The 144179-nt window shown below is 38.9% G+C and overlaps 1 protein-coding gene across 2 annotated transcripts; it reads right to left on the minus strand.

Annotated features, from left to right (window-relative positions):
• Positions 1-15603: 15603 nt before the first annotated feature.
• On the minus strand, positions 15604-99280 carry ITGAV (integrin subunit alpha V; the record flags this gene model as incomplete). 2 transcript variants are annotated; one of them, XM_080689614.1, is made up of 30 exons in its annotated part: positions 15604-15699; positions 15970-16092; positions 16684-16791; positions 16891-17004; positions 19011-19109; positions 19930-20088; positions 20691-20796; positions 21239-21319; positions 21693-21772; positions 23477-23569; positions 24083-24230; positions 25550-25617; positions 31738-31875; positions 36318-36472; positions 38787-38845; positions 41025-41132; positions 43697-43742; positions 45445-45636; positions 50710-50912; positions 51549-51601; positions 54097-54153; positions 54239-54282; positions 55587-55631; positions 56475-56600; positions 59502-59547; positions 61376-61437; positions 65651-65765; positions 69540-69631; positions 85279-85409; positions 99096-99280. In XM_080689614.1, the coding sequence occupies 30 exons, from the start codon at positions 99278-99280 to the stop codon at positions 15604-15606; spliced, it is 3132 nt and encodes a 1043-aa protein (XP_080545740.1). The 2 variants fall into 2 exon arrangements, with proteins under 2 accessions (XP_080545740.1, XP_080545739.1); XM_080689613.1 differs by having other exon boundaries at positions 19011-19124.
• Positions 99281-144179: the final 44899 nt, after the last annotated feature.

The following is a 144179-nucleotide window of genomic DNA, read 5'->3' on the forward strand; positions in this document are numbered from 1 at the left end:
CACTTGTTTTTTAGTATGAAAGCTAAAACAAGAAGAAATAGTAGCACCTTATCTGATTACAGCTAGGAATGCACATGCTGACTGACTGGAATTTTTCATGAGCGCATTTTCATAAACAACAATAAAAGTGTCACTAAAGTATTGATTTGTTCGTTATAAATACATCTTGGCAAATAAAGAAATTTGGAAATCAGAATTATGAATAATGATGATAGGTTGTATTTGTGTATGTGTAGATTTGTGAATAGTGCACATAACATATTTCCTTTAGTGTAAGAAAGATTAAGCTGGGCGTGGTAGTGCATACCTATAATGCCAGCACTTGGGAGGAAGAGACAGGAAGATTGCAGGTTCTAGGACAGCCTCAGCAAGTAGCAAGATTATCAGCAACCTAGATAAACCTCATTTCAAAACAAAAAATGAAGAGGGTATAGTTCAGAGGTAGAACACTCCTTGGTTCAATCCTTGGTACTGAAAATAAATTAATAAATGAAATTAAGTCAGGCATGGTGGTGCATTCCTATAATACTTGAGAGTCTAAGACAGGAGGATCACAGGTTCAAAGAAAGCCTCGGCAATGTAGTGAGGCCCTCATCAAATTAGTAACATCTTGTTTCAAAATAAAAAATAAAATAAGGCTGGGCATATAGCTCAGAGGTAGAATGAATGCCCCTGAATTCAATCCCCAATACTTGAAAAAAATGTAGGGATAAAAATAGGAATGGTACCAAGAATTAAGACATAATCCTCAATGAAAAAAAAAAAACTTCATAATGCTGAATTAGGAAAAATCCCCAACATCACCTGATTTTCTAAGGGAAGAAATATTTGGATGAGCCTGTTTATATCTGTGGACGGAAAGATCTTCTGGAACTAATCTCCACAACCTGGAAATGCATTATTCCTTACCCACATGAGTTAATCCGCTGTTTCATCTTTGTGAGCAAATACCTGACAAGAAGGAAAATTTTACTTTGACTTAGGGTTTCACGGGTTCCATCCACAGTAGGCTGGCTCCAAGGCAGAAATACTACGGCAGCAGAGCAAAGTAGGGAAAGCTACTCAGCTCACGGCCATGGGGGCAAGGAGAGAGAGAGATGGAAGCCTGACCCACCTCCACTAGCCCCATTCCACCTCTGAACCTTGCTGTATTTGTAATCTTCCTTTAAAAATAACCGTCTTTACTAGCAGACAGGTCAGTTACAAGCTGTGAGCAGATCACTTTAAACTTGCAGAAGCTTGGCTTTACACTTTGTCAAATTGAACCCATTTTGACTTTACCTTTTGTTCCAGGGTGAGTTAACTAATCTTGCGTTGTGGAATTCACTCAAAAGACTTGGATCCTTTGCAGCTTCAATGGCAAGGCCAGGCTCCTCAAAATGATGAAGACTTGTACTCTAATCTCACCTCTTCTGCAGCTCACAGTGGCAGGAGCAACAGGTCTGCCCTTTCAGCTCCCCTCTGCTGCTTTTTTTGAGGGCTCCTCAGAGCCTTCTCCTTGAGCAACAGCGTTCGGGAGCCAGCCAATGATCTGGGAGGAAGTGTTTTTCCCCTGCTGCCTGTGACTGCTTCCTTTCCAGGATTCTCTCCTCACCTGCTGGCCATCATGGCAGTCCCATCATTTCAGGGAGTGAGAAGAGCTTCCTACCAATTCTGTCCACATCACAGGGAGCCACTGCAAGGGAAATATGTATCTTCTTTTCTTTGTTTCTTATATTTTTATTGGTACAATGTAGTTATATTTTATGTAATTATATTTTATGATGAGATGCAAAGTGATGCAAATATACCTCCAATTTTTTTCTCTAAGAGTTAAAGTCCCTCTAGTTTCTGCTTGCGGTCACCTCACTATCTCCAAATGTTTGTAAGGTTTTTCCATACACACACCCCTTTTGTTTACTGCCACCTGATACAAGCTATTGTGTTATTGTTGGAATTTGAAGCCCTTTCTAGGTTTGAAATATTTATGATTTTACCCTTTGGTACTAATATTATAATTTTTCCATTCAAGTCAACCAAATATGTTGAAGTATTAGAATATTTGTGATCAAGATGACTGTTTCTGGATCCAGCTTATTTATAATAGAATTGATATAGAAGAAATAAATAAGTAGAAAGGAAACAGATAGAAAAGAGAAGTAAAATATAACTTTAATAATAAGAAACTGGTGCTAAAGTTCCTCATAACTTTATTTTCCAAACCAGTTCTTTTTCCCAGGCCTGCCTCTCCCAAGTTCCTGGGAAGTCTATAAGTTTTAAAATTAATAAAAAATAAAAACCATAATTGCTTTTTGCACTATAAACAAGACAGATACAGTATCTTGAGAAATCTATAATTTAGAGGACCTTTTAGCTTATCTATTGATGAGATAATGAAGTCCACAGTCAGCCTGAGGATCCTGAGGATGACCAGAACACCCTAAGTCATCTTGTGACTATCAGACTGAGATGATCCTCAAATGCTTCCTCCCGCCCACTCCTCACGAAAGCCCCCTATGAAAGAAGAGCCTTGCGCTCCCAAGCCACCTCTCTTACTTTTGAGGTGACCCCCATTCTCCATTGAATGCATATTTCTTTTTCCCCCTAAATAAACCTCTGTCAAGGTCTCTGACTGGCTTGTGCTGAAATTCTTCCATCACAGGGTAAGAGAAGGACCCTGCCCATCCTGAGTTGAGGAATCAACCCTTCTCCCATGACAGACTGAACAAATACAGGGTTTATTTCATATAAAACCTGGAAAAAGAGCCTCTAATATGACAAACTCATTAGGTAGTGATAACCCTGCTGTGACTTGGATGATGAGTCCCCCTCTGAGTCCCATGGGTTAGAGAATTGGTCCCCAGGATGGTGCTATTAGAGGTGGAGGAGCCTTTAAGAGGTGGGGCCTGTGGAGAGCTCCTTAGGTCATTTGGAGTTGTGTCCTTGAGGGGGACAGTGGAATCCCAGCATCCTCCTTGCTCTTTTGCTTCCTGACCATGAAGTGAGAGGTTTTGCTCTACCAAGTCATCATGGTCATGAGTGAGAGTGTTCAGGAGAAAAGTATAAAGAGATAATAATAATAATAACAATAATGATGATGATGGTGATGATGTGGGGTACTGTATTTTAACATAACTGGAGGGCACACTGGCAAGAAGCTCTTCATGGCATCGTACCCCACCACAGGCCCAGAGCAGGGTTAACTGATCATGGACAGAGCCCTTTAAAACCAAGAGCCAAAATAAATCTTTTTTCCTTCTAAGTTAATTGTTGTGGGTATCTTTTATAGTGATAGCAATCAGAATAACACAGATTTGGTCATGATTATAGTAGGATCTTCATCAGGATTTACAACCTCAAATTCCTAGAGTCAAGCAAATTAGGGAGGTAACAAGGGACTCGCTTAGTATAAGGAATAGAAGTCTTTCTGGGGTTTGTGGCACCCCAGTCATTGCTTGGCTGTCTTAGTCATGTATTACTCAGCTCCAAGCACACCATACATACCCAGGTAAGCATGCAGCTCTAATGCTACAGAATGTTGCAGTTTTTAGAAGTTGGAATATCACACTTTTTTTTTTGGTGGTGGTATTGGGGTTCCTGGAAACCCTTCTACCTCCGGGCTACACTCCCAGGCACCTATTTTTTATATTTTTATTTGGAAACAGGGTCTCTTAAGCCAGTGAGGCTGGCTTCGAACTAGCGCGATCCTCCTGTCTCTGCCTCCCAAGCATGGGGATTACAAGTGTGCGCCACCATGCCCGGCTAATATCACACTTTTAAGAAAATTTGTCTAATACGTTAATGTTGCCGAAGAGTTTACTTATCTTTAAAGCACTTTTCAGGTGAAACAAATGCATAAGGCTGGCCGCCTTCTGCCTCTGTGATGCTTCCTGGGGTTATTCTGATCTCTTGGTGCTGGTCCTTCTACTTCTTCCTCTCCCATGTGTCCCAGATCTTCCCCAGTTGTTCCTTTATTACTTATCTACAGTGTAATCTTTTTTTTTTTTTTTTTGCTGGACCACAGGCGCCTTGTATTCTGTCCTCCGTGTGTGTGGGGGGAGGGGGGGGTACTGGGGATGAAACCCAGGGGCCTTCTACCTCCGAGCTAGACTGCTAGATCTATTTTATATTTTATTTGGAAACAGGGTCTCACTAAGTTTCTGAGAGCCTCACTAAGCTGTTGAGGTTGACTTCGAACCTGCACGATCCTCCTGTCTTGGCCTCCCAAGTACTGGGATTACAAGTGAGCACCACCGTGCCCGGCTCCTGTCCTCCTTTTAAATGTTAAAATTCAGCACTTCACTTTATTTTTCTCTCCTTCCTTTATACATTTCAGCAGAACAATCTTACATATGACTATCTTTATTACAATTCTAAACTTTGTTTTGCTAGCTTTGATCTTTCTCCTGAAAGTAAGACTTATGCTTATGACAACCTGTAGGAAATTTCCGTTTGGATGTGCTGTAGGTAACAAACTTCACATACCTTTCCCCCTCCTAACTGTAAGATTAAATGAAAATGCGGGTGTGTGCCCCATTAGCATAGAGACACGCCGAGATCCATAATAAGTTACGAGAGGCTTTATTCGTGGGGGGTCAACCCCCAGCCCCCGCGTGGCCGTGGGGGCCGGTGGCCGGCGGGAGAGTGGCTCCCTCCCTCTCCCGGTCCTCTCTGAACTCTGCTCTTCCGGGACGGGAGGCCTGGTCCCGGAATCGCAGGCTCCACCTCCTAGCTCTCGGCCCTGCCCCCACTTTACATTCCGACCTCTTTGACTCAGGGGTGCAGAAGGGCTTTGACTAAGGGGGTGCAGAAGGGCGTGGTTTTTGCTCATCTAGCGGCTTCATGCTGATACTGGGCGACGTCAATCAAGGGCCCCAGTCAAAGGCCCCAGGTCGGGAGAAGTCGGAATTTGAGCCGCCGGAAGGGAGCAGGTGGCTGTGGTTGGAGAGTTGGAGGTTACCCTGGAGAGCTCGGTGACTGGTTTGCTTTGAGGAGACTAACAGGCAAGGTGCTATTAAAGAAAAAGAAAATTGTGAGAACGGAACCCAGGCTGGGCAGAAGCCCTTTTAGACACAAGGCAGTCACTAGATCTACTAACTTAAATAGCAACATTTTCCTGAGGAGAGCGTCTATCGCCCCTTTAGCAGTTTTTCATTAGACCAGAGTTATAAATAGCAGCAACTCCCGAAGCAGACCCACACCACTCTTTTTAGCATTGAGTGAGTATGGATATGTCTGGTTAAACACCTGTCACTGCCTTGGGAGCATCAGTTACCCATTTTAGAAGTTTAATACTTAGGCAATTTGGCATCCGAGGAGGGAGAGCACCATAGTACGTAAACAAGTGGACCTGCTAAAATATAAACATCAAAGAGAGTTATGTTGAAAGAAACAAAGTTTAGTGGATCCCAACACCGTGTAAGAGAATTTGTCCCTGGAGCTGTTGTAACAGAGCCCTTTTAGATATGGCCTAAGCTGTGGGCAGAGGCTGGAGGGCTTGCCTCATCATCCTGAACCGAGACTTGAGAAGGAAACTAAGGCCTGAAAGATCGAGCAGGCCACCAAAGAGGAAACTGGCGTGCAAAATTCACTGAGAGCCATCAGCGTCCTAGGATTTAGCATGCCCATGGCAGGCCATCGAATGTCATTGGCTAAATTATATGTCGGCCAGATCTTAGTACAAAGAGAAATAAGTCTCTCTGGGGACAGTTCCCCTGAGAATCCCAGAGCCTGCAGATTATATAACACACGGCCCAGCGGGGATTGAGAATCGATCTCAATCTTAGATGGCTGACTTCCCCCCATGAGTTGTAAGTGGGCGAGCGAGAACAAAGGCAGGAAACTCCAGCATCCCAGGGCCCTGCCTAGTTCGGTACAGAGTAGGTGTGACCGAGAAAAGACGTCTCTTTGTCTCTTTTACACACCTCGCAATCGTCCTGGACGATTGGAGAACTGGAGGACACCGGTATACCGGATATTACAGCAGTCAGTCAGTCAGAACCCTCCGAGTTAGGCGGAACCCACTTAGTTTCTCAAGAGGAAGCTTACCGCTGAGAGATGGTGCTGTGGAGATCTGGGCTGAAAATGGCTGCGAAAAGATTTTTTAAAAATGGCCGCCGACTCCTAGGATTGGTTAGGAATGGAAAGTGGGCGGGAATAAAGATGGCGGGGCCTCCAGCGAGGCCATGAGGGGGGAGGGGTTAAAGAAACATGGCGGCTCCTCAGTGATTACACGTGGGCCAAAGATGGCGGGCCTCCCCCCCACAGTGATGCCCTGTGGGTGCTTACCGAAATGGCCGGGCCTGGGCAGAGGGGTGGGCGGGCAGAGGGTGAAGGGCGCAATCAGCAGAGAGCCGGCGCAGGGGCCTGCAGGGGCGGGCAGGTCTAAGCATGCCAGGCGCAGAGAAGGCATGTACGGCACAGGCTGGACTTGGCGGGCCGGTGGGAGAGAGGTCCGCGGGGCCGCGGGCCTGCCCCGGTGATGGGAGCGCGCGCGCCGGCAGTGCGAATGAAAATGCGGGTGTGTGCCTCATTAGCATAGAGACACGCCGAGATCCATAATAAGTTACGAGAGGCTTTATTCGTGGGGGGTCAACCCCCAGCCCCCGCGTGGCCGCGGGGGCCAGTGGCCGGCGGGAGAATGGCTCCCTCCCTCTCCCGGTCCTCTCTGAACTCTGCTCTTCCGGGGCGGGAGGCCTGGTCCCGGAATCGCAGGCTCCACCTCCTAGCTCTCGGCCCTGCCCCCACTTTACACTAACCTCACTGCTCTTCCCCAAATCTGCTCCTTTGCCCCTATGTACCTCAATTCACAATCCAGCCAATCACTCAAATCAGAAACCTATAAATTTTATGCAATTACACAAATCTTAAATATGTCTCCTCCTTTCTAGTTCATTTTACTGTACTATTTTAAGCCCTTATTATCTCTCTTTTTGGAAGGAATATGAAAATACCACCAGCCACTGTTCTAAGTCTTATACATATGTCCATACATTAATATATGTAAGCAGTTTGCATAGATCTAACATTCCCAAAGATAACACTACATAATGCAGTTGCTATTATGATGTCCATCATGTAGAGTCTATAAAAAAGAGGTATAGAGTGGTTAGGTGGCTTGCACGAGGACAAATACGGTGTAGAACACATTATGAAAGCACAGCCTGCCTACATACCCAAGCTCTGCCGCTTGCTTGCTGTGAGATCTTAATTGCCCTGAACTGACTTTCAAGCCAGTAAAATGAGGTTCAAAATATTATATATATATATATAATATTAGCTGTAGCACTAGTTTACTTGTAATAAGAGAGTAAATAGAAATGTGACCAAAGTAGCTGGGCGTGGTGGCACATGCTTGTAATCCCTGCACTTGGGAGGCAGAGACAGGAGGATCGCACAAGTTCGAAGCCAGCTGCGCGCGCTGGCTTAGGAGACCCTGTTTCCAAATAAAAATGTAAAAATAGGTCCGGGAGTGTAGCCCGGAGGTAGAAGGGCTTCCAGGAACCCCAGTACCACCAAAAAAGAAAAAGAAAAGAAAGAAATGTGACCAAAGTAAAGCAAACCAAACCAGGCACTTCTACCACACTATAAGCTATTTCTAAGACATAAGTAATCCTTCCTAAAACACATGCAGTTCTGTTACTTCCTACCAACATAGCTACAGGTGATTGAATTTTGTGGTATTCCAGACCTGCTTGTAAATGCCTCTATAGTTAATGACTTGCCTAATTAATGATTTCTTACCATTATAAGGTTTGGATTTTTTTTGTACTCAGGGGAATTCTACCTCTGGGCTATATTCTCAGCCCCCCCCTTTAAATATATTTTTACTGGTGCATTGTAATCACACAGCATAATGAAGTTCATAGTGGCACACAGAACTTGGTGAGCTTGCAACTGGATCTCACTCCACGCCCTCTCCTTCCCCATACATGATATTGAGATTGGCATTGATAATTCTGTATATGTACATGTTAGTCGAAGTGTTTCCCTTGTCAAGTCTCCCTCCCCCTACCCATGTCCCTTCCTCTAGTCCCCCTCCATCTCTCCACTAGGGATTCTTCTCCTTTATCTGGAGTCCCTCTGTATCCCAGCATCTTTCTACTATCCATATATTACAGAAAACATGAGCCTTCATTAGCCTCTTTTGTTAAATTTTAAAACATGGTCTCACAAAGTTGCAGAAGCTGGCCTTGAAATTGAGAAATGTTTTAAAATTAACCTGGGAAAAGAGAAGACCACTACTCAAAGTTCTCAGACTAATAAAGTACAGGATGATGAGACTGTTACCTGATAAACACTTGTGTCTTTGATGACCCTTTCTTCGTTAGATTTTCCCATAAATTCCTAACAACTTTAAACAACACTAATAGTACTTGGGTGTAGAAAGGTTAAGCTTGTGAGAAGGCAGCACTCTCAATCTAAACAGTTTCCACATAAATTATCTCATTCGATCCTAAAAAGCAACTAGTAAGTCAGGACAGAAAAGATTTTGCCTTTTTTTATTTTAATTCTCACATTCAGAATGAACACTTACGCTCTCACCAAGTGTAGATGTTATAAATGTATATCTTACCTAGAAGCAAAGTACCAAGTACAGTTGTCAGTATGGGGGTAGTTGTTAGGATTTGCTGGTCCAAGGAAAATATCGTGTCTAATTTAATACAGTGTTAGAAATGGGAACAGTGGCTACTTCTGTAGACTATAAGTATGATTGAAAAGGGACAGAAGGTAGCTTCTAGACACCAGCAATGCTCTATTTTCTGAGCTCTTCTTATAACAGTAGAAATTTATGGCAGCTTATGATACTTCAGTGTAATTTCCCAAGAATCTTAACACTTCTTAATTTTCTCCTCTTGCATGTCATTTATAAAAATAGACATTTTCTTGCAGGAAAAACAATTCATTTAGCTCTTTTATCTAACCAGCTTTTCCTATGGCTTCTTTAGATTTCATATGCTGCTTCTAATTACCCTAATTGTTTCCTCAACTCAAATCTGTACATCTAATTATAAATTTATAATACAACTTGTTAATTTATTTTTAAAAACATACATTTTTCTCATTCCTAATTTATACTGATCTGGACATCTTTCCAAAAGAACTGAAGTCAGAATGTTAGAATGATAAATGCATATCTGTGTTAATAGCATCACAATCCACAATATCCAAACTATAGAACCAGCCTAGGTGTCATCAACAGATGGATGAATCACAAAACCATGGCATATATACACAATGGAATTTTACAAAGATATAAAGAAGAACAAATGGTGTCATTTGAAGCCCAATGTGTAGAACTTGAAAATATTATGCTAAGAAATATTAGCCAGTCTCAAAAAGCAAATAGTGGTGTTTTCTCTCATATGTGAATGCTAGATAGAAATTGGGGGAAAAAGATATCAATAAAAGAACAGACTTCAATGGAGTCATGGAGGGTTAGAGTTGGACAAGGGAGAAAGGGGGATAGAGATGTACAGAAGATAACAGTTTAAATAATACTATGCCATATACAGAATTGCCAGTACCAGTCTCAATGACATGTACGGAGAAGGGGAAATGGTAGAATCTGGAGAGAAATGCACCAAGTGTAGCATGCATGTATATTCCTACTACTCTAGGCCTCGTTGTGATGTATAATTACACCAATAAAAGCATATAAAAAGTTATTTATTAGATACTTCTGAATTTGTGAGCACTCAAGTATCCAGAAAGGATTTACCAGAACATCCTTCCCACCATATCCTTCACACATGTACACACACACGCACACGTTTGCACAGCCATTTTTCTTCCTTGCACAGGCCATGGTGTTCTGAGTGGCTCATTCTTCAGCTAGTCAGATGTTCTCTTCTTATTCAAATATGATAGTCTCCATGCCTACACCTGTTGCTTTGGCATGGTATCTTCTCTGATCAGCTGTACAACAGCAGCCATGACCATAATTTTCTTTACCTTGACAATGAACATCTTCACATCAATCACAAAGCACACACCACCACTTCTTTTTAGTTTCTGGAAGAGTGCCCATGACTATGTGCTAGTGGCCATCTGAAGACTGTCAGCAGCATTTATTAAGGAAGGCACTGAAAACTCATTTGAGTAGTTATCTAATTCAAGGAGTATGGTCCATCTATTTCCTAATTGGCAAAGATTTGCCTTATGATCCTTTTCAGGTGATTCTGGAAAATCTGAAGAAATCTTTCCACTGTGACTGGCAGGCAACAGTGAACACTATTAGTGACCAGTGTTGACAACTGGATGCAGCCAGAGCTCAAACAATACCTTCTCTTTAATCAAGGGAAATCTCTTGCCATAGAAAAGCATGTGGTTAAAGACAGTTTTCTCCATTTGTCCTTTTTGATCCTAAAAACCTATGAATGCTCAACTTCCGAACATTTCAGTTTCTGTAGATTTCCCTTTACTATCAAACTAAAAATGATATCGTTTATTATCCCATGCCTTTTAGAAAAGTTTTAAAGATTGGATCGCCAGAATTTTTTTTTCTGCTAGTTCTCTTATTTTGTTCTTCACCCAAGCAATGAATATAGCCCATCAATTAGATCCAGTATGATCAATTAGATCCAGTATGATCAATTAGATCCAATATGATCAATATTGGATCTAATTAATATCAATTAGATCCAATATGATCAAGCCAAAACTTTGTCACTTTTTCTTACTTAATGGTTCTAATTTTTGTATCATCATACTCTCTTTTCCATTTTCTCTTCATTTTTTAAAATGATAAAAAAGGCAATTAAAAATTTAATGACACAACTACTGCCACACAAAGATGCCACTGCTACTGAAACTAAGGTACCTGCTTTGTCCCTGACAGGGCGTTCTGTGATGCAACACATGTCTAGTTATCAAATGCAGCCTAAAACTCATAACTTTCACCTAAGTGTAGATTATGCTGGCATGTAACTTTTTTTAATCAACAGCAATAATTAGTATGCCTTTATAATTGGGGGGGGTAGAAAAGCAGGGTACAACTTCAAAATTCTCAAAAGACCGATTAACCAGGATAACTGCATTTTAGAGAAAACAAATATTAACAAAATGTCATGTTTATGTTAGTCCATGACCTCCCAGGGTAACTTTTATTGGAGACTGCTGCTGGTGAGCTGCCTCTTTTAACAATACAAGGCCAATCACTCTCGATTCACTCAGCAGAAAGCAACCCATTACTGTATGAAAAGCTATTTTATTTCAAAATTGAATAAAAGTAGGTTTCTGTAATATTTGTCCCTTTAACATATCATCAGTTTTAAATCACATTTGAAACTAAAATAAGAGCTTTTTTAAAACAAATTATCTTAGTTTTAAGAATGACAGCTCTCCGAATAACACACAAGAGAAAGACAATTTAATATTATATTCAAGGTGATACTATAATTCACCATTCCATTGATAGCAAGGTATAAAATGCTTCCTTCAAAGTAATATTTTATCTATAAATTTATTTTAATGAGCTATAAAGTATGTGTAATTATTTTCTTGCTACCTTATATTATTAGTAAAGTTATATGACTATTCAAACATAAGCCTCCCAAGTACTGGGGTTAGAGTTATACACTTCCACACCCAACTGTATTTCCTCTTTTTTATTTTTTTTTTTTTTTGCAGTATTGGGAATTGAAGCCAGGGGAATTCTAACTCTAAGCTACACCCCCAGCCCTATTTTTTATTATTTACTTTGAAACAGGGTCTCACTAAGTTGCGGAGGGCATCACAAGTTGCTGAGGCTGGCCACGAACCTGCGATCCTTCTGTTTCTGTATTTCCTTTCTTCGTATAACTAGCACTCAATATTTTTAACTTTTAGGTGTGTCACAGCTTTCAGGTCATCCTTTTGGTACATTATTACTAGGCCATGTGATTAAAAATCAAAACACCAAGTGAATAAAAGGACAGAATCCACACACAAAGGTGGCACCATATGCTCACTTTTATTGTACAGTCACAAGTTACATGTTGGAAACTAAGCAGAACACTGTTTCAGCTTTCACTAACTCAAACCAAGTTAGCAAATGACAGATTCGAAAACAGACTCATTTTCTCTCACCCAATGTGGGTGATCACAAGAAAAGCTAAACAAAGATAATTACTTTCTATATTACTTAGGAAGCAAATTATTTTGACATACACAGCTTCCAAATTACCTTAAGATATTTCAAAGTTTTTCAAAACTGGTAAGGCATAGTTCATATCCAGCCCCAAATAAAACACAGAATGGACGGTTTACGGTAAATAACTTCATTTGTACATCCATAGCAAAAGCACTCCTTCCTACTAACAAAAACACAAATAAATCTCTGTTTCAATTATGCCTACTAAATTAATGATCACTTTGAAATTGTCTAGGTTTGGTTACATTGTTATATTGCACTTGAGAAAAATGACAACACAAAAGTCAAAGATTCAGTACCTCTCCCAAGAAGTTCACTATGTGTCAGAAATTTTAATGAAATACAAATATATGTCACATGCTGCACATCGAAAGGTTATTTCTCAAACTGGACAACCAACAGGGATGCTTTCTAAAGCACTGAGTATTAAGTAATTATATTTGCCTTGTGGATTCCATAATCAATTTTTCAAATTTTATGTTTTTTCATATCAAATAGACAAGCTATCAAAGTAAAAACATGCTGACACTGAACATGCCTGGTCACACACAGGTGTTCCATGAACAACTTATTCTTCTCCATCTTGGCTCATCACTGCATTCTTTGACATAGGAATGAGCATCACCTTCAACATTATGTTTGCCTTAAAAAAAACCCAGCTCATCTATTAAACACTATATGTTTGCCACATAAACCACTCCAACAGGATCATAATTCAATACCCCAAATCGGGGCTCTCTTAATAAAGCCAGGAAAGTTTACTTTATTAACACAGGATTTTTCATTATATAAATATAAATACTGTGTTCATGAAAATTAACTATGACTAAGTAATTTTATAACACGGGTAGAAATGTGGCAATATTATTTTGACTAAAAGTTTTACCTTTCACAATCATTAAGAATTTAATCAGAATTATAATTAATCATCAGAGAAAGGTAAAGAAGATCATCAGAGAAAAGGAATATGACCCTCATACAAATGTTTCTCAAAATATCAATTCTGAAATAAATACCTATATAAGAAATCAGTATCAATATTCTTCACCTGTCAAATGGATTTAATATCCTCTAGCTCAGTTGTTTACTTAAAAATTCTCAGATTATGAGAATTTCATACTTTGAAACAAATTTTATTTTTCAATAAATCACAAATACAATAGTATTTAAAATGGGCTAGAGATTTTTAAAGATTCATAGAACTATTCTTGATGTTTAGTCAAATATCCTCACATGCTACTTTAGGGTAAAAGATTAAAACATTTCCCTCATAGAATAAACTTTCAAATTATAATCCATGTCTTTGTAGAGATATAAACCTTCATTTTTTAAAAAACAAAATTCATACTTAAAACTACAATTGATAAAGGCAATATAAAACATCATGTTAATTTCCAATTATAGCATCTTTCAATCTCCAATAGAAGATTATTTCTTGCAAAAGAAGACCATAAAATGAAAACTGTTCAAAAGCAAATACTAACACTTTTATCAAAGAGTGCATTTCTGTCCAGTGTGTGTTTACAGGAATGACAGCTCTCAGGTAGGAAAATAGATGAGGGGAAAATTGTAATAAACTAACTTAGTGACTGTTTTGTGGTAGGCAACACTTGGCCTTAGGATAAAAATAGTTTTTATCTTTAAAGAATTTAAATGTATTGATAATATAATAGTTATTACATATCATTAGGATCTTTCTAGCTACTAAAAAATTCTACTCCAAAACCCACTAATTTTAAAGTTCACTAAAGCTAAATATTGGGTCTTATCTTGTTCTAACATGTATAACTCACCTAAATATGCTTCTATTCTATGAATATATTTTCTAGATTAGGTCAGCCACTTGCACATAGAATTGTAACACAAGATATGGCAAGGTATATTTCCATTACTTTTAAAACTATAAAAATAGCCAATTATTTAACAGAGATATTTATCTTTGCCTAATGACGACAATGGATAAAAAGCTATTAAACTCCCAATGTCTAACGTGCAATATGATGTAATTGCACAAAAATAGGTATAATTGATACTCATTCCTAGGTCTTAAGAAAGTGTGACTAAGTCACACATTCAACCTGAAATTCACCACCCTACGGACATATTAAACTACAATTTGCCACCTACCTATACTGCTTTATTATTTAAACCCTAGAAAAGTAATTTATGTTAACAAATCTAAGAAAACTTTAAAAGGTTTTAGTAACATGAACTGCTTATAAAAATATCTTTTAGCAATTATCCTGATACCTAAAACTGGATTTACAAATTACCTGGCATAAAAAGAGACACTATTCATGAGAACAGCATCATGCTATTGCTAGAAGGAAACTGGCAAGAGACTTTAAGAGTCCAGATGCCAAGAACTTTTTATAGGGTAGGAAAGAGGGATCCATGAATGTCTTAAAGATGATCTTACCTCACTCGTCATAACAAGTATGGGAATATAAGAAAAAACATGTATGTAGGAGGAAAATAAATAACAATTAAAGACTTTGCTCTAATCTAAGAACTATTAAAAGTAAGTCTTTCAATTACAATGTTTTTTAAAATGTGTTCTAAATAGCCAAAAGAAAACAATGGACTAGATGCACTCTGAAAATGATTCCCAATTCCACATGGATTTATCCATCAAGAGATTTAGCTAAAATTCAAATATTATACAAAAAAATGCATTCGTGAATATAGAATTAATTTTTAGTGTAGACTGGCTTAAAGATTTGACACAGAACTTAAAACCACACAAGTTAAAATTAATAAAATAGATTATGGATTAAATATAAATAAAATTTAATCACATGTACCCAATTTTCATATGAAAACATTGTACCATTGCTTTATGGGAAAGAAATATTTCTTCCCAGTGCTGGGAATTGAACTCAAGGCCTCACATGTGTTAAGAATGCATTCTACCACTGAGCTAAAACCTCGGCCCCCAGGACAGAATTCTGATGGTATCATGCCTTTTTAAAAAGTTCAGTCAGGTAACTAATATTAAAATTCAAATTCATGCCAATTACAAAGCTTTTAGTGGCTTGAAAAGCCTACTGTAGTGTAATATAATTGTTAAGTACCTGTACAAAAAAAAAAAAATAGATACGAAAGACCAAACTGAGATTTTTTTCAAAACTAAAACAAACAGCAAAACCCAACGTAACTAAATCAGACAGTTACTGCTATAAGTACTATTTTATATAAAGTAATAACTCAGGTGCTACCTGCCTTATGTACATTTAATAAAAACTATCACTTGAGATTTTATTATTATTTAAATACCTAAAAAACACAAGTCAGTGTATGTCTATGAAATGATGTCTGAACCTATTTATAAAGAGAAGGTTGATAAATATTGCTCTCAAGTTTGTGGTTAAACTGAGGGTATCATCAGCAGTTAGAGTCTTGGAATTTCACTCCTCATGAAGGAAACTCAATTCTGTAATCAAGTTTGTAATTCTAGTGGGTCAAGATGTAGCATAACTTTAAAACCACAGTTAAGTTTCTGAATTTCCTTCACCATTTTCATGAGGCTGAAGCTGTTCTCTTTCTTGCTCTTCTTGAGGTGGCCGGACACGTTTAAAAAAGCCCACCTGTCAGTTGAAGAAAAAAGACATCATTTTCATATTAGTATGGAATACTGAAAATATTTTTGGAGTGACTATATTAAAACCAAAAACATTTAAATGGCCTGTTTTGCAATTTGTCTTTTTCTTCAAATAGTAAATAATGCCCATGATATAACATCATGACAGTCCCTTTCTACCTTCATTTATTTCTTAACTCTTCTTTTCCTCCCTCCCTTCTCCTTTCTTTCTGTTTCCCTCTCTCCCTTCCTCCCTCTTTCTAAGTCCATTACTCACCCTGTACATTACAAATACCAAAACAGCCAGTAATAACAGTCCTGCCAGAACTGCTAAGATGATCACCCACACGGGCACAGGCATGGGCACGGGCTGAATGCCCCAGGTGACGTTAGTGGTAACCTGTAGGGGACAAAAGACTCTCAGCCTTAAAATAATTCACTGACTTAATAAGTATTTGAGTGCCTATTACATTTTACTTTACTGGTATTCACACTGTATTCTGTTTTGCAAAGTACAGTTTAGTGGTTGCATGTTCGGTCAGTAGCATAAACATATATACATAAAACCCCCAACAACAGATTAGCTTCTGAATGTATCTGAAATGATTTCTAAATAATCTAATCCAGTGTATGATGGCTGATTCCATTTTTATTCCTTAAAAACATTCTAAATGCCTTCACTTGTTGCAGTTAATTTCCAACTTTACAATTTTGTGGGCAGAAAACATCCTCAATTATTCCCAACATAATTTAATACACACTCAAAATTCTCTTACATAGGACAAGAGGCTAAAGTAAAAGCCCTAGCTTTGATAAAGCTGGGATGGAAGAATAAGTGATAGTATTAAGTAAGGTTATAATCTTAGCTAAATAACTTTTTGTTGCCTTAAATCATCAAGACAGTTAAATTGCCTTTAAATAAAAAAAAAAAAATCATCTGAGCCATTTGAACCGAGCACATTTATCTCATGTCCCTAGATCAATGACTTACCAATGTGGAGTTGAAGATATCCTCAATTGGAAGGTTCTTATAAGGAAACTCAATGACATTAAAGGAAGCAGATGACTTCAGAGAATAAGAATGATTCTGGTTTTCCTTCTGCATAGAAATAATGAGATAATTGCCCAGATGTCATCCCTTTCTTATTTCTTTGAAAAAACTGAATAAATGTGTAGAGTGTTATATCTATCTGCTTACATTCATAAACGTCTCAGTCCACAGTAGAGATTTCACGTACAGGATTGCACTCTTTCCTCTGTCTAGCCGCCCAACCTGGCAGACGATCCTCAAGCACTGAGCAATTCCACAACCCTGCCAGGACAAAGCATTTGCTTACAAAAAACATCATTCTATAATCTTCTTGACACTTTTTTCATATTCTGGATTGAACCAAGGGGTGTTCTACTTCTGAGCTAATCCCCAGCCCTATTTTATTTTATATCTTATATTTTATTTTAGTGAGGATAAGACCCTTGCTAGGTTGCTGAGGCTGGCCTCGAACCTGTGATCCTCTTATCTTAGTCTCCCAAGTACTGGGATAACAGGTGTGTGCTACCATGCCTGGCTAAAAAAATAAAAAATAAAAATGGATGCCAAATAATTTTATAGGATAGAAATTATAAGAGGTAGGAGTAAAAGGGAGTTTTTATTTCACTTGGTTGGTATCCTCTGCCATAATTTGAAATTTAAGGACACCAGAAGAAGACAGGTAAATAAATCTTACAGATATCTAATAAAAAACAATTCCAAGTAATGGAAGAGCAATGTTCAAAGCCTGGAGGTAGAAACATGTTTGTGGCTGTTTGTTCAAGGAAAAGTAAGCTGGAAAATGGGAGAAGCACAGGAAGAAGTATAGGCAGAGAGGTAGGAAAAGCCCAGACTATGTTGGGCTTAAAAGCTGTATTGTAGGCTCTGGCTTTTTTTTTTTTTTTTTTTTAATGGAAAGCACTAGAGTGCTGTGATCTGACCTTCTGTGTGGCAAATAAGCTGTAGTGAGAAGGGCAGAAATTCAGAAATTAAGTTGGAGTTCGGCAAAAGTCCAAGTTAGAAAAGAAGTGGAATTTGAGAGAAATAAAGATGAAAGTTTTGAATAGAGAACAGAATTCATATTCACTAATGTGGATCCCTGTGGAAAGAGGAGAGTTTGGAAAATGCAAGGATATGTTTTTAGAATTAAGTTTGTAATTTCTTGTTTGATATTTGAGAGAAGTTCTAGTAGGCAGTTCTACACTTCAACGCAGAGGCTCAAGTATATGAATCACAGTCATGTGCAATAATTGTTGGTATGAGGATCAGCAAGACCACCCAGTGCAGTGTTATAGAGAACTTTCCATGATGATAGAAGTCATCCATATAAAGATATCTGCAGGACCCAATACGGCAGCCACCAGCCTCATGTGGCTGTTGAACACTTGAAATGAGGCTGGCATTAATAATGCTGAACGGTACAGATTTAGTGAATGACTGTAAGTGAAGAGAAGAAACTGGAGATCTGCACCCTGACATACTCCAGAGGTTTGAAAATGGAGATTAAGAAGAAGGTAGTGATGGTAAATGGAAAGCCAGGAGAGAACGATGTCTCAGAATTAAGTGATGCAAAAATCACTGAGTGGATGTATTGGATGAGGCCCGAGAAAGATCACATGATGTGGTGACATACAAGTAACCAAGATTGCTCCTGAACATAATAAATCACATCAGGTTCTTTACAAATGGATGCAGATCTGGTAATTTTTGAAAAGTTAAATGGCAAGCTCAAGAAAACGGTTCAAATAATGCTATGTACATACACAAAATTATCAATACCAACTCAAGCACATGCATGAGAAGGGGTCGTGTGTATAGAGGGACCACACCAAGTGCTGTGTGCGTTTATGTTTCTATCACTCTGAACCTCATTATGATGTATTACAATGTGCCAGTGAAGTATATTAAAACATAGTTATAGCATGGTATGACTCAACAAAAGTTAATCATACTAATTATTATTTTAATATATTTTGTTGGGTATTTCTGGGTTTTTCCTTTGCTATTACACTAAAGCCTCAAAAGTCAGGGTAGACAAAGAAAGATGTCAGTTAAAGAACCACAGTCTTAAATTGAAACATAGAATATTTTTATTAGCAACTCATAAAGAGGGATCACTTGAAAATCTGGCATTAACGAGGAAAAAAGAAAGTAAGAGGACTGAATAGGACAAAAATATATGTAGTTCTTTCCAGCTCAGCTGTTGTTATTTTTGAAATGTTCTTTGGCATCAGGCCTATAGTCACATATTTCCAAATGTTTCTAGCTCGTGTACTTGAAACGGCACTTACTAAAGTGTGAATATCTCCTTCGCCGAGGGCGAGATCCCGCTTAGTGATGAGATGGTTCCGGTCACCTTGCAGTGCGACTGTGTCATTCTTCTCAGCTGTTTGCAAAGATGAGATCTGGATTGCATTGTGAGACAGTGGTCAGTAACAACGGAAAACACTGTATACTGACATTCTGATACAGACTCATACTTGATTAACAAATAGAGCATGAAAATTTGATATGACAGAGAATTCTTCCACTTAATAGGCCATGAATAGTGAGGACAGAAAATAGAGATTAAAGTCCCTAATATTATTTGTCAAAAAAGTTAGCTCTCCCTAGACATTACTTCTTTCACTGCAAAGCTAGAGGGGAAACTGATGAAAATAGAGAAACAGCCTAAAATTCTCCAATACCTCTATGATGAGCATCAATTTTGAGTTTATTTTATTTTGTTTTCTTAATTTTCTTTAGACCATATTGTGCAATAGTTTCTTATACAAATATTTGTGTGAGGATGAAGATGACTATATCCTAGACTATAGATAATTCTATACAATGACATTCTTCTAAGTCATGTCAATCAAGAGTCAGAAATAAAATGGCTTATCATATTCCAAAGATAGAAATTCCAACAACAAAACAGCCATAAAGCATAATTTCCATTGGATAAACACAGATACAATGGATCCACGGTCAAATTGAATCACTTCAGAGTATCTCCTGAGACTTATTAAAGACTCCATAAATATATGGTTCACCAAATTAATTCTTATCCATTATAAAAATAACTTAATTCTAGTGTACTGGCTATGAACTAATATTTTTGCAGAGCCTGTACATTACAATTGCTGCCCTATTTCACTCATTTCATTTACAGGTTTAGAAAAAAAGCGATAAAATGTCATCACAATGGAGAGCTGCTGTTAAGCACATTACCTTAATTCTCAGAGGGTTGATTTCCATATCTGAAGTACAGTTCATTGGCCCATCAATGTCATAATGAAGGATGTACAACAAAGTATTATTGTTGTATTTGTAAGGCCACTGAAGATTTAGCATTGCCTTGCTAAATGAACTTGGACCATTGTTTCTCAGCTAATGAGGATAAAAAACATAAGTAGCATGGTCAAAAATCTACTCTATAATCCTTTCCCTATGTCAACCTTAGAAATCATATCAACAAGAGAATTTGAGTAACAGCAGAGTTTCCACAGTTTAAATTATAATATGACCATTATGCAAAAAGATCAAACTCAATGTTTATTTCTAAAGTAGAGTAATATGTAATAGGATGAAAATACAAATAAAAGTTAAATATTCAGAGTTATTAAATGAACAATGACAAGAAAAATTTTCTACCTACTGAAATAAAATTATCTACTACAGGCATTTTCAATTTTTAGCCAGAACTGCATGTTCATGGGAAAATAACCAATGACCTATTTCTTTTATTCAAGTAGAACTAATTGTCTTTTAATGACAAATTATATCAATTGCTTTATTTAATACTTAGAGCTATGTGTCTAATAAAAATAAGCTTATAATAGGAGGAAAAGTCAAAGAAATACCTAGTACACACTGAAGCTAGCTACAGCTTACATAAAAAATTACATAGAATTGTTTTGAAAAAGTAGCTTAGTTGTTCTCTCTTTGTTGGCTTTCTTACTAGGTTTCCACTAAATCCAATAGCTGCAAACCTCGTAGATGTGCTGAACAACTGGCCCAACGTCTTCTTCAGTTTCAGGGTTCTCCTTGTGCTCCCAATTTGGAATGGGAAGAAATATATGATCAGGACTTGAGACTCTAAACAGAGACCAAAGAAAACCTACCATGAATATCAAAATGATTTAGTCAGTTTATTTTCAAAAGTGTCACCCTGTATTCAAATGAATACAATCAAATCTCATAAAAAAGTATATCAAAAGGAAAAACTAGTGAATGCAGAGAAACAAAAACTACGATTATTAAATGTACAAGTAATGGGTCAGTTGGTAAGTCAAACTGTGCAAAAGTTCAAGAAGCTTATTTTAAGATTGCTATTATCCATGTCTTCTTCCTGTTCATATGATCATCAAGTAAATATTTAAGACTTTGGAACATGCCTAGTAGATTTTTATGAAATTTACTGCTCCAGTAAGCCAGCACTAAACATGAAGTGTCTACTGTTCAAAAAAGCCAGAGATTAGCAGTTACTTCTCAAAGGCAATTGTGACAATGAGACATTCAGCTTAGTAATCATACTGACCCTCTTATCTCAACAGCAGCTAAAACAGCAAGGTCAACTTTGTAAGACACAACTGGGCTTACTTTGTCAAAAAGATTAGAGCTGAAAAAGAAAAAGAACACATTTAGGACTGAATTCAGCATAATCATCCTCAAAATCATACAAAGGCAAACTTAGTGAAACTAAAAATGAACAAATTGGAAGCAACAAAGAAATGAAAACCTTATAAATCAAAACTATTATTTATTTAGCACTTAATTCCAATAAGATGATCAGGTTTTATTTCTTAGTTCTCAATTCTGTTTTACAAACTCAAAATTGACAAAATTATTCTTACAATGTAAATAACAATTTAAAAATTCTATAAAGTACTGAAATTTCAATTTATATTTTATAATTTTAAGGTGTATTTTATAACACATTTCCTCAATAATCATAATCTTTGGGTAATAGGTAATACAAGATGTTCTCATACCTTTGGATTTGTAAATCAAATTTCACAGAAGTATCCATCTCTGATTGCTGATGCACACTGAAACGCAGGCCAGCCACGAGCTGAAGGGGACAGCAAGAGATTGTCATGTTACTCAATGTCTAATTCAAAATTAGAAATTTCAAATTCAGTGTCTGAATAAAAAAGAAGATACTAAACAAAGGTTTCTAAATTTATATTAAAACTGAATAAGGATAATTAAATCTGGTTTTTCTATTAGGTTTCTTACTTAAGATAATTTGAGCCAATCCACAATGGAGCCTATTGAATAACAACTGTAAATCATAATTGTACCTCCTTATGACAATAACTTTCTAAATAATGCAAAAGCAAATGTTTGTTGATCCAATTAAAGTAGAGGAATTAGGCACAATGATTTCATCATAGGTAACTAACAACTGAATTATGTTAATGGGTCAGGAAGGAAGAAATGGATGGCTTACAAGAGAAGAGAATCTAGAAAAGAAAGCCTGATTAGGGCTATTCCTCTCACACCTCCGAAACCCCCAGAACCAAACATCTTAATTCCTGCAGGTAGGAAACTGAGAGATTATAAAGAAAACAACTAGCCAAAGGTACAAGAAAGCAGGCTTCTCAGAGACCCTATAAATGACACCTACTTAGAATAACTAGGAACAATCTACACTGAATGAGTCATGAGCAGGAAAGCTGGAGAAGATGAAAATATAAGAAAATAAAAATAAGCTCTGTTGATAATGACATATTGAGCAAATATGAAAAAATAAAACTTGGGGTCCTTTCTTCAAGTCCTCATCCCTAAGATTTAATTCATCTATAAATGACTTGCAAGCCTGGTATGGTGGTGCACACTTGTAATCCCAGCATTTGGGAGGCTGAGACGGGAGGATCGCAGTCCGCGGACAGCCTTATCTAATACTTAGTGAGGCCCTCTGCAACTCAGTGAGACCCTGTTTCAAAATAAAGAATAAAAAATAAGGCTGAGTGTATAGCTTGGAGGTAGAATGCCCCTGGGTTCTATTCCCAGTACAACAACAACAACAACAACAACAACAACAAGACTTGTAGTGAAATATATACTTAAATAAGGAATGGAATGTTTAGCTGCAATAATAAATAGTACAGATCCCAGATTACCAATACCAATATTCCATTATATCAACTAATTCTATTGTAAAAACAACACACCCTGAAATGCCATGTTTTCCTTTATACTCAGAATACATGGGGTATGTTTTGTTTGGTTTTTTTTTTTTTTTTTTTTAGAGGACTTGGGAAGAAAACAACTGGTACTTCTTTTCTAGCTCCTATGCTCCCTGCTTCACCATCTGAAGGAGTCTGATCCAGCTAGGTTTCCCTTTGATCCTCTGTATAGGATGAGTAGTTCAGGATTTCAAGCCAATGAGGTGACTCTCTCTCACCTAAGAATGACAGTACTGGTACTTGCCAGACTAGTTTCTGAGAAGCCATAGCAGCATTCATTAAAAAAAAAAATACTAAAATTATAACTTCAGTTCATAAACCATGTTCTCATCCACTTACCAAACTGGAGGCAGTGTAAAAAGCAGCTTACTGAATATAGTACGATAGCACATCTCATTCCTTTATTTAGTATCTTAGTTAAAACTGAATTGAACTCTGTTATTCATTATACTCTAAATCAAACTCAATTTAAAGACACTTTTTTGAAATGTGTGTGAGTTGTTTTCATATACTATGATCAAACCCAGAGACAAATATGGTCATCTATCTGTGGGAGGAAAATTCATTAAAGTAAAATGGCTTACTTGAGTTCCAGCCTTCATAGGGTTTCCCAGGTCACACACCACCTGACGAGTTTGGTTTTCTGTCTTAAATGCACAGGAAAGTCTTGCTAAGGCCTTTGAAAGACAAAAAAAGATGTAAAAGAAAAAATAAGTGGCCAAAGAAGCAGAAATCACAATATTATAAAGCTTGTATAACATCAAGCAACTAGATATTTATATTTTTTTCTATGAAGTAAATAAATCAGTTTGAGCAAACAGAGTAAGAGAAAAGCCAGAATGGTGTACAACTGTCACATGTGAATGTAAAAACGCTTCTAAAAGATCCCTGGAGGGCTTAGATACATAACCATAGTGCTTTTAACAAATAATTTGATGGACAGGCTTACACACTTTGTCTATCTGACCTCGGTTTCCAGGCACTTAGCTGGCAATTTTTTAAATGTAATATCAATGCATTATGCAAACTATCAGGCTTGAAAGGAATTATGTAAGATGGGCACTCTACTTTCTAGCAATTTGGCCTGAGGTAGAAGGCTAAGCTATTGCTTCACTAAATAGAGGAGTAGCTCATTAATGTCAATAAGACCTGTGAGTGCACTTCAGTTTCTAAAGAGGTAGCCTGCTTACTTCACTGTTTCGGACAACCCCGATGAAATCAGCCTGCGGGGGCATGGAGACGATGAGCTCAGCTTCATAGGCACCTTCTCCCTGATTCTGAGCTTTAACGATCAGTGTCAGAGGGTTGTCATCCCCAACGTAGATCTTCTTTTGATCACTGCAAGTTAATACAAATCTGAATTGTGGGGAAAAAATAACTCTACACGGGGAGGGTATAACTGTTCAAAAAAACAAGAGTTAAATACATAGATAGCATTGACTGATATGTTCAACAGTGTCAAGACGTACTGAAATTTCTTCACGGTTCAACAGAAAACAGAAAATAGCACACTGGGCAAAAGTCCAGTGTTTTTTTCATCAAAGAAAACATTGATGCCATGATGTAACTACTAAGTCACAATGTTAATTTTTATTACTGAAGTAATTTGATATCTCTGCATGTATTTTCCTCCTCCTCCTCCTCCTCCTCCTCCTCCTCCTCCTCCTCCTCTTCCTCCTTCTCCTTCTCCTTCTCCTTCTTCAGTGCTGGGGACTGAACCTAAGGCCTTACATAACTAAGCATGCCCTGAGCTAAACTTACAGCCCCTTTTCAATTTTATTTTGAGACAATGTCTCACTAAATTTCCCACACCTCAAAATTACAATCCTCCAACCCGAGCCTCCCAAGTAGCTGGGATTACAGGTGTGGACCCCATGACCAGATCTACATATTCTTTAATTCCATGATTTTTTCCTAAAAGCTGAATAAATCTTTTGATATGATTTGCACAACAATCTTCTTACTTCTGTGTCATTATAAAATGATAAGGATATCCCTTAAGGGTATGTCCATAGTTGGGCATGGTGGCACATACCTGTCATCCAGTACTTGGGAGGCTGTAACAGGAGAACCATAGGTTCAAAGCCAGCCTCGGCCATTTAGCAAAACCCTCAGCAACTTAACAGTAACCTGTTTAAAACAAAAATGGCTGGGGGTACAACTCAAATGCATAATGCCCCTGGGTTCAATCTCCAGTACCTCTCTAAAAAGGAGAATATTTACAACTCTACCTCCAGAGTATACCCTAACCCTACTTTATTTTTTTGTTTTAAACCAGAGTCTCACTAGGTTGCTGAAAGAAAGTCTTGCTAAATGGCTGAGGCTGGTCCTGAACCTGAGATTCTCCTGCCTCAGCCTATAATCACTGGGATTACAGGCAGGTGCCACCATGCCTGGCTACAGTGAAGTGTATCTTTAAGATGGTTTGCTATGACTTTGTGACTAACTGGTCCTAATCTGTAAAGCTGGGAACTAGTGAAAACATAGTATATATTTTCCTAATTTCAAGGTTAATAATTTTATTATTATAGAAAATTGAGAACTATCTTCTAGTATAACTAATTCTCACCAATCTATTAGTACCTTGAATAGAAAAATGTGCTCTGTCATTTCAATTTCTTACAGTAACAAAAATTATTGTTTGGAGTAAAACTCACCTATCTACAGAAACTTCCAGTTTAGGTTTACAGATATTGTCTTCACCACAATCAAGTAGAATATGAACCTAGGAAAAAAAATTTACTTTCTACATGAAAGAGAATCAATACGGGTTGTACATGCAGTGTTTATCAATACATATGTGGATATACATGTGTGAACACACCTGTATATATTCATATACACTCATCAATTTGTTTGTATATGTGAATACAAAAGAGATCATGGTCATTCGTCTAAGGTCAGTGTAGCTAGTCAGAAATGAGTAAGAATAAAATTAAAAAGGATATCATATAATATTAATACATTACATTAATGTACAACAATCATTTTTTGTTTGTTTGTTTTTGCAGTACTGGGAATGGAACCAAGGGGCAATCTACCTCTAAGCTACACTTCCTCCCAGCCCTATTTTTTATTCTTTATTTTGAAACAGGGTCTCACTAAGTTGCAGAGGGCCTGACTAAGTAACTAAGGCTTGCTGCGAACCTGTAATCCTCCTGTCTCAGCCTCCCAACTACTGGGATTACAAGCATGCGCCACCACGCCCAGCTATAATAATCACTTTTTAAATTTATTGTTAATATTATAGTAATATAGATAAATATTATATACTGTGACATATTATTTATATTGTGGCATTTTATATTAAACAAATGATTATAATATATCATATATTATCAATTTATATTAATATAACATTATATATTGATAATATCTATTCTATTCATAATATAAATAATATTCATAGGACATAATATAATATTTGGACCTTTTAGTTTTATTTCATATTAGCTGCTATCTTGAAATACAGACTGGTACAGAAGTACTGGTCAAGAAATAAGTGTTTTTTTTTGTTTTGTTTTGTTTTTTGGCAATCCTGGGAATTAAAACCAGAGCTTTACATGTGCTAGGCAAATGCTCTACCAGAGCTACAACCTCAGCTCTTTTAAATTTTGAGACAAAGTCCTTTAAATTGCCCAGGCTAGCCTTGAATTTGGGATCCTCCTGCCTCAGTCTCCTGAGGAACTAGGACTTAATGATATGAACTACCTCATCTTGATTATTTTTCTATTTTGACTGTATAAATAAATTTGGGCAACATAAACTCTCTTCTAAAGTTTCTCATTAAGGGCTCTGCCCTCTGCTATGTCACAGGAATATGGCTGTGGAGGATAAAAAATAAGGTGTTGTAAATATAAAAATATATATATATATATGAAAACAATATAGATAAGAAATCCACAGGAGAAAAAAAACTGGTCATAATGAGTCTAGCCTGTGCATGACCATTTGGAAAGAGATGATTAAAAAGAAACTAAAAGTATTAAAATGATCAGAATAGGTATAACAAAGCATAAACTTAAAATTTTCCCCCTCTGTAATTAGCCAGGAAACTGCCTGCTGCAGCAATATGGGATCCCCCCCCCCAAAAAAAAAACACAAAAAACAAGAGAAAGCAGAATAGTTTGGGTAGGATGGGAAAATAGGAATATAAAAACTGAAGGAAAATAAAGACAAAATAATTCTTGGTTTGTTTGTTGTTATCACCAAAAGGCTTCAGTCCCAGAGGCAGATAAAAATAAGAAAGAAAATGATTTTAAAAGAAAGAATAAGCCGGGCGTGGTGGCGCACGCTTGTAATCCCCGCGCTTGGGAGGCAGAGACAGGAGGATCGTGCAGGTTCGAAGCCAGCTGCGCGCACTGGCTTAAGAGACCCTGTTTCCAAATAAAAATGTAAAAATAGGTCTGGGAGTGTAGCCCAGAGGTAGCAGGGCTTCCAGGAACCCCAGTACCACCAAAAAAAAAAAGAAAGAAAGAATAATGCAAGAAATCCCTTAAAAATAGACAATGATTTATACTTTTAATTCACAAGGGATGTGCAGCTACCCAGAATATGATAGGTTGTTACTTGCTAATTTATGCAGAATGAAACACAATAGAACATGCCTGGATATAAACAGTTGCTATAAGCATCAAGGAAACAGAAAAAGTCACAAGTAATAGAAAAACTGATGGTGATTTTTTTTAAAGTCATACCAAGTAAAAATCACTGCTCAATTAGTTTAGGAATAAAGTGTGGATTTGCTGATAATAAATAAACAATATAGTGTGTGTGTGAAATATGGAGTGTGTGTGTGTGTGTGTGTGTGTGTGTGTATAATTAGTAAAACTGTTGTAAAGATATATGTCTGCCTACCACTTTGCTGAGAAGAAAAAGGATGTAGATGGTATAAGAGTAGTTATGGCATTAAAACATTCTATCAAGAAAAGGAGTTTCAAGTCAGTATGATGTCGCATGCTTGTAATCCCAGCATTTAAGAGGCTGAGACAGGAGGATCTGGGTTCACAGACAACCTCAGCTACTTAGTGAAGTCCTCTGCAACTCAGGAATACTGGGTTTCAAAATAAAAAATAGAGCTGGGGGTATAGCTTGGAGGTAAAATGCCCCTGACTTGTATCCACAGTACTGTAAAAGAAAAAAGTGTGCACTTTTTAAAAAACAAATGGTATTGTCAAATTAGCCCTACAAAATGGCTTTTGTGAAAAAGCCATTTAGTGAGCATTCACTAGCAGTAAATAAGTGCTCATTTTCCCACATTGTGCCCTCTTTAAAAATAGTTTTGACTATATAATAGGTAGTCTTTGTATGTTCACTAGGCACTTATAGAATAATATATAAACTTTTAAAACCAGCTGAATCTACTTTTTAAATAATAATTTATAATAATTCTAAACACAAAATATGTTATCAGTGAAAATTTAGATGTGTTATAAGTATATAATATATTCTGGATTTTGAAGATGGTAAAAAGAATAGAATGTAAAATACTTCACTAATAATTTCTAAATTGATTACATGTTGAAATGTTAATATTGTAGGTATTTATGTTGGATGTGTTGACACACCCTTGTAATCTCAGTATTTGGGAAGCTAAGACAGGAAGATCGTAGTTCTCAGTGAGGCCTTCTTAGTGAGGCCTTCTGCAACTCAGTGAGACCTTGTTTCAAAATAAAGAATAAAAAATAGGGCCGCAGGCATATCTAGGAGGTAGAATGACCCTGGGTTCCATCCCCAGTACTGCAATATATATAATATTTATATTTATATTGTGGGTATTGTTATGGGATTAATTATTTGTACCCCAAATTCTTATGTTGAAGTTCTATACCCCAGTATTTCAGAATGTGACTGTATTTGAAGATACAGTCCTCAGAGACATAGTTAAAATAAGGTCATTAGGGTAGGCCTTAATCCAGTAATGACTGACCTGTTCTTTTTAAGGTGGAGAATCTAGGACAAAGACATACATACAGGGAAGACCAGGTGAAAACACAAGAAAAATTGAGCACCTACAGCCAAGAAGGCAGGCTTGAAAGATACCATTCCTATTGACACCTTAATCTTAGGCTTTTAGCCTCCAGAATTTTAAGAAAAGAAAAAAAATATATATTATTATATTTTTTTTTTTTGGTGGGTTTGGGGATGGAACCCAGGGGTATTTGGCCTCTGAGCTACACTCCCTGCCCTCTTTTGTATTTTTATTTATTGAAACAGGATCTCACTAAGTTGCAGAGGACCTTACTAAATAGCTGAAGCTGTCCACAAACTTCGATTCTCTGGTATCAGCCTCCAGAATGCTGGAATTACAAGCATGTGTCACCATGCCCAGCAATGATTTTTTTTTAAGCCGGGTGTGGTGGCGCACGCTTGTAATCCCCGTGCTTGGGAGGCGAAGACAGAAGGATCACGCAGGTTCGAAGCCAGCCGCGCTAGCTTAAGAGACCCAGTTTCCAAATAAAAATGTAAAAATAGGTCTGGGAGTGTAGCCCGGAGGTAGAAGGGCTTCCAGGAACCCCAGTACCACACACACACAAAAAAAATTAATTTAAGCTATCTAGTTTATGGTACTTTGTTATGGCAGCCCTAATAAACTACTACATTTGGGGGGGGGGCAAGTAATGAGGATTGAACCCAGGGGCATTCTACCTCTGAGCTACACCTCCAGCCCTATTTTATTTTTTATAAAACAGGGTCTCACTAAGTTGTGGAGGGCCTCACTAAGTTGCTAAAGATGGCCATGAACTTAGAATCATCCTTTCTCAGACTCCCAAGTACTAGGATTACAGGTGTGCACCACCATGCCTGGCTACAGATGCATTATTAAAATTAATTTCATCTGTTTTCTTTTTATCCTTTAAAAACGCTTCTAATCAGCAAATTTAAAATTATGAATGTTGACCATATTATACTGCATTTCTATTTGGCAGTAGAACTCTATTGGCATTTCTATTTGGCAGTAGAAAAAATGCAGCAGCCAGGCGTGGTGGCACACACTTGTAATCCCAGCATTTGGGAAGGTGAGACAGAAGGATCGCAATTTGCAGACAGCCTCAGGTACTTAGGCCCTTTGCAACTCAATGAGACCCTGTTTCAAAATAAAGAATAAAAAATTGGTCTGGGAGTGTAGCTTGGAGGTAGAATGAACCTGGGTTCAATCCTCAGCATCACAAAGAAAAGGAATGCAGTAGACACATTCATAATATGGGACAGAGAAAATGTAGGGGGAAAAAATGGGCAAGTGTAATAAATTGACACTTCATGAAAGAAGAAATTCAAATGGCCAATAAATGTATGAAAGAGTGCTAAACATCATTAGCATTCAGAAATGCAAATCAAAACTACCCTGAGCCGGGCGTGGTGGTGCATGCTTGTAATCCCCACACTTGGGAGGCTGAGATAGGAGGATCACACAGGTTCGAAGCCAGCCTCAGCTACTTAGTGAGGCTCTCAGCAACTTAGTGAGACCCTGTTTCCAAATACAATATAAAATAGGTCTGGGAGTATAGCCCGGAGGTAGAAAGCCTATGGGTTCCACCCCCAGTGCCACCAAAAAAAAAAAAAAAAAAAAAAAAACTACCCTGAGATTTCACCTATCTCCAACTAGAATGGCAATCATTTAAAAAACAAACAACAAATGCTGGCAAGGATGTGTGGAGAAGTGGGAACTTTAACACATTGGTGGTTGGATTGCAAATTAGTGCAACCACTTTGGAAAACAGTATGGAGGATCTTAAGAAGAATGGAACAAACTTACCATATGATCCAGCAATACCACTTTTGGGTATCTACCCAAAATAATGGAAACCAAACTAACAAACTAATGCATGCATACCTATATTCATAGTTACACAATTCACAATTGCCAAACTATGGAACCAGCCATCAACAGATGAATGGATTAAAAACGATGGGATGTGTATACAATGGGATATTATGCAGCCATAAAGAAGAACAAAATTATGTCATTTGCAGGGAAATGGATGGAATTGAAGAATATTATGCTAATTGAGATTAGTCAATCACAAAAAAATAAGAAATCGGATGTTCTCCTTAATATATGGAAGCTAGGGAGAAAATGGATCATAGGATAAACTCATAGGATAAACTCTAGAAAAAGAAGAAACTATAGATGAGCAAATAAGGTGACCTAATTGAAGGGGATTCAAGGGGGGGAGGGAAATTCTTTGATGTACATGATGTACATTCACAAACATATCAAAGTCAATCACTAAGCCAAATATGAGATGATGTGAGGAAGAAGGAATGGGGTGGGAATTGGGTAAGAGCTAATTGGGTGATGTGTGCATGTATGCCTCTACCATCTTGTACTTTATGAAGATGTACAACCTTGATACATGAATAAAAAATGAAATATAAACATACAAAAGGAAAAAATAGAAAACAAGAACAATATTTAAATACAGATGTTTTACACCATTTTCTTATGAAGTTACAATATAGTCAATGACATTTTATGTTGCCTTACTTAAGTTTATGAAAAGAATTGTGTATATATTATATTTGCAGATGAGTATATGTATACTTTTAAAAACAATTAAGAAGTACATCAAAGATAACATAGGTATCAAAGATATTTTTCAAAATATCAAACACTATATAAATTAACTGCATTTTGTGGTTTTCTTTTATTTATTTTATATTTTATTTATATGAAACATGATTCTGCCTTCTCTGCACACAACTAAGTTTTGAGTGTATTTAAGTGCCGCTGACAAACATCTATTAATATTATATAAATCAACCCTTATGATATTTAAAAACATGAATGATAAGGCCTAAGATCAAGATACAAAATGAGGCATGAAGTGGGCAAGCACAGTACCTGTCGGCTAATGTTGGCAGGCGTGAACTGGTTCAGAATGGGTTGCAAGCCTGTTGCATCTGCTGCCGTTCTATAATCCAAGCGATACTCCATGAAAACGGTAATTGGAGTGAGTTTGTCTCTAAATTCAGATTCATCCTGGAAACAGAAAAACTCAAATTAAAGATGGCATCAACCCATACTATCCAGAGGAATCCATAACAGCATACCACAAAGCCAGCTGTACTCACCCCTGGAATCTTTGATTCTACAAATTTCTAAAAAATTATATTGTGTTAAGTATAATAAGAATAGAGCATCTAAATAGCCTAATTGTTATCCAGTGAAAATTTTTTATGAATTTTTGTTTTATAATAAAATCTTTGATTCACACAGAAATATACAAAGCATGTTGGTAAAATGAGCACTAAAACACATGTTCAACATAATAACTAGAATAGTATCGATATGGCTTAAGCTACCTGCCTGCTTCTTTTCTTCATCCCTCTGCCTTCTTTCTCGGAGTAATGCCAGTTGAATTCTAAGTTTGCCATTCCCTTGGTTGCTTCTCTACAATATCACCTTTTCAAAATGTTTACATTTCTTTGATGGCCTATGCATGATCAATTCTTATATTCTCAAATTTTTGAAAACCTAAGCTGTGTTGTAGATTTGTTAAATCTAGCTTTTACTAAATGTATGTGTCACAAAATAACATGCTGTTAAGTTTTTCTTTATCCCATATTTTTGTTTATTTAAAAATGGGACTATATATAATCCTCTGAGATTTGTCTTCTGTTCAACATTCTTGTTCAGAATCATCCATGCAGTTGTACGTGGCCAAGATTAACTTTTGTTGTTGCATAGTATATCATCATATAAATATACAATTTATCCATCCTCCTGTCAAAGGTTATTTGGGTAGTTTGGGGTGGTGGTGCACGTTTGTAATCCCAGTACTTGGGAGGCTAAGACTGGAGAATCACGCAGGTTAAAAGCCAGCCTCAGCAGCTTAGTGAGACCATCAGTAACTTAATGAGACACTGTTTCCAAATAAAATATAAAATAGGTCTGGGAGTATAGCCTGGTGGTAGAAAGCCACCCCCCCCCCAGGTTCCATCCCCAATACCACACAAAAAATAATTGCTACAAAGAATATTTTTATACTTGGTGATAAGATCTGTCAGATCTATATTACATTATTCTTCAAAGCCTTTCTAACAACTTACGCTAACCATCAGCAATGCCCAACATTTTCACATGTTGATCAATTAGCAGATATTGGCAGACTTCATTTAAATTTAAAATTGTATTCAATTTTTTTTTTTTTTTGCATTACCGGGGATGGAGTCCAGGGGCATTCAACCTCTGAGCTACATCCCCAGCCCTATTTTTTATTATTTATTTTGAAATAGGGTCTCGCTGAGTTGCAAAGGGCCTCACTATGGAGCTGAGGCTGTCCACGAACCTGGATCTTCTTGTCTCAGTCTCCCAAATGCTGGGATTAAAAGTGTGTGCCACCACGCCTGGCTCAAATAGTATTTCTTCATAGTCATGTCTTGAAGCATTTGTCGTTCTTTTCTTAAACCACTAATATTTACTTAACTTATATATTTTTCTGTACCTAAGTAAGACAGACATGATTTTTTCTTCTTTATTCTATTCATGTAAGAAGTTCTACTTCTATATTTTTGTTAATGCACTAAACTATATCCAGATTGTTTTATTTATCTTCTCATTTGAACTAAGATTTAATTTACTTACAGTGGTTTAGTAATTTATATACATATCTTTGTAAAGTGGTATGAAATTCGCTTTTCTATTACTATCTTTGACCAATTATATACATATCTCTGTAAAGTGGTATGAAATTCGCTTTTCTTTTACTACCTTTGACCAATTGAGGTCTTAATTGTATTTGTTTATAGAATACTTTGGAAAATTCTTCAGTTTTCCTATTCTTTCTAAGAATTTAATACCAGAAATTACTCATTCTTGAATGGTAGATATTGTCTAAAAAACCATCTGGGACTTGCATTTCCTTTGGATATTTTTAACTATAATTCAATTTTTTAAATGGTTATGGTATTATTAAAGTTTTCCATTTCTTCTTAGAGAAGTTATGTTTGTCTAAGAATTTCTGTGTTTTTTGTCTTAGTTTTTTATTTACTGGCACAAGGTTCTTCATTATAATCTATTATTTTAATTCCTGTTATGTATTTTTTCAGTTCCAAATTTTATGGGGTTTTTTTTTTGTTTTCTCTTCCATTCGTTTTTATCAATCATGCATTTAAGGGTTCATACTCTAAATATTCAGCTTCTGTGACATTCATTCATTATGATGTGTAGTACTTCCATGATGATTCCGTTTTTAGTAAATGTCCAGTATGATCTCTTTTTGGACCAAAAGTTATTTAATATCACATTTCCTGTGATTTCCTACCAAATCAATATCCCAGGTTATCTTTTTGTTACTAATTTCTAAGAAAACTTTTACTACAGTTTGGATCCTAAGTGTCCCTCAAAGGTCTATGTAATAAGGTTCTTGGTCCACAGGGTGGCACTCTTGGAAGGTGGTAAAACTCTGAGGCAGTATATCCTAGGAGGTCTGTGGGACTCCAGACCCTTTCTCTTTGCTTCCTGGCTGTGAGGTAAGTGGTTTTTCCCTGCCACATACATCTGGGCCAAGATGTACTACAATCCTAAAAGCAGAGGGTAAACAAGTCATTGGCTAAAACTATGAGGCAAAATAGCCCCCTCCCCTTTTTTTAACACTAGGGATTGAACCCAAAGACATTTTATCTCCAAGTGAAACTCCCAGCACTTTAATTTTTTTTTTTTTTTGAAATGGTATCCTGCTAAGTTGATAAAAGTCTTGCTAAGATGCTAGGGCTGGCCTCAAAACTGCAATCTGCTTATCTCAGCCTCCTAGTACTGGGATTATAGGCATGTGCCACCACATCTGGCTAATCTTTTTTCTTAGTAAATTGATTATTATAGGAGACAGGCTGTCTGGTGACAATGCAGTTTTGTTAGTTGGCTTTCTTCCACTTAAGAAATACCTGAGCTTGGCATGATGGCGCATGCTTGTAATCCCTGCGCTTGGGAGGCTGCTAGCCTCTCCTCACAGCTCCTGGCTTTCTTCACTACCAAAGATTTATTTTATTTATTTTTTTTTTTTTGGTGGTACTGGGGGTGGAACCCAGAGGCTTTCTACCTCCCGGCTATCCTCCCAGACCTATTTTATATTTTACTTGGAAACAGGGTCTCACTAAGTTGCTGAGAGCCTCACTAAGTAGCTGAGGCTGGCTTCGAACCTGTGTGATCCTCCTGTCTCAGCCTCCCAAGCGCAGGAATTACAAGTGTGCGCCATCATGCCAAGCTCAGGTATTTCTTAAGTGGAAGAAAGCCAACTAACAAAACTAAAAAGCCAACTAAAAAAATAGGCTGTCACCAGACAGCCTATCTCCTATAATATAACTTTTTTGAAATACACTTAGACCTCCTTTGTGGCTTTTACATGGCCAATTTTTATAGTGTAATTGTCAAGTTTACATATTGAGTTCTATATAGGTCTGCTAAGTCAAGCTTGTTAATTATGCTGCATCTTCTGAATCTTTCTTGATATTTAAAAAAAATTATCCTTGCCAGCATCGTTACACACTTGTAATCCCAGTACTTGGGAGTTTGAAACAGGAGGATTGCAGGTTAGTGGCCAGCCTTAGCTACTTAGTGAGGCTTCTGCAACTTAGTGACCCCCTGTTTCAAAATATAGAATAAAAAATAGGACTGGAGTTGTAGCACGGAGGTAGAACGCCTCTGGGTTCAATCCCAGTACCACAAAACAAAACAAAACAAAATTTTATCCTTTATTAACAAGGTTATATTCAGCATCTGATAATTCTAACACCTCAATCATTTGCAGGTCTAAAATCTAGTTTCTTAGAGTAGTTCTGACCTTGTGTGTTTAGTGTACTTACTTATTTATGAATTCCTATAAGATTGACCTTAACCTGTGGAAATCGCGGGGTCCACACTGGACTGATCTCCTCCAGGGCGGCTTTGCATTCGCTCTTGCTGGAGTCAAGGTGCACCTCTATCCTAAAATCACTCCAGATTCATGCAAGGGCCTGAGCATAATGCAGGCAGGCATCCAGGTTGCAGAAGACTCCAGGTGAGTTTACGTCCTTCCCTGTGCTGGTATCTACATCTGCTGCTCACCCTGCCTACGCCATTTCCCTTGTCAGAAACACATTTGTTTACTACACGCAATCAGATATATCCACTGCTGTTTTTTGGTTGATTGCTTACTTTTTGGGCCTTGGAGATTTCTTTTACTGTCTTGAGAGTAAAGTGATATATTTAAGAACCACGTTCATCATAATTCACTCAGTAACAACGCTGTGGAAAGGTCATTTGGAATATCCAGTCTGCCAGAAGGCAAGCCCATCACTTCTACTGTCAAGGTTGACACGTTAAAAAGCCAGGTTCCTCAAAGTGCTTTTCACTTTGATGGAGTGCTACTTTACCGAGAGCAAAAACCATTTAGGTGAAAATGAAAAAGTATTAACCAAAAGAAATTGCAGAACGATACTGCTTACCCGCAGGTATGCTGTCAGCGACTCACACTGCATTGGTCCCCCCCGTGAAACAGTCATGTTCTTGGAGTAGCCCGATGACCTGTTATGGATAAACAGGGCTCGTCGAGTTGCTCCCTTCTGCTTGAGTTTATCCAAAAGAAGCTCAACCTGGAAGTCTAAACAAATCAAAGAATGTATAGCCAATATATTCTTTATGGACATGTCTCTGTCCTAAATAATCTAGAGTTTGTGATTAAACAGAGTTATTTATTTCTGAAAAGTAATTTCCTTCTAATTTATTGAAAAAAATATTCATCGTTGTTAGGGAAATTACAACACATGAATTCTGAATATTTAATAATAAACAACCCAACTATCCCTGAAGCAATCTCATACATAATTCCAAACAGTCAAGGTAGTAAAGTGTCAGAGAAAAACTTCTGTCTTAATTTTAGTCATGTAAAAGAAGTCCAGAGAATGAAAAATATGTGAATTAAGAGTTTCGCCACTGGGTTGGTAATACTCAGCTCAGTAGTAGGTTGCCTAAACTTAGCGTGCGTGAGGCCCTGGGTTCAACTTTCAACAATCACAAAGAGAAAAAAAAGAACTTTTTGCCATCAATCCAAGTAGCAAGACTTGCCAATTTTGATCAAGAAGTATTCATTGATATGTAGCCATATAATTATATTAAACACAATGATGAAAGAACAGTTACTATCACTTGTAACTCCTGCTTCCAGTGAAGCTACCATATTAAATTATCATATTCAGAGGCGGGCATGGTGGCGCACACTTATAATCCCAGTACTTGGGAGGCTGAGACAGGAGGATCGCGCAGGTTCGAAGCCAGCCTCAGCTACTCAGTGAGGCTCTCAGCAACTTAGCGGGACCCTGATTCCAAATAAAATACAAAATAGGTCCGGGAATGTAGCCCAAAGGTAGAAAGCCTCGGGGTCATCCCAGCACCACACACACACACAAAATTATCATATTAAAATGCCTCATGAAGGAAGTGATAGGACAGGACTGAATGAGCCAAGAATCATCTAAAAATGAACGAGCAGACAATTATTTAAAGTGTGACTGTCAGGAGTACTGCCTTCTAAAATATAGTTCTCTAAGTTTTTTCTTCAAAGGAGGTAAGAGTGAAAATATCTAAAACTACAAATCTCTTTTTTAAATGTTCACCTTCGTTTTTAATTTTAAATTTTAAATTTAGGTAAAATCCTAGGATTATGCTGTGGCATGTTTAGTTATACTAAGGCACGCTGCTCTCCCTGCAGATCCTCAAACACACTAAGCACACTCCTTCTTCTGGCTTCTGGAAATTTCTGCTGTGTGAAACAGCCCTTCAGATGTCTAGGAGAATTCTCACTTCCTTCAGGTCTCTGCAGAAAACTTTCCTCCCACTGAGCCTCTGCTTGCTATCCTAAAGCTCACAGTCACCCACCCAAAAGTTTCAGTCCTCTTCTCTGATTTATTGTAGCACATTACTATGTGCCCCTGTGTAACATACTGACCAATCTTTGCAATATTTATTTAACACTCCTACTTTGCTCCCAGGACCACATCAATCTTTTTAAAAAAGTAAGAGCAGAATTTGCTCTGTAGATTAACTTTAGTGGCCAAACCCTTTTCTTTATCTTTTCACTATTTCTAAACAACCTCTCTTCCTAAGATTTCTGGGGGCTTCCCTAGAACATAAAAACAATCATTTCAGTAGATTAATCTACTTATAACAGTGATACTCACTTCCCCAGAGATCATTTCATCTCATATCATTAACTGTTTAACCTTCTAACAGCTATATTTATATATGGTATGTTACAATTATCACTTTGTGAACTAGTTTGATCAAAAGGTCCATTAATAAATTTTAATAAATTAATAAATTATAATAAATTATTATAAACTGCCTTGAGTTACCAAACACAGGCATGGTAGTGCACACCTGTAATCCTAGTACTTGGGAGGCAGATACAGGAGAATCAAAAGTTCACAGCCAGCCTCAACAACTTAGTGAGATTCTCACCAACCCAGCAAGATCCTATTCCAAAATGAAAATTAAAAAGGGGAGCTGGATGTGGTGGCGCACGCTTGTAATTCCAGAATTTGAGAGGCTGAGACTGGAGAATTGTGGTTCGCGGACAGCCTCAGTTACTTAGTGAGGCCCTCTGCAACTTAGTGAGAACCTGTTTCAAAATAAAGAATAAAAAAAATAGGGCAGGGGGTGTAGACCGGTGGTCGAATGCCCCTGGGTTCCATCCTGAGACCCGCACACACACAAAAAAAAGGGCCGGATGTGTAGCTTGAAGGTAAAATACCCCTGGGTTCAATTTCGTATAGTGTGTGTAGTGCATGCACACACACACACACAAACACACACACACACACACACACACACACACACACACACGTTGCCAAAGAAAGTAATTAAGTGCAGTATATGCAATAGCATAAAAATACTATGATTTTTTATCAGACACTTACTAAGTTTCTTCGGAAAGGCTCCTTTGCCATCTGCCTTTAAACAGTACCTGATATCAAAACTGCAGGAAAGTAAAAGATATATATATATATGTAAATCCTACAATCCAGTTTGGGTATATTTTTAGTATCATCTAAATTTCACATTTCTAATACAGTTATTCGTTGACATCTAGAGGGGACTGGCTCTAGGAACCACCCCTCAACCACCACAGGTACCAAGATCAGTGGATACTCGGGTCCCTTACAAAAATGGTTGTAGTACTTACATACAACCTGCACATATCCTCAAACACTGGTATACTGATATACTGAAAACCACCTCTAGATTACTTGTAACATAATACAACATAAATACTATGTAAATGCCCCTGACATTTACAAACACCGTTTTGTTGAGGCAATAAGGAGGAAAAAAAACATATGTACATGTCTCTTGACTGGAACCAACTTTTTATTTTTAATACTTTGATTCTCCATTGGTTGAATCAAAGAATGAGAACCTACAGTAGATTCAGAAAGCTGAGGATTCATAGTTTATGTGCTACAACCTGACATCTTTCTTCATGTCTTAATATTATTCAAAAGACATGAAACTATACAAACTAAACTGACTTCATCCTTTAGTAATTTAAGTATGTTTTCTTTCCTGGTACCTTGATGAGAAAAATAAAAATAAAATCTAACCTCCTCTCAAGTTTATAAAACCTGTTGATACATCTAAATAAAAAAATACAAGTTCTGGTTTTAAATAATGTCTCATTAAATAAAAATACCCACTAAAGCATCCTTTAATTAGCAAGCCCTCTGGAGCAGTGTTTTTCAAGATTGCTTAACAGATTATGAAATCAGATTAACAGTCTGTATCCAACATCTTAAAAAACAAATAAAATTGACTTAAGTATTATGTTACTGGATTATGGTGCAAAATTTATTTCTACCTGTGCACCATTGTTAAAATTACTTGAAAGCTCCTACTCCAGCTAGTACATTTGAAGCCTTCTTATTATTATCATAATTATAGGCATATTTTTGGCAACTCCACAGGAACATGAAAGGTGAGTACAGGAAAAAAGTAAAACTGAAAGCCAAAACCTGAAAATGACTTGACAACCAATCAATCGAATGAAAACATTACTGAATGCTTAATGTAACCTACTAAAAAGCAAAAACAACTTAAATTTTAAAATTTTAATAATCATATTAGTAACCCAAGAACAAAATCAGAAAAAAATATCTCTCATTAGCTCCTTTAAAATAAAATTTTCCTCACTACCAATCATTCTGTTCATCTAAGTTCTCTGTGATTCTTCTATAAAAGAAAGGAACATAAACTGTGGTCTCCAGGACAGGCTATTCTAAATAATGTTAACAGAACATGAGTCAAGAACTTTCATCAATTTATTTTGACATATGTAAAAAACACTGGTTTAAGTATTTTTAAAATATAAGATAATTTAAAGAAAATTATACTAATACAGAGTGAAAATACAGCAAAAATTATGCAAGTATCATATACATGACAGGCTTGAAAAACAATGGTATAGAGAAGAATTCAGACACTGGACTCATAAAAAATATTTTATTTTCTTTGGAACTAATAAAGGAACAAGTAAAAGATAAAAATACTACAGCAAGCCAGGCTTGGTGGCGCACACTTGTAATCCCAGCATTTGGGAGGCTGAGACAGGAGAATTGTGCAGGTTCGAAGCCAGCATCAGCTACTTAGTGAGGCCCTTTGCAACTTAGTGAGACCCTGTTTCAAAAAAAAAAAAAAATAGGGCTGGAAGTGTCACTCAGAGGTAGAATACTCCTGGGTTCCATTCCTAGTACCGAAAAAAAAAAAAAAAAAAAAACTACAGCAAAATCATTTTTTCATGTAAGTATTTATAGAAATAAAATCTGGAAAGAAATATTTAAAAAATTAAATTTTCAAGGGCTTGTTTAGAATTAACTATAAAACATGTTTTGTGAACTTGTTAGCTTTACCTTCTTTTTTAATTTATTCACTGATCATATGTAATTCTTTAAAAACTATTTTTTATACTAATCTAGAAAATATTTCTGGAGCTTTCTTCGTATCGTCCTTGTAATACTATTTCTATAATCTAATATACGACATGAAAATAGTTTGTTCACAGAAACTGCTTTAGCAATATTTCCACCCCATTATCTTAATTTGTAATTGTTTTACAATGATTGAACCATTTATCATAATTATTATTAAACAAACACCCTTACCAGGAAAATGTGAGAACTGTGCCAGGCAACAGGCAGGGTTTAATGTCTTGATTTAAAATGCTAGGGGTCACTTCAAGGACAGCATTAACAGTGATAACTGGTCTGGCCCTGGTTTAAATAAAAGGAAGAAAATAAGAGTTACTAAAAAAGATACACAAAGCTAAGCATTTTAGGTTCACGTACATCGCAGATAGAGTGCAATGTCCACTAAAGCACTGTTTGTGTGAGCAGACAATAAGAACAACCTAAATATAATGCATCTCAGTTTGGCAAACTTTCAATTTTTCCAAAACTGTCCTAATTTCAACACTAAAAGCCCTGTGTTCCGGGAAATCACTCAGTCTCAGGCAAAGTGGGACAACGGGGCCAACCTTTCTGAATTCAGTCCATTAAAGCAGAATAGCTAAATAAAGTTTGGAGTAGCCACCTACAGCAATGCCATATAGTGGAAACATGAGTGTTGTAAATCCATCCATACTGAAATGGGATACTTGCTAAGGTATAGTCAAGATATAATTTTAGTAGGAGAAAAAACAAAGTCTACAATGTAGAAAGAATGCCTACAGGTACACATACATATGTTCATATGATTTCTTAATGAATAGTACATTTCTGATGCAGGTATACTAATAAATTAGTAACTGGTATGATGAAAAATATTTTTTATTTTATGATTTTTCTATATTGTTTGAATATTTATCACATGCATGCATTACTTTATTAACATCTATTTTAAAACTAAATAAATCAAAAGAAAGGTTGAGCAGCCCTAATCTAAAAATTCCAAAAATCTGAAATGCTCTCAAACCCAAAATCTAAAAACTTTTTGAACACTAACATAATGCTAAAAAAAAAAAAAAAAGTTCTGGAATTTGGACCATTTCAGATTCTGGACTTGGGGAAGGCTTAACTGGTAAAGTGTATATGCAATAGTTCCAAAATATGAGAACTCTGAAATATTTATGGTCCAAAGTATTTAAGTTAAAAAATTTTCAGACTATAAATATAGTTTTCCAAAGATCAAACTCACAAGTTTAAATCCTACACAAAAATACAGTAGACTTGGGTCAATAGCCCTTCTCAAAAATGAAGTGTATTCCTTGGTGCTCATTCACTGCTAATTGGCTTTGGCAAAGCAACCATCAGGCATCTGAACTCAGCTTAACGTTACTTAGACAATTTCCTGGTAGTTCCTGCATACTATAACCTTTGAGTGTTAATAAACCCTGGGCATTATGAAAAGACCCTCTCCCAAAAAAATGACAAATCCTTGAAATCTGTAAGTACACATGTTTCCCATGGCTATAATTAAGTTGATCTAATACAAACTCAGCACCAATATTAGTTTTCCTGTCATGTATAAACTCAGTCCATAAAGTATAATCATTAAATCTATCTGAGATGCCACTTGATATTTTAAGGCATGAGGGACTGATGAAATACAGAGAACTACTGAGAACAAATACGAAGTTGGGAAATAGAGATATCTGAATTTATATATATTCCTCTGATTAAAAAAATGCTATGTTGAGAGTCAATACATATTTCTCCTCCCTTGTGATCACAGAACACTGAAAAAAAAGTACCAAGTTAATTTTCAGACTCTTACAGGAAGATGTAAACCCATACAGTGTGTGTGTGTGTGGGGGGGGGTGTGCGTGCATGTATGAGAGCTAGAAATTAAACCCAGGCCCTTGTGCCTGCTAAGTGAGCACTCCACCACTGAGTTACACCTCTATCCCTTACCCACAGTTTTTGTGTGTGTGTGTGTGTGTGTGTGTTTTTTAAGTACTGAGGATGGAATCCAGGAGCATTCTACCTCCAAGCTACACCCCCAGCCCTGTTGTTTATTTTTTTATTTTGAAACAGGGTCTCACTGAGTTGCAGAGGGCCTCACTAGGTAGCTGAGGCTGTCCTCGAACTGTGATCCTCCTGTCTCAGCCTCCCAAATGCTGGGATTACAAATGTGCCCCACCACGGCCGGCACCCATACAGTTTTTAAGGAGAGATTAAAAACACAGGAGAGCCAGGACTAGCTACCATTACTTGAAGAGCTGAGATATGAGTCACAGGTTCAAGACCAGACTCAGCAGCATAGAGAGACCCTGTTTCAAAATAAAAAGGATGAGGTATAGCTTAGAAGTAGAATGCCTCTGGGTTCAATTTCTAGTACAAAAAAAAGAAAAGTTAAAAAGTTAAGAGAATATCTTTGAACAAAAAAAAATTTTTTTTTTGTATTGGGTGTGGAACCCAGGGGCATTCCACCTCCGAGCTACACCCCCAGCCCTATTTTTTTTTTTTTTTCAGTCTTTTCATTTTTGGAACAGGGTCTCACTGAGTTGCGAAGGGCCTCGCAAAGTACCTGAGGCTGTCCGCGAACTGTGATCCTCTGGTCTCTACCTCCCAAATGCTGGGATTACAAGCATGCGCTACCACGCCTGGCTTCTTTGAACAAATTCTTAAGAATAATGAAGAACCATTCTGAATGCTTTTCTAAATGAAAAAATGAACAACTTTTTTTTTTGAGACTTCCTTTGTATAAATACAATTTCCCTATAGCAAATCTTGACTAGAAAGAACAAATTTTATCATTCCTTCAAGAAGATTGAACTGAACTCAAATACTGCCACTTACTTAATTCAGATTATTCCTTTACTATAGAATATGCATACCTGTATAAGACAGCCCGATCTACTCCAAAAGCTCCTACAATTAAGTCTTTAAAAAAATGAAAAAACATGTGAGTACTAAAGGTTTTTAAATTTTATATATCATTCTATAAGTGCTTAATAAACATACAAAAACCACATATTATATACTTAAACACACACACACACTTCATAAAAGCCATTTTGTAGGGGTAATGTGACAATACCACCCATTTTTAAGTGCACTATTTATTTACTTATTTATTTAAAGTATTGATTAATTGGTTGATTGATTGCAGTACTGGGAATGGAATCTGGGGCATTCTATCTCTGAGCTACACCCCCAGCTCTATTTTTTTATTCTTTATTTTGAAACAGGGTCTCACTGAGTTGCAAAAAGCCCTACTAAGTAGCTGAGGCTGGCCACAAATCACAGTCCTCCTGTCTCAGCTTCCAAAATGCTGGGATTACAAGTGTGCAACATCATGCCTGGCTAAAAGAGCACACTTTTGACATGGCAATTCTAAAAGTTTGTCTTAAGGAAATATTCAGATGTATGAAACAGAATTACACAAAAAGATATAAATGCTCCAAAACAAGTCAAAGTAAGATATGATACAGCTATATATTAGATTGGGAAAAATAAGATTTGTGTTTTAGAAATAAAATGGGGCAATGTTTCCGATCTTTTAAGTGAATATGTAATAAACTACAAAAAGTAGAATTGTTTTGCTAAAAATGTATTAATACATAAGAAAAAATTTTAAAAAGGTGATTTGTTGTATTTTCTAAAATTCTTATGATAAACACTACATTTATAACAAACCATCTGAGAAATAATGCCAATATGTAGATAAGAATAAAATTCTCATCTAATTTCTAGGAATACTTCAACAACCTTGTCTATTGGCTCATGCTATTATCTAACATATTTCATGTAAAGAAAATATCCATTTTATTCCCAGAGCCATTGAAGTACTCCAAGTATATATAAGAGCCTAAAAAGGCCTTGTTTACTTTCATGGATTGACTCAGTGGGCAACTTGGGACAGTTACCTTTGTCATTCTCTTTTTACATACAAGGAATGGTCTAATAGTGAGCTTAACATTACTTGTATTTTTCATAAGCCTCACTAGAACTAAATGAAATAATATAGCTTTTATAAAAATTACAATGATGAGGCAAGTCCATGAAAGTGCTATATCATAGCCAAGCGTGGTGGTACACGACTGTAATCCTAGCATGTGGGAGGCAAAGACAGGAGGATCCCGGTTCACAGACAGCCTCAGCTACTTAGTGAAGTTCTTTGCAACTCAGTGAGACCCTGTTTCAAAACAAAGAATGAAAAATAGGGCTGGGTGTATAGCTCAGAGGTATAATGCCCCTGGGTTCCATCCCCAGTATTGCAAAAAAAAAAAAAGTGTTACATCATTAAAAACAAGAAAGATGCCTAACATCTCCAAAACTTGGAATGAGCATTTAGATTTTGTTTATAGCTTCTACAACATTTTTCATATTTTTTATTATGGACTTCAAGACAATAAAAATCTCAGTGTACGTGCTTCATATTGTACATGACCAGGAAACAGAGTTGTCTTTCTTTATATCCCCTTCAATAATGAGAATCATGTCTTGAATACAGGCAAGGCTTGATCAATATTTGAAATGTTAAATTAAAATGATTAACAATATAAATCAAGAGAACAATAACTAGTACCACTTGCTATTAGGACTGAAATGTTCTAAGAGCTGCATATCTATTGAAAAGCACCTGGGTATCCATTTTTGTCTATGTCTGTGGCTCCCTTCATTGAATAGCCAAAGCTGGGGGGCATGCTCTGGGCAGCCCACTGTCCTTCAAGGATTTGAGATGGTACCGCATTCAAGCCCGTTGATCTTCCATTGAAGATATATACAATTCCTTTTTTATCTTCACCCCCATATGGAGCAGCAATTGCAATATCTGAGGGAGAAGAAAGGAGAAAAGGGGAAAGATGATTCATAAAGAAGAGGAGAGGAGAAAGTGGGCAAGGATGGAGAGAGGAAAGCTTTAGTGCTAATAATTATTTATAAGGGAACTTTATACAACTCATTTATTATGATAAATATTGGTTCAAAGTTTAGTAGACTACTTTTTATTCAAAATCTAAATCAAGGAGTTTCAAGTAAAACTATGAAAAAATAACATTAATTACAAGCCAGCTATTGTTCTGACCCTGGACAAACCACTTAACCTTCCTGGGCCTAAAATGTTTCATATATTTAGAAGTTCGGAGTGGAAAGCAGGAGAAACACTTGTCAAATGATTCATATGAAGTTCATTTTATATCTCAAAATTCTAGATTATATAGGCATGGTTTTTGTTTTTTTCTGTACAGAAGTCGATCTGACTCAGAAATTTGAAAGTTATTACTTCATCTTAATTTTGTTCAATTTATAATAAAACAACATAAACAAAATTTGACTTTTTTTAAAGATATTAAACACTAAATGGTCCTAATTCTAAGATATATAATTTGTATATTTGGGTACTGGGTAAAGACCCAGGGGCATTCTACCTCCAAGATATACCCCCTATTTTTTATTCACTAAGTTGCAAAGGGCCTCACTAAGTAGCTGAGGCTGTCTACGAACCTTGAACCTCCTGTCTCAGCCTCCCAAATTCTGAGATTAAAAGCATGTGTCACCACTCTCGGCTCTATAAGATATATTATAAATCTGCCTACTTCTCTCTGTCTCAGCTGCTACTACCCAAGACAATCCATCACCATCCTCTCCCTAGACTCTAAAGCAGGTTTCTAAATAGCTTCACATTCCCATTTTTGCCCATATCACCCATTCTCTTGAAAACTGGCAAATGTCAACCTTCTTGGGTCAGATCTCCCCAATTCTTGATCGCCCTTGATTATTTCCCAAAGCATTTAAGATATAAATTCCAGTTATCGTGCCCTCTAACTTGAAAGTCTTCTTCCTCCCACCATCTCCACCTCCCTGTATTGTTTTTTTTTTTTGGGGGGGGGGGGGGCTTCATTCACTCTTCCCAGTAGTCCTGGCCTTTCTTCTGTTTCTTAAACACACTGAGCTAGTTTCTACCTCTGGACTTAGTCTTGTTGTTCCCTTTGTCCTAACAGTTTTGCTCCAGAGCTTTCAAAGACTTCTTCTGTTTGTCCAAGTACCGATTAGATTTTTTTAAAGCTCAGACATTGTCACTACCTGGATTTCCACATTACTTATAAACCTGCTCTATGGATCTCCAACAAACATAAGTTTCATGAGATCAAGAGCATGTCTGTCTTGCCCATAATATCCACTATAACAGCCATACCAAACTGCCTTCAGTTCCTTCATGTGCCCAAACTATTATGCTTTGTCAATGACGTCCCCTCAGATATCAATGATTACCAACGATAACCTGATCTCTTATCCTTTATTCGAGACCAATGTGCACAGGAGTATCTCAAACACTGGGATGATAACAATCTAGTGTTCTATTTTTCACATGTGCATTGCCACTATTAGATGCTGATTTCCTTAAGGACACAGATGAGCTATGATTTATCCTCTCATTGCCAGCACCTAGAAGACTGGTCTGGACAGAACACAACTAGGGATACGTTATCCTTTTAAAAAAGCAGTTAAGCTGGGAGTGGTGGTGCATTCTTGTAATCCCAGCGCTTGGGAGGCTGAGACAGGAGGATCACACAGGTTCGAAGCCAGCCTCAGCTACTTAGTGAGGCTCTCAGCAACTTAGTGAGACCCTGTTTCCAAATAAATATAAAATAGGTCTGGGAGTATAGCCCGGAGGCCACAAAAAAAAAAAAGCCCCTTGGTTTCTCCCAAGTACTACAAAAATAAATAAATAAATAAATAAATAATAAATAATAAAATAAAAAGGCAGTTAAATTACATAAAGAAATGCTTTATGTTTTTAAGCTCTAAAAATAAGCATGATTTCTAAATTGATATGTATTAAGAAAGTATTTATTAAAATTAATTTCCCCCCAAATGGCTCTAAGGCTGAAAGATTATTTAATGTAAGTTATCTTTCATTTTCTAAACCCTCTAATATTTTATACATGCTGACTGTCCTCCTTCTTGGCTGTCATGTTTGAAAAGCTCTACATTTTCATCCAACCAATTTCCTCCTTTCGGCATTTTACTTGCTCTTTTGTTGTTTTCTTTTCCCCCTCTGCTTTTCTGGAGGGATATTGATTTTTAAAATGCATAGGTTGTCATAGGGCTCTACAAAATTGTAGATATAACTTTATTGTTATATTTTCAATATCCCTCCTGAGTCCTAAGGTTTTCCTGGTGAAGGTAGGTGGGAAGGGAGGAATATAGGAGCAATGGCCCTTAATGTCCTCAGGTTAAAACAAAACTAAATCTGGGTTATAACTAACAGTATAATTTACACAAATATAGCTCAGACTATTTTCCAGTTTGGGAGACAACTAGCACTCTCTATGATATCTATCTATAAAAGTAAAACCTCTTTGTTATTTATCTTTGGCTTGCTGACAGATAAGAAATCAGAATAAAAGTATAAAAAACAGGATGATATAATCAACTTGACCACCATCAACATGTCTAGAATACCCTCAAGTTGATGTGAAAACAAATATATTCAGACGTTCCCAGAAAGCCTAAGAGACATGGAGCCAGCTATGTAGCAAAGAATGCATTAATTTTATGCAAGGTAGAATCTCAAATATGTCCATGTACTTTCTAGGTAGTTGTTGTTATCAGTAATAGTTTGATCTGTTCTTCAGTATTCTTTTCATGTTTATTATAAGTTTTATACCACATTCCTAATGATTTATGTTCTCTTGGTGGAAAAATAATTCTTAAGGCTCTATTTTAGAAAACAAAATGTACCTTTGACTAGTAACTACCACTGCAAACTTTTATTGTTAATCAAGATGACATTTTCAGTGTGTGGCATGTAACTATCCACAGGAAGGAGTGGAGTCTTGAGGCCAAACACCATTTCCTTTCCACCAGACAGAATCACCAGCATGTCTGAAGATCTTGTTTGAATAACTTATCTTTTAATGGAGTATATCTGTATACACTATTAATCATACACACCAATCAACAGTTCATCATCTCTCCATTCTGTGGCCTCTAGAAAGGCCAATAATATCCTTAAAAGATACTTTAGTAACTTGTAATCTCTATTTCTTGTTTCTGAAAAGAGTTCTATAGTAGTAAAAAAACAAACTTTAGTTTTTTAGTTATCTGCAACTATCCAGGTTGGTGGCAAACTCCTGTAATCCCAGTACTTGAGAGGCTGAGATAGGAAGATGGCAGGTACAAGGCTAGTGGTTTGAACAACAGCTCAGCAGCTTAGTGATTCCCTCAGCAACTTAATGAGGTCCTGTTTCAAAACAAAAACAAAAAAAAAGGGCCGGGAGTGTATGTAGCCCAGAGGTAGAATGCCCCTGGATTCAATCCCAATAAAACACACACACACACACACACACACACACACACACACACCCCTATAACCATTGAACAATGGGTTTATACCTTTTAGATGTCTCTATGAAGAAACATAACCTTACTCAGAACATCTCAGCCACAATAAAACTACAGCTTTAGAAATATTCATGGCAACTCATACCCAGGAGCCATGCATTAGTCAGTGCTGCCTTGACAATGTGCCAGGGAGCATTTTCACATGTCTCCAAGTAGGCAATAGAGGGCGCTGCTGCCCAGCAGGAGGCAGAGACACAGGAAATCACCAGGAAAATCACTAGCAGGCCCTGGGCACCATGGGAATGAAGATTATTTCAGAAATTAACCATCGGACTGTCGAACTTGACACTGCATGAATACTAACTCACAGGAGTCAATTTTGTAAATTTTTCTCTGATTTTAAGAGAAAAAAAAAAGCAAGATGGGCATGATGGCACACACCTGTAATTTCAGTACTTGGAAGCTGAGACAGGAAAATCACAGGTTCAAGGCCAGCCTCCTTAACTTAGAAATCAAAACTACTCATGAGATTTCACCTAATCCCAATAAAAATGGTAATCATTAAAAAGACAAACAACAGCAAATGCTGGAGATGGTATGGAAAAGTGAGTACTCTAATACATTGCTGGTGGGCTTGCAAATTAGTGCAACCACTTTGGAAAACTGTATGAAGGATCCTTAGAAGAATGAGAATGAACCTATCATGTAACCCCAGCAATACCACTTTTTGGTATCTACCAAAAAAAAAAAAAAAGGAAACCAAACTACCAGACTTAATGCATGTATATTTATATTTACAGCTGCACAATTTACCACTGCCAAACTATGGAAACAGCCAAGATATCTATCAACAGATGAACAGATTATAAAACTATGAGATATGTACACAATGGAATTTTACTCAGCCATAAAGGACAAAATTATGCCATTTTCAGAGAAATGGAGGGAAGTGGAGAACATAATGCTAAGTGAGTTTAGCCAGTCACAAAAAATGAAAAGTTGGATGTTTTCCCTAATATGCAGAAGCTTGGAAGAAAATTGAACATAGGAGGGACTTTAGACAAAGAAGGAGAAACCTTACAGGAGTAGAAAAGGTGGCCTGAGGAAGACTGGAGAGGGAAAGAGGGAAACACCCCAAAGCACATGATGTACATTCACAAACATATCAAAGCCAGTCCCTAAGCCAACATGGGAAGGAGGGAGGGGGAGGGGAGGTGGGAATTGGGGAAGGGATAAATGAGTGATGGGAGCAAGTTCGCCTCTACCATCCTATACCTCATAATGATATATGACTACGATAAACCAATAAATTTAAAAAATAAGTATATAAATAAATAGGCTGTGGGTGTAGCTTAGAGGTAGAATTCCACTGGGTTCAATATTCAGAACCAAAAATAAATAAATAAAGCAACCTGTCTTTAATGTGGTGTATCACTCAGTGATACTCCATCATTCCAGGAAGGTCTGCTTATGTGAGCTTTGGCAGATAAGGTTATAGGACTTCTTCCAGGTGGACAAAGAAAACCAGGAACCCACAGGATCTGAACTGAGACCTTACCATTGAAGCCATCCTGGTCCAGGTCTCCCAAAGGAGCGATGGCACTGCCAAACCGTGCAAAGACTTCAAATCCATTCAGCTTGGTAGTCTGGAATTCTCCTGAAGCTCTTTGCAGAGACACAGAGACCTGCCCCACCTCCTGGAGTTTGCCATCTGAGCCTCGATCCATGAAGAGCGGTGCTCCAATGAACACATCTGCATAACTAGAAGAGAAGAGCCATCTCACCAGAGCAAGAACAAACTCCACCATGAGTTAGAATTTTCTCACTCACTAAAGCCCTGCTTTCTCTTTGCATATTTCTCACTGCTTTATGCAGGAGCACAAAACTATTCTCAGAGAGGTCATTTCAGATAAATTTTCCTTCAACTCTTCTAAAAATTCTAAAAGTCAGCCAGGCATGGTGGTGAATACTTGTAATCCCAGCATTTGAGAGGTTGAGACAGGAGGATCACGGTTTGCAGACAGCCTCAGGTACTTAGTGAGGCCCTTTGCAACTCATTGAGACTCTGTTTCAAAATAAAAACTAAAAAAATAGGGCTGGAGTGTAGCTTGGAGGCAGAATACCCCTGGGTTTCATCCCCAGTACCACCAAAAAAAAAAAAAAAAAAAAAACCTTAAAGTCCTAGATTAATTTTTCTTCATGTTATGTTATTGAAAAAATTATGACCAGCATAAAGGCTTACTGATATTCATGATTAAAGTTCATTCAAATTGTTTCCGTAAATAGGAGATTACCAAGACAGTAACTAAAATTTTAAAAATAAAAATGTTTAGATTTACTAAAGCATTCATAAACATGAGGGAGAAATCGTTTCTGAAAACATTTTTTAAAACTTACTCATCCCCATTAATGTCAGTGGCAGCTACAGAAAATCCAAAATATGCAGCCATCTGAAGAAAAAGATGAAAATGAAATGTTTATATTTCATCCAACTAGATTAGACCACATCTACAGTATATGCACCACATATCTCTTGCATACAGAGTTTCGATCTGAATGTCTTATTTACTATACCAACACAATGACAATCGGTTAATGAGGCTTGTTTATTTGCCTAGATTTATGGGCAAACCATTCCATGCACATCATTCCCATGTGTTCAACACATGCCATTTAAGTCCAAGTACAGTCAAGTCTTCTTTCCAGGCCCATTATCTCACTTCCTCTCCACTGCACCAGAGAGACATGCTAGAAGAAAGACATATAGCCACAGGCAGACATTTTAATTGAACCTAAGAAGTTATATATATATGGATGCCTACAGAGGGAGGAGGACAATAGATGATAATTATAAATAAAAGATAATAATCGGCTCCCCTTCGTGAAAGTACTACTACGCTAGAGAAATTACTGTTTAGAAGGATATAGAAAGGAGTTCATTTTCATCTCACATTTCAATCAGTTGCTTGCCAGATGGTTTAGCTTTTGCTTATACAGGATATAAATGTGTTAACGCTTATTATGGCCTTATTATGCATTCAGATAAGGAGTGTCCTCTCTCCTACCATGGGGGTCTACTGCCTATCACAGTCAGAAGAACCTAGCTGGTAATAAATGTGAAAAAGGAACGTTCTAAAAAGCATCTCCCGTGTGCAAAACAACATGAAGGGAGGTGGCAGATGAACGATGACTAAAGTGAAGAATGAGTCAACAAACAAAAAAGGGAAGTTGGAAATGCTTCCAAAAATTGATTAGTTGAGGTATCACAAAGGTATAAGGGAGATTTCCACCGCATCTCCTTTGAGTTTAGAGTGTAATGGAGAAAGTGAACGGCATGATTTGCATGGGGTGTCAAGGTCAGAACTCATGTAGTAAAGTGTCCGGTTGACAGAAAACATGGTCTTAGGCCTTAGTCTCGCAGTGTTTGGCCTTAAAGGATAAAACATGATGGCATGTACTGAGACAAGTCTTGTCCGCACATTAAGATTGAAATATTTCCATTTGATGCTCACAACTGCACCATGAGGGAGTTACTAAATCCCTGTTTTCATAAATGAGGAAACATTGACAGAAATGAATACTTTGCTCAAGGCAGTAACAGAGCATGGAGCACTCAGCTCTCCCCTCATCTGAAGCCTGTGTTTCCTGCCTTCTGCCCCAAAATAGCTGAGGAGGAATGAAGCAAGCATCACTGACAGTGTGCCAGGATCCAGAGACACACATGGACATCAGATAGGCCACCCTGCTTGAGCTAAGAAGTCACGACTGGAGAACAGGACAACCAGCCCTGCAACAACCCTGGCTGCTGGTCAACAACAGCCCACCCTGCTGTCATCTGCCCTGGCTTCCACACAAATGGCAAGAGGTGTGTGGGGACTGTGGGTCTAGTTCCTCTTCCCATCAGTCCTGTCCCAGAGGCCAACAATCTCAGTTGAAAAAGTGGGCTCCATTCTAGATCTGCAAACTATGACATTTGTTTCTCTACTTACTGTTTAATCTTTCCTTTGTAATTGTCACCTTATTATTACTAAGGCATATAATCCAGAATATCATAATATGCTTATACTTGCAGAGAATATCTACTACTTAAAATAATTATTTAACTGAAGACCATTTTATTTCTTTTAGAACAAATGAAGTTTGCTTGTGATATCTATAATACACATATCTGTGCCAGGCTTCGTTCTGCATCTAATAAAATTAAAAGGCATAAATTATTCCTTAAGGAGTATTTAGTATCATTTGCAAAAAAGGAAGGTTTTGTGTATGTACAATTTGATTTTTTTTATTTCTCAAAATAAAAGAAAACAAAGCCATGCATGGTAGTGCATATCTGTACTACCAGTACATGGGAGACTCAAATGGGAGGAGCACAGGTATGCAGCCTCAGTAACTTAGCAGAAACCTCAGCAACTTAACAAGACTCTGTCTCAAAATATAAATAAATAAATAAATAAATAAATAAATAAATAAATAAATAAAGGAAGGACTAAGAATTGAGCTCAGAGGTATAATGCTCCTGGGTTCAATCTCCATCACCACAAAACAAAACAAAAACAAGTCACAATATGCAATGGCAAAAGGTTTTACTTAAATTTGATTTTAATCAAATTACTTTGATTAAAACAAAGGTAAAATATTAAAACCTATCTTCTATCTGAAGTATTGATTATTAAATTGTTAAACCATTTTAATACCATCAAGAAAAGTTTAAAGACATTAGGAAATGCTGATGATAAAATTTTGAGTGAGAAAAGGCATAAAATTTTAAATAAACCATTTGTTAATATATATACACACATAAAAGAAAAATGCACCAAAATGATGCTTCGAGAGATTATCTGTTTTGCTAGATTATAGATGACTTTTATTAACTTTCCAACCTTTTTGTGATAGATATATGCTGTTCTATCAAGGAAGGGAGGATGGCATCTAAAAAGCATACCTGCTCACCAGTAAAATTGTGTAAGGAGGACATGTTTTTCCCATCATAAATATAAACCTGTGTAAGAAAAGCAAAATCATATGAGATATAGTAAGTAGAGGATAACACACAAATTATCTAAAACACATTTTATCTTTCCTACCATTCCCAACGTCCTCGCTGCTCTTGGAACTCCTGAAACAAAGTCTGAAAAGAGAAAAAAAAATTATTCTTTGTGTGTGTGGTACAAGGAATTGAACCCAGGAGCATTCTATTTCCACACTATATCCTCAACCCTATTTTTTATTCTTTAATTTTGAAACAGGGTTTCACTAAGTTGCAGAGAGACTCACTACATATCTGGGCTGACCATGAACTTGTGATCCTCCTGTCTCAGCCTCTCAAGTACTGGGATTACAAGCATTTAACATCATGTCCAGCTTTAATTATTCATTTTTAAGACAAACATTGGCAACTGCATGAATGGCTATATAAAAGAGTTTTAGATTTTGTTTTATTAACTTAACAGAAAATAAATAAGATATTTTGAAAAGTTGACATTCTGTAAGAAGTAACTCCAGCATTTTTAACTATAAAATCAAAATCAAAATTTGCAAAATATGGAAACATTCTTAAGGACTCACATATATACAAATAAAGCCCTTAGATCATTTATTTTGCTTTGATATACTATATATCAAATTTATTATATAAATATATAACATATATATTTACTGGTACATTGTCCTCAGATCATTAATCTTGTTACATAGGAAGAGATCAGATAAAATGACCCCAAATTAAGAAAAGTTATATTTACAGTAATGAAAAATAATATAAAGCAAACTGAAATGGAGTAAAGGTGACTTCAGCCCAGAATGTGACCAAAATTAGACACAGTCCGGGATTGCAGAACTGAGCTCTGCAGGAAGACTGATGGATGTAGAGGGAAGAAATAACAGTCCTACAGACTTGCCCAAAGATTACAGATCAAACCTAGCTAAAGAAGCAGCTCCCCAGGAGGACCAAATGTGCTTAAAGCAAGGAGCAAAGAGACGAAACCACTGACACTGCTAGGAGCCAGAAAGACACAGCCGTCTTTCAATGACCCCAAAGAAAGTGTGACAGGCCCAGCTCATACCCTGCTCCATGTCCAAGCTCTTCCTCCTAACTCCTGCTGATAGTCTACAACAATGGTATCCAACTGCTGAAAATCTCAATGGCATGTGTTTCAAATGTTTGATTTTTAAAAATTTCAAGCCGGGCGTGGTGGTTCAATGTGTAATCCCACTGCTTGGGAGGCTGAGACAGGAGGATCACACAGGTTCAAAGCCAGCCTCAGCTACTTAGTGAGGCTCTCAGAAACTTAGTGAGACCCTGTTTCCAAATAAAGTATAAAATAGGTCTGGGAGTGTAGCCCGAGGTAGAAAGTCCCTGGCTTCTTCTACCCTCAGTACCACGAAAAAAATTTTTTTTCAAAAAAGTTTAGACATAGTCCAAGTTCTTCATACCATCTATGCCATCACCGTTGAAATCTCCAACTGCCACCGAGTAACCTAAACGGGAAGCAAAGCGAGGTCGTGAGAGCAGGAAAGGTGACCGGGAGCATGCTTGCTGCGTAAGCTTTCCTACGCAGTACGGTCAGGGATCTTCTCCAAAACCAGGAAACAGTTAGCCTTCTAGGGGTAACAGCTCCATGTGTAAATAACAAATGAATTTTAAGAAATAATGCAGTTCAATATTCAACTAGGGTATCTCTATTAGAAAAATATCATTGTGTTTTTCACTTTACAAAAGACTTTTTACAAAAAGGGTAAACTTGTAATACATCATAAAGAGGGCAACGGATAACAGATCCTGCCAATCAGCAAGTATTAGTTCTGTTGGGTGTTATTTTCATAAATAAAAAAATTAAAAAAGAAAAACAAATGTTAGTAAATCCTCAAGACCCACATTACAGGTTAACACAGTGTCTAAAAGTTGACTAGTCTGACTGGGTTTGGGTCGCAGGACAACAACATGACCATAAACAAGTGACTCTGCCTCTTTGTGCCTCAGTGTTCTCACTACAAAATGGGAACAGTAACTGAACTTTCACAGGCTTGTGAGGATCAAGACACAAATACAAAACTAAGATCAATGCCCAAGACATACTGAGCACATCTTAAACATTAGCTATTATTATCAATCTATAAATTTCCCTCTCCAAATTCTATTACCAAAATGTAACATAACCTAAACACTCAGTAACAATTTGAAATTATACATTCCTTAGACTGAAAAAAATTTTAAGCTATTTTAAGCTATTTTTACATAAAAGATTTCTCTTTAAAGTACTATATGAAAATAACAGGACAAATAGAGCACAGAAAATGAGTCCACATTTTGGCTTTACCTACCCAAATAACTGTCATCGAAAATCGCTTGTGCAGTCCGAGTTGCTAATTGGTTATTATACTTGATGCTGTAAACATTGGGGTCATATTTAGATATGATTTCTGCCACTTGATCCGAAATGAGCTGACCTAAAAAATAAAAATATATATAAATAACATTTTTTTTTTTTTGCAGAGCTGGGAATTGAACCCAGGGACTCATACATATTAGGCAAGCACTCTACCACTAAGCTACATCCCCAGCACCTATAAATAACCTTCTAATGGAAATTAGACCTGCATGAAAGAAAACAGTATTAAATAACAGTATTTCTGCCAGGCATGGTGGTGCATGCTTGTAATTCCAGTACTTGGGAGGATGAAACAGGAGGATTGAGGTTCACAGCCAGCCTTAGCTACTTAGTGAGGCCCTCTGCAACTTAGTGAGACCCTGTTTCAAAATAAAGAATAAAAAATAGGCTGTGGTTGTGTTGCCAAGATAGAATGCCCCTGGGTTTCATCTCCTGTGCCACACAAAAAAAATAGTATTTCTTTTTCTTTCCTTTCCCCCCCTTCCCTTGTGGTATTGGGCATTAAACCTAGAGACTTTCTACCACTGAGTTACACTCCCAGTTCAAAAAAAAATTTTTTTTAAACAGCGACCTGCTAGGTTGCTGAGAATCTCCCTACACTTCTGAAGCTGACTTCAATCCTGTGATCCTCCTGTCTGAGCCTCGCAGGTACTGGTACTATAGGCATGTGCCACCATATCCAGCTTCAATATCTTTTTTTCTTTTCAGGTAAGAACAGTTTTATTCTTTTATCTTTTTAAGAACAACCATCCTAATAGGTGTGATGAAGTCCTATTTTATGAGGCAATGCATGCAAACAAAATAATGCTACAAAATAATGCATGCTAACATGTTTATCAAAAACTTGATTTTAGTCAGATTTTAACCTGCTGATTAAAACCTAATCTTAATCTTATTAAAACAAAATATTATCTGCCAATTCACTCGGTGTTTTAGTTACATATTATAGACCACTTACAATAAAACTCAAATAAATATAATATTGATAGCATCTATTCATCCCAATACATACGTAACAACACATAAGGGCATTGTTTAATACTCAGGGTATTCAAAGAAAAGTCATTTAGACATGTCTAGAAAAGACCATTAATGAGCAGTTTCCACTGAGAATCACAATATATAGCTTCAGTTTAGGTTCCCAGGAATGCCCACTGAATAGTTCCCTGCCTTCCACTGAAGGACTTTCTCAACATTAGAGAAGAGAAGTAAACCATGTTTGTTTGTTTCCTTAGTTGGAGATAGAACCCATTGCCTTCTGTATGCTAGGCAAGTACTCTACCACTAAGCTACACACCCCCAGGCCATAAACCTATGTTTTTGTTTGTGTGATACTAGAGATAGAACCCAGGGACAGTCTACCTCTGAGCTATACCCCCAGTCCTATTTTTAGTCTTTTTATTTTTTTTTTAAACAGGGTCTCACTGAGTCGCAAAGGGCCTCGCTAAGTAGCTGAGGCTGTCCACGAACCAGGATCCTCCAGTCTCCATCTCCCCTATGCTGGGATAACAAGAGTGCGCCACCATGCCCAGCTCATAAACCTATGTTTTTATATCTAAGAGGAAGTTATTAACATATACTATTTTTCATATGCTCTTCAGAACTTCTACTTTTGTTTTAAAAAAGTAAAAATTGCAATTTTCCTAAATTTTTTCTCTATGGATGTATAATTCATGGACAAAGTTTTCAGTTTTGGTTAGTATGTCTCAAAAACTCTCATGTCTTGCCTTTCAGCTTTCCATTAACTCCTATTTCTCATCCCTTCTTATTTTCCTTTCATCCCATTTTCCCTTAGCAAATCTCTTTAGCTACTCTTTCTATAAATCCAATACAAGCATGAGGTTTTCTACAAAGAACCAAGTAAGGAGAGCATAGTGTGGAATATGAAAGTAAAATTCAAAGTTGGAAAGTACTTTAGAATCAATGGCATCCATAGGCTTTCCACTTCTTCCAAACAGATACTGACAGGTGTGAGTATTCAGAATACTAATAAACAAGAGTTCTGAACTTGTATACTGAACATTTTAACAGAAATTTAAAATGCCAGTATATTAACTAAATAAGTAACTGTGTCTCTTTAATGATAAATGAAACATTAAGATAACAAATATATTTAATTACTAAATCAACCTGTCATCAATAAAAATCTGTTACATCTTTGCTCAAAGAGTAATTTAATTAGGCCACCTCAAATGACTGAAGAATATTGTATTATCTTTATATTAATGCCACTTTAGATATATATAATTTTTTGGGGGGAGGGGTGGTACTGGGATTCCTGGAAACCCTTCTACCTCTCCGGGCTACACTCCCAGACCTATTTTTATTTGGAAACAGGGTCTCTTAAGCCAGCACGGATGGCTTCGAACCTGTGTGATCCTCCTGTCTCCACCTCCCAAGTGCGGGGATTACAAGCGTGCGCCACCACACCCGGCTTATTTTTAAAGAACTGATAATATCTTCTGCCTTAAAAAGTCCCCAACCCTTAAGAGTTCATTCTTGATCTGAGTGACTAATGAGAAAATAACAATTTACATATTCTAATGAACAATTTCAAAACACTTTAAAAAGTTTACGGTTTCAGAATGCCACAATTTGCCTGTACAGATTGATTCTACATACTATCTAATGACTGTTTCCTGGTCACCGTAGTACAGATTTAAAGTACATACTGCATACAGTAAGAATAAATTATTTTAAATTGTTTTATAAGTTACTTTATAATTTACTTTAAAATATTTTTAAATTTTCTACCAGAAAAAATATATATTATTAAATACAGATCATATTATGTAATGTGGTATATTTTTATTAAATGTTGTATAACAATGTTTTACATATTTAAATTACATTTAATATTTCTTTGAAAATAACAAAAATTTTCTGAGTTGTATGATAAAGCAGGTGAATCTGAAATACATAGGCAGTAGTGGATCATATAAAAATAAAATTGACCTACCTTGCCAATAAAAACTACCAGGACCACCAAGAAGTACTCTGTCAGCCTAGATTGAATCAAAAACAAAGATACATACTTAAAAAAAAGAAGCTTTAAAAACAGAAACCAATGTAATAAACATAGAAGATATGTATGTATATTTTATTACATACTTTAAAACAAATAAAATCATAAATCTCAAACTCATCTAGATTAAAAGTCAGTGTTTTTCACCATACCTTTTCTAAAATAAAATTAAGGAGAGTTATAATACAACATTACTATATAAACATATAAAACATTTTTTCTTTAGATCTTAGTTGTTTTGCATGTTTTGAATATAGTACTAATACAAAGTATTATTGAGTTATAATAAAGTCACGCTTTAATTTTGTATATTAGATTTGTGACTATATAAGGCAAGTTTTCTAATTATCAGTGAAGAATTTTCTGCTAAGGGAAAACTATTTTTGGTGCCTCACAGAACTAACAGGTGTGAAGTCAGAGGACAGATTTTTACAAATTACACTTAACTAGCATTTCTTGCTTCTGTACCAAACTGTAAGGTTCTAATTCAAGGTATTCCATATTTGAGCACAGTATTTTGGAAATTTCTTTCTTACTGAAGGCAAGCGAAGTTTTTTTTTTTCCACTATAAATGTATACCTACCCCTTTCAGGCTTTCAACAAACTCCTACCATGGCTATATAAAAAATTCATCTAAGTTGTCTGCCTTAAAATGTTACTTTTTTTCTGAAATGGGTTAAGAAAGTAAGATAATTTATAATGAGATGTGAATTATGAGAATATTTCTGGGGAAAAGTTACAGGAGCATAGGTACAGAGAACATGGACTCTTGTAACATTTCTTTAAAAAAATAACATCTATTTGAAAACATCATGCAAGTTTAAATGTGGTATTTATTAACATTTCATCTATGATCCTTCTATTTGAAATTATAACAGTAAACTGAGATAAAAATCAATTATATAGTAAGGAAAATTAGCAATAATTATAAGCATCAAGTACAGAAATTTTTCACAAAATCAAAATAAAGATAAAATGCAAAATTAGAAAGATAAAAGATTTTTGGGTATTCTGCATTTGGTGATTTTTATTGTTGATATAAGTCATTCTTTGCTCATGTTTTCCAAGAAAGCTACAACAGGGCTTTTAAAGATGCTCTACTTTAAAATAATATATTTTTGCAACTTCTCTTGAAAGGACTACTATTCTCAACTGTGAGTATATGGTCATATACCTCAAAAACACAAATAATAGTAAACAAAAGAAAAATGTATGAAGTATTTAAAATTTACCTTGGAAAACATAAAATGAAATTTTTACTTTAGAAAAACAGAAACTAACAACTTGGGAGAGCATATTAGTTTAGTTAAAAATATGTAAAGCCCTCCATATGCCATCTTCTACAATTATTAAATTGCCTCAGCTTCACTTGGTACCTACAGTCACACAACAGATGGCAAACATGCGTCTTTCTCAGCTTTTATATAATTAAACTCTAATTCTGTAATAAAGCTTTCACTGATAGCTTTTGTGGAAAAAAAAGAATTTCATTTGAAAATAAAAAACTTGAGTATTCTATAAGTCCATATAAATGGAAATTTTAATATTAAGACTTAATAGTTACCTATCATTTACTGAGGAGATTCTCTATTTCCTTCGTTCCCACTGTGATTTCTCCCTATTTCAAATAAGCATGTTTACTAGGGAGGGAATAATAAAAGTAAAGAAAGTCAAAATGAATGGGTTGTTAGCAGCTATTTTCATTTACCAGGTACTAATTATAAAGAAGCTGAATGATGGCTTATTTTTAGGAGAGTTTAGTTGGCAAGGTAGATCTGAGTCTTGTTCAATTTTAAATGAGAACTTACTTTAGTAAAATCAATGCTGAATCCTCCTTGACAAAATCCCTGTCCATCAGCATCAATATTTTCTAAAATAAAAAGATTGGAAATATACACAAACCCAAAAGCAAACAAATAACACAAACAAAACATGAAAAAAAATCTAGTATCACTATAATTGTAAGATAATGTACTAATTTCTGAGAGTGATCTTTCATTCAGGCGCTTATTTGTCATAAGACCTCTGAAAAGGTGAGTAGTGAGCATGCTTTCAAACGCAGAAGCACTGAAGGACATGGGCTCGTCTCCAGGGAAAAGAAGGATCAACCAAAACTGTGAATTTCAAACTTTGATTCTTTTTTATTTTTATTTATTTATTTTTTTAGCGGTACTGGGGATAGAACTCAGGGGCATTCCACCTCTGAGCTACACCCCAGATCTAGTTTTTTATTAATATTCTTTATTTTGAAACAGGGCTCATTGAGTTGCAAAGGACCTCATTAAGTAGCTGAGGCTGTCCATGAGCCAGGATCCACCTGTCTCAGCCTCCCAAATGCTGGGATTACAAGCATGAGCCACCATTCTTGGCTTCAAGCTTCTATTCTTAACCACAATTCACAGCAAGGATATAGTTTATATCATGACCCACTACACACTATGCATGTGTATAAAATATATAACTTAAATTTCACAAACTACGATTACTATTATAGTATGTTAGACACAATGATATTTATTTTATTTTATTTTATTTTGGTGCTGGGGGTGGAATCCAGAGGCTTTCTACCTCTGGGCTATTCTCCCAAACCTATTTTATATTTTATTTGGAAACAAGGTCTCACTAAGTTGCTGAGAGCCTCACTAAGTAGCTGAGGCTGGCTTCGAACCCGTGCGATCATCCTGTCTCAGCCTCCCAAGCGCGGGGATTACAAGCGTGCGCCACCACGCCCGGCAACACAATGATATTTAATACTTTATATTTCATATACATGAAATACCAATTAGCTTTAATCTATAAGTTTAAAAGTCCAATCAACTTGAAACTTTCTTCCTGTTATCCTACTCTTGCTAGGTCTTTGCTAACTTGTTATGAATAATATCAAATATATATATATATATATATATTCCTAATATATACATTTGATATATATATATCTTATAGCCAACAAAAATAAAAACTATAAATAACATAGTTTGAAATTTCAGAAAATGCCAAGGCCCAAACTTAAAGTTATGCAAAGAACAAAATATAAAATTATCCTCAAAATACATTTAGAACTGGCCACCCAAATATAGGAGTCAAAAAATATCTATTTTTAGTCATAAGAAAAAAACTTCCAAATGTCTTTGTCAAATAATCCCATCAAAAATTTTAAACCCATTTTAAAAACCTGGGAACTGCCCCCAAAATTACATATTGAATACCTAAATTTTTTTAAAGTTTTTTTTTAGAAAATGGCAACAAGAGTATAATTACCCCAATGTAAATTATCCTAACCAAGAAAGAGTGGGAAAATATGGGGCTGGGGTTTCCAGTATCTAGTGAGTCATACCAAGGAATTCTGCTCTAACCTCAAGTCAGCCATTTATTTTCTTTATTCAAGTTGCATCTTGGGAACTATTTCAGGCTATTTATAAAGACATTCTTTTTTGATTATCATACTGTATAACTCTCTGCATTATTTTTTTCCAGAACATCCAGCTAAAAAACATAACTGTACCTGCTCAAATTTTAAACAGGTATCTATTAAACTGGCAATTTTAAGGAGAGTTCCTGGCAATGCAGAATCATTCAGGTGAACCTATTTCAGTGAAGCCTTTGAAGTTTGCTTCTACAGATGGTTACTACTTCTCCCATTTGTTAAGCCTGGCAATGACTCTATGAGTATGAATATTGCCATGGTAGTTAAGATCAGCTAGTATTTATTAAGCTCTTACTGTGACCAAGTACTCTACCAACACATTATACATGCCATTTCTCTTAAATCTTTGCAGCTAATCCTAGAAGAGATGTTATTATTATTCTCAATTTGTACAGATAAGGAAATTCATGCTAAGGGAAATTAAGTAAGTTGACAATGGTGAATCAGGCAGTAAATAAAGAGTACAGACCTGAATCTGGGCATGTCTATACTACTGTGCTGTACTATCTCAAATCAATGATAGACGTATCATTCTCTGAACAATGAAAAAGTAGAAGGAAAAGCCAACTAGAAACTGTAACTGAGCAAATCTATGTTCAAATAATATTATCAGCAAAAAGTAGAAGGAACAAAGGACTCGATCTGAGCACAGCACTGAAAGAGTATTTACATCAGATGATTTGTGGCTCAGGCATTTTCAGAACAGATGGACATCTGGTCTACTTCACAATGCCAAGAATGGTCATAGATGCAGTTAGGAAAAGCAGGAAGCAATTATAATCAGCAATAAAGTAAACTGGTACTAGACAGGGAAATTCCTTGTCCAGAGTATCCATATAGGGCCACATTAAAAACAAAGTCAAGCCAGGCATGGTGGGGCATGCTCATAATCTCAGTACATAAACACAGGAGGATTGCTGGTTCGAGAACAGTCACAGCAAGTGGTGAGACTCTAATCAACCTACCAAGACCCTGTTTCAAAAACAGAAATAAAATAGGGTGGGGGGGTGTAGCTCATAGGTAGAATATACCTGGGCTCAATACCCAGTACCAGAAAACAAAATAAAAAACAACCAATCAAAACAAAAACCCCACAAACCACCACAAGCAAGACAAATTATCATGAAGTCAGCAACGCAGCCCTGCATAATCCACACCATCAGGTAAAACCAAGTACTGGGTTGCGTAAGTTAGTAAAGTATGAAAATCGTGCCTCTGGCAGGCCTTATTGGAATCAGTGTTTTATCAATAATGAAACAAAGGGTGCACAGTGGCTAAAGTGAGTTACCTACAGCTATCGATGAATTATCAGCTGAACCTGAAAATATAACTCACATTTGTAAGCTTTGGCTACTGAGTTTTTCTCCGGATGGATTGGCCCTCTTAATTTGAGCCTGAAAGTAGCTCAGTATTTAAAATGTTGGAACAATCATATACAATTATCAAGAGTTGATGAAAGCTGATGAAAGCCAGAGCTGTTAAGAAAAAAAGTTCACTTTGCTTTTGTGTTGTTTGTTTGGGTTTTTTTTTTTTTTTTTTGGTACTGGGGATTGAACCCAGAAGCATTCTACCTCCAAGCTACACCCCCAGACATTATGTGTGTGTGTGTGTGTGTGTGTGTGTGTGTGTGTGTGCGCGCGCGCGCGCGCGCGCGCACGTGTATTTTTTATTTTTTTTTTTGGCAGTACTGGGGATGGAACCCAAGGCCATGCTACCTCCAAGAGGCACCCCCCAGCCCTATTTTTTATTCTTTATTTTGAAACAGGATCTCACTCACTTGCAAAGGGCCTCACAAAGTAGCTAAAGCTGGCCTCAAACCACAACCATCCTGTCTCAGCCTCCCAGATGCTGGAATTACAAGCGAGTGCCACCACGCCTGGCTTTTATTTCTTATTTGGAAACAGGGTCTCCCTAGGTTGATGAGAATCTACTTGTAAAGGCTGTCCTCGAACCTGTGATCCTCCTGTCTCAGCCTCCCAATGCTTTTGTGTCTTATAAGCTATTCTCTGGGCTTTTTGTAAGATTTGGGGCTTTTATTATTAGATCAGAGTCAGCAAACTTTTCTGTAAAGGGCAAAATAGGAAATATTTTCAGTTTGGAGGCCTTTTGGTATAAGCAACTATAAATATACTCAACTCTCCTACATAATCAAATGGGTGTGGCTATATTTCAATAATATTCTATTTATAAAAACAAGTCCATAAGCTATAATGTGATTATCTGATTTGGATGTTAAATACCTTAGAAAATGTGGCTTTAAGTGATTTTATATGCCTAAACCAAACCAATTTAGGCACTGTGTCAAACATCCAGGTTGTTAAACCCATAGGTTGTACCTAGACCTATGAAATCAAATTTTTTGGTCGTGGGATCCTAAGTCTCTGTTAGAAAAGCTCAACTGGGCATCTTTTGTCTAATTGTGTTTAAAATACAGGTTTCCAAAATCAGGTATTAATAAATACTAGCCAAGAAAGAAGAAAATGAGTTCTTACAAACAATAACCTTGTTTACTTCACATGTGTAATTTCTTTACATCAATATGACTTTGCTCTCATCAGTCTTACAATATGTCACAGGCTTTGTCACATGTACAACACTCACACTCACATGTTCACTAGGCTCCCGCCCTTTATTAAAAGACACAACTTCCCCTACATACTTGACCTGCATGGAGCATACTCAACAGTCTTCGTTCCGTCTTGGAGGAAGCAAGTTCCAACAGGCTCTCGCTCCTGTTTCTGCTCAGTCCTCCAGTGGTACAATGGAGCACAAGCCTAAAACCAAAGGTTCAGTCCATGATATAAAAATTCTCTGAAAAATTAGTCTCTCATTTCATCTATACTACCTCAAAATATAACATCACTTTCAAAGCATTAATAAGAATTATGCAGGGTGTGGCGGTACACTCCTGGAATCCTAGCAACTAAAGAGCTTGAGGCAGGAGGATCACAAGTTCAAGGCTAGCCTGGCAACCTAGCAAGACTATCTCAAAATAAAAAGTAAAACAAACTGGGTATATATAGCTCAGCAGTAGAGCACCCCTAGGTTCAATTCCCCAGTATAACAAACAATTTTAAAAATAAAAATTATAAAAAAAATCGATCCTATCTTATCATAGTAATGGACAGATTTTAAGTTTCTCACCTTCTTCTGAAGGTCACACTTGTAGTCAAACTATGTGTTTTCAAAAGATTGAGAAAAATTATTTCAGGAAGTGCATTTCTTCATACTATATGCTAAGGAGCTGAAAATCATAGATGAAATCAACTTTTGAATTCAGTAACACTCTTACTCATGTAGGATACACCCCTAAATTATACAGTAAATAATCTACTAAGAAAAAAGTAGATTTTCTTTTTTCTTTTTTTTTTTTTTTTTTTTTGCTGTACTGGGGATGAAACCCAGAAGCATTCTACCTCCAAGCTACACACCTAGCCCTACATTTTAGTCTTTATTTTGAAACAGGGTCTCACTACTGAGTTGTAAAAGGCCTCACTCAGCTGAGGCTGTCCACGAACCCAGGTCCTCCTGTCTCAGCCTCCCAAACACTGGTATTACAAGTGTGCACCACTAAACCCAGCTTTTTTCTACTTTTTTAAAGTAAATATTAGTAGTAAATAATTTACTAAGAAAAGAATAAAAGAATTTGCAGTTCTTATTTTATTTACTTTCCAAATAAACCATGAACTATTTGTTTTCTGAGTTCTAATTGAAATATTATGTATAAACTAAAACTAACACCTTTTTTTGTGTGTGTGTGTGGTGCTAGGGATGGAACCCAGAGGCTTTCTACCTTTGGGCTACACTCCCAGGGTCTCACTAAGTTGCTGAGAGCCTAACTAAGTAGCTGAGGCTGGCTTCGAACCTGTACAATTCTTCTGTCTCTGTCTCCCAAGTGCGGGGATTACAAGCACGTGCCACCATGCCTGGCAAAAAAACTAACACCTTTTAATAGCACAGAAATCTACCAAAAGCATAACAATTTAATTTACTGGAAGAAAGTTCAATGGATTTTGATTAACAATTTTTGAAGAAAAATGCTTACGTAAGCACTGTAGAAAGCAACACTGGGTTATTTTATATCTACCCCGATAAGACTGAAAGTAGGAATGTGTACTTCTATACATGTACTTGATGATCAAGAGTGGATGATTTATTTCTGCTTATTTTTGCTTCTTTGCGCCTCTTCTGCCTAACATCCCAATCTCTAAAATTTGTCATACATATCCTTTAAAGTCCTCCTGAGCTGGGCACAGTGACACATGCTTGTAATACCAGTACTGGGAGGCTAAGATAGGAGGATTGCAGGTCCAAAGACAGCCTCAGCAAGTAGTGAGACTCTCATCAACCTAGTAAGACTCAGTTTCAAAATAAAAATTAAAAAATAGGGCTGGGGATATAGCTCAGAGGTAGAAAGCTTCCTGTAAATTCAATCCCTAGTACCAAAAAAAAAAAAAATTACAAAATAAAGTCCTGCTGAAACTTTCCCTCCTAAACAATTTATTACTCAACAAACATAATCACCTTTTTAAAGGACAAAAATAAATACTAAGCAGGTAATTAAAATAAGGAAGGACTCTAAGGAAAAGCAATCTGCATGAGAACTAATCGAGTAAGAATCAACCAGACAAGTACTACAAGCAGAGAGAAGACAAATACTCCACAAGTGGAAGAAATATTAAAAAGACACGTGTAATGTATGTAGATGGAGTGAGAGGATGCCAAAGAGACAGGTTGGAACCTGATTTTGCAGATGCTTAGAAACCACAATGAACTTTCAATATTTCTTCAGAGAATAAAAGAAAGCCACTTGACTGTTTTAATCAAAAAGTGAAATGCTCTGATTCCCTTTGATCCTTCAACACAGAATAAATCGTAGTAGAGAGAAGAGGGAAAGCCGAAAGATGAGATGAGCAACTCTGCTAGCCCAAGCAAGTTTTGACAGTGGCTCACTGCAAGCAGCAACAATGAAGCTCCAGACCTACTGGTTGAGGTGCCATGTATTCTGGAGGCAGAACTGACAGTGCTGAGGGGTAGATCCAGTAGAGAGCCATGCCTTTCAGTGAGCTGGGAAAGATTTTATGGGAAGACTTGTCTTGTGTGCTTGTTTGTGTTCAAACAAGAGTCCTGTTTTGGGCATGCTCATTTTAGCAGTCTGTTAGACATCCAAATAGAAATGCCAACTCTGTAGTCTCAAAATATGTCTTTAAAGATCCAGAGAAAACTAAGAGCTAGGGATAGAGATTTGGGGGTTATGACCAGTAGTTAAAATTTACAGGCATGGGACAGGATAGGAGCCACTAGGTAAAAATATAGTTCAAGAAAATAAAAGGGCCCAGGAGAGAGCTCAAGGACACCCCAACATTTAGAAATTGAGTACAAGAGGAACCATCAAAGGAGACTTCAAAGGAGCAGCCCACACGACGGAAGAGAAATCAAGAAAGTATGATGTCATAAAACCAAGTGAATAAAAAGGATTTTTTTATATTTCGTTGGTGCATTATCATTATACGTCATACTGAGATACAGAGTAATAGGAATCAACATGCACATAATACTTGGAGCATTTCCCTCTGGAACCCACCCTCCTTCCCCTCCACTTCTCCCATACATGTCTTTGAGATTGGCACTGGTAATGTGCTATGTGTACAGAGCATTATTTCAACTGTTACCTTCTTTACATCTCTTTCCCCTCTCCTCCCTCCCTTAAGCCCCTTCCATCACTCCACTAGAGTCCCGCTCCTCTATCCAGGGTTACCTTTGTTTCCCAATTTCTACCTAGCTTCCACATATGAAAGAAAACATACAACTATTTACTTGTTGAGATTGGCTAATCTTGCTTAACATAATATTTTCAATTTTTATTCCAATGACATAATCTTGTTCTTCTTTAAAGTATTTTAAAGTAGGAAGTAGTGGATACTGACCTAGTTGAATGGTGCTGAGGAGCAAGAATAGAAGAGCAAATACGGGGGTGGGGGGGTGTCCACGGCTATGTATATAAAAAGATGTACCAGTGGCTTTTGGTGATCTGAAAGCCAATGGTGACCTTGGCCTTGCCTACCAGGCTTGTCTAGAGTGGCTGGGGAGAGATATGAAGTTAAGAAGTGGAGACAGCTATTGAAGAAGGTGTTTTCAATGAGAAGAAGCTCAGAAGAATGGGGTCAAGGTGCAGGAGAAGGGGAATAAAAGGGAGGTTATGTGCTGTAAAAGAGAGGAGGTACTAATATGCTTCATTAATCAAAGGAACACGATTCCTAAACTTGACTGGAGAGAAATAAATTGATGAGAACCACCAAGAAGTGGGGCAGGAAAAAGAAGCAACGTAGGAACGAGGGTAGAAGGAAGATGAAGCCTGGTCCCACATGACAAAAGAGATAGACTCCTCAGATAGATAGCCCTTGGTCAAAGCAATCTTCTTTTCTTATACCCTCCATCTTGGAGCAAACTGAATTTTACTATCAAGTTGGAAACATAAAATGCCCTGTATCTCTACATAAAGTGACTAAACTCACTATTTCCTGTGAGAAAATAGCCCAAAGACTTACCAAAATTTTATCCTGTTTTGACCTCACAGATGCTCCAAACCACTGGTGGGACTTAAACTCCAATGGATCATCTTTGGCATAATCTCTATTGCCTAAAAGAGAATAAAAATCATGAAAGGTAAGAAACAAAACACAGTTTTCTTAGTAAAAGAGAATACTAATATAATATCCAAAAAGTTTAAGAATAATGTACCTTTGATTAATCCAAATACTACCTTTGTTATTCATCTCATACACTTTATATACGTTAGGAACTTCCAACTACTCAGAAAAACAAGACACGTGATGATCTGTAAGCGTCTCAGGATTGCTATTACCCCCATCAGTTATATAATGCAGATGTGAAAAATAATTATAGATGCATTCCAGTTGCCAAACTGCTAAATAATTAACTATTAAACAAAATACTTATGATCATCTATCATATTATCAGAAGTTCTTTGTATGGCATAAAGGTATTCATAAAAATCAAAGCCTATAAAACACTTTTGTATATAACTCAGGTTATAAAAGGCAAGACTAAGATGAACACCAAAGCCATTAAAACCTAAAAGAATACAGGAAACATGATTTGGCTAGTAGGAAAAAAGAGTTAGATTTGGCCCACTACATTCAAATATTTACTTTTCAGCCTACATTATTGAGAAAATTATTGCCAGTGTGCCAGGGACAAACGTAAAGCACTGTGGATTAAATATACACTAAATTTAAATACTACATTAAATACACACACATGAATCCTTTCTTCAGAAAGTATCTAGTCAAGGAAATGGTTATGCACAGAGTATTTTGAGAGAGACTATTTTTACAGACATGCTTGTTCTTCTTGAAATTTGTTATAATAATCATTGTTAATATGTGTTTCAGTAACTATATTGGACATTATAGCAGAGAAATAATCAAATTTATCAATGCCGGCCAATGTATAAAGGTTTAGTTCAATCATTTCCCTAAACAACCACCAACCCAAAGGAAGTACAATTATCCGCTAGTGATTATGGGTATTACTACAACTACTATATAGCAACTAGTAGTAGTGGTTACTCAATTATATTCTGAAGACTTAGGACTAACTGGAGAGTTAAAACTGATTAATGAGAATTTCAATAACAGTAGATGTTGTATAGGCAAGGTAAAACTGTAATGTTCTTCCCTGTACTATTCTTCTAACATTTTCATTTTTGGTAAAAATAAAATTAGCTCAAAAAATATTATGTCCACATATGAAGGTATCATTATCAATCTCACTAGCATGCCCACAGGGCGGGAGGAAGGGGTAACAGGTGGGATGCAGAGGGGAATATATGAAGTGACATATGCACGTATGTTTGTTATCACTTTGAATCTCATGATAATGTAAATTACAATGCAGAAATAAAATTATTTTAAAAAAATAAAATGTGTCAGTAGCCAATGGCCACTGCTTTTGTGTGTGATGAGGAAGGCACCATTTTATAAAAGAGAGAGGAGAGGAAAAGCGGAACTAGCTAGTGTATGCCCTTTACCATGAAACCACAGTTTCCAACAGGGCTTGGCTTGCCTCCAAAGCCTATGTTCACCACAAGAGCCGAACCGGAAACAGTCCATGTGAGTGACCTATAGATCCCGAAGTAGTATGAGTGTCTCTTACATTTCCCATTCCCCACAGTTAAGACCACTTACCTAATTCTTGCCCCTAAGGTATAGAAGTGGGAGTTGAAGTCAGTTAAGAGTGGCTATGAGTTCTCCATGTTTTCTCTTCCATCCATAAGGCTGTTAGAGTAGTAAAACAGCTACGGAAGAGGCAGCCTCAGCCCAAGTCTTTAGGCCATCCCAAACATCCAAATGGCCCAAACTAAATAGTAACATGAGCAATCAATGATCTTTTTTGTTGCTATTGTTTGTTTGTTTGTTTGTTTGGAAATCATGGAGATTGTACAGGGAGGGGTCATGCAAGAAAGAAATGAAGAGGGGAGGACAAAGGTGGGACGGTCGGGTCAAGGGACTTGACGCCATGCTGAGAATGGGCTTCATGGGAGTTTTTAATCATCCTCTTGCTGAGCAATTGTTCCTTGATCATTTTATCACTGAAAATTACAGAGAAGTTTCTTCTATGTCAATGGTATTTAAGTCTCTTCCTACTACTCTGAAAAATTGTCTCCATAAATGTCTTTGTGAACAAGTTGGTACATGGTGGCAGGTGATACCAAGCATCATCAGATCACACAGCATGTGCCTGTCATTGCTGCTATGTTCTAGTTTCTATTTTTAGGAAAGGTATAGAAAACATCACTGGATGTAATGACTGTTGGACATCTGTCTTTTTGAATACCAGGTCTTAGCATAAGCTAGAAAAGGTCATAAAAATATGAAAAAAAGGTATAAATATCTTTAGGTTTTGTATTCACCAGTAAGTATTATGAAACACAAAAACCCATGATTCCTTCATTATGAAAAGTTATTTACCAATGATAATAAATAAAAATAAGGACACATCAAAAGCCGGGCGTGGTGGCGCACGCTTGTAATCCCCGCGCTTGGGAGGCTGAGACAGGAGGATCACACGGGTTCGAAGCCAGCCTCAGCTACTTAGTGAGTCTTTCAGCAACTTAGTAAGGCCCTGTTTCCAAATAAAATATAAAAAATATTTTTAAAAAGGTCTGGGAGTATAGCCCAGAGGTAGAAAGCCTCTGGGTTCCACTCCCAGTACCACCAAAAAAAATAAGGACACATCAAAAATGAAATTCAAGTATCAAATTATGTGGCTTTTTCTAATGAAAAAGCAAACTGAAAAGCTAATTTAAATAGTATCTGCTAGGCACTGGACTGAATCTCGAGCACTGGAGGCAGGGGAGGAGAAAAGTTAATTTCAAAAGGAAACCTGGAGCTTCAGTAGAGCTTAACTATGCTCAAAAACAACAGCCATGTTTTAAAATATCATATGATTAAATATGTTTGCAATTACATTACAAAAAGAAGTCAAATGTAACTGTATATTGTGTACTGGCATTCAAAATGTAGTCAATAAACACACACATACACACACACACACACACACACACACACACACTCCATTCACTGCTTTTAGTGCCTCCAGCTTCAACAGACCCATGACTTCAAATAACCATCTTTGCAAGAAGTTCACTCAAAAAGAAAGGTTTTTTTCCTAATCAGAATTTTCCTTCTGGAAGTTTTAAAATACTTTAATATCAGGCAGATGCTTCACTCAAACCAAGTGTGCACAGAGTAGGTGGGAGGGAGAAAAGGAAAGTCTCTCCCCAAACACACTGACAAGAAGTTCATTCATGACCTGGTTGAAACTGGCAGCTATTCTGGGACAAAAGAGAGAAGTAAATATTTGAGCCACAGCCCTGAAGTCACTATTCCAGGAGATGCTGGAACTCCCCAGATAGCTTGGACTATGCCACCACCCTTGAAAAGGAAATAGGACACAGACGACTGCAGAAATTCCAGGGCTGGAAGAAACACTTCTCCTGACAATAACGGAGATTGCAAAGATTCCTGTTCAGGATTACAAAACACATCCGAAGATACCGTATCCCCCACAAGAATAGAGATGAGAGAAATTCACCCTCTAATATATCAATTAACATAAGATTCAATTGCTACCAAAATACAGAGGGAAGTGTTGCTAGAGAGACTTGAAATAAATTAGCAAGAAAATTACTGGAAACTTAAAATTTTAATGTCTTCTCTGCCAACTTCTGAAACTTACTATCTGCATTTTCTCAGACTCACAAGACTAAATGCTGAGGCCAGAAGCAAATGAGGAGAGGAGACTGCCATAGCATTTGCCTCAGCAATGAATTCACAGCCAGCTCCTCTCATTCCTCTGTATTCAAAGGCTGTCAAAGCATTCTGCATTCAACTTCCTGAGAATACTTATTTTATTTTATTTTATTTGTACTGAGGGTGGAAAACCAGAGGCTTTTCTACCTCTGGGCTATACTCCCAGACCTATTTTATACTTTATTTGGAAACAGGGTATCACTAAGTTGCTGAGAGCCTAAGTAGCTGAGGCTGGCTTTGAACCAGTGTGGTCCTCCTGTCTCAGCCTCCCAAGCGCTGGGATTACAAGCATGCGCCACCACGCCCGGCTGAAAATACTTATTTTAAAAACTAAGAGTTGGGCTTCATGGAACACACCTGTAATCCCAGTACCTGGGAATCTGGGGCAGGAGGATTGCAGGTTCAAGGACAGCATCAGCAAGTACTGAGGTCTCTCACCAACCTAGCAAGACCCTGTTTCCAAATAAGAAATAAAATAGGGCTGGGGGTATGGCTTGAAGGTAGAATCTGGTTCAATCGCCAGTACCACAAAAAATTCAAAAAACAAAGATACCTTGTCACCTTTAATGCTAAATTTTTTGTTTCTTCTTTTCACGCTTAGTGAGATTAGTCAGTCACAAAAAAGAAGAAACTGAATGTTTTCCCTAATATGCGAAAACTAGGGAGAAATATAACAGGAGGAACTCTAGATGAAGAAGGAGATCCTATATAGGAGCAAATAAGGCACCCTTGCCGGGCGTGGTGGCGCACGCTTGTCATCCCAGCATTCGGGAGGTTGAGACAGGAGGATCGCGGTTCGCAGACAGCCTCAGCTACTTAGTGAGGCCCTCTGCAACTCAGTGAGACCCTGTTTCAAAATAAAGAATAAAAAATAGGGCAGGGGGTGTAGCTCGGAGGTCAAATGCCCCTGGGTTCCATCCCCAAACCCGCAAAAAAAAAAAAAAAAAATAAGGCACCCTAACTGAGAGGATGAGAGGGGGGAAGAGGAAAACTCTCTGCAGCACATTATGTACTTAAACAAACATATCAAAGTCATTCACTAAGCCAAGCATGAGAAGGAGGGATAGAGAGGGAATGGGGTGGGGATTGAGTAAGGGCTAATTGGGTAATGTGTGCATGTGTGTCTGCACAAGTCTTTTATCCCATTAAGATGTATGACAATGCACCAATAAAAAATATACAAAAATAAAAAATAAAGCACATCCATCCTTTCGAACAACAAGATTATTCCATTCTTTTTGAAAAGGCCAAAGTGAATAAGAATACCAAACCATTAGGAAAACAAGATAGTAAACTTTTATTTACATGATAAATGTGATTTTACTCATTAGGTTCCCATTCATTACTATGATTTGCACAAATAAAGAAATGATTTAGGCCCTTAGAATATTTTGCTAAGCCGGGTGTTGTGGGACACACTTGTAATCCCAGCATTCGGGAGGCAGAGACCAGAGATTTAGGTTCACGGCCAGCCTCAACTATTTAGTGAGGCTCTTCACAACTCAGTGAGACCCTGTTTCAAAAAAATAAAGAATAAAAAATAGCGCTGGGAGTGTAGCTCGGAGGTAGAATGCCCCTGGGTTCCATCCCTGGTACCATAGGGGAAAAAAAGAATATTTTGCTAAAAAAATATTTTTAATATAACAATGATTTTTTTATATTTTATTCTATTCAAACAATGCCAGCCACATTAATTATTTAATAAAATAGACAATTTGCAGATTTCCACAGCTTTTTACTTCAAATACTCCTTCTGCTCAGTTGCTCTTCCTAAAACAAATTTGCTTGAAAGAAAATTTAAAAAAAACTTCCAATAGGCCTTTATTTATTTAAAATTTTACCACTCAGAGGAAGAAATTTCTTTGATCATTCACTAAACAAATAAATCAGGGGTACCTCCTATTTCTAAATGTTAGATATTCCGAATATGGCAGTAAATAAAACAGATAAGGTCCTTGCTTTTCAGGGAGAAATAACAAGTATTTTCAGAGTCACAATTACTATATAAGAAAACTAAGAAAATCACAAACACTACAAAAGAAAATTGAAAGTGATGTAGTCAGACATGCTACTGGTATCATGCCTTTATTTATAACTCAATAGTATAGTTCACTGAATCAGAGCTGCCAATATTCAAATATTAACATCTCTGAAATAATCTGAATGCATATTTTAGTTGACAGTGATATATATTTATCATTAGTAGTACGTTTTCACACCATTGGTACCCTTACATTTACAGTCAATTGACTAACAAAGATTCCAAGAAAATTCAATAGGAAAGAAATAGTCTTCAACAAATGCTGCCGGGCAATTCGATATTCTTAATCAAAAAGATTTGGATTTCTACCTCCTCGAGCCATACCAAAAAAAATTAATTCAAAACAGATCTAAAAAAATTTTAAATGCAAGAGCTAAAACCATGAAACTTTTAGAAGAAAATAGAGAAATGGCAAAGGGTGGGGGGTTGCATGCCTGTAATTCTAGTACTCTTAGGAAGCTAAGACAGAAGGATCTCAGGTTCACGGCCAGACCCAGCAATTTAGTGAGGTCCTTTGCAGCTTAGTGAAACCTTGTTTCAAAAAATAAAAATAAACTGGGCGTGGTGGCGCACGCCTAAAATCCCCGCGCTTGGGAGGCTGAGACAGGAGAATCGCACAGGTTTGAAGCCAGCCCCACGCGCTGGCTTAGGAGACCCTGTTTCCAAGTAAAAATGTAAAAATAGGTCTGGGAGTGTAGCCCGGAGGTAGAAGGGCTTCCAGGAACCCCAGTACCACCAAAAAAATAAAATGAAATGAAATAAAATAAAACAGAATCCTACTAGGTTGCTAAGCGTCTCACTAATTTGCTGAGGCTGGTCTTGAACGTGTGATCCTCCTGTCTCAGGCTGGCCCCCAAATACTGGGATTACAGGTATATACCACCACACCCAGATACTTTTCAAAATAAAGAGATATAAGGCCAGGGATGTAGGTCAATTGTAGAGTGCTTGTCTGGCAACACACACACACACACACACACACACACACACACACACACACACACACACCACAAATATATTTACACATTTGACCTGGGCATGTATCTCAGTGGTAGCGCACTCTCCTAATGCTTGAAAGCCCTGGGTATAATCCCAAGCCCTGCAAAAATAAATAAACAGATGTGGTGATAATTTAATAGACCAAGAAAAAAATAGATAATACAAAATGAAAAACCAGAAGGGGCTAATAAACATGAAAAAACACCAACTTCACCAAAATGAAAGAAATGTAAATAAAATAAATGTCTCACCTGTTAGACTAAGAAAAATGGTGTTAAATTTGATTTAAGTATAATTTGTATCACTATTTTTCTATTTGGTAAATGTGTAACACAAGTTATAAAAACATACTTCTTTGAGACAGGCATGGTGGTGCACGCTTGTAATCCCAGTATTTGGGAGGCTGAGACAGGAGGATCGCATTTCGTACACAACCTCAGCTATTTAGTGAGGTTGCAACTCAGTGAGACCCTGTTTCCAAATAAAAAGTAGGACTGGTGGGTATCGCTTGAAGGTGGAAGGCCCCGGGGTTCCCTCCCCCAGTACTGTAAAAAAATATATATATATTCCTTTGACTTCTAAATTTTATTTTCAGAGATTAATAATTTAAACCAGGTGTGGTGGCACGTGCTTGTAATCCTAGTATTTTGGAGGCTGAGACAAGAGGATTGCAGCTTCTCAGCCAGCCTCAGCTATTTAGTAAGGCCCTCTGCAACTTAGTGAGATCCTGTTTCAAAATAAAGAATAAAAAAATAGTGCTGGGGTTGTACCTCAGAGGTAGAATGCCCCCAGGTTCAATCCCCAGTACCATGAAGGGAAAAAAAAAAAAAAGAATGGAATATTGCAGAAAACAATTCTTTAAAGTCAAATTCAGATATTGCTGAGAACCAAAATAGAAGTCAATGATATCTGACTTGGTAAAGAAATACAGTTTCTTAATTTATTTAAAAATTCTAATAGAGCCGGGCGTGGTGGCACACACTTGTAATCCCAGCGCTTGGGAGGCGGAGACAGGAGGATCGCGCAGGTTCGAAGCCAGCCGCTCTGGCTTAAGAGACCCTGTTTCCAAAAATAAAATAGGTCTGGGAGTGTAGCCCGGAGGTAGAAGAGCTTCCAGGAACCCCAGTACCACCAAAAAAAAAAAAAATTCTAATAGACACAATAAGTAGTGGCAAGATGATAGTATTGATGATTTGCTTTACTTTATAACCTTCCAAATTGTTTTCAATGTTCTAAAAACATAACTAAGTTGACTTAAAATGACAAAAGACAGAGGTGTCCGATCCCAAAGTATTTGGAATCACAAACTACTGAAAAGTAATCATATGTTTATAGATATGTTCTGAAACCATAGTCCACAGACATGAGAAAGTGTTATTAATTTAGACAGAACTGCCCAAAAGAAACCTCATTTACATAAAATAAGATACAGATGTCCTCTAAAAATAAGAGTCAGGAAAGCTTATGCAAAATAAAAACAGAATAAACTGCATTTCACTGCGACTGGTACTTATTTGCTAATCCAATTATTACTGTCACAGGGAAGGGAGAATCAAAACCTTCGTCTCCTTCCTTGATCAGTCCAGTGGTTTCCTGGAGCCCAGCACAAAGAATACAGGCCTTTTGAAAACTCCCTCCGCTTCATCAATGCTGGTTTGTTTCCTCTTACTGATGAGAAGGAAAGGATCCTGAAAGCATCTAACATTTTAAAACAAAAACTCTTTACTGGAGATTAAAAAAAAAAAAAAAAAAGCCAATGTTAAGTCTTAAAAGAATGGGTATGAATCAGATCAAACTACAGGGAAGGAGACAGACTTTAAAGGATCATGTGATTTTAGTTTTGGTAAAACACTGAAAATGTTAAAATACTAACTGTAGGAATGTGAGTTAATCAGTAATAAAGGAATTGGGGTAAATGATTCTAAGGTGCTTACCAGCTCTCCAATTATGTAATTCAGAATTAGGAATTACAGCTTATATGAGGATAAACATTTTCATTTAGAGGGAAAAAACCTTGATATAAATTATGTTGTATTAACCAGGGAAGAAACTCTTTTTCTTTTTTAAGTATTTAATTTACAGGACTCTTGCAAAAATTTAGGAAAATCTAGACACAACTTTGGAAGACAAATTCACCAAAAGAAGGAAATTAAGGGAGGCTATTTTGTAGTCTACTTGAGTGTTTTAATTGCAATGAGATAGAAACTGTATAGCACAGAGGCCAAATAGCCACTAAAAGTTTTATATCCTCTCTTAAATACAAAGCCTAGTAATGTGCAGCAAATACCTTATAACATTTTTCTTGAGAAATGGCGTGGGCAGGTTTTCCCACAGCATGCAGCTGAGCCCTTCTGGGAAGAAGTGGTAAGTTGGAGCGAGAAGTTCTGGGTGGGAAGAAGAATCTGACTTCTGACCTCCTGCAGGAACAGACTTTTGGCAGGAGGTGACTGCCGCGCCATATCCGGAATACAAAAGTAGGATAAAAATAAAAATAAAAAGTAGGATAAAAGTAGGAATACAAAAATCCCGTTTTTTAAAGGATACATTTCACACAAACATGCAGGTAGGCCTGTATTTCAAGGCAAGGACTTTGTCAGGGCGGGGTAATACATGTTTTTCTTCAGCCAGTTGCCCAAAGTCACCTAGCAAGTATCAGAACTGGAATCTACCTATATCTTTTAAATCTAGTTTGCATTCCTCATAACCACAGCTGTCAACAGAAAAAATTGAGATGCACAACCTATCTTTTTGGAAAGAACATAATTATTGAGAATATTGAACAATGATCAGTCTATTAGTAATATCTACTTCCTTAATAAAATGTTGTAAAGAGATGACTTTTCCCAAGGATCACAATAACAAAAACTAAAATATAAGTCAAGATATAGTCCACTTAATAGTATCCCCCCAGTCAAGCATGGTGGGACATGCCTGTAATCTCAGTAGTTGGGAGGCTAAGAAAGAATCACAGTTTCAAGGTCAGCATCAGCAACTTACTGAGAACTGTTTCAAAATTTTTAAAAAATAGAGCTGGAGGTGTAGCTCAGAGACAGAATGCCCCTAAGGTCTTCCCCCAGTATCCCCTACACACACACACACACACACACACACACACACACACACACACACACAAAAGGAATATCCACAATTATCTTTATTTCTTTCCTTTTTCCATTATTATTCACTTCTCCACAGCTTTCATATGGGCCTCCTGTAAACAAACTTTTCTTCATGTGCACAGTACTTCCTTGTTTATAAAGTACCTTCATAGACCATGATCTCCTTGGTTCTACATGACCACTTGGAGCAGTTGGTATCATGCTTATTTGATAAATGGAAAAATTGAGGCTGGTAAACAGAAGAAGCCAGTTGCCTGAAGTCACCTAGCAGGTATCAGAGCCTGAATCTTTGCCTACATCTTCTAAGCCTAGTTTGCATTCCTCACAATCACAGCTGTCAACAACAACAACAAAAAAGAACAAGAAAGGGAACAACGCTTACTTATACAAGCAAGATTCTTGCCTGGAAGGAGCTCTCAGTGTAACCAATGTCAATTAGCAAATCATAGAGAAGGGCACCATGGTGGATAGAGCAAACTCCCAACTCCAGCCAAGACATCCAAATCCCAATTCCCAGAACCTTTAATATGAATAAATGACATCAGACAGAAAGAAAAAAAAAAAAAAAAAAAGACCTTGCAGGTGTGATCAAACTAAGAAGCTTGAAATGGGAGGTTGTTCTGGATTTTCTGGGAGGAACCAAGAGGGAGACGGAAGGGTCAGGGGGGAGTGATGAAGCATGAGAAAGACTCTAGAGCCACTATGAGCTTTGGTGATGGAGGAAGGAGCTGCAAGAATAGAAATGCTGACAGCCTCTGGCCAGGTGAAAAAAGCAGAGGAATATCCCTCCCCTCCTCCCCGGCGCACAGCCTCCAGAAGAGACGCAGTATTACTGGCACCTTGATTTCAGCCTAGTGAGCCCCCTTTTGGACATCAGTAACGTTCATGTCAAAATACTCAGTATGACAAGATACCAGGGACCTAAGACCTACAATAATGAGCTCTACAATCTTTTATTTATACTCTCTATGCCTTGGGCTTTAATGGAGAATGTATTCGTTAGGTTGCTAGTTCAGAGTATCTTTTTAACATTTTATTTAGATCCTTCCTCAGTTTGCTTCCAGCATCATTTCTCATCGTGCCCTCAACATTCCCCTACAGCACACATAAACCTTATACCCACATATGTGTAGGTCTCATAGGATTACTTGATTTTTATTCATTAACATCATTAACTAGAGCTGGGCGTGGTGGCACACGCTTATAATCCCAGCACTTTGGAGGCTGAGACAGGAGGATCAAACAGGTTCAGAGCTAGCCTCAGCTACTTAGTAAGGCTCTCAGGAACTTAGTGAGACCCTGTTTCCAAATAAAATATAAAAATAGGTCTGGGAGTATAGCCCGGAGGTAGAAAAGCCCCTGCGTTTCACCCCCAGCACCATTAAAAAAAAAAATCATTGACTAAAGATGTACATGCTGCTTCCTCTTCCTGGTAACCTCTTCCATAGCTGGTGAATGATAACTCACTTTTCATTAGCTAGTTCATATGTCACCAACTGAGCTTAGAAAGCCTTCTTCAAAAGCCCCAGGCAAACTTAGATACTTGCTAATTATGCTTCATTCATTTTGGTATAAATGTATTTCTGTCTATAAAGAAAAATAAATATTGATGTGTTACCACCCTTATCATCAAAGTCATGCTCTGGGTTGGGCATGGTGGCACACTCTTGAGAGGCTAAGACAGTTGGATCAAAGTTTCATGGCCAGCCTCAGCAAATTAAGTGGTCATCTCAATCCCAGCAATGCCCCAAATAATTCTGGGGAAGTGGGCCAGGTGAACACAATGGTGCTGTGAGCCAGGATGTGAGCAGGGAAATAAGGAGAAGCAGTTTGATTTTGACTCATTGACGGATCCAGGATTAAGCATGACTTAAGATGATGGCCAATGAGTGAAAGGATGGCATGCCCTCGACTGAGATTCATTTTTAAAAATTCACAAATCAATAATAGAAAACACATATAAATATATTGAAAGTAGCTCACAGGAAAAGAAATACCTGTGGCTTACAAAGATCTGAGTTGATGAAAGGAATGCAAATTAATATAACAAATGCTACTTTCTCCTACAAAATTGACAAAGAAAAAATAAGGTAAAAAAAAAAGGTGTTGATATAAGGGTCAGAAAACAATTACAGGCATGAAAACCTTTGTAAAAAAGTAATTCTCAATACATAACAAGATTTTAAATGTATACACATTTGAATTCAAAAAGTCCCCAGTTATGACTTTATCACACAGACATAATCATATATTTTGTACAAATACCCGTGGATAAGACTTTCACTATAACAGTATTGATACTAACAAAAGGCTGGAAATAATCTTAATATCCATCAGTAGCTAAATGAATAAAAAGATTCACGCGCACACACACACACACACACACACACACACACACACACACACCAAGAATACTATTAATGATTTACCAAAAGCAAGGTATATTCACATACATCAATAGAGACAGACCTACAACATTTATATTGTTAAGGGGCTGGATTCCAGGCCACATATGATAATAGTATATTTAATATGTTTCTATCTGTGAGTTGCTTTTTAAAATGCATACATATATGTATATCAAAAGTATAAAATGAGCTGGGCGTGGTGGCGCACCCTTGTAATCCCAGCATTTGGAAGGCTGAGGCAGGAGGATCACGGTTTGAGGACAGCCTCAGCTACTTAGCGAGGCCCTCTGCAACTCAGTGAGACCCTGTTTCAAAATAAAGAATTAAAAAAAAAATAGAGCTAGGGGTGTAGCTGGGGGGTAGAATGCCCCTGGGTTCCATCCCTAGTACCTCAAAAAAAAAAAAAAAAAAAAGCATAAAACAACAATGTCACGCTGTCAGGAATGATTGCCTCTGGACAGGCTGGTGGAAGAGTCCTATTTTTCACTGCATGCACTTGTGGACTGATTGAAATTTTTATTAAAGCTGGACATGGTGGCACATACCTGTAAATTCAGTACTCAGGAGAATGAGACAGCAGGATTGCAAGTTTGAAGTCAGCTTCAACTTAGTGAGGCTCTCAGCAACTAAGTGAAACCCATTTCCAAAAATAAAAATGAAAGTAGGATTAGGTGTGTAGCCCAGAGGTAGAAGGCCCCTGGGTTCCACCCCAGTACCCCAATTCCCCAAAAGGAAGCATAATTAGAAAGTGGTTGTTTTTGTTTTGTTTGTTTGTTTGTTTTTCAGTACTGGGGATGGAACCCAGGGGCCTTCTATTTCTAAGCTACAACCTAAGCTCTATTTTTTATTCTTTATTTTGAAACAGGGTCTCACTGAGTTGCAAAGGGCCCCAATAAGTAGTAGCTGAGGCTGTCCTCAAACCAAGATCCTCCTCTCTCAGCCTCCCAAATGCTGGGATTACAAGCGTGTGTCACCAAACCTGGCAAAAAAAAAAAAATTATTACCATGTGCATACATTATTTTTTCAATAAACACACACACACACACACAAAAGAAGCCAAACTTTAAAAAAAAAAAGCAATAAATTATCTTGCAATGCACAAAAAAACTCTATGGTATTAAATACAGAAATAATATCCGAACAGTTCAACTCATCAAAACTGAACTACATTTCTTTTTATTGATATTCATACTTTGTTAGATAATAAATGCTCTGACCCATAATATTCTGAATAACAGGTATTTCTCCATTTGTGATCAAATGGAGCTTGTTTATAAACTCTTAAGAGTTTTCTAAGTATTAGCCATATATGGGGGAAAAAAAACAATAGGGTTTAATGTAGAGAGTTTCAAATGGAAAAAAGTGTGACCTGGTTCCTATTAACAACTGGCTTAATGACTGATCATCACCTTGGCACTTTTCCCCCACGTCAGTGGAAAAGTCCACATCAGGATTTCCATTTCACTGATATAATTCCCAGAAACAGAATATTTTAGAATTAACAAAAAATAATATGGGGTGGGGGGGTGGGGGGATTAATGTTGTCCAGGCTCATTTCAAAGCGCTCTGTCAATGCCAGCAAATCAGAATCATTTTTTTTTTTTTTTTTTGCAGTACTGGGGATGGAACCCAGGGACATTCTACCTCTGAGTTACACTCTCTGCCCTATTTTTTATCCTTTATTTTGAAACAGGGTCTCATTGAGTTGCAAAGGGTCTAAGTAGCTGAGGCTGCCCACAAACCGTGATCCTCCTGCTTCAGCCTCCCAAATGCTGGGATTACAAGTGTACACCACCAAGCCCGGGAAAATCGTAAAAATTCTTATAAATCCACTGTAATAGGGCTGGCGGTATGGCTTAGTGGTAGAGTGCTTGCTTAGTATTCATGAGACCCTAATTTCAAACCCCAGTACCACAAAAAAAAGCAACCAAATAACAACAAATAACTATTGTACTAGAAGTGTCACATTATATCTTTGAGGAGTCACTAAGCTTCTACAATTTTGTGTGTGTGTGTGTGTGTGTGTTACTGGAGATGGAAACCAGGAGCTGTTTTACCTCCAGGCTATAATCTCAGACCTATTCATATATATATACACACTTTATTTGGAAACTGGGTCTCACTAAGTTGCTGAGAGCCTCATTCTGTAGCTTAGGCTGACTTCGAACTTGTGTGATCCTCCTGTCTCAGCCTCCCAAGCACTGGGATTACAAGCCTGCACCACCACTCCCAGCTAGAAATTTACATAAACATATACAACATAATTGTATACAGAATTATGAATATTTTATTTCACTGATGTAAATGAAAGACTAAATTACTTCTCAGCTCCCTTAAGCTGACTGACACTGAAATTTAGATAAAATTATCTTATCAGAAATATTACATATAGCCGGGCGTGGTGGCGCACGCTTGTAATCCCCATGCTTGGGAGGCAGAGACAGGAGGATTGCGCAGGTTCGAAGCCAGCCGCGTGCGCTGGCTTAGGAGACCCTGTTTCCAAATAAAAATGTAAAAATAGGTCTGGGAGTGTAGCCTGGAGGTAGAAGGGCTTCCAGAAACCCCAGTGCCACCAAAAAAAAAATAAAAAAAAGAAATATTACATATAAATTTTCTAATAATTTTGAATAAGAGTTTCTGAGTTTGTAGTGTTTTTGTTTTAAGTAACCTAAATTCATTTTAGCACAGAAGATTCCTCAACTGGTTTTCTGGTTTTCACAGCCCAACCCAAGGCTTAGATTACTGTCGTGCCTAGAGAGCGGACCTGCTTCCATCTGGCTGACAGAAGCAACAAAAAGCTTTCCTGTGCCTGTGAGCTTTTTCTCAGAGAAAATGCAAAAACATAGTAATAGATTTTCCTTAAATTTATGCACATTGACATTATGAATTTAAATAGGAAGATATCTGAAGCAGTGAAAATGTATTCTAACGCTTTAATGTGTCACAAAGTTGTAGAAAAAGTCACATAAATCATTTGTTTCTTTTTGTTTTGCTTTTTGTTTTGTTTTGTTTTGTTTTGGTGGTACTGGGGTTCCTGGAAGCCCTTCTACCTCTGGGCTACACTCCCAGACCTATTTTTATACTTTTTTTGAATTTGGAAACAGGGTCTCCTAAGCCAGCGCGCACAGCTGGCTTTGAACCTGTGCCGTCCTCCTGTCTCCGCCTCCCAAGCGGGAGGATTACAAGCGTGCGCCACCACGCCCGGCTTAAATCATTTGTTTTTATATAACTTTCTCTGTAGTTCTGAGGTTACTGTATTCATTACTTTATTATAAATATTACTTCTTAAATTAAAATTACCATTACTTTAAAAATTCATTAAAAAAAAAAAAGCAAATGACAGAAGTTAACGAGAACGGACAAACCCAGCACCAACATTTACCTGTTGCATCAAATTGGATTGGCTGGCACCGGCGGCTGGAAGACCAGTCACACTTGAGGACTTGCCCTCCTTCCACAATCCCAGGCTGTGTAGTGTTTGCTTTGGGAGCCCCCACCAGAAGAAACATCCGGCTAAAATACAAAAGAGACAAGCAACATGTTAAGCAATATCTTACAGTTTATGAGAATCACTCTCTTAATGTTATCCATAAACACTATGAAAACCCATTCACCAAGGGCATAATTTTCCTTATTCATTTGGCACTTTCTCATATACATGCACTGTTTGGTATACCCATCCTGATAATAGTATAAGATAATTACAGATTTAGAGTCACTTAAAAATGTATGTTGGTTAGCCAGGCAAGATGGCACACACTTGTAATCCCAGTACTTGGGAGGCTGAGACAGGAGGCTCACAGATTCGTGGCCAACCCCAGCTACTTAGTGAGACCATCTGCAACCTAGTAAGACCCTGTTTCAAAATAAATAATAAAAAATAGGACTGGGGATGTAGCTCAGAGGTAGAATGCTCCTGGGTTCCTCCCCAGTACCACAAAAACAAAAATAAAATAAAGAATATAAAATCGGGCTTGTGGGTTTACCTCAGAGGTAGAATGCCCCCTGAATTCAATCCTAAGTACAAGAAAAAAAAAGTATGCTGGTCAAATTGTACACTTTATTTTCGTTTATTTTATTTTGCAGTATTGGGGATGGAACCCAGGGGCATTCTACCTCTGAGCTACACCCCCAGCCCTATTTTTTTATTCTTTATTTTGAAACAGGGTCTCACTGAGTTGCAAAGAGCCTAAGTAGCTGAGGCTGTCTGCAAACCACGATCCTCCTGTCTCAGCCTCCCAAATGCTGGGATTACAAGCATGTACCACTACACCTAGCTTGTACACTTTAAATATGTACAGATTGTTTATGACATATCATATATCTCAGTAAAACTGTTTAAAATATGTATGAAGGCTAGAATCAGAGAAATTTTTCTTTGGGCTTTTGTGATCTAATATGCATTTTCAATTTAAATTTATTTTTAATGGATACATAAAACATGAAAATTATACATATGTATAGGGTGCTATGTGATGTTTTGATACATGTAAAATTATATAACATTTACCTTTTGTTTTTGGTAAAATCATTCAGAATCCTTGTTTTTTGTTATTGTTGTTTTTTTTGTTGTTGTTTTGTTTTGTTTTGTTTGGTGGTACTGGGGGTGGAACCCAGAAAACCCAGGGGCTTTTCTACCTCTGGAATATACTTCCAGACCTATTTTATACTTTATTTGGAAACAGGGTCTCACTAAGCTGCTGAGAGCCTCACTAAGTAGCTGAAGCTGGCTTTGAAACTGTGCGATCTTCCTGTCTCAGCCTCCCAAGCGCTGGGATTACAAGCGTGCGCCACCACATTCAGAGTTATTGTTGTTATTTTTGTTTTGTAGTAATGGGGATTCGCCCAGGGGCATTCTACCTCTGAGCTACACTCCCCCATTTAATTATTTTGTTTGAAACAAGGTCTCACTAGGTTGCTGAGAGTCTCACAACAATACAAGGCTGATGATCGTTCTGTCTCAGCCTCTCAAGTACTAAGACTACAGGTATGTGCCACCACACCCAATTTCTTCTAGCTTCATAAGTGTATAGTACATTATTGGGTTTTTTCTGGTTTTTTTTTTGTTTGTTTGTTTGTTTTTTGGTTTTTTTTGCAGGTCGGGGGATGGAACCCAGGGGCATTCGACCTCTGAGCTACACCCCCTGCCCTACATTTTTATTATTTATTTTGAAACAGGGTCTCACTAAGTTGCAGAGGGCCTCATTAAGTAGCTGAGGCTGTCTGTGAACCGCAATCCTCCGGTCTCAGCCTCCCAAATGCTGGGATTACAAGCCTGCGCCACCACGCCCGGCTGTCAACAGTATATTATTGTTATCAATACTCACCCTACCAGAACTTCTTACTCTTAATTGTAGTTTACTACCTTGCTATGCATTTCTACATCTTGAATGGTGAGCAAAATAAATAACTCTAAGGAAATTATTTAAAAGTATGGTAATTCTAAAATGATATCATTTCCCCATTTTAAATTATTCCTTTTTTCTTAGAACTACTCTAATTTTTATTTAACAGTGACTAATAAATTTTTTTGCAAGATTAATCTCATACATTTTTGGTTAAAAATTCGGACCACTATTTAGCTGGTTATCGTGGTACACTCTTGTAATCTCAGCATTTGGATCCCAGGAGGATCATGGTTCTTGGACAGCATCAGCTACTACTCAGTGAAGCCCTTTGCAACTAAGTGAAACCCTATTTCAAAATAAAAAATAGGGCTGAAGGTGTAGCTTGGAGGTAGAACTCCACTGGGCTCCAATCCCCAGTACCGCAAAAAAAAAAAAAAAAAAGATAAAGACCACTATTTAATTTCTTACCAGGGTAAAATGAATTGAAGACAAAATAATCAGGGTCCTAAAATTTTAAGTATAAAGACATACTGTCTTTATTTCTATGTTTTCTATTAATTCAGAAAAAGATGTGATGTTGAACATCTCCTCTCCATAAGGCTCAGCTAGAACTAGAGATACCTGTTCTCAGGGGGACTCACACTGCCCTGGGGCAAGAAAATAGTTCAGGAAGAAACTCATTACTTAGGGTTACAAGGGCTATGCAAGAAGCAAAGAACTGGCTAAGAGAGTATAAGGAAGAGCAGATCTCTAGATAAGGGAAGTTATCTCCAAGGAAAGGGGGGAGAGATTTCTTTTAGAAGAGGGGAAGTCTCTCCAGAAAAATTATCTTTAAAGAATGGGAGAGAAAAGTATTCAGGGAAATTCTCTCTAAGGAACTCACAGCAAATTGAGAAGCAAGAGATTGGGAGGACAGGGACTGGGCATCTGAATGGGTAGAGGTACAGGGTGGAGAGGAAATGCAGGATGAGGGAGGGGGTGAGCATGTGGGTGGGAGGGCCCTCCACCAGGTAAAAAGGTCCCGGCTGTGCAGGAAAGAATTTAGTCTTCAGGAGTTACAAGAGGTTTGGCTAGCCCCGACAGCAAGCTAGGAGTGGCACAAAATAACAGTCTGGGAGCCTGGCAAGCACTAAATCAAGCAGGGCCTGTTAGCCAGGTTAAGACTGTGGATTTTATCCTACAGATCATTTGAAACCTTAAGAAAACTGAATTCCATGCCCTATGGGGAAAACACTAAGAAAGGGACACAGATACAGCTAGGCACACACCGGTAATCCCAGTTACTCAGGAGGCTGAGGGGCAGGTGGATTCCCAAGTTCAAGGCCAGCCCAGGCTAAATAGTAAGATGCCCTGGGAGGAGGCGGGAGGGAGAGGGGAAGAGGGGGAGAGGGAAAGAAACAAGAAAAGCAAGAGACTTGCACAGTGCAGGGAAAGTGACCCAAGGCAGGAATGTGGGTGGAGAGAGAGAGGTGAACAGGCTTGAGAAGCATCTGTGATAGAAAAAGCAAGGACACCTGGTGGCTCTGAATATGGCTTCAAGGGGTGATTTAGGAATGCCATCAAGGCTTTATTCTTGCCTGCCTGGGTAGGAGCGGAGAAGGCAGATGAAGATTTACAGGAAACCCTGAATTCTGTTCTCAGTATGTTGGCTTAAAATGTCTGTGAGACACATAATTGGTAGCCTGGAGCTCTAAGGAGAGGGCTGCTTGAGAAATTATATGTTGAGGGTGTCAGAAAACAACACGGGCAAGTTCATCCAGGAGGAGCTTGAGAGAAGAAGGCCAAGGAATGAGCTGCACAGGGCAGCGACACTTGGGCGTCAGGATGAGAAAGGGTCAGAGCAGAAGAGACCCTCTGTCTTTCTTCTCAAAAAAATGGCCGGGCTTGGTGGCGCACCCGCGCTTGGGAGGCGGAGACAGGAGGATCACGCAGGTTTGAAGCCAGCCACGCTGGCTTAAGAGACCCTGTTTCCAAATTAAAAAAAAATATAAAAATAGGTCTGGGAGTGTAGCCCGGAGAAGGGCTTCCAGGAACCCCAAAACCACAAAAAAAAAAGGTTGAGATATAAGAGGAAGAATACACAGGACACAGGTGGACACAAACAGCTTTAAATAAATGCCATAGTTACTATCCTTTCATTCTGTTAAACACTAAGTCACTTAGATTATTCTGGCAAAAGAAATAGTTACAGCTTTTCCCCTTTTTTGTGTGTGGAATTATGAACAAACCTGTATCTTAAATATGAAATGCACTCATTTTAGTTTTAAAAATCAGTTCCAATTTCATTTATTCTAGAAAGTAACTGCCAGATTTCATCTACACTAGACAAAAACTGCTAATGTGAATTACTGGCTATAAGCATCCTTCTTTCTGACACCAACCCTGAAACCTGCAAATTCAAAATAAAATGAAATGCATAAGCAAACCACACCCTGTTAATAAAACTTTATGCAGTCATATTTGGCATCAATAGGACACCAGGGCTGGCTCTCTTCCACTTCTGGATAGGAAATCAACTTAGCTTCATTCAGCAAAAATCTTTCATAAGAAAAAACAACATGGAGTAAAAGAACTACTCTCCCCTTGAATAAGAGAAGAGCTCTTTGTCTCCACAGCCCCCTTTATTCTCTTCCTGGAGCAGAGTTGATTCACATATCTAAATTACATATATATGCAAATATACATATACATAAATAGATCAATTACACACATGTTTTTTTTTTTCTTTGAATATACCAAAACATTGACCCACAGGGCTGGTGATGTGGCTCAATGGTAAAGCACTTGCCTAGTATGCAAGCCTAGGGGAGGGTTCAATCCCCAGCCCTGAAATAAAAGAAAAAAAGGCTCTGATGACAAAAATCACAGAACTACCCTTCCTCATCTGAATTAAAATTTTTTCCAGTATATTCTGGAGAAAAAAAAAACATTCCTGGCAAGTGTGTTTTTTGAGATCTATACTTTAGAAGGGTCATTTCTGTGATAGTCCTAAGAAAAGTAATGTTACAAGCAAAGTATGTACACGTGTTTAGTGTTGTGGATCATGCAGGCTCTAGGAGATCAGGATAGAAGCATTAATTTGTAGAAGTTGCCTCCATACCTATAAAAAATACTCATTTCTAGATTTCTAGAATATTATCACACAGCAATTTACAGGACCATTTATAATTTGTCAGAACTCTTAGCTTCATTATTTGATAAATTATGATTTTGAACAGAGGGAACTCTTAATTCATCTTTAATTAAGAGTTAATTAAAGATGAATTAAGAGTTCCCCTCTCAAGAAAAGGGGGACTGAGTCTTAAGTTTCTTAAGAGCGGACTTTTAATTCATCTTTACTTAAGAGTCACCTTTTAAGTTGCCAGTAAAGTAGCAAATAAATCTGATATCCATCAGTCTCAATCTTAAACTAACCATACATACATAATGTTCTAGTACACCCCAACTTCTCCAGAACACAAATATCAAATAATACACCCATTTATTTAAATTCTCTTTAAAACAATTTCCTGATGTACAAACTCTATTTAGTTTTGGACTTTGGATCTTTCTTTTACTTGGCACTGCAAGACAGAAAAGAGCTGGAAAGTTATTCGGGGCCAGCCTTCAGAAAAGACAGAAAGGACACAGTGGGAGAGTTCTCCAAATGAAACACACTCTCAGCTTGCAGCACAGAGCTGGAGTTCCTTGGGTAAGACCACAAACAAAGCGGCTGCTTTTTATCAAACCCTTTGCACATCACAGGCATGAAATGATGGTAATTAGATGTACTAATATAGATGTTCTTCCAGTTTTCCTAAGCATACCTTCATGTGTAGTCTTGTACACCAGTGAAATACCACAGAAATAGCAGAATAATTTCAAAGGAATGTGTGAACATTGTCAATATCTAAATCTAGGTTACTAGGGGAAAAAATAAAGATTCTTTGTCTGAAATATCATTGTGATACTTATGTTACTTTTAAGATATTTAATTAAGTCTATAAGAAAGAAAAACAGACAGATGGAGAAAATCAAATTACCTTAGACATATGTTAAAGATTTACGAGAGTTTTATACTGAAAAAAATAAATATTTGCATTAAATACAAAGTACAAATGGCAAAAGGTGCAATGTGAGAAAATGAGGGAATATAAAAGCGATATATATTGCAAAAAACAAGTTTATGTTTTTATTTTCTTTATATCTTTTTTCACTGACCATGTTTCAAATACAGAAGTCATTATTTTACTCCTAAAATGTTATATTTTAAAAGTCAAATAATTTTTATCTAAAGTTCATCTAAGAATATCTAACTAAGTTAAGGAAAAGACAAACCAGAAAAAATATATATATTTGCAATATAAGCAGCAGTGTCTAATGGGAAGTCTAGGACTAAAAGTTACAAACATTACAAATCAGTTCAGGAAGTCACTTGAAATCTCTGCGTCTTTCTTCCCCATTCTACTGAATGGAGATAACAGTGTTCACTGTAATTATTTACAAGCAAAATTTTCTCAAAGTCGATAAGAGAGAAATGCAAACATAACTCTAAAAGCATCATAAAAATACAAGATGACTATATTTGAATGAACAACACTTAATAAGATTAATAAATTGTTTTCTAACAAAGGAGAAACTATAAAGCTTAAAGTTTGTTTTTAAAAGGTCTTTTCTTTCCTCAGTTTTCTCAAAGGGCTGTTAGTGGTCAAGTAATGAACACAAATGAAGGGAGAAAGGCACAAAGGACAGGAACGCTGGCTGGCAACATTTCCTAACAAGGTGGCGAGGTAGGCAAGGTTCCAGGAGGCTGACAAGGGGTTTCGCTGAAGAGCAATGGCGGTCTGAAACTGAGCAAGTTAGTTCCCTATGTCTTCAACTGATGGATTCCATCTCCCTCCAAAATGTTTGCCCAAGAACAGTATCAAGGTCTCCAATCTCACTACTCTTTTTAGGTAACTGAATTCATTAGCATTATGTGACTCTTTAGGACTCCAAAATTAAGGTTTATTCAGACTATTAGTAACATGCCAAGAATTACTAGAAGGTAAAGGGGACAGGAGAGGGGGGTTTGAGTGAGTGTGGGAAAGACAGGAGGAGGAGGAGGAGGAAGAGGAGAAAGGACAGGAGGGGAGAGGAGAGAGAAGGGAGAGGAGAGAGAAGGGACGGGAAGGGGAGGGAAGGCAAGACAAGAAGGAAGAAAGCCAGGAGGAGGTGTGCAAACAGGAAGAAGAAGTGTGAAGGACAGACAAGAGAATTAGGGAACCCAACCAGAAAGATGCCCTCTGGATGCACTTCCGTCCCAAGTGTACTTGCAGGGCAGTTGCTCGGGGAAGTTGCTCCAGGGAATGTGACCCTGACTACCAAGGAAGGGCAGCCTGCCAAACCATGACAAGTACATTTTTCAAACCCTCCAAATGAACTAAGTTATTTGGCTACTTTCAGCACTGACCTTTCCAAGATAAAACATGTTTTAATAGATTTAGCTGACTCTGGGGTGACCAACAACCAACACCAAAAGAAACTTCTAAAAAAATACCATACATGTATTTAGAAAAAATGTGTATAAAATAGCACTGAGTGTTATTTCAGAGTGATAATTCCAACTTCAGATTTACTTTCATTTAAAATAAATGCTGCCAAGCATGGTGGCGCATGCCTGTAATCCCAGCACTTGGGAGACTGAGACAGGAGGATCGTGGTTCGCAGACAGCTTCAGCTACTTAGTGAACCCCTTTGCAACTCAGTGAGACCCTGTATCAAACTAAAGAATAAAAAATAGGGCTGGGAGTGTAGCTCAGAGGTAGAATGTCCCTGGGTTCCATCCATGGTACCACAAAAAAAAAATAAATGCTAGAGTCAGCAACTATATGGTGTATAATCGAAACAGTAACTATAAATTCCATACATTTTCCTTTTCTCTTATGTCCTACACACCTATAACCTTAACCAGAAGCAATCTACCTAGAATTTGCTTTCTTTTCCTTCTCCCTCCTTTCTTTTTTTTTTTTTTTTATTTCTTTTGGTAGTAAAGATTGAATCCAGTGGTGCTCTACCACTGAGCTACATCCCCAAACTCTTTTTGTTTTTCTATTTGAGACAGGGTCTCACTAAATTTCCGAGGCTGGCCTCGAACCTGAGATCCTCCTGAATCACTGGAATTATAGATGTGTGTCACTGAGCACAGCCAAGGATTCATCTCCTAGATAATAAAGACTACAGTCTACATATATGTTATTTATGATGACAACATAGCCAGAGCCATGCTGAAGCTTATGAAAACAAGAGGGAGTCATTTTGTAAGGTGTTGTGAAAATGCTTACAAATGGTGAAGAGCGATAGAGTATGTGAAGTTTATAAAAATACATGCAGGTTGAAACAGAGTGCAAGGGACCTCATGTAAGTTAAGAAGTCTGAACTTCTCTGGCAATGGAAGCATTGTTGAGGGAATTTTAGTAGGAGAAGAATATCAGGATCAAAAAAAGTATGCTCCCAAAATATGAAACTGGTAAAAACGTATGAGATGTGTGGCAGGTCTAAGAGCCACAGGATGGGCAGAGGGCTGAGGGAGGGCCTGCAAGAGATGGACTATGCCTGATGTTTGGCGAGGCTGAGGTAGCCATAAAAGGGGAAAGCAGCGATGGATACAAGAAAACCTTAACAAGGAAGCACTCCTAAGGCCTTTTGCCTCATGACTAAGCACTGACTAATACTGGAGGAGCACAGTAGGAGAGAAAAAGAAAATAGAAAATGAGAGGGAGGAATATAAAATTATTTCCAGAGTAACAGAGACAATTATGACACCACTAATAGAAGCTGGGGTACAACCGATATCTAGGTGAAAAAGAGTCCATTTTTAGTCAGAATAAGTTAATTGGACCTAGTCAAAGAGAAATGACCCCTAAGTCCTTGGAATATCACGTTAGAGTGTCACTCTTAGCTCTGACATGCAGCCTGGACAGCAGTTCTATTTAAAAACCCTCCCAGGCCGGGTGTGGTGCCCCACGCTTGTAATTGCAGCATTCGGTAGGCTGAGACTGGAGGATTGCAGTTCACAGACAGCATCAGCTAGTGAGGCCCTCTGCAACTTAGTGAGACCCTGTTTCAAAATAAAGAATAAAAAAACAGGGTTGGGGATGTAGCTCGGAGGTCAAATACCCCTGGGTTCCATCCTAGACCCGCAATAAATAAATAAATAAATAAATAAATAAATACCCTCCCAGAGCCCCGCATGCTGGCACACACCTGTAATCCAGTATTTGGGAGACTGACACAAGTAGATTGCAGGTTCAAGGGCAGCCTCAGCAACTAAGAGAGACCCTGTGAGTGTAGCTTGGAGGGAGAACACCTCTGAGTTCAATCTCTAGTACCAAACAAAAAATTCCCAGGTGTTGACATATTAGAACATCCAAAGGTACAAAAGGTTCTGTCTCCAAGCTACACTCTCCCAGCACTTGTTTTTGGAGTCACAGGAGCACACAGTAACTGTAGAAAGGCTCCATTTGTTTATAGTGAGAAAAAAGGCAAGAATTTGAATTCAATGTTATTTATATAGCATTAGTTTAATATTTATATAGCATTAGTTTAATATATGTTTAACATATAACATATAATTATATGTAATATATAATACATATCACATATATTCTCATATACAAGTCTTATATATATATGTATTATATTAATACATCACATATATTCTCATATATACAGAATCTTCTATATATGCATATAAGAAGCAATATATATTGAGAATCATATATATATTTATATGAGAATCCTATATAGCACTAGAAGTAGTTCAGTTGTAAAGCACCTGCCTAGCCTACAGGAAATCCTGGGTTTGATTCCCCAGGAGAGTGGAGCTGTCAATCAATCAAAAAGTAAGTAGTACTGGAATTCCACATGTCTTTTGATCCTCCCTTTCCTCTTTAACCCACAGCAACTGGCTCACCTACCTAAAGACAGAATTCTCTGGGCCTGTATTCCTTCATCTATAAGAAAGACTTAGAGGCTTTTTAGTACTTCCCCTGGTGCTTTGTGCTGAAGAATCCAATGAGTAAAAATGTTTTGCAAATTATGAAATAAATTTACCAATTAGCATGATTATAATACTCAAATCTAGTGTGCAGTTTTTAATTTATCCCATTATTTCTCCACAAGAAATACAGAACTACAATTCTTGGCCTGTCTCCAATCTTTAAATTCTATGTAACATTTATGTAAGTATAACAATATAGTCACCCGTAAGTCAATGCTCACAGGAAGAGAGATACGAAATAAACAGTAAATTTTTCTTTTTCTTTCTTTTTGTGGTACTGGGGATGGAACCCAGGGGCTTTCTATTTCTGAGCTACACCCCCAGACCTATTTCTTATTCTTTATTTTGAAACAGGGTCTCACTGAGTCACAAAGGGTCTAAGTAGCTGAGGCTTGCTGTGAATTTCAATTCTCTTGCCTCCTCCTGAATTTTTTTAGTGTGAATTGAACTCTAGGGCAGTCTAGCTCTAAGCCACACCTCGAGCCTTTTTTATTTTTTATTTTGCAACTGGGTCTTGCTAAGTTGTTGAGGGTCTCAGTTGTGGAAACTGTCCTTGAACCTGTGATCCTCCTGTCTTAATCTCCTAAATGCTAGCATTACAAGTACTAGAATTATGCACTCTGATTATTTTTCATAATTTTAATCAGTAGCTTTGTGAATTTTCACTTCAAACCTAAGATTCTTTTCTGGAACAGTATTTTGATGGGTCACCTTAACATTTTTGCTTAGTGCTTTATTTTTATTTCTCTTTATAAAGCACTGATCTATTAATTTCCACAACAACAATATGGAAATAATTCAATAATTTCCTGCAACAAGAAAAACAAGAAATCAACTCTACAGCTTGCCTTAGGTATTTGGAATAAGCAGCAGGAGTAAATTTTTTAACTGTTGCTTTCTCACGAATTCTTCCTCTCTCAGAGAAAAGGAGCTCTTTAATTAGCCAATACTTTATTGTGTGTGTGTTTTTTTTTTCCTCCTTTAGAAGTTTATGATAACAGGAATCACAACAATTTATGGTGATATGAAACATCATTCCATGTAGCTTGGACTCAAGGCTTGTTAAATTAAAAAGTGCCTTTTTACAAAATTAATCATAATTTGAGTGAGGGTTATTATAGGTGGAGGATACCTATAATCTTAGCTACTCTATTTGGGAGGGTAGCTGAGGCAGAAGTCTGGCAAGTTTGAAGCCAACATGGGCAACTTAATGGAACCCTGACTCAAAATAAAAATATAAAAAGAGCTGGGGATGTAGCTCAGCGCTAGAATGCCCCTAAATCCAATCCCCAGCACCACAAATAAGTAGACATAATTTTATATTAATCTTTAATTTAAAGACGGTAAGTAGAGGCCTCCACAACAAAGAAATAAAATAGGGCTGGGGGTAGCTCAGAGGTAGAATGATATTGGGTTCAATCCCCAGGATCAAAAGAAAGAAAAGAAAAATATAAGTAGAAATTTTTGTTTATGTATAGTAAAAAAAAAAAAAAACTCAAAGTAATTCCACTTAAATTAAGCTATACCAAGAATTCCTTAGCTATTAGTAACAAAGTTGCTCCTGAATATTTTAAAATACTATAGGAGCCAGGCACGGTGGCCCACATCTGCAATCCCAGTACTTGGCAAGCTGAAACAAGAGGATCCCAGGACAACTTCAGCAAGTAGTAAGACTCTCATCAACCTAGCAAGACTCTGTTTCAAAATAAAAATAAAATAGGGTTAGGGGTACAATTCAGAAGACCAATATACATATACATATCTCTAGTATGTGTGTGGGGGGGGGGGGATCAAACCCAAGTTCAATTTTTTTTTTTTTTTTTTTTTTTTGCAGTACTGGGGATGGAACTCAGGGGCCTTCTACCTCTGACCAATACCCCCAGCCCTATTTTTTATTCTTTATTTTGAAACAGGGTCTCACTGAGTTGCAAAGAGCCTCACTAAATAGCTGAGGCTGTCCATGAGCGAGGATCCTCTTTGTCTCAGCTTCCCAAATGCTGGGATTACAAGTGTGCACCACCTCGCCCGGCTCCAAGGTCAATTTTAAGTTGCCACTGAAGGCCCCCCAGGTGAGGTCACGGAACCTCATGGGTCACAGTATATTCAATGATCATGATGACCAGTCAAAGATCAGCCACATACCTTGTAACAAACAATGGAAGCCCATGGGTCACAGTTTATTCACATGCCTTGTGACCAACAATACCAAGTATCATCAATAGTTCAATATTCCTGCATTTTCTGCAGGTTAAAAAAAATTCTTAAAAGTTTGTCAGCGTGTCATGTTGCAGAATTAACAGTAACATCTGCAACACACGCCACATCAACTTTGAAGGACTAAAATGGTAACTCTTGAAATAAATGACAAATTACATTATTTTCACAATTATCAGAATTCTCAAATCTAAAAGTACATGGCTGGAATAAGTTAAAATTCTCTCTACTATAAATGCATACACTTACAAATATCTAGCAACAAAAAAATTCTTGAGCTGAGTGAGCATGGTGGCACAGGCTTGTGATCCCAGCATGTGGGAGGCTGAGTACAGGAGGATTTGGGTTCACTGACAGCCTCAGCTAGTGAGGCCCTTTGCAACTCAGTGAGACCCTGTTTCAAACTAAAGAATAAAAATTAGGGCTGAGGTTGTCGCTCAAAGGTATAAGGCCCCTGGGTTCCATCCCCAGTATTGCAATAAATAAATAAATAAATAAATAACCCTTTATTGGTAAAGCTAACTAAAACTGATTAAATGGAGGGGCTGAGGTGTAGGGCAAAGTGTATTCTTAACACCAGGAGGTTTCTAAATCTGATCTATGACACTCTCTGCCCCAAATCAAGATTAAATGGATATGTGAAGGTGATAAATGTTGCCTACAGCTAATGATTATAGTTATCATGGTCCTATCCACACAGTGACCATCCAATGTCCTGTGTCCTTTTCTCCCCCACAAAAAGGATACTTAACAGAGAAAAATACAGAAACAAGAGCTCATTGTTAAAATTCCAAGACCTTAGAACCAAAAGTAGTTTTCCTCTTGAACAGAACATTTAAATATAAAACATCCAGGGAGCAGTCATTAAATCAGTATTTCTAACACTAATATGGTGCTAAGAATGATGTCAGCATTCAGTCAAGTCAGGGGCAACTTTTAATCCAATCATGAATGTAACTGTTACAAATCCTGAGCATCACTGCCAAGCACAATGTTGCCAAGTTGAAAAACATAACTGAATTAGTAAATGCTGCAGTATTCAAGCGACCTGCACCGAGTGAAAACTCAGCAAACACCCTTGTTCTTTCTGAACAATGACCTAAAGAGTGAATCACTATAAAGAGAGCAGACGACACATATTCAGTTCATCTGTTCGACCTCAAACGCGCGGAGGTCTGACAGCCCCAAGGAGAAGACACAATGAATTCAGTGCCACCGACTAGTCACTTCAGGCATCAGAGTGTCTGCAAGGGGATGAGTGGGAAGAATAAGACCGAGGGGCAGGCAGAACGCGTGGGGGAGGGCTTGTTCAGGGACAGCGAGGAGGACGGGCGCTCGGTGGGTGCAGCAGAAAAGTCTGGCTGGTACAGGAGAAAGAAAAAAAAGTTCGGGTATGACATGGCACCAAGACCGGGACACAGAAACTGAGCCCAACCCGGCAGGACCAGCCTTTGTGGATTCCCCACTTTGCCCAATCTGTAAGCTCAGGTCTGCCCCCTGCGCGCTCTCCCCGGCCCCATCCCCTGGAAGCGCCGGGGCGCGGGTGGGGCGACCGCCCGGCGCGTCCATCCATCGGGACCTGGACGCCGGCCGAGGCCGCGCCGGAGCCACACTTACGAGGACGCGCTGGGCACGAAGAAGTCCACGGCGAAGCCGAAGTAACTTCCCTCGGGGCCCGAGTACTCGGCGGGGCTGTCGGCGTCCAGGTTGTAGGCGGCGCACAGGGGCAGCAGGAGTCCGGGGAGAAGGAGCAGCAGGCGGCGCGGGGGGCCGGGGCGCGGCGGCCGCTCGGGGGCAGCCATGGCCCCGGGGCGCCCCACTCGCCGGCCCGGGAGGCTGGGCCGAGCCGGGACCGAGGGCGGCCGGCGGGAGGAGGCGCGGGGCGGCGGGCAGGCTCGCCGCGCTGGGGCCGCCGCTGGGGACTGAGAGCCGGGCGGGCTGGGCAGGAGGCGGGAGCGGGAGGAGCAGGGGAGGAGGGAGGAGCAGGGGAGGAGGGAGGAGCAGGGGAGGAGGGAGGAGCAGGGGAGGAGGGAGGAGCAGGGGGGAGGAGGAGCAGGGGGGAGGGAAGAGCAGGGGGAGGAGGGAGGAGCAGGGGAAGAAGCAGGAGGAGGAGCAGGAGGGGAGGGAGGAGCAGGGGGGAGGAGGAGGAGCAGGGGAAGAAGCAGGGGGGGAGGAGGAGCAGGGGGAGGAGCCGCCGCAGGCATAGCAGCCAGCCCCGGAGGAAGTGGGGGCGGAGAGCCGCGCACAGGCCAGCCCAGCCCCAAACCTCTTCCGCGCCCTGGCCGCCGAGCCCCGGCCCCGGTGGAAGGCCACCCCGGCCCCCGGGAACTCCCCGAAGACTTTGAAGAAAGCGGAAAACACTGTCCGCTTCTCCTATTTCTGCTGCTTAGCTGGAAGGCTCTCACCCATAAAACTTTTTTTTTTCCTTTTGCAGTACTGAGGATGGAACCCAGGGACATCCTACCTCCGAGCTACACCCCCAGCCCTATTGTTTTTGAAACTTTATTTTGAAACAGGGTTTCACTGAGTTGCCAAAGTTCTCACTAAGCAGCTCAGGCTGTCTGCGAACCTCCGATCCTCCTATTTCAACCTCCCCAAGGCTGGGATCACAAGCGTGCACCCCCACGCCCGGCTCGGAACTCTTAATTATGTGTGGTTTTCCTCCCCAGTCCGTCCCACACAGAGACGCTGGACTTGATTATAATCTTCCAGAACGCTAGCACAGCCTCGCCCAAGAGAGGCGTGCTAAATCTGCACGTCAGGGTTCGTTGAAGAAAAGAGCGGCCAGACACAGAATCCGGACGAAATAGTCGAGTTCCTGGTTGGCTCGTTGGAGCTGTGTAATTTCCAAACACTGATGCATTGGCTTGGGATTTTTAGGTCGACGTGATTTTAAAGGTGGAGGAAAGAAACTGGTGCAGGAACTGAAGGCCCTGTAGCTATCAACACGGATTGATTGTGAGACTTCCTTCAGGACTGGAACCCGGATCTTCTCTGTCTTCCCAGGACCTTATCATGCAGATAATAATTAACCGATAAAATGTTCAATCAGTGAGTGGACTGCGGAGGAAATGATGAGGTGAGTGAGCTTTGCTCACAGTGACTTTCCCGTGCTCTGCATCACATCCTAAAGAGCTTGATGAAGAGGATAAGCTGTAGGTTATGTGGGGCTTAAATACTTAAAAGTACTGCAGCAGTAATTACGGATTTTCCCCAAAGCAACTGTTAAACTCAATCAATAAAAATCATGGTGAGGCGTGGTGGTGGGCAGCGGCTTGCTTTCCATCAGCACCCGGGAAGCTCAGACAGAAGGATTCCTTGAGCCTAAGAATTCAAGAACAACCTGGGATCATAACAAGACCCTATCTCAAAAACACAAAACAAAACCATAAAAAGCCCCAGACACCCCCCCCAAAAAAAAAACCCTGATTATAATATTTATAATACCGATGGCTATTAAATAATTCTGTGAAAGGATATTTATTTTTATTTTACTTGAAAACATGATCTCACTAAATTGCAGGGGGTCTCGCTAAGTTGCCAAGGCTGGGTGTGAACCTGTGACCCTCCTGTCTCAGTACAGAGATTACTGACATGAGCCATGAAGCCAGTTCACTCCTCAACTCTGTATCCCAGGACCGAGGTCTAGCAGACCATGAAAAAGAAGAATGAAACACCAGAGGCTCAGGGGAAGGCAGAAGCCAGAGGAATGCCCACCAAAACTTGGGTGAAAAACTCATCCCCGATGGGCCTGCAAACTGCTACTAACAGCACTTATTCTTTTAGTTGTTCTAAATGACTTTATTTCAAGTTAACAGTTTTGCAAACCAAAGAATTTGTTTAAAACGGATAAAAATGCATATATCTTGGTTAGGAGACAAACACCCAGTACTTTAAGGCACGCGGCGTTACAATTGCAGGCACCTTTGTGTGATCGTGCATGAGCAGCCATCCACACAAGTGCCTTGCAAATTGCATTACAGAACTTAACAATTCAGCTGGCGCTTATTCAGAGTGTACATTGTGCAGGGTACTTTGTGCACAGAAGAGGGAAAAAGCATGTTTTATTCTATGGAAGAAAAGCAACGTCCCTCACACACACCCACAGCAGCACTCTTTAAAAGATGTACATTGCAGCAATTTCTGGCTTAAAAGGAGAACTGCTTAAGATAGCTACATTAATAATACTATTTTTACAGAGAAAATAAAATATTGAGTAGTAAAAAGAGTTTTGGCTTTCAATGTTACAGTCTACACCTCCGACCTTTAAAATCTTGACTTCTTTGCTTGGTGTAAATTCAAGTGCCTGGACTCAGTTCCTAGTTTCACAAGGCTCTAGTTGTGTGACCCTGGGAAAATCAATCCAACCATCCCATGTCTCGATTTTCCAATCTATAAAATGGAAATAATAATTGTTCCTATATCATAGAATTGAAAAGTCCTCGTTGCTACTAATATTTCGACTAGTAATCACAAATTTGTATGATTATTATACTTTCTTACCTCTCCTATTTATCCAACAATTTCCTTAATAACTATAATCAAACTAAGACTCCATTTGGCTTTATCCCTGAACACAAAGAACTTAGTCTAGTTATGCCAAAATATTTTAAGAGAAATTTCAAATGTTATCTCTTTAAGGATAGCAAGAGTGTTTCAGCTCATAACTCCCCAAAACCCTTCTGAAATCCCTGTCTGCCACCCTCGATTTCTCCAGAGCCTTTAATCCACTGAACCCAGCCTTGGAATTTTTATTGCTTCGGTTGTTTGTCTAATTCTCCTGCCTCTCCTCTCACAGCTTTTTACTAAGGAGAGCTAGTTGGCCTCTCAGGCTTTCTCCCGAGCCCTGAAGCTACTACTTGTTTGATCTGTATCAGAAAAGATCACAGCCAGGACCCTGATCCTTGAATGAAGGGAGCAGACAGAAGAGAAGGGAGATACAAAGTGATACTCTCTCCAATCTAGAGAGACCCTGTTTCAAAATAAAAATAGGGCTGGGGATGTAGGTTGGAGGTAGAATACCCCTGGGTTCAATCCCAAGTACTAAAAAAGAAAAAAGAAAAAAATAGGTTAACTTTGTTAACCTTTAACATCTTGGGCAGGAGACTTTGGAGGCAACACACCTGTGCAGATGTCCTCAGTCTTAAAAATAGACCATGCTCATCACCTCCTCAGAGCCCCTGTTTCTAAGGTTCTTTTCTCCTCAACTTGAAATACCATTCCTGTCTTGGATTTATTTCCTTCCTTCTCTTATGTTTCTAAGGCTAATCTACTCACAACCTAGTATCCAAAAATTCAGTGTATTGCTGTTGTTTTTGACAGCATTTGAATATATCCTATTTAATGTTAATTCTTGATGTGTCTCAATATATTACTATTTTTCCTATTGAAATTTAAAGTTTCCTAAAAAGAGGGGCAGCCAGGTGTGGTAGCACATGCTTGTAATCCCAGCATTTGGGAGGCTGAGACAGGAGGAACTGGGTTTGTGGCCAGCCTCAGCTACTTAGTGAGGCCCTTTGCAAATCTGTGAGACCCTATTTTGAAATAAAAAATAAAAAATAAAAAAATAAAGCTGAGGGTGTAGCTCAGAGGTAGAATGCCTCTGGGTTCTATCCTGGTACCGCAAAAAAAAAAAAAAAAAAAAAAAGGAGGAAAGTTTTCTAAATTTATGTACTAATCCATAACATTGATTATAGTGTTAACTTGGTGTTTAAAATAATCATGAAGAGCCAGGCGTGGTGGCGCACGCTTGTAATCCCAGCGCTTGGGAGGCTGAGACAGGAGGATCGCACAGGTTCGAAGCCAGCCTCAGCTACTTAGTGAGGCTCTCAGCAACTTAGTGAGACCCTGTTTCCAAATAAAATATAAAATAGGGCTGGGAATATAGCCCGGAGGTAGAAAGCCTCTGGGTTCCACCCCCAGTACCACCAAAAAGAAAAAAAATAATAAAAATAAAATAAAATAATCATAAAGTAGATGAGTTGACTATAAACTCCATGAGAAAAATAAACGAGTTAATCTTATCCATCATTAAATGTACAATACCCAGCACAATTCTTACTGTAGAGCAAGAAACTGTTATATATGTGTTGAAGGGTAAATGAAAGCACATATAAATAAAACAGCAATTGGCTGGTATTGGTGTAGTTCAATGGCAGGGTGCATTCCTAGTGCATGCTTGAGGCCCTGGATTTGATCTCCACCAGGAAAAAGGGAAAGACAGTAAGACAACTGGCACCTCTATAAATTGATATGAAGTATGACATGAAGGTAATAGCTCACTAAGTGTTCTTCCCTAAATGACCGTACTCTTCAAGAAGTAGAAAATCCCAAGAATATTTAGTAGATTCACTTTACAACTAGCAAAGAAATAGGATAATACTGCCCACTGCATCATGAATAGTGTTTCTTAAATTCCTATAAGCTGCTGTTCATCCCTTGTTCCAATTTTGGATTAGGGTTTGAGGTTTGTGAAGGAGACAAAAAATTAATTAAATAGCAAGAAATGTCCCGTGCACTGCTGGAGTTCTCTGTGTCTCACTGTGAAAACCACTATAATTTCAAAATAGGCATTCTCAGTTTCAAGGCTGTGACGGGTGGTTTTCAGGATTTCCCTTCATTAGTCAACTTAAAAGGAGGGTCATGAGCCAGGCTTGGTGGCACATGCCTGGAATCTCAGTACTTGAGAGGCTGAGATAGAAGAATTACAGGTTTGAATCCAGATTGAGCAATTTAGCAAGACCCTCAGCTATTTAGTGGGACGCTGTTTCAAATAAGAAATAAAGTAGGGCATGGAAGTGTAGCTCAGAAGTGGACTTCCTCTGAGTTCAATCCCCAGTACCAAAAAGTAAAAATAAAAAATTAAAGAGGATTATGTATCTTATTGCCTTGAAATTAAAAAAAAATCATACCATCTTCTTACAATTATAACTACCTGAGGAGATTTCATTTGTTTTATTTAAGGACTTGAATAAACAGTTGAAATCCCTGATGGTTGCTAAGAAATAGATCACACTGCTCAATACAGTAGTTTTATACTAAAAGAAAGATCCCAGTTTGGACAAATGCAATGCTGAGTTACCCTTCTGTTACTGAAAAGCCGAATTAGAGGCTTAGATGTATAAAGCAAACCATTTGTACTATCTTTAGCAACAGAATTTTTAAAAATAATACATCAAAAGGACATAGAATTTTAAAACATCATTCTTTTATGTATGCCATGAGTCATGTGGGATAATTTTAAATGTTTCCAGCACTCGATAAATGATTGCTAATACTTTCCTCCTACTCATCATTTTGGACAAATATAGCCTTGCTGTTAATGGAGAATATAACCCAAAACTTCTCACGTTTCTTTCTTTCAGGTTTATGGTAAATGTAAATACTCATAATCAGAAGACTTTGCCAAACTGTTATATAATAGTAAATAGTACATGTGTAGTATTAAAATTACACATGTATTTACTTTTTTTCTTGGAAAAATAGAACATGCATTGTTAATGTGCATTTTGTATAATACCTGCGTATAGTTCCTGACTTTTTTCCTTTGCCAAATGTTTAATCCTGTGGTTAGTAATATGTCATCTAAACAGATATCAAAATACTATGTTTAGTAGGTATATGTCTCGAAAAATCACAGCTGGACATATCTATATAAAAGCAACTTTTCAGGAGAAATGTAAATACCAAGAGGGTCTGTGAGTGTAGCTCAGCAGCAAAGGCACAGTGCTTATCATGTGCAAGGCTCTGAGTTAAATCTATAGCACCAAAAAAATTAGATATCAAGAACATAAGAATATGATCCTATTATGGTATTATATACTTGTGAATGTTATGGTTCATAATTTTATAATTTAGTATATACTACATTCGTTTGTTTTTTTTTCTTGCCACATAATATACAGAGTTATAAAAATCTGATTTGTGTGTGTAAGTATGTGTGATATAGGGATTGAACTCAGGGACATTCTTTTCTGAGCTATACCTCTAGCCCTATTTAATTTTTTACTTTGAAACAGAGTCTCACTAAGTTGCTGAGGCTGGCCTTGAACTTGCGATCCTCCTGTGTCAGCTCCCAAATATTAGAATTATAGATGTGTGCCACAACAACCAGCTTGTCAGTGTCCATGATGGAAGATTATTATTTTCAGAAACCAGAGTCAGTTTACTTTTTAGTGCCTTTGAGAGTTTGAGATGCTCTATGGAAGTTCGTCCAATTTTTGGTGTTGACAAAACATGTATGAGCAATGTTTTTGTGAGCAAAGCCCCAATTTTTAGATGGGCTGGTGCTTTCCTCACTTTCATGCTTTTTAAATGATTCATTAAAGGGTTTTTCTAAAATCTCCACTCTTACCTCCTTTGAAACTCAAACCTTGATTAAGGATTTCCACCTTTCAATCATTATGGAAATGTGCCAGGGGATTTTTATGAAATGTTAAATATTTGGATTTAACAGGAAATGATTATAATCACTAAGGAGTTAGATACAAGGCTCTTAATTATATAATTGAATTAGGTTTAGCTCATAGAAACAAAAAAAAATAAAGGTTTGGTACATGCTCAGCATTTTGTAAAGCATAAAGATATTTCTAAGTCAGTTTTTTCCTTTAAAGTTTGGAAATAATAATAACTATTGTGGAAGGAGCTACATATATTAATTCTATTAGGCATAATTATATTTCCTTAAGAAGTTACATTTTTATTCTATTTCACTTTAAAATGTTAAACAAGCTGGGCATGGTGGCACACACTTGTAATCCCAGCATTTGGGAGGCTAAAACAGGAGGAACACAGACTAAACTACTTAATGAGGGCCTTTGCAACTCAGTGAGACCCTGTTTCAAAAAATAAAGATAAAAAAAAAAATAGGGCTGGGAGTATAGCTTGGAGATAGAATACCTCTGGGTTCCATACCCAGTACTGAAAAAAAAAGTTAAACAAAAAATTTAAACAGTTACTGTAATCAAATATTCCCTACAGAGAATAAATGTTTTCCCACATTTAAAAGATTGAGTAGAAATATGTAGCAGAAAACTTCAAAGACAACCTAATAATTATGACTGGACCAAACTGCAATAGTGAATGACAATCATGAACATTAGCTGGCCATGCGAGGTGGTGCACACCAGTAATCTCAGCAAGTTGGAACATTGAGACAAGAAGATTGCAAGTTCAAGGCCAGCCTAGGCAACTTAGAAAGAATCAGTCTCAAAATAAAATTTAAAAAGAGCTGAGGATAGCCGGGCATGGTGGCGCACGCTTATAATCCCAGCGCTTGGGAGGCTGAGACAGGAGGATCGCACAGGTTCAAAGCCAGCCTCAGCTACTTAGTGAGGCTCTCAGCAACTTAGTGAGACCCTGTTTCCAAATAAAGTATAAAAATAGGTCTGGGAGAATAGCCTGGAGGTTTAAAAAAAAAAAAGGCCCTTGGGTTCCACCCCCAGAACTACAAACAAACAAACAAAAAAGGGCTGAGGCTATAGATCATTAGAGTGTTTGCCTAGCATGTGGGAGACCTTGGTTTAGTACCCATTACCACAAGAGAAAGAGAGAGAGGAGAGAGAGAGGAAGAGAGGGGGGAGGGAAGGGAAGAAGAAAGAGGAAGAACCAACTAAGCCCAGATGACCACTTGATAAGGATGTAACAGATCTGTATTGTCTATAAGCACTTGATGCAGTAATGGAAATAGTCTGTGTTTATAATGTGTGCATTATCCACAAGTACCTATTGAATATTTAAATTGTGACTAGCATGACTGAGAAATTAAATTACAAGTTTATTTATTTATTTATTTATCTATTTATTTGTTTAATGGTACTGGGGCTGGAACCCAGGGGCATTCTACCTCTGAGCTACACCCCCAGCCCTATTTTTTATAATTTTTAAATCATTTATTTATTTATTTATTTATTTATTATTTTGCGGTACTGGGGATGAAACCCAATGGCATTGTACCTCCGAGCTATACCCCTAGCCCTAGTTTTTAGTCTTTTTTTATTTTTTTGAAACGAGGTCTCACTGAATTGTGAAGGGCCTCGCTAAGGAGCTGAGGCTGTCGGCGAACTATGATCCTCCGGTCTCATCCTCCCGAATGCTGGAATTACAAGTGTATGCCACTATGCCTGGCTCAAATTGCCATTTTAAGATCATCCTTTCTTTTATGTGCCTACCGGCTCCCCAACTGGATGACATTATAGATAGCATTTCACACAGAGGACAGGAATCAGATTTGATGGATTTTTTTGTTGTTAGTTTGTTTTTTAGTACTGAGGATGGAACCCAGGGGCATTCTACCTCCAAGCAACACCCCAGCCCTATTTTTTATTCTTTATTTAGAAACAGGGCCTCACTAAGTACTGAGGCTGGCCACAAACCTGCAATACTCCAGTCTCAGCTGCCCAAGGAATGGGTTTATAGGCATGTGCTGCCACACCCACCTTAGATTTGATGGATTCTAAAGTCTCTTCCAACTCTATTTTGCCATAGCTACAAATATCAGTGGTTACACTGTTTTGTTTTCTGTTTCTGCTCCATTCTACACCCAATTTTTCCATTTCTAATATTTGGAGCTTTTCATTTATTAATTTAGTCATCACAAAATCACAACATGCCATGTGTAGTGGAAAACCAGAACTGCTCTGTCATCGAAGGTGCTGACCTTCCCTCTCGTCCTTTTTACTTCCCCGCGGACATGTCTCTCCTCATCAAATGAGAGGACAAGGTACTAGGCTATAGAGACCAAGCCCTACCTGCAGGGACTTCCAGATTCAACAGATATGTGTCTGCTCAGAAGGAGCAAAGTCACAGAAACTGACCAGGCCTGCAGGAGCAAGCAGGGTTCTAAGTGAGATCAAACTGATATCAAAGTAAATGATGTGATATTATTTGCACAGCTGAGATTGTGGGCTGCAAGTCATTCTTACTAATGCTGGTGCCATTCTTGTTTCCAAGGATTCTCAAAAGGACTTCAGCCAACACTGAGTTCTCTGTCTCAAATGGTTCCTCACCTTCTGCGTCTGGTTTGTTCATTGAATCCTGCACATATCGTATCTTAATCTGAACAAGGGAATGTACTCGTATTGGGAAGAGATTTTATTTTATTTTATTTTATTTGGTGGTATTGGGGTTTCTGGAAGCCCTTCTACCTCTGGGCTACACTCCCAGACCTATTTTTAAATATTTTTTTTATTTGGAAACAGGGTGTCCTAAGCCAGCGCGTGCAGCTGGCTTTGAACCTGCGCAATCCTCCTGTCTCTGCCTCCCAAGCGCGGGGATTACAAGCGTGCGCCACCACTCCCGGCCTCAGTTGTTTTTCTCCAGCTCATTCACCTTCCCCATCCTACAGTGGTTTTGGGTTATTCACCTGCGGTCTACATTGTTTTCCACTCAGGTAACTCTCTCCCAGTATCTGCCTTCCCCACTCTCCGGTTGCCTCCATTCATGTTGCTCAAGAAAATCTACAGCCCTCACTTCTGCCTCAACATGGCTGTGTTTTTAATACTGAACCTCTTCTCCTTTCAAGAGGTTAGCCCGTATGAGTTGCAGTAAAAATCTCCCACCAAATTTGTTTCCCTAGGAGGCTGTGCTAAGTCGACTCCTTCATTTGATCCCTACCCTAATAATCCATATTAAGAACAGACATAATATTTTCTTATTTATATTTTATAAGTGTGTGCACATGTGCATACTCTTTTTTTTTTACACTTTTTTCTTTTAAAGTATTTATCAATCTAGATGTGGTGCACACCTGGAAACCTAGTACTTGGGAGGTTGAGACAGGAGTATCACAGGTTGAAGGCTAGCCTTGACAACTTGGTGAGGTCCTCAGCAACTTAGCAAGATGATGTTTCAAAATTGAAAAATAAAATAGGGCTGGGAAACCGGGCGTGGTGGCGCACACTTGTAATCCCAGCATTTGAAAGGCTGAGACAGGAGGTTCACAGTTCATGGACAGCCTCAGCTACTTAGTGAGGCTCTTTGCAACTCAATGAGACCCTGTTTCAAAAAAAAAGGAATAAAAAAGAATAAACTGGGCATGGTGGTGCACACTTGTAATCCCAGCATTTGGGAGATTGAGTCAGGAGGAACATGGTTCGTGCAGACACCCTCAGCTACTCAGTAAGGCCCTTTGCAACTCAGTGAGACCCTGTTTCACAATAAAGAATTAAATATAGGGCTGGGGGTTTAACTCAGAGATAGAATGTACCTGGGTTCAATTCCCAGTACTGCAAAAACAAAACAAAACAAACAAACAGAATAAAAAATAGGGCTCGGGTTGTAGCTCAGAGGTAGAATGCCCCTGGGTTCCATCCCCAATATTGAAAAAATATATATATAAGGCTGGGGAGTATGGCTCAGAGGTGTTCTCTCTCTCTCTCTCTCTCTCTCTCTCTCTCTCTCTCTCTTTCTCTCTCTGTGTCTGTCTGACACACACACACACACACACACACACACACACACACACACACACACACTGCATCTAACAGCCAGGTACAATGGTGCATACTTAAAATCCCATAATCCCAGCACTTGAGATAAAGGATCGAAGGACCTAGAATAGCCTTGATAATTTAGCAAGGCTATCAGCAACTTAGCAAGACCCTGCTTCAAAACATAAACTAGAGCTTGGGGTGTATCTCAGAAGTAGAATGCCACTGGGTTCAATCCCCATTACCCTTCAGATACACAGCATCTGTCTATTCTTAGGACACTGCATACAGCAACGATGACGGACATGTGCATTGTACACCTCCTGTGGCGCTGTATCCAGTGCACAATCATGTGGCCACCTGCCTCAGGCCTCCTCTGTGCTAAAGGAAATCTTGCTAGGATGTGATTTTTTCAAGGGTGGTCTCAGGACCACCACTATTTGGGTCCCTTGTTTTCTACAAAGTGTGTCACCAGAATCTCAAAACTGGCCTACTAAATCAGAATTTCTGAAGTGGGGACCTGGGATCCTCCTGGTAACAATTTCTTTGGAGGAGTTCACTGTCCACTGAGGTTTGAGTATTCCACCGCACCACCGTTTTTAGGTACCTATGACTACATTGCATTCCCCTTCCAATCCTACTGGCTTCAGGCAATAATTTATTATTTTCTTCTGATTCTGTGTGGGCTGGCTAGAAATTTCTCTCCTGGTTCTCCTGGTCTCACTCAGGCATCATCACTTTCATGGAGGCATGTAAGACTCTGAAGGTCCAAAATGTCCCGCTCACATGCTGGCTGTGGTGCTGGCTGTCAGCATGGCACCTCGAGTCTCCTTCTCATCACCTCTCATCTGCAATTGGCCGGAGCTGCTTACTTCCCTGGCCTTCTCAGGGAAGTGTGCCAAGATGCACAGGTAGAAGCCGCAAGCTCTCCTGAGGCCTAGGCTTGCTTGGACAACATCATTTCCACCTAAATTGGGAAAATCGCCGGGCGTGGTGGCACATGATTGTAATCCCAGCATTCGGGAGGCTGAGACTGGAGGATCACTGTTCGAGGACAGCCTCAGCTACTTAGTGAGGCTATTTGGACCTCAGTGAGACCCTGTTTCAAAATAAAGAATAAAAAATAGGGCAGGAGGGTGTAGCTCGGAGGTAGCGTGCCCCTGGGTTCCATCCCCAGGCCCGCAAAAAAATAAATTAAATAAAATAAATTGGAAAAATCAAGTTAGACATCTATATTAGGTGCGAAAGTGTGGGGAAAAAATGAGCTCTGTTTCTGGATGGAGTTTCTGGATGCCCTTTCTTTCTGGGCATCCAAAAACTTCGAAGCATTTATAGCTGTACTTATTCTCCCTCCACACCACTATACCTAATGCTTTGAGCTTTTACTGTAGTGTGTACAGGGTTGAAGTGCTTATGAAAACTTCTAAAATATGACGTTTATGGGCTTTGATTTGAAATGAGATTGACAATATCATGGTTAATAGTCTCACTAAGTAAGGAGGTCCAATCTCAGCAGAGAAAATTCAGAAGTTTTGTTTTGTTTTGTTTTAAAGTTGGAGCCAGATGTGGTAGTGCACACCTGTAATCCCAGTACTTGGGAGGTTGAGACAGGAGAATTTAGGTTGCTTACTTAGTGAAAGACCCTCTTTCAAAATAAAAATTAAAAAGGGCTGGAGTATAGCTTAGAAGTAGAGAAGTAGAACACTCCTGGGTTTAATCCCGAGTAACACACACACACACACACACACACACACACACACACACACACACTTGATTTCTTTTCTTTTCTTTTTTTTTTTTTTGTGGGTCTGGGGATGGAACCCAGGGGCATTTGACCTCTGAGCTACACCCCCTGCCCTACTTTTTATTCTTTATTTTGAAACCGGGTCTCACTGAGTTGCAGAGGGCCTCACTAAGTAGCTGAAGCTGTCCGCGAACCATGATCCTCCAGGTCTCAGCCTCCCAAATGCTGGGATTACAAGCGTGCGCCACCACGCCCAGCTCACAGAGTTGATTTCTATCCATCCATTGTGGACTCACTCAAAAAACAGCTATAGACTTATTTAAGAGAAAACATTGATACAACAGAATTGTGTATTTTCACAACCATTTTATTGAGATGTTTCCCATTAAAAACTTTTCAAAACATGAAAAATAAAATCAGAATTGGCTAATGTGAACTCAGTTTCTTCTTCTGCCAAACTTATCCTTGGGTGATTTTGATAACAGCAAAAGGTCTTAAACATAAAAATGGTGGGCAGAATACAGAAGCGCTGGAGCCAACCTGAGAAATTAGGTACAGGGTGTCATTTCAGGAGGAGAGCCTGAGATATCAGGCTTTCCCATAGTTGCAAAACTTGTTGTGAGTTAGTAACAAAGAAAGGGCAACAGTCCAATCCACACCCACATCCCTGCTCCAAGAATATGCCACCGTATTTGCAAATGATATACAGCATCAAAGAAACTGATTTATAATGTATTTTTGGAAAGTGGCCTAGAAGGGTGCTTAAGTAGCAGTAATTCTCAAGAAAAATACATGGATACAATAGTGAAATAAACTATGAAAATATATTAAAAATAAACATTTTCATCAGTTTTATTTTTTAAAAGCCTGATTGATTTGCCTACTGCCTCAAATTAGTGTTTAAATATATTTTCCTGGAGTTAGCATTTACTTTGGAGATTTTTTTTCATGTGGGTTTAAATGGAAGGAAAATTTGCCAAGGTTTGTGACTTCCTGAGTCAGCAAGTGAATTTCCCATTACTCTCCCAGTTGGATGAGTCACCAGCCTGACTTGGGGAAGTCGCAGAGTCCTGAATGTCTGGACTGGATGAGAAACTACATTACAGTCTAGACAGCTTAGGGGGCAGCCACTTGGCCATTTATGGTATCATTTCCTCTTTCTTACTTGGAGAGCCTGGAGAGCAGAAAGTGTCCAGGGAATATATGTAAGGTTGCCAGACTTAGCAGATAAAAATATAGGACATTCTGTTAAATTTGGGTTTCAGACAAATAATGCATACTTTTTTAGTATTCATTTTGTTTCATGTGATATGTTTGGGACAAACTTACATTTAAAAAGTCACTTCTCTGAGATTCGGTTTTAATTATGCATCATATATTTTATCAGGCAAATATATATATATATATATATATATATATATATATATATATATGGATCATCCGCTTGTATCATCTACCCTTTATTATGCTACAAATATCATAGAGGGATGAAAATCTATTTTCTTGAGTTTTAGAAAATGAAGGTTGTTATTTTTCTTTCAACTTTTATTAGCCATGTAATTACTGACATCAGAAACTTAATAAATAATAAATAAATAAATTAGGTAATTAATAAATTAATCCAGTGACAAGAATTCCCTAGAGCAGCACTTCTCACACTTTCATGTCCAGGTGAGCCCTGGTGGGTCTGACATTCTTCACATGTAACCAAGCTTCCAGTAAGAGCAACAATGCTGGTCTATGGACCATGGTTGCCAGCAACAACCAGAGGTTCTCAGGTTTAGATGTGTGTAAGAATCTATCTACTGAGGAGCTTTTTTTATTCGTGGGACTGGGGGTGGAAGCCAGGGCTTTCTACCTCTGGGCTATACTCCCAGACCTATTTTATATTTTATTTGGAAACAGGGTCTCACTAAGTTGCTGAGAGCCTCACTAAGTAGCTGAGGCTGGCTTCAAACCTGTGACCCTCCTGTCTTAGCCTCCCAAGCGAGGAGATTACAAGTGTGCTCCAGCACGCCTGGCATGAGGATCTTTTGAACCTTTTGATAACCAGGCTACACCTTATCCATGTAAAATAAGAATCCCTGGGAATGAGAGCCAGGTGTCAGTATTGATTTTTTTTAACCCCAGAGTTGCTCCCTATGTGCATCCGGTGTTAAAAACTGCTGGTTTTGGTCTTCCAGGTCACTTTTGTGCTGGTTACTGTTCATTGTTACCACTTGAGTGGGTGTTAGGTCCTTAAAAAGTTGGCATGCAGGTTGTCCCACGTTTGCTGTTATCTTGAGAGACCCAAATTATGAGTCCTGATAATGTGTCCACTTTCAGTGATGCTTTCTAAGCAATTGATAAAAGCAACAGCTTTCTATTATTTTTACTGCCATAATAAATATTCTCCTCTAAATATTTTCCAGATTTGGAAATTTTATATCTGTAACGTCATGACTGTTGGAACATGCTTTTTCCATGAATCCAAAATCATTTATTTTTCTTAATGTTTCTAATAGAAACCAAACAACCACCACTTCAGAGTTAGTCTGGCTTGGGAAAGACTGGAATTTAGTGTCTGTTACTCTTTGTGAGGCTTGGTTAGAGTCCAGGAATGTGACTTAAGAAAGAAAAATCAAATCTTTATTTTTTTTCCTTTTTTTTTCCTATTTATTTATTTATTTATTTATTTATTTTTTATTGGTGCACTGTATTCATACATCATAGTGGGATACAAACTTTTGTAGACATACATACACACATCGCCCAGTCAGCCCCCACCCGATCCCCACCCCATTCTCTCCCCATCCCTCCTTCCCATGCTTGGCTTAGTGGTTGACATCTAGTATTATAGCAATTTATCCAAAATTAAAAATGATAATTTCACATAACAGTTTCATTTATCTGATACCAAGCTTTTGATGACTTAAAGATAACATTTCAATATTTCTTCTTGCTTTCTTTCTTACCAGAGAATTTTTTTTCTATTTTTTTTAGGTGAAACTATCATATATTTATATATTTATTTTTCAGAAAAAAAATCTATCCTAATATGGAATATGGACTCTAGATACCCAAAACGATCTTGAAAAAGAACAAAGCTAGAAGATATATATTTTCTGATTTCAAGCCATATAAAGCTACAATAATTGAAACAGCGTAGTACTGTTCTAAAGGCAGATATATAAACCATTGGAGTTAAATAAAAGCCTAGAGCTAAATTCTTCCCTATATTGTCAAGTTATTTTTGACAAGGTTTCCACGAACATTTGGTGGTGGAAGTAATAATCTTTTAACTAAATATTGTTGAAAAATAATACTTACATGGAAAAGAATAAAATCGGACCCTTACCTAATCCCATATACAAATATTAACTCAAAATAGATAAAAGACCTAAATATAAATCTTAAGACTATAAACTTTTAGAAGAAAACTGGGTCATAAAACCTCACAACATTGAAATTGGCAGTGATTTCTTGGATATGATTTCAATGGCACAGGCAACACAAGAGTATACAAACTCCCTAAAAACTAAAAAAATATTGTATATCCAAAGACAATGTAAACAGAGTTAAAAGTTACTGATAGAATGGGATAAAATATTTCCAAATGCTATATCTGAAGGTATATTAATATTCCAACTAGACGTCCTAAAAATTAACAACAATAAAGGCAAACAATACAATTTAGAGATAGGTAAAAGACTAACATAAATAATGAATCTCCACAGATAACCAATCTTAGTTGTCTGTTGGATGGAAAATCTTGTTTCTCTGGTTCTGGTGTGTGTTACCTATTTCTTCTTTGTAGTTAATCTCTTTGAGTATTTTCTCTAGTGCTGGTTTTGAAGACATAAATTCCTTCAGTTTCTGTTTGTCATGGAAGCTTCTTATTTCTCCATCTAATTTGATAGAAAGTTTTGCTGGGTAGGAAATTTTTGGCTGGAAGTTGTTTTCTTTCAGAGTTTGGAATATGTTACTCCAAGCCCTTCTGGCTCTCATGACTTGGTTTGGGAAGTCTCGAGTGATTCTAATCGGTTTGCCTCTGAATGTCACTTGGCCCTTTGTTTTTGTTGCCTTTAAGATTCTCTGCTTGGCTTCCACATTGGTCATTTTGACAATTATGTGGCGTGGGTATCCTCTTTTCCGATCCTGTCTAAAGGGATTTCTGTAAGTTTCCTGGACCTGTGTATCGACCTCTTGCTCTATGTTTGGAAAATTTTCTGCTATTACTTCCTTGAAGAGATTGTTGATCCCTTTGGTTTCACTTTCTTTTCCCTCCTCTATTCCAATTATTCTTAGGTTAGCTCTCTTAAAATGGGCCCATATTTCTTCAATGTCATATTCCTGCTGTTGGATATTTTTTTCTAGATTAGAAACTATGCGTTCGTTTTTGGAATGATCATCTTCTAAGAGCGAGATTCTGTTCTCCATGTTGTCTAATCGTTTGTTCATGCTTTGAATTGAGACCTTTACTTCATTAATTGCATCCTTTATCTCTTTTTGGCTCTCTCTGAAATCTTTTTGAAGCACCTCTATTATTTCTACAGTTATTTTCCTGATTTGATCTTCTAGAAATCTCTGATTTTCTGTTTTATCGGGTTCTGATGTTGTGGGGTTTTGGGCATTCATTGCTCCATTGTTATTCCTCTTTCCCATGATTTCAGAAGTTTGTGCCTTCTCTGGGTTCTTCCCTTGGGTCACTATGACTTCGCTTAAGGTGCTCTGGATCTCGAGTCTGTAGTATCTCTGACCCCACTACTCCTTTACTGGGTTGTATCACAGAGTCTCTGACCCAGGAAGTCAATAGAGGCTGCTTTAGACTATGGGGGGTGCCAGGTTGCAAGTTCTCCTATGGTGTGATATCTCTGCCACCGCCACTCCCCAACTGGGTCAAGTCCCAGGGAGTACAGTACTGGGATTTCTCCTCTGTGGCCCGCAATTTGACTCACTGTTCTTGAGTACGCAGATGTAGCTGTACTGGACTCGGTGAATTCACTGCTGCTGCCGCCAGTAGCAATATGGCGCTGTTGCCACGCCCTCGGCCGTGAGGCTGGCGTATTTTTTCTTCTCTGGTTTTGAGTTCCACTCAGTCCCTGCAGCGTGTGCTGAGCTCAGCCACTGGGAGCTTTAGATGCTCAGTGCGCTGAAAGATCCCGCCCGGCTGTTTCACAGCGGCTCACCTCGGCTTGCTGTGGCCGTCTGGTGAATTCGCCGCTGCAGCCGGCAGTATGGCACTGCTGCCGTGTCCTTGGGCGTGAGGCCGGTGTATCTCCTCTGTGGCTCTGAGCTCTGTTCTCAGTCCACTTTCTCTCTGGAGCCTGGTGATTTTTTTGTTTCTCTGGTGATGGTGTTTTCTGGCTATGAAAGGTGCTGATTTTGTGGTAATGGAGATTGGTTGTTAGCGGGGCTCTTAAGCCCCACTTTTCTCGGTCGCCATCTTCCCGGAAGTTCCTCAAATCAAATCTTTAAGTTCTTGCTTTTTTTTTTTTTTTTTACATAAAGACATATCAACAACAATCACAATATTCTTTCAAAGCCATTGATAAGATTATAGCATTTATACAACACATATGAAACAGAGGTCTGCTCACACCAAGCCAGCCAGAGGAACCTTTTATAAGTCTTTTGTTCTTAACCAAATACCTCTTTTTTTCCTCCTAATATTGTCACTTTGGTGTCATTTGTTTTTATGGCATCTTCCTTAAATTGCCATCTTTTTTTTTTTTTTTTTTTTTTTGCTGTAGTCTTGTTTAGATTGAGGAATGCTTTTATTAATTTATTTATTCTATTTTATTTTTTGTTGTACTGGGGATGGAACCCAGGGGCATTCTACCTCCAAGCTACACCCCAGCCCTATTTTTTAATTGATTATTTATTTATTTATTTATTTATTTTGGTGGTGCTGGGGATGGAACCCAGGAGCCTTCTACCTTTGGGCTATACTCCCAGACCTATTTTATATTTTATTTGGAAACAGGGTCTCAAGCCAGCTGAGGATGGCTTCGAACCTGCACCATCCTCCTGTCTCAGCCTCCCAAGCACAGGGATTAAAAGTGTGCGCCACCACGCCCTGCTATTATTTATTTTTTTTGGAACAGGCTTTAACTGAGTTGCAGAGGGCCTCGCTAAGTAGCTGAGGCTGGCTGCAAGCCGCGATCCTCTGGTCTCAACCTCCCGAATTCTGGGATTACAAGTGTGCACCTCCACACCCGGCTTACACCTTTGGATTTTTATTCCAGTTTTTGTCTACTGGCTCACTGTGTATTCTCTCCATTCCCTCATTCACATGTGGCCTACAGTCTCCATACCTTCACTGCTAAATCCTCTCTCCTAGTGCCCAAATATTAGAGAACTGTGACCAAAGCTCTTACGTGATCCGCCTCTCTAACCAACTCCAGCAGCAGTTATTATGCCCTGCAAAACAACCTTCAGAGGTCCATATACTGAGCTAGGGATGTAGCTCAGTGGTAGAGCATTTGCTTAGCATGGGCAAAACCCTGGTTTCAATTCCCAGTGCTGAATAAAAACAAACAAACAAAAAATTCACATATGCCCCTGATGCTGGGTGGCCCCATCAGCAGATTAAAAAGCTTCCAATGTGAAAAAATGACTAGGAATTACAATACAATTAAAAGATGGATGGCAAATTGTTCTGCCAATTTTGGCTGTGGGGAGGGGTGCTGGGAATTGAACCAGGAGCATTCTCCCTCTGAGCTACACTCCCAGGCACTTTTTATTTTTTATTTTTCTTTGAAACAGGGTCTCACTAGTTTGCTGAGAGTTTCAGAAAATTGCTGAGGCTCGTCTTGAAAATGCAGTCCTCCTTTCTCAGCCTCCTAGGAACTGAGATTACAGATGTGATCCACCATGCCCGGCTGTAACCCTATTTAACTACAGCTCTTCAGGTGTGATCCACCATGCCCTTTCAGAAAACTGGCCTGGGAGCAGATGAGGGTAAAGTGTAAATCAGCTCTACATCTGTCCTTCATCTGAAGTCAGCTACCTGAAAATGCTCTCTTTTCCTCTTTTAAATAATGGTAGTTTACTCTTCCTGCCATAAAAGGCTCACCCAGATTTTTTTTAAAGCATAGCCAATACAATAAGATGTCAATGTACAATATGATAACAAAACATCAAGTATGACAGTAATTGTTAAGTAGTCCTTATGATTTTTTATATGCATGTGGCCACTCAGGGGACAGTAAATACGTGTGTGTGTGTGTGTGTGTGTGTGTGTATGTAATCTATAATGACTTTTTTTTTTGTGGGTCGGGATGGAACTCAGGGGCATTTGACCTCCAAGCTACATCCCCTGCCCTATTTTTATTCTTTATTTTGAAACTGGGTCTCACTGAGTTGCAGAGGGCCTCACTAAGTAGCTGAGGCTGTCCAAGAAACACGATCCTCCAGGTCTCAGCCTCCTGAATGCTGGGATTACAATTGTGCACCACCTCGCCCTGCTTCATTTGCCTTCTAAAGTGCTTATCTATAAGAAGCTTTATGTAGGTCTACATATGATACTTGGGGTTTTAGAAAGAATGTAAGCAATGTCAATACTTTATTTTGTTAAAGCTTCTGTTTTCATTATTCAGCTTGTTTGGGGTGTGGTGAAGGCTCTGTTTTAAATAGCAGCCTGTTACCACCTGGTTTTATTCTGAGAGAAAAGGCTTTCACTTCCTCTACACCATTCAAAGAAAGGAGCTGACATTCCAAGAATGCCTGTGGCAGTTACCAGTCACCAGACAGGGCACTGCCCTGTGTGTGTTTATTTTTACACCGGGGACAAAGTACAATTAATTAGCACTGGTCACTGCACTAGAATGTAATTAGGGCCTGAAAGGACGGCCAAAGTGCTTTCTCTTGTTCATTGACTGCATCTGCAGAGACCCTTTTCCAGGGCTGCTCTAGGGCATGGTCAGCTCAGCACTGATGAAATACTCGAGGTCTGCAGATTGCCTAACAAAAACAGAAACCAAATTACACAGAGACAAAAAGAGGGAAACAAGATCAGTTCTGATTAGCTATGTAAGACCATTTAAACGCCTAGATTCAAGATTCACTATTTATATATATTTTTTCACAGTAGGGATTGAATCCAGGTCTCTTGTACATGCTAATCCAGGTCTCTCGTACATGCTAGGCAAGTGCTTTACAACTGAGCTACATCTGCAGCCCTATTTTTTTTTTTTTTTTTTTTTTTTTGTGATACTGAGGATGGAGCCCAGGGGCATTCAACCTCCAAGCTACACCCTCAGCCCTATTTTTTTATTCTTTATTTTGAAACCGAGTCTCACTAGGTTGCAGAGGGCCTCACTGAGTAGCCAAGGATGTCCTTGAACGATCCTCCTGTCTCAGCCTCCCAAATGCTGGGATTACAAGCATGTGTCATCAGGCCCAGCTTTTTTTTTTTTTTTTTTTAGACAGAGTCTTTGATTCAGTTTTAATAAACATGATTTGAAGTGCTGGCATATTTGAACACAATTTGCCCTGCAATCAAGAACACTTAGAAGAGGATACAGCACATTAATTTGATCACATTTTAGCACCTGGTCCAACCACATAATTCCCACATTTTATTCTTTCAGGAGTTCACTAACTTGGTGAGCACTTTATGCATGACACATGACACATAATGGTATCACTAGAAGGGGGTCTGGCAAGGTCCTATTGATGAGCCCTTAAAAAACATTGTAGAAAAGAATTTCAAGATGGTCAGGTAAAGACATGTGCAAAGATTTATTCAGGAAACCAAGGACCACATTTTGAAGGGAGAATGTAGGCTATCTTGAGATTGAGACATGTTTTTGGGGTTTCGGGCTTTTCTTTTAAAGGAAACTATGAGCCAGACTTGGTGGTGAACACTTGTAATTTTTGTACTCTGGGAGTCTGAGATAGGAGGATTGCAGGTTTGCCGCCAGCTTCAACAACTTAGTGAAACCCTGTTTTAAAATTAAATAATAAGCTGGGCATGGTGGCGCACGCTTGTAATCCCAGCATTCGGGAGGCTGAGATAGGAGAATTGTAGTTCGCAGACAGCCTCAGCTACTTAGTGAGGCCCTTTGCAAGTCAGTGAGACCCTGTTTCAAAATAAAGAATAAAAAATAGGGCTGAGGGTGCAGCTCAAAGGTAGAATGCCCCTGGGTTCCATCCCCAGTACTGTGAAAAAAAATTCCATTAAAGTTAAATAATAAAACAGAGGTAGAATGTCCTTGGGTTTCCTCCCCACTGCCAAAAACAAAGTGTCACCAAAAAATGCTGTGTACATGTGTGTCACTATCACTATGAACCACATTATGATGGCGACACTCTAATGCACCAATAAAAGTACAAAAAAAAAAAGAAAACTGTGACCGAAAAGTGGGCATGGGAATGTGCGTGGGGATGACATGAGTCTGCCTATATTATAGATTTTCTAAAATATTGGATCTGCCTTTGCTTAACCTATTTTTTTTTTTTTTGGGTGGTACTGGTAGTGGAACCCAGGGGCTTTTCTACCTCCGGGCTACACTCTCAAACCTATTTTATAATTATGTGGAAACAGGGTCTCACTAAGTTGCTGAGAGCCTCACTAAGTAGCTGAGGCTGGCTTTGAACCCGTGCAATCCTCCTGTCTCAGCCTCCTAAGCGCTGGAATTACAAGTGTGCGCCACCACGCCTGGCTTTGCTTAATCTATTCTAAAGATACGTGTTTTAGTACGTATGTTGCACGGGACATTTTCAAGAGTAACTAAATTTTTTGTAACTTTAAGAGGTCATGTGTGAAGACTTGTAGATTTCCCAGGGATCTGGGAATGGCAGTCCTGGGAGGAGAGCTGGCCGAGGAGAAAAGGGGCATGGAACTGTTGCATAAAGCTTTCCAATTAAAGCTATCATTTCCTTTCTCTCTTTTTGCCTCCTTTTTACCTATCTTAATTTCTTCTATCTCAATGAGGCATAATGAAAAGTGTGGAAAGAGCAGTGTGAGCGGTTCGTTGTGTGGAGATTCTGTGAAGGCAGATGTAAGCACCTGGAAAATGATGCTTCTCCATGAGAAGGGCGGAGCAGCAAATTTGTCATTAGCAATCGTTGTGGATCCTTGCACTGGAGACTGTGTTACTTGAACAATGATGTATTTGTTAAATGTCCAATATTGCACACTTCATAAGAAAAGTTTGATATAAAAAAATCCAACTTTCCAGGTGTGCTGGTGCATACCTGCAATCCTCATACTCAAGGTGGCTGAGACAGGAGGATCACAAACTCGAGGCCAGCCTCAGCAATTTTGCAAGACCCTCTGCAACCTAGGGAGACCCTGTTTCAAAATGAAGTAAGAAATAAGATAGGACCAGGCCAGGGGTGCAGCATGGGAGGTAGAATACTCTTGAGTTCAATTACCAATACCAAAAAAAAAAAAAAAAACCAGAAAAAAAATTAACTCTGCAATACAGATATAACCCAAAGTAAGTTTTCCCATGATTTGGTTATTGCCAGTAACTCTCAGTCTCTGTTGTTGTTGTTCAGAGTAGTTACCTAATATCGATTGTTTGTTAGGATTTATAGAACAGTTAGGGAGAAGGAAGCTAAGTAGAATCCAAGTTTTAAAAATCCTAAAATACTCCTCAACTCTTCTTAAACTCCACCTGAAGAGCTCAATGAACGCTCTCCACCCCATAATCTTGTCCACGCTCCCCTTCTCATTCAGCTAACTTACACAACAAATGGCAAAGACTTCAGGCATTTAAGTGAAGAATACATGATATGTTATTTATTGTCACAGCTGCAAACAGATGAGTCTGTTGATCTAGTAATTTATAAAAATCTTTCTGATTACTTTATCAACTTCAAAACATTTTTTGTGGCTTATTAATTTCCTTTAGAAAAATCAAGGGTTTTGTGTTTGTTTAACCTGAAAATGGGAATTTTAAATGACTTTGCCAAGTCAAAGGAACATGATTTTTTTTTTTTTTTTTTTTTTTGCGGGTCTGGGGATGGAACCCAGGGCATTCTATCTCCAAGCTACTACACCTCCTGCCCTATTTTTTATTCTTTATTTTGAAACAGGGTGTCACACTGGGCGTGGTGGCACATGCTTATAATCCCTGCGCTTGGGAGGCGGAGACAGGAGGATCGCGCAGGTTGGAAGCCCGCCACGCTGGCTTAAGAGACCCTGTTTCCAAATAAAAACGATATAAAATAGGTCTGGGAGTGTAGCCCTAAGGTAAAAGGGCTTCCAGGAACCCCAGTACCACCAAAATAAAAAAATAAAAAAAAAAGAAACAGGGTGTCATTACGTTGCAGAGGGCCTCACTAATTAGCTGAGGCTGTCTGTGAACCGTGATCCTCTGGTCTCAGCCTCCCGAATGCTGGGATTACAAGAATGCGCCACCACACTCGGCTGATGATTTTTTTTAATGAAACTCATTAGCTTAGAATCTGACCTATGGGGACCTAGTGTGACTTGATGTTTATAACATAGATGGACAAAGAAAGCCAAGTTTAGGGCTACAGTTCTGATTTTCAAGCTGAGTAACCTCAAAAAAATTTACTGAACTTCTCAATGAGTCTAGTTTCCTTTTCCAGTTATTCTATCTGGTCCTTTTTCAAACCTGCCTGTTTTTTTTTTTATTATAATTTTTTCCCCATGTTTCTCTTCCTTCCTTCATGTGTTTACTTATTTTCAAAATAGTTTGTAGCCTACTTCATGTTCTATTTTCTCAAGTCTTAACTTCCCCAATTACAGTATTTGCTGGCTCTCACTTGTGACAAATGGTCTCCTTATGTGTCTTAGAATTCACCATTTTGCTTTTGTTAGACGAACTTCCAGTGGCCTTATTAGGATATTCTTCCACTTGATTCTCTGGGGCCTCACTCACTCTCCCTGGTTCAGGACCCCCTTGTCCAGGGAGAGATGCTTTTTTGCCTTCTTCTGAGAGCTCAGAGCCATATATATATATTTTTTTTTTCTGGCTCTCCTTTCACCAGGGGTAGGGAGCTCTGCGAATCTGGTTCATGTAGAAGTCCTAATTTCAAATCTCTATCTTAATTCTTCCTTCTGTTGCGTTTTAAAGTCTCAATCCCTAGACTTTAAGGACTTTTTTTTTTTTCAATATTGGGGATGGAACCCAAGGACATTCTACCTTTGAGCTACACACCCAGTCCTATTTTTTTTTCTTTATTTTGAAACAGGGTCTCATTGAGTTGCAAAGGGCCTCACTAAGTAGCTGAGGCTGTCTTCAAACAACAATCCTCTTGTCTCAGCCTCCCAAATGCTGGGATTATATTACAAGCTTGCGCTACCACGCCCAGCTTTGAGACCTATTTTGACTTCATCATAACCACCATCATTTTGGAGAATCCAGTCCATGGCCACTTAGCCCTGCTGCTTTGGACCTGTGGTGAGGCTGCATGTGATGTCAGGAGCGTGGGGTAGGTCAGAATCTTATATCATCAGCAAGAGAACAAAAAGGAAGAGAAGGGACCCCCTTTGAAGGCACAACCTTAGTGACCCAAGAACCTCCTCAAAGGTCCCATCTCAAAATTTTCACTGCCTCTCAATAGAACTACAGTGGGGAGCAGCCATTAGCACATGGGCCTTTGAGGGGCTTTCAAGATCTAACTATAACACCCTTTAAAGGTAGCAAACAGAGTAAGGAAAGCTACCCTAAAGAAAGCAAAGAAGTTAGTGAAAAGCTAGCAAGATTAGTGGTCATCTAGGATTGGTTTTCAGTTCCTATGATCAAGGGCCAAATAACAGAAGCTAAATTTGGATATTGCAAATTCAGTCTAGTGGAAACCAGTTATCCAAAGCTCTCAAGATGGTGCCTTGAACGCTGCCTTCTCTGGGGTGACATTGCTGTGTCACAACTACAGAGAGTGAGAGGACAGTGACAAGACTTGGAACTGGTCAAATGCTGCAAGAAGCTTCTTTTATAAGAACCTTAATCTCCACTGTGTGTATGTGGGGTGTCAGCATTGTTGGTTCACCTGTCCTGTCTCCCCATTACACTGCAAGCCACTACAAGGCAGGGATCCAGCTGGGTTCCCTACGCAATGTCAGTATCAATAAATGATGCTATTCAATGATTCATTCACTTAAGGGCTCTGTTTCCAGTCATATCTGACACAGTCAGAAGCAGTTGAGCCTCCACTGGCTTCAAAACAGGAATCATAATTCCTTTGGTGAGTGTCAAATCATCATAACCCGTGCTCTTCAGAAATGCATTTTGAACAACATCCTGGTGACTGGAAAGAAGACTATAACCCCAATTGCTCATCTGACACTTGAGTTTTACATGGAAACAAAATGTCAAGTATCTCATTTCAGTCACTTACCAGTCTTCTTTTAGCACATAGTCCTACACTGTTACTCTTTTGAACATAGAGTTCTTTTTTCCAGAAAAGGGTATTGATTTTTTTTCCCTTTCAGTTGTAACTAAGGTGTAAATAGATCAATTTAGATACTGATAAGTATCCGTTAAAATATGAGACACTGAACCTGGGCTCTGATCCTGAGGGTAGTGTGTGTGTGTGTGTGTGTGTGTGTGTGTGTGTGTGTGTGTGTGTTTCAGACACAGAGAGAGTGACAGGTAGACAGAATTTTAAAAAAAACTTAACCAATTGTCGGGAATCCAGCCCGACAGCTGACGGGGCTTGGCAGGATGATGAGTACCTACAACTCGAACACAAACCCACGAGCCGGGAGTCAAGTCAAGCGAGATCTCATTTATTTCTCTCCAAGCAGTTCTTTATATAGCACCAAGCCACGAGGGGAATTTCCATGAGAAATAGCCTAGCCTATCCGGGATAAAGATCACTAGCACGTAGTTTACAGCCAATCCCAGGCCAGTACATGAGCCATTCATGTGTGCAGGAAGCTCCTTTAAAGGTAGAAAGGGAAAAACCGCTCAGTCTCCCCACCCATAATGAATGGGGAAACCACGCCTTCCTAGCTTCCTCCAGGCACCATCTTTGCCCCTTTTTTGCTGAATCACTTTACTTAAAGTTTTGCCTTAGGCCGTAGGCCGCTCAGGCTGAATCTCCTTAGGCGCTGTATAGACACACCCCATCAACCAATTGTCTGGGCAATGTAGAGTTCAAGTGAAACAAGAAAATGCCAAGGAACAAAATCAGAATCCAAGCAAGGGAAGAGTTAGGAAGAAAAAACAGATAGGCTGGTTCTAGGCAAGAGGCAAGAGCAGGTAAAACAATAGGAACTAGTTAATTGCTAGTATATCTATGTAGTACTTACTGCATAACACTATGTGAACTATGTAATGCATTACACAAGAAAAGTATTCTCCTCTTTTCTTAGCATACAGGCTCAGTGAGGGTAGATATGTGATAAGTAAAATAAAAAATTAAATGCGAGTAAAATAAAAATAAGTGAGTATGGCAGAGTGTGAAAAACACGAGAGAGGTCCGGTACACGTGGCATGTAAAGTTTTAATTGCACGGCTCTCCTGGGGATCAGGGCGAGGCACCGTGGGGCCCGCGCGCCTGTCCGAAGCTTGAGGACGCGGGCTCTCCTTTTCAAGGTATGCATCTCACGAGATGAGGGTTTACTCGCGGGAACGCCAAATTCTCGCGGGGGTTTCAGCCCCTCCCTTGCCCTGCAGAGGTCATGTGACACAAAGTCACATGAGTGCAGGACCCAACTTAACATTCCGGCCTTTTGATGGTAGGGATAATGGATGACGATTGGACCCTCTAGCTTCTTCCTGCTGTCAAGGGGCGTCGTCAGGGGCCCCAGGCCGGGAGGAGTCGGGAGTTCAGTCCCCCAGAAGGGGGTGCAGGTGGGTGCATAGCTGCAGTGCGAATTGGAGGTTACCCTGGACAGCTTAGTGATGTGCGCTTGAGGAGGCTTGAACAGGCAAGGGCTATTAAAGAAAAAAACAAATCATGAGATTGAGCAGGCGACCAAAAAGGAGACTGGTTTACTCAGTACCTGGAGAGCTACCCTGAGCTGGCAAAGAGGATGGAGGTTGAGGGATCCAGGAGCCATCAGTCTTCAGCCAGGCTGAGTAGGGCCAGCGGCGGGGCCTGGTCTGGAAAGGTGTTCCCCCTGTGTTGAGGCACCTGGGGCTCACCCTTTTCCAAGGGCATTGTTCCAGTGGCCCTCCTGGCCACACGCCGAGCAGTCTGATTGGTAGGCGTGGCTTTGCCCCACTTGAGGCAGGCTCCTGGAGGTAGTTGTTGTTGCAGTCCTCCACACCTAGGTGGTGTTCTAGGGGGCTGGGCTGCCACCGCCAGCCGAAGGGCAGCTACCAGGGATCTGCTTTTTTGGCAAAGTCGGAGTGTACGCTCCATTTCCGCCTGTTTCTCTCTGGAATTAAAACTTAGATGCCATGTTAAGGTTCTGTCAGCTGCGACGGATCTACACTCACACACAAAGAGCACGTCCCAGGGCGGGTGTCCGGCAAGAATGGCAACGCGGACTCCGCACGGGCAGACAGAGAGTGTCGCCCCAGCCCCGGCCTGTCGTTTCCCGCAGCACCTAGGGCGCGCCCGAGCGGGCCACCCAGCAAAATTGCAGTCTGGCGCGGGCCAAGATGGTGACTGTGACATCACCAGGCAGTGACTACGCGCCATCACAAAATGGCAGCTGGCGGGAAAATAAATGGAAGCTGATGGGGGAGAGCATTTGGAGGGATACCAGACCGCTTATAAAAGTTCCTAACTATTCCTGGGCCACCGCAACCTATTTCCCAACTTGTATTAAGGCAGACAGGCTCTCAGGGCATCTGCTAGTGTAAAGGTTCGACTCCCCATAATTGGTTCGCGGGCGGAAATGAAGAACAGGAAATGGGCGTCCCCGATTTCCCTGCTCAATCGTTCGGAAACAGAGGTTAAGAGATAGGGAAGAATGTCTTCATTCCTTCTCAAAACCGGAGGATGACCTGGTCATCCGCAGGGTGGTCCCAGTGGACCGGGGGACAATGGGTCACCAAGCGCTTGGATTTTTGGGTCCCAGTGGACCGGAAGACCCAAGTCCGGAACCCGCTAACCAAGGAAAGGAGGCAGTTTACCGGAGTGAAGTGTTGCCAGCCAGCGCTGGCTGCGACAGAAGCGCTGAGAAGCTGCTGGGAGCGTGGTGGAGCTGGGGCGCGTGGATGCCGGTGGCTGGTGTGGACGGCACTGGCGGCTGGCGCAGGCAGGATCAGTGGGGGTGCGCAGGCGGCATGGCTTGCCGGGCCCGCGGCGTGGAGACAAAATGGCTTCCAGGCACGTGGCAGTCGCTGAGGCTGGGCCCCGAGGAGCACCTCCAGTGAGCCTGGCTTGGGCGGGTGAAACGGAGCAGCAGCAGCAAGTAGAGCTACGCCTGGCGCGGGTGACTGTGGCGGACACCGAAGCCGGCTGTGCGCCGCCCAATGAGCCTGGCTCGGGGCGGGCGGGGCAAATCGGCCAGAGGTCCTGGCGGTGACTGGAGCGCCGAGCTGGAACGGCGGTTTTAGGAGGTCCAAGCGGCAGGCAGAGGTCCTGGCCCATGCAGGAGGTCGGCAAGCAGAACAGGTGCCAGCATTACCCAAGGAGCCTGGCTCCGGGCGGGTGGAACTGGCAGCCTGGCGGCAGTGGAAGATGGCCTCCGGTGCTCCAGAAGAGAGCACATGGGCGGGAAAAGATGGCCACCAGCTCTCAGCAGAGCGCGGGGCCGAAAAGATGGCTGCGGACTCTCAGCAGAGCTCGTGGCTGGAAAGATGGCCGCGGACTCTCAGCAGAGCCCGGGGTGGGAAAAAGGCCGCCGGCTCTCCCGGAGAGCGCAGGGCTGGGGAAGAAGGCTTACGGTCCGGGCAGGCACGGGGCGGCAGCGGCGGCAGTGGTGGGAGCAACGCCTGCAAGCGGAGCGCTGGTGTGGGACCTCACAGTTGAGCTGCTGGCGGGTCAGAGAGTCTGGGGCTCAAAAAGAGAGTAAAAATAAAAAGAGAAAACAGAAAAAAAAAAAAAAAGGAAAAAAATGAGGAGGGACCCAAGAGTTCTCCCGGTTCGGCACCAAATGATAAGTAAAATAAAAAATTAAATGCGAGTAAAATAAAAATAAGTGAGTACGGCGGAGTGTGAAAAACACGAGAGAGGTCCGGTACACATGGCATGTAAAGTTTTAATGGCACGGCTCTCCCGGGGATCAGGGCGAGGCACCGTGGGGCCCGCGCCTGTCCGAAGCTTGAGGACGCGGGCTCTCCTTTTCAAGGTATGCATCTCGCGAGAGGAGGGTTTACTCGCGGGAACGCCCAATTCTCGCAGGGGTTTCAGCCCCTCCCTTGCCCTGCAGAGGTCATGTGACACAAAGTCACATGAGTGCAGGACCCAACTTAACAATATGCTTATTTTATCTTATTTATTGTGGTACTGGGGATTAGATCGAGGGGCATTCTACCTCTGAGTTATACCCACAGACCCGTTCTATTTTTGTTTTGAAGCAGGGTCTTGCTAGGTTGCTGAGAGTCTCACTGCTTGCTGAGGCTGGACTCAAGCCTATGGTCCTCACGTCTCAGCCTCCCAAGTACTGAGATTACAGGTGTGTGCCACCATGTCCAGCTGTGTATATTTTATGAAGAGCTCACTTGCTGAATAAATGTTGCAAAATAACAATGTCATCAGATTTGCCAAATCGCAGCAAACGGGATAAGCAGCTAAGTGAAACTGCTGGTTCTTCATAGGGCAGCCCAAGTCCTTGGCTGCGGCTGGTGAGAGGCTGTTAAGTGTATTAAGGGATATCAGATTCTGTCCAGATTTTGTCAAGGTTCCAAAGATAATTTAGACTTTTCATTTAAGTTGTCATCAAAATGCAACTGAATGACGGCAGCATGATAACAATCAGTCATGAGCCTGTTGCTTTCCTCATGGTGAACAGCTTCCCCAGCCTGCCCTCACCTACTCCTGCATTCCAGGGCATTCTGGAACTTCCAGAGTGAACGCAATCTATCTTCCCTGCTTCCAGCAATTCTAGGCAAATTCTGTTATCTGGTGTTTGTGGCTCTATGTGAGGGTGACTTTCTGGAGTTTTGTATTAGTAGCAGCACAGGAGACAAATGTTCTTTGTAATTGAGTGCTACATGAACATACTTCCTTTTATAAAAGTTGTTCTTGATTAGTGCTAACTCAGCAGGTCTCAAGAGACAGCCATTTAATTCCACCAGGCCTAAATTAAATCAACTGGGAATTTGCCATTCCCGTGCTCAGACCTTTATGTCACGCAGCCTTTTCCATGTTTTCTTAGTAACATTTTAGTGATAAACCAAACTTTTTTTTTTAAAGAAAGCAATACAAATATGGTTTGGGGGATGGGAGTAGGGGAGATACATGTAGATAAGAGACTTTCATCCTGTATTCATTTTTGGGTGGAAAAACAGTCAATGAAAAACAGAATTAGAGGACTCTATTTGCTACTTGTGGAAGGCTATTTCAATTCTGGCAAGCTAAGTTTTTGTTAGTAATGTGACCATCTAATGATCTGATTGTGCACTAACAGACACGATTTGCAAGCTATCAAACTTGCAGTAGCCTATTTATAACAAAGAGAACCTGAATTATTGAAATTGCTGGGTATGGGGAAGTGGAGTGTGGGTTGTGGTGGTTTACACAGCACAGTAATGTGAAAAAGGCCATTAATATTTATCATTACAAAGTTGGGTGACTATCTTTGAGTTTCGGCTCTTCTTACTAGCTTTGTAAACTTGGACTCCCTCCCTTCCTTCCTTCCTCCCTCTCTCCCTCCCTCCTTCCTTTCCTTCCTCCTTTCCTTCTTTCCTCCCTTCCTTCCTTCCTCCCTTCCTTTCTTCCTGTCTTCCTTTCTTCCTTCTTTCCTTTTTATTTTCTGTGGTACTGGGGATGGAATTCAAGGACATTCTACCTCTGAGCTATATCCCAGCCCTATTTGTTGTTTTTTAAACAGGGTATCACTAAGTCGCTGAGGGCCTAAGTTGCTGAGACTGGTCTTGAACATGTGATTCTCCTGTCTCAACCTCCTAAATACTGGGATTATAGGCATGTACCACCACTCCTGGCTCTGGAGAACTTTTTTTTTTTTTTTTAACTCACTTATTCCAAGTTTCTCTTTCTGTAAAGTAAAGAGCCGGGTGTGGTGGTGCACACTTGTGATCCCAGTACTTGAGAGGCTGAGACAGGAAGATCAAGCAAGTTTGAAACCAGCCTCAGCTACTTAATGAGGCTCTCAACAACTTAGTGAGACCCTGTTTCCAAATAAAATATAAAATAGGTCTGGGAGTAGAGGCCAGAGGTAGAAAGCGCCTGGGTTCTATCCCCAGTACCACACACACACAAAAGTAGAGTTAATATCAACACATGCTTCATAGAGTTGCTATGAATAATAATTTATCTAATATGATTAAAAAAAACTTGGAACATTGCCCTAAGTCGCTGAAAAAAAATTTTTTTGTGTGGTACTGGGGTTCCAGGAAGCCCTTCTACCTCCAGGCTACACTCCCAGACCTATTTTTACATTTTTTTATTTGGAAACAGGGTCTCCTAAACCAGCACATGCAGCTGGCTTCAAACCTGCGCGATCCTCCTGTCTCTGCCTCCCAAGCGCGGGGATTACAAGCGTGCGCCACCACACCCGGCTCGCTGAAAATTTTGATGTATGTTACTATCTCTCCTATTATCATTATTACACTCAATGTTATCCCTAAATTCCTTTATGTTAAATCACTTTTCTTCTATTTCTTGTTCTCTGAATCTGGTTAGATGTTAGTTGGAGATGAACCCTCCTTTCAGCTTTCACCGTCTTCATGAAGGCCGCCATTGGTGTCTCCACATGCCTGCTCTCTCACTCCTGTCTCTCCCTGGAAGAGGATTGACTTGTCTGATGGTTGTGTTTGGGAAAAGCAAGTGGGATATGTGGTCAGAGGACCACTGTGGTAAGCAGGTGCATTCTGATCCAGGTTTCCACCATGTGGTCAGGTCTGGCCTTTGACGAAGATAGATGACTTTTGTGTATCCATTGATCAAAAGGGTAGATGATAAGCCTGCTATTTTAGAGATACAACATCAACACATGTGGACATATTCTTCAGTCTAGATTTCATCTATAATAAAGCCGGTGTTTCTTTCCAAATCTGACTTTTTAATTGATTTTCTTTGTTTTGACAAAGAGAATAATATTCTCAAAACATACTGTGTGTAAGGTTCTGAGAAACTGCTGCAGGGATGTACTAATGACTAAGATACCTTCTTTTCCTGAGGGAGGTTGAAATGTAGTAAAAGAATGACAACTTTTTTATAAATAACTGTAGTACAAGAAGAATAATTAAAACAATAGAAGCAGCTGGGCATGATGGCGCATGCCTGTAATCCTAGTACTTGGGAGGAGGAGACAAAAGGATCGTAGGTCTGAAGCCAGCATCAGAAACTTAACCAGAGCTTCAGCAACTTATCAAGACCCTGTTTCCAAATAAAAAAATAAAATAGTGCTGGTGTAGCTTAGAGGTGGAATGCCTCTGGGCTCACTCATCAACACAACAAAGTAAATAAATGAATTAAAATAAAGAGACGCAAAACAATGTGGTATGAAAAATTCAAAAGGGAAGAAATCACTACTAGAAGTCTGGATGTATCAAGAAAAAAACTCATTGAAGACCTGCTGTTTAACACAGTTATTATTATTTTTTGTGGTACGAAAGAGGAAACCCAGGTACATTCCACCTCCAAGCGACACCCCCAGCCCTATTTTTTATTATTTATTTTGAAACAGGGTCTCATGAGTTACAAAGAGCCTCACTAAGTAGCTGAGGCTGTTCACGAACCGCGATCCTCTGGTCTCAGCCTCCCAAATGCTGGGATTACACTCATGGTGTGGACAGTTATTATTTGACAGATTGAACTGTTGTGGGGCACATCCACGAGAGAATCACCATGAGCCAATATTAAACTTAAAGAGAGTTTATCACAGACTCGGATCTGGTCTCTCAGCTCAACAGACACAGCTGTGAGAAAACGAGAGCCCTGAACAAAAGGCTTGGGCTGGTTTTATACCCCTCGCAGGAGGCTGAAGCATAGAGCAAAGACTTGTAACTTGTTGATTGGCTAGCTGAAAAGGTGAAGTTAAGGTTATACTACATCTTGCAGTGTAAATTTTTAACCTGCAGTCGCTGGGGCAACAAAAACATGCACAGGCTTCCTGGTTGATTAAGCAGAACGGCCCCATACTCCCCTAACCCTTAGAGTGTTTTTGTCAATGATGTTCTTTCTGTTGCCTCTGTGGTTAAGCCATTTGGTCAGTTAGGGCTCTTGCCCTGGTTGGGTTTGTAAGTTGCCAGGTACCTTTGTGCTCATTTCTTAAAGGGGCCTGGATCACAGAAATGAGTTGCCCATTTCAGAATTAGGGCAGGGGTAGCATGTTAGGCAAACAGCAAGGCCATGAAAGTGGAAAAACACGGGTAGGGAATCAATGCAAAAGTGTTCAGGGCTGGCCCGGTTTTGGTGGGGCATGCTTGTAATCCCAGCATTTGGGAAGCTGAGACAGGAGGATTGAGGTTCACAGACAGCCTCAGCTACTAAGCGAGGCCTTTGTAACTCAGTGAAATCCTGTTTCAAAAATAAAAAATTAAAGCTGGGCATGGTGGCGCACACTTGTAATCCCCATGCAGGTTCAAAGGCAGCTGCGCTGGCTTAAGAGATCCTGTTTCCAAAAATAAAATAGGTCTGGGAGTGTAGCCCGGAAGTAGAAGAACTTCCAGGAATCCCAGTACCACAAAAAAAAAAAAAAATTAAAAAATAGGGCTGGAGGTGTAGCTTGGAGATAGAATGCCCCTGGGTTCCATCTCCAGTACTAAAAAAATATATATATATATATATATATATGTGTGTGTGTGTGTGTGTGTGTGTGTGTGTGTGTGTATGTGTGTGTGTGTGTGTGTGTGTGTGTGTGTGTGTTTAGGGTTAAAGCAACTGACTTGGTGTTTTAATCTCATCAGTGGGTAAATCCACTAGAGGATTAATACTTTGAATAGCTTTACTGGGAGGGTAACTTAGACAGGCAGGGCATGGCTGGAGGAGGTAGGTCACTGAGAGTGTGGCCTTGGGAATTGTATGTGTCCCTGGTCATTTTCTATCCCACTCTTTCTACTTCTTTTCCCCCCAGGTACATTCTGCCTCTGAGTTACACTCCCAGTTATATTTTATTTTTAAAATTTTTGAAAGAGGGTCTAATTTGTGGAGGATCTCACTACGTTCCGTAGGGTTGCCTTGAACCGGCAATTCTTCTGTTTCAGCCTCTCAAATACTAGGAATACAGGTATTAACCACCATGCCCAAACTCTCTCTTTTGCTGCCGTGAGGTGAGCAGCTGTTCTCTGCCACATGCTTTGCTGCCATGTATGTCTGGAGTCAGCCAACTATGGACTAGACCTCTGAAACTGTAAGCCCAAATAAGCCTTTCCTTTTCTATGTTGATTGTGTTGGATATTTTGATCACAGTATTGGATAAGCAGACTAGAACACTCCTAGTTACGCATGGTACAAAAATACAGTATGAGATATTAAAATATTGAGAGAAAGAGGACTTTTTTTTTTATGGTACTGGGGGTGGAACCCAGAGGCTTTCTACCTCCGGGCTATACTCCCAGACAATTTTTATATTTTATTTGGAAACAGGGTCTCACTAAGTTGCTGAGAGCCTCACTAAGTAGCTGAGGCTGGCTTTGAACCTGTGCAATCCTCCTGTCTCAGCCTCCCAAGTGCGGGATTACAAGCGTGCACCACCATGCCCGGCGGAAAGAGGACTTTATTATGAAAAAAATGGCTCACATTACGATGGTAGCTGAGAAGTCCCACAAACTGAGGACCCAGAAAGGCTGGTGGAAACATTTAGTCCAGATCTGAAGGCTGAGAACCACGAGAGCTGATGGTGTAAATCCTAGTCTGAAACTGGAGGAGATGAGATGACACAGCTAAAGCAGGCAGTCAGAAAAGGAAAGGGAAAAATCTCTCCTTGCTGTACCTTTTGTGTTTTCTTCAGGTCTTCAATAAATTGGATAATGTACAAACACATATGGGACAGTAATCTGCTGAGTATACAGATTTAAATGCTAATCTCATTTGGAAACATTCCCACAGAAAACCCAGAAATAATGGTTACTTTGGGCACTCTATGGGCCATCAAACTGACACATAAAATTAGCCAGCACATATGATGGCTAGCTCAGACTTGAAATCTCGAGTATGAAGGACCAGCAGGACACTCAAGCAAATAATTCTGGTCACCTCAGGCTCCATTGTGTCCTTCAAGTGCAGCAGAAATATTTTTAATATTTCCATTTTTAATCTATCACACCAATTCTGTGATTTATAAACTTTAAAACCAAGAATATTTTACTTAGCCTTTCTCAACCTGAGTTTCCTAATGTGGCAAAAGGAAACCTTACAGACTTCAGTTAGATAAGATAGATCTCGGAAAACACGTGTGCTTACCTTGCTGGCATGCAGTAGGTGCCAAGAAATGATAGCTATAACCATTGTCAACCTTGTAGAGATGAGTTCAAGTACCAAATCTGTCATTTACTAGTTATGAGGTTATCTCACCTCTGCAAACCTTGATTTGCTCATCTTTACAGCAGGGATAATATGAATAATTACTGCAAATAGTTGTTATGAAGATTTATGAAGTGATCTGTATATAGAACCCCCTGAGATGCTAGTTTTGTTGTGAAGATTTAATATGTTCTTAAATGTGAAGTATTTATCATGGTGAATGGAATACATCCAAGACTCAAATGTTAGCTATCATTACTATAATGACTACAACTGTAATCGCTTTAGGTAAACACTTGACTATCACCGTCCCCCCATTCATTATGAAATCTTTTTTTTTTTTTTTTTTTTGGTCGTACTGGGGGTGGAACCCAGAGGCTTTCTACCTCCGGGCTATACTCCCAGACCTTTTTTTATATTTTATTTGGAAACAGGGTCTCACTAAGTTGCTGAAAGCCTCACTAAGTAGCTGAGGCTGGCTTCGAACCTGTGTGATCCTCCTGTCTCAGCCTCCCAAGCGCGGGGATTACAAGCGTGCGCCACCATGCCCGGCTCTTATTATGAAATCTTTAAAGAATCATCTCAATACCTTTCTCACTCAGAAAATTGGACAAATATGGTGGATATATATGGATATAGATAAAAAGATATTTAAAATATAAAACAGCTATCTGAATAGCATTTTTATGTGTATCAGGAACTTAAGGTTGTTAGGCTAAAAGTGCATTTAGGATAAAATGTATAGAGGTAATTCTTGAGAACTCTGAGGGAATAAAGAAGAAAGAAACGCTGATGAATCTTAGTAGGTGTTTGCTCTTGGTAGATGGGAGGGAGAAGCCAGAAAAGGACACATAAAGGAAGATAAGTGATGCAGCAGTAGCTCCAGAATGATACTTGTCACAGTACCGTGGACTGAATAAAAACTACAGGAAAGCAGAGAATGTACAGTAGTGCTACATAAAAGCCAGAGAAAAATTATAGGATTAGCCAATTACGGGGTAATTGGTGTCCACTGAGAGAACAGTTTCAGAAAAAGAACCAGGGTGGAATCCAAATATCAAGGAACTGAGGAATGAGTGGGTGGTAGAAAAAATGGAAGCAATGATGGCTGCATAATTTTTAAAGATGTTTTCCAAGAAAAAAAAGAAGAAAAAATAAACAGGAAAGTAATAGAGGGTGGAAAGGTCCAGGGAAGGCTTTTTGTATATAGAAAGAGCATATTCTTAGGAACTCAAACAGAGACAAATGGAAACACCATAAAGAAAGTTTCTTGATGAACAAGATCCTAGAAGAAGCAGGAAAAAAGGGGAATAGAGCCCATGCTGAGCCTCATAATGGCAGACACTCGCATCTTTGGAGAAAAGAGTAAAAGGGGGGCAGACTCAAATTAATATGAGATACTGAGATGGAGAAAATGAAATTGCATAACTTATCCATCGAATCTTACTGGTAAATGAGAAAGTGACTTTTAAACTTGATTTTCAGTAGTATGGAAGCTGAAGTACAGAGGGAAGCCATCAGTCAAAGGAGAGGGAAACCATCATGAACGGTTGAGAGTTATCATGAATGGTTGAGAGTTGACTTTGATAAATATAATAGTTTGTGGGCAGTAGTGAGAGCTTAGCTGAAATTAGACACACCTAATTTCTGCAGACCCAATGAGCTGATTTTTCCTAGAAATAGTAAGCATCCAATTTTCACTATATTGAACTTGAAAATGCTAAGAGGAAGGAGAGAAGATTAAAATGCTAAGGGATGTCATAGCTTGGTAAATATGAGAAATGACATGAGAAATGAATGCAGAAAAGAGGATCAGCTGAAGAAAAGGGAGCTCCAGACACAAATGACACCACTGGGATTAAAACCAGTTTATTGATCACAAAGAAGAGGAAGACTTGAAACTAAGGTCAGAATATGATTTTCAGGGATCAAGAGCTTGGTGGTGAAGTAACATTCATGAGATGCGATTGATGGAAGCCTTGCCAGGTGTTAGCCCGCAGGGGTGGAACCTCTGCTGCAGGACAGAAGGAGGAGGAAAGGCCTTGTAGGAAAATGGCCCAAGGGGAACATTAGCTTCAAAGTCACAGCAGCCCCAGCTCTGCTCCTCTGTAGTAGGGTGATCTGTGCAAATTTATGAACTTTTCCCCATCTGTTTCTTCATCCATAAAACAGGAGTCATATTAGTTCCTACATTTTAGAACTGTTGTGAGAATAAATGGGATAATTTATGAGAAGTGTTTTGATTTGGTACCTTAGAAGGAGTCAAAGTACAGTTTTTAGTAATATTTAGTGCTGTTTTCAAATCTTCATGAGTCCCATCTTTGTATTTACCCTTGGGAGAGTGACATGGAGAGGAAGACTGTGGAGTACACAGGTCTATGAAGCCAACTGTTCATGGTGGCACATGCCTGTAATCCCAGTACTTGAGAGAGACTGATACAGGAGGACTGAAGATTCAAGGCCAGCCACAGCAATTTAGCAAGACCTTATTTCAAAATAAAAAAATAAAAAGGGCTGGGGTATAGCTCAGAGGCCTCTGCTTTCAATCCCCAGTAGTACCCCCAAAACATACACACACACAGTCTATGATATTATTTAATTTTAGAGATTAGTGGATGACTGGGTAAGGAAGATTAGAAAACCCAATCAAAACGCAACAGTAGTCATTGAAGATGTTTAAAAAATCCCCAGGTAGAATTGCTCCAAAATTAGAGCCACAGGCTTAATGACTATATATATATATATATATATATATATATATATATATATATATATATATATTTGTTTTTATTTTGTATTGTTTAGGGAATAATAACAAGAGAAAAGTCTGTATCAATACAATGTTTTTTCAAATATTTTTCAGCTACAGTTGGTTGAATCTTATGTACACAGAACCCACAAAATATAGAGAGCTGACTATATATATCAAAACATAGCAGGGTGTGGTGGTGCACGCTTGTAATCCCAGCATTTGGGAGGCTGAGACCTGAGGATCGCGGTTCGCGGACAACCTCAGCTACTTAGTGAGGCTCTCTGCAACTCAGTGAGACTCTGTTTCAAAATAAAGAATAAAAAATAGGGCAGGGGGTGTAGCTCGGAGGTCAAATGCCCCTGGGTTCCATCCCCAAACCTGCAAAAAAAAAAAAAAAAAAATCAAAACATGATAAAATAGGTAAAAATATTCCTAAATTGTTTGAGCAGTTACTTTAGACCCTAATTTTTATATAAAATAAAATTTTTTCTTAAATTATTTGTAAATACTTCTTTTTTGTAGGACTGGGTGTGGAACCCAGGGGCTTTCTACCTCCAGGTTATACTCCCAGACCTATTTTATACTTCATTTGGAAACAGGGTCTCACTAAGTTGCTGAGAGCCTCACTAAGTAGCAGAGGCTGGCTTCAAACCTGTGCGATCCTCTTGTCTCAGCCTCCCAAGCGCGGGGATTACAAGCGTGCGCCACCACGCCAGGCTGTTTAATGATATATTAAAAGACCCAGATTTTGTTCTGTGTGCTAGCTTGTCCTGTTATTTTTTGTCATAGACCCAGTTTTGTGCCTGCAGTTTCACGTATCCTGAGAAAATGAGCTTGAGGATCATCAGTGATCTCTCTGGAATGTGAAGAGGCTTGGAGAATAAAATATCAGGGAAGTGCTAATCCACATCCCCCTCCCAGTACTGGGGATTGAACCCAATGGCATTCTACCTCCAAGCTACACCTCCAGGTCTATTTGTTTTAGAGTTGAACTATATACCTTTATTCAACATCTGAGTCATAAAGATTAAATACAGTTTTGTCCTTGTGCAGAAACATTACTATATATTCAACTATGAAGAAGGAAGTTTCTCTCTTTTTTTTTTTTTTTTTCTTGTTTTCAGGTTTGGGGATGAATCCCAGAGGCATTTGACCTCCGAGCTACACACCCTTTTCTTTTCTTTTTTTTTTTTTTTCTTTCAGGAAGTTTCTATATGACCAATAAAAGGAACAGTCTATAAGAGAGAGCAATAAAGATGATAGTGAGGAGCTAATGACAGTTTTATCTGTCAAAGTGTTAAGGCCTATGTGCAAAAAAATTTTAATGTGAACAAGACCAATATAAGGTCATTTCTTTTTCCAATTTCTCTTTGTGCTGGTGAAAGGTGTAATGTAGTGAGTGACCGAATTAAGATGAGTTCTGAAAAAAGCAGGTCAAAGCATTTATGGCTAAAAGAAAAGATTTATTTATATATTTGTTTGTTTTGAAACACGGTCCAGCTAGGTTGCTGAGAGTCTCACTACTTGCTGAAGCTGTCCTCAAACTTGTGATCTGGCTGTCTCAGCTTCCCAAATACTAGAATTACAGGCATGCACCACAACACCTGGCTGAGTTTATTTAATTAGAGATTCATTTTTCATGTACCCTAGATTTTTTTTTGTGTGTGTGGTACTGGGGATGGAACCCAGGGGCATTCTTCCTCTGAGCGACACCCCCAGCCCTATTTTTAATTCTTTATTTTGGTGGACTGGGGGTGGAACCCAGAGGCTTTCTACCTCCGGGCTATACTCCCCACACCTTTTTTTTTTTTTTTTGGTGGTACTGGGGTTCCTGGAAGCCCTTCTACCTCCGGGCTACACTCCCAGACCTATTTTTACATTTTCATTTGGAAACAGGGTCTCCTAAACCAGCGCGCGCGGCTGGCTTCGAACCTGCGCAATCCTCCTGTCTCTGCCTCCCAAGCGCGGGGATTACAAGCGTGCGCCACCACGCCCGGCTCCCCAGACCTTTTTTTATATTTTATTTGGAAACAGGGTCTCACTAAGTTGCTGAGAGCCTCATTAAGTAGTTGAGGCTGGCTTTGAACCCATGCGATCCTCCTGTCTCAGCCTCCCAAGCACGGGGATTACAAGCGTGTGCCAACACGCCCAGCTTAATTCTTTATTTTGAAACAGGGTCTCACTGAGTTGCAAAGGGCCTAAGTACTAGCTGAGGCTGTCCACGAACCGCTATCCTCCTGTCTCAGCCTTCCGAATGCTGGGATTACAGGCGTGTGCCACCACGCCTAGTTCTTCTTCTTCTTCTTCTTCTTTTTTTTTTTTTGGCAGTACTGGGGATGGAACCCAGGGGCATTTTAACTCTGAGCTATATCCCCAGCTCTATTTTTTTTATTTTATATTTTGAAGCAGGGTCTCACTAAGTTGCAGAGGGTCTCACTAAGTAGCTGACGCTGGCCACAAACCTGCAGACCTCCTGTCTCAGCCTCCCAAGTACTGGGATTACAAGCATGAGCCACCACTCTTGGCTTACCCTAGATCTTTCATGGGGACTGGAAATTGTAGACTCTCCAAGAGCTTGTTTTTTAATTAATACTTTATTTAGAGGATGAATGATCATATCCTTTCCAGCCTAGAACCTATCTCCTTATCTAACAAAGTGGTCAAATAAGAGGCTCTAGAAGAATCTGATTCGTTTAAATCTTGTGTAAAGGGATTACATGTAAATTCAGCTAGGGTCACTATGGAAGTCTTCCAACTGCTGTTGCCTGAAAAGCTAACATGAACAGAATCACTGACTTCTGAGTCAAAGCTCAACTTCATCATTTTAAAGCTCTACATATCTGAAAACATTAGACTGTTGTGTCTCGAAGGTATACCCCAGTCCTATTTTTTATTCTTTATTTTGAAACAGGGTCTCACTGAGTTGCAAAGAGCCTCACTAAGTAGCTGAGGCTGTCCAGGAACCATGTTCCTCCTATCTCAGCCTCCTGAATCCTTGAGATTACAAGCATCCGCCACCACACCCGGCTTTAGGCTGTTTTCTAAAAACTATCTTTTTAATTATTTATTTTGAAACAGGGTCTCACTAAGCTGTGGATGGCCTCACTAAGTAGCTGAGGTTGGCTGTGAACCTGTGATCCTCCTGTCTCAGCCTCCCAAGTACTGGGATCACAAGCGTGCATCATCACGCCTGGCTTCACATTTTACTATATAAATGACCCCACAGTGAGTGCCCTTCTAAATTCCTTATTTTGTATATGTCAAGTATTTTGTAAGATGAATAGGGAGATAGAGAATTTCTACTTCCAAAGGATGCACATTTTATTTTATCTTTTTGTGGTACTGGGGATGGAACCTAGAGGCATTCTACCTTGGAGCTACACCCCCAGCCCAATTTTATTTGTTATTTAGAAATACGCTATTGCTAGGTTGATGAGATTCTCACTACTTGCTAAGGCTATTCTCACACCTGTGACCGCTCCTCTTTCCTCAAACTCCCACGTTCTGGGATTACAGGTGTGCTCCACTGCCCCACCACAACCAGCAAGGACACACATGTAAAACATTGTAGATACAGCGGACATTATCACTGTATGCTCTTTCTAGCATTATATAAAATAAGAATTTCCCTACTTCTTCCCAAACTTTAATATCAAACTTCTAAATATTTGCTCATCTGGCAGATGAAAAGTATTATCTCATTTCTCTTTCAATTTCTTTCTTGGCTACAAATGAGGCTGAGTATCTTTTCAAATGTTACTGGGTCATTTCTTCCTCATTTTTTTTTTTTTCAATACTGGGGATGGAACAACTCAGAGGCATTCTACCTCTGAGCTATACCCCCAGCCCTATTTTTTTATTCTTTATTTTGAAACAGAAGCTCACTAAGTTTAAAGGGCCTCACTAAGTAGCTGAGGCTGTCTGCAAACTGCAATCCTCCTGTCTCTGCCTCCCAAATGCTGGGATTACAAGCATGCGCCACCATGCCTGGATTCCATCCTCATTTTTAATGTATTTCTTGATGTATTTCTTGTTCATAACTGTTTGTGTGTGTGTGTGTGTGTGTGTGTGTGTGTGTGTGTCACTGGCGATTAAATCCAGGAGTATTCTACTTCTGAGCTGCACCCCCAGCCGCATTTTATTTTTATTTGAAACAGGGTCTCACTAGGTTAGTGAGAGTCTCACTATTTGCTAAGTATGGCCTTGAATCTGTGATTTTCCTGTCTCAGCCTCCCAAGTACTGAAATTACAAGTATGAGCCACCATGCCCGGCTTGTTTATAACTTTCGCTTAGTTTTCTACTGGATTTATGTTTTCCTAATTTGTAAATGTTCTTCATATAATCTGGATGATAATCCTTTGGCGGCTATTTGTGTCTAGCATACAAGAAGATGTCTGTTGTAGAAAAACAGCTTCTAATCGCTATGAGTTATGAGTCAACTTCCTGCACTCCTGGAATCTTAGGCTGTTTTACTAGTGAGTGGTTGATTGTTCTCCAGGGTGAACTCTGCTCAAAGTCAACTAGAGGAGGCTCTTTACACTGTGTCATTTAAAAGATGAGAGGTGGGGGAGAGGGAGAGGAAGAGGGAGAGAACACCTTGATGCTCAAATATGTTTCAACTCACGAGTCAATTTCATGTAGCTGAAATCCCCAGATTAGTCATTCCTGAGGGACTTTCTGGGAACTTGGATTTTAACTGGGCAAAGGGTATTATTATCTGCTTGAGCCAGGTTATTAGCTTATTAACACATCAACACTGATTATGGTCTTTGATTAAATGTTTTGTCATTGTTTTCTAGAGTAGAGAAAGAATGTGAAGGGAATGAATGATGTATAGGTAATATAAGGAATGTTTGAAACACAACACCAGGTCCATGTTATTGAACAACTTTCATAGAGGATTCTAGGTCATAAGGAAGACATTTCAAGGCAAATTTTCTTTTTCAGGAAGAGAGAAAAGATAAAATAAAATAATGCTATTGAATTAAACTCTTTTTTTGGGGGGGGGTACTGTAGATTGAACCCAGGGCCATTCTACCTCCAAGCTATATTCCCAGCCTTTTTTACTTTGAAACAGTTTAACCAAGTTGCTGAGGCTGAATTTAAACCTGTGATGGATCCTCCGATCTCAGCCTCCAAAGTACTGGGATTATGGGTGTGCGCTACCACACCTGGTGTCAACTTTAATGCTTTTTATCCTTTGTTTAAGTCTTTTATTTCCCTGATATTTGAGCTACTTGATGTTAATATCAAAATGTGCTAACTTTCCACTGAAATTAGATGCTATTTTGGCTGTTTTCTTATTGAAACCACCTTAAATAAGCAGCTCTAAAGTTGTGCGACAAATCTTTTTGTACCTTCCTCACAGGAGTCCTGTGACCAAAAAACAAAACAAAACAAAACAAAAAACTGAGATTTAAAGTGAGGGGATTACAAAGAAAGTGGCATAAAATGCTTGTGCTTAAAACTGGGGAGTGGGGAGGGGGTTGCAGCTCAGTGGTAAAGTGCTTACCTAATACATGCAAGGCCCTGGCTTCGATCCCCAGCAGTAGCACCACCAAAACCAAAACCAGAACAACAAACCAACCATATGTTGAGTTGTGAGAATTTATTCTATCTTTGTAAGTGGTTTTAGTCTTTGGGGGGACTGGGGCTTGAAACCAGGGGCATTCTATCTCTGACCTACTCTACCAGCACTTCATTGTGTGTGTGTGTGTGTGTGTGTGTGTGTGTGTGTGTGTGTGTTTGAAACGTGTTTTCACTAGGTTGCTGAGAATCTCATTACATTGCTGAGGCTGTCCTCAAACCTGTGCTTCTCCTGTCTCAGCCTTCCAAGTATTGCAATTTCAGGCATCAATTGTGCCCCACATTCTATCACAGTGCTAGGTAAGTAGTGTTAAGTCTAGCAATATGGTGAATTGAGAGACGTGGGGGCAGTTTTGGGTTCAGTCCCTGGGAGGCCGAGGACCACAGATCTCAGGACCTGATGGCGGGGGCAGAGAGGGAGAGCAATGGCCTGTGCTCACATCGTGGAGGTCACACGCACGAGAGACGGCTACTTCATTGGGTGACTATCCAACCATTCTCAGTGAAGAAGTTAAGGAGAAGAGAAAACTTTTGAAATGTGAGATTGGGAAGCATTATCTATTATTATTTAATAAGTGTTTAAACCCTGCTTACTACTTATCAGAATAACCACAAGTAGCCAGACCAGCCAAACAATCAAAAATCTAACTGATCACAGGCGATGTTAAATGTGTAAAGTTTGTCTATCACAAAGAACTGGAGGAAGACCTGATTGTCCAAAAACACCTGTTCCTGGGAA

The sequence above is a fragment of the Muscardinus avellanarius genome (assembly GCF_963383645.1).
Source record: "Muscardinus avellanarius genome assembly, chromosome: 2".
In the NCBI taxonomy this organism is placed as follows: Eukaryota; Metazoa; Chordata; class Mammalia; order Rodentia; family Gliridae; genus Muscardinus; species Muscardinus avellanarius.